Genomic DNA, 144,179 nt, shown 5'->3' on the forward strand with positions numbered 1-144,179 from the left:
GGTGGGTGTGCTGGTAACTGGGGATGCTGAGAAGGTGGAGATACTGAATGTCTTCTTTGCTTCAGTCTTCACTTCAGAGACCCCTTGGGACTCCTGGACTCCGGAAGAAAGAGAGAGAGTTTGGGAAATGAAGAGCTTCCCTCTGGTCGAGGTGGGGGTGGTCCAAGAGCGTCTCAAAGGGATCAATGCACATAAATCCATGGGCCCTGATGACATGCATCCAAGTGTGCTGAAGTGGTGTATTTATGGGTTCAAAGACACACAGGAGGTGATATTCTAAAACACAAAATCAGTTTGAAATTGAAATGTATGAAAAAAGCCCCGAAGGCTAAACCTCCAGCTGGCACTCCAGGGGCAGAGGTCTCTGTGTGTACGACTCCCCCGGAACGTCACTGCTGCGTACTCCGGGCTGCTTTGAGTTCTTCGTTATTTGTACAACATCTTCCAATGTTTGCCAAAATTGCTAAATTTCAGGGTTGTGACACTGACTTTTGGAACAAGCCCATGTCTGTTTTGCAGTGAGGTTTTTAGAGCAGAGCCTCAGAAACTTTGCAAGGAGGAACTCATGGTCCTACTGCCACTGTCATCAGCTTTGAGTGTTGTTACAGAACGACCTCCAAAGAGCCCTAATTCAGCAAGGTTGCTCTCTCCAAATAAAACCCAAAAATGAGAGAAATGGTAAACAAATATGGCTTTCAACTTCCTGCTCTTTTCACAAAGCACACAGTTCAAGAACACTGCCATTGGTAGAGTCTGGACATCTGTTACTGCGTGCATGAGACGGCTGCTGGATTGGGCGATGCCCCTACTTGTTTCTATTCAGAGACCTAAATCCATGTGTCTGTATCAAACTGTGAGCTGGTAAGATCAATTTTATTGAGTTCTTTCACATAAATCTTTGACAATAGAACCAAACTCAGCATTGGAAACCATTTTAAAATAGCAAACAGCAAGAGAGCACATTCTCATCTTGAAAGTAGAATTATTTTGAGGTTAAATGCTTGTGACATTTAGATATAGTAGCAGGTAAGGCTTTAACTGGGATTATCTTGGTGAGAGTATCAAAACTCTTTGGAAGAGCATCATTTGCATAATTTTCTTTCCCAGAAAACTCTTTTTCTAGGGAGTTACATCTATGGCCCAGCAGGAAATGGGATCATTGGTTGACTCAAGCCTGTAATCCTTCTTGTATTGCCTGAAACAAAATCAAAACAAGAAAAACGTGTGATAAAAGCATCAAAGCAGGCCCAGGAGTGGCCTTACGTTTGGCACCAGGAGTTGGAAGGACTGAGCCCGGGCAGTGCTCGAGGCAGCAGTGATGGGGATGGACACACAGGTGATGGGGACACACTGGGACAGTGAGCAGAAGCTGCGTGCTCACGGCCTTCCTGCCACAACACAAACACTGACAGCAGCTGAAGTGCAACATTTGTTTCTCATGGTAACTCCAACAGAGGCAAACCCCTCCCTTATGCATGCAAATGAGGCAGCAGAACCTTAATTTATTTGATATTTTTATCCAAACCATAGAGCCATGGTGTGATGTACACACACACACACACACACACACACACACACACACCCACACACACACCCCCCTTACAAAACAGGAGCCTTGAGCCCTGCATCCTCACTTGACAAGAACAAATTCAGCCTTTCAGGGAAAAAATCAAGCACAAGTTCCTATTATTCACTACAAAGAGGCACGTTCTTACAGACTCCTTTAGTGTAATTTCTTCTGACATCTGGCATTAGCTGATAAATACCTCTCAAAGTACATACATCACACCCCCTTCTGCCACACGTCTTACCTGGTGGCTTTGTGGTCAGATCCAGACACATGCAGAAGTCTTTCGTTGGCTCTCTGATTGATGCTGGAATTATTCTCAAACTGTGCTTTTGAATAAAATTGACCTAAACAACAGACCCACAAATTACTCAACATTACAAACCATCTCTGAGCTCGCTGTTTCTTTAACCCAAGCAGCAGCTCTAATACCAGGAAAGCAGCCTCAGAAAGCAGACAGACAGAGTTCAGTTTTTGAAATTACTTCAATTTTAGTCCCATCAAGATCTTTGGAGTTGAGAACTCCAGGACTGGCTGCCCTTCATTCTGTAACCCTGACTGTTTACAAAGTTACCTCCATTATTTAGAGTCCATTATTTAACACTGAATGAATTTGCTGAAAATTCCCATTGTCCCATGGCACTGTTGAGGTTAAGGCCAACTGGTATTTCAGTTTTATTTTAATTCTTTCTAAACTTAAATAATATACCCTAAATAGGCTATTTTAGGGTTGTGCTGCTGCTGAGTGGAAGAGCATTATGCCACATTTCCAGGAGAAGGTCTGCTTTCTTTGCAGGACTGGACTGCTGTGCAGTGAAAGGGGCTGTTGGGTGGCTGGAAATGGTAAATTAGCAGTAAAGTTTCTCCAGAACCCCCTGAAGCACAGCACTGCTGCCTTGCCTGCCCACTGCTTCTCACGAAAGCTTGGCAGGGCCAGTGGAAATAAAACCTGAGTGAGTAGTTAGGATGTGGCTGAACCCTGCCCCCTCCCCATATTCTCATACGTACCCAGAACTCCACTGACGTGGTCAGAAAAATGGTTGGTGTTCAAGAAGTACAGCCCAAGGAAATAGTCTGGAACCTTCACCAAGGAAACCTTCACCGTGACTGTATCGGACACCGAGACGGTGACACCCCTTCCCTTTTCAACAGAGACTCTCAGCCTAGGAAGTAAATGATGATGTTATTTCCAAGAAGAATATGAAGACAGAATTAGTATTTAACTAGCTAGCAATTAATTAATGAAAGGGTTTAACTTTTGCCTTTTATGTCCTTGCAATTCCATTTTTCATGATCTGTTGGTGGTTATTTTTAAGGTAGAAAATATTACACAGCCCCTCTGCTACACAACAGAGCTCTCCTGCATGCAAATACCCCAGCAGAAAAGAAAGGTTTGCTGATGGAAACACCTTATTGTCTATAGTGACAAGAAATGATTGGGAAAAAAACAACTGTTCAACATTGTAATGAGCAAAAAAGGGAGATAAGAAAATAATTCAGTCTGTTTTATGAAGGAAACCGATACTTTTTTCTGGGATACCTCACGAGTTTTTGTTAGTCCCTGCCTTTCTTCCAACCCATGGAGTTTCCTGTGGCCCCTGGACTGGGCCAGCAGAAGACAAACACCCACTGTCACCTCGCTCCCTTGCAGACCAGGTCAGACACAGTTGCACCCATGTGTGAGCCGGTGTGCAAAGCACTGCGGCGGCAGGGGCTCGGGGGCTGGTTTGAAGCAGGAGGATCATTCCCTGGGGCAGATGATAAATTATAGAGGGGCATAAATCCAGCATGGTCTCAGCTCCATTAGGATTACAGGCTTAACTGAAATCAGCTGCTTTAGAACTGCTGTCACTGTGCAGGGCTGTGTCCTGGTTTCGGCCGGGATAGAGTTAATTTTCTGTCTAGCAGCCGGTGTGATGCTGTGTTTGGGGTTGGGATGGGAGCAGTGCTGGTAACACCCTGACAGTTTAGTTGTTGCCAAGTAGGCAAGGACTTTTCAGTTGTTCATATTTCTCTGCTGATGAGAAGGCAGGAGAGGGGGAGCAGGGAGCAGGGCACAGACAGAGGAAGATGTGACACAGCCAGGACCAGTAACCCAAACCAGCCAAAGATCCCTACCAATGATATCATGCTGAGCATTAAGGGGGACTGGTGGGGGGGGAGCACACAGCTCCAGGATGCAGTTTTTTGGGGACAGTCCAGCTTCAGAACGACTCTGAGCTGTACGGCCTGAGTTGTGCAGTTTGATGAGACACTGCACTGTGTATTTTGCTATAAAGTCCTATTATTGTTATTCCTCTCTCTCTGCTGTCCCAGTAAACTGTCCTTACCCCAACCCATGAGGTTTGCCTTTGGTTTTTCTTTTCCCCTCTCCCTCTTCCCCCTGCTCCAGCGAGAGCGGCTGCGTGGTGCTCAGCTCCCAGCCAGGGGCAAAGCCAGGCCAGGCTGCCTGTCATGGAGAGCATGCTGCGTGTCCTCTGCCCCAGACCAGCATCAGAGCCAGTCTGAGGGTTATTCTGGCACTGCAAATAAAGCTGGTGGAGCCAGCTACATTTGGCTTTCCCGTGGTAATGAGGCACCCTGCTCTACTTAGCCTGACAAATCAAGTCCCCATTTAAAGTATTCTTCCTCCAACAGCTGGTGTCTAGTTACAGGCAGCTATTCAAACACTTTATGCCTTCCCATAAGGAACAGTCAGATGCAAGTTCTTGCTAAAACTTCAGCCTGTGCAGAGCCAACTGGTGTCTAAGTGGGACAGTAAATGTCAAAGCCATCACTTCGTAGTACTGGCTGTGTGGCTAGTGAGCACAAAGTGCCCGGTTGGAGCAGGCACGCTGGTGGCACAGGGGTTGACATGCACTGCAATGGGTTCTTTTCTGTGGGACATAGATGTTCTGCCTCTGATGCTGAAGCAGAAAGGCAGGCTGGTGGCCCAGCTGCTGTGATTCTCTTACACAGGCACGGAGAATGAAAACAAAACACCTTGTTTCCTCCCCACATGGTAAGGTACCCTGCTTCTGCTCACACAGAGTTACTCCTTCGGTGGCAGTTACTTCAAGCAGAAGCAGAGACCTGGGTGACAGATCAGACTCACGTTTACAAGTTTGGGACAGGACAGGGTGGTGTTTCTTACCCCTGGACTGTGGAGGTGGCCGACTCCATCCATGGCAAGCGAGTGCTCTGGTTGTTGTGGCTTAGGACAATCTCAGCCGTGGAGACGTGAATTCGCGCCGGGGGGTTCACATAGGTCATTTCAAACCACACAAAGCGGTTGGTCCTGCCCCCGAGCTTCCCTGTCACAGTGAGCCCTTGGACAACATTGACACAGACTTGTCACATGGCAGTGCCTTTGAGGGCTGAGCAATCTCAGTACAACTGCTCCAGCCTTGCTGCTGAAACAATTTAAAGGTCTCAAATCTAGCTTCAGGAGGCACAGCACCCCTGGATTTCAGATCCATGTGCCCCCAAGGCTGCAGTGGGGTCACCAGAGTCTCCTTACCCCCCATGATGCCACCTCTTCTCACAGAGGTGCTCCATGATCAAAGCAGCTGACAAATGGTTCCTGGGGCCACGGCTCCTCTGGGTCCAGGCCCACGGAGAACCTGCAGCATGCTAAGAGCGTACATCCCTGTTAGCATGTGGGGACCATGGGGTTTAGGGTCTTTGCATCCTCAGAAGCCCTCAGGGGCTGGGTGGGGGAAAAGCCTCAAGGTTGGAGGCAGGAGGAGGAAGCAGCAGCCCCCCCACAACCTGACCTATAAGAAGTGCCCTCAGCCGTTGCACAGAGGGAGGTAATTTTGTCTAATAGGGAGGAAAAATTAACCACAGCCTCTCAGGTCACCACAAGGCAGCAGGTATCTCATGGGCCTGCGCAAAAGGGGGTTATTCCCAAACACTCCAACTGCTCCTGTAGCCCCAGGTGACTCTCCTTGGCATCAGGGGTAACCTGGCTCACTCACCTTGCTCCAGATCTGACAGCAGGTGGACAGAGGGCTGTGCGTTGCCATTGATATTCAAGCAGATGATTTCATTATGTTGGGGTAATTCCAAGAGAAGCTGTGGATACTCGTTGGCTGCAAAGCCAGGAGAGCAACGTTAGAATGCAAAGAAAAAACAACTAGCATGCGCCCTAAGTACAATTAATTCATACCTAAAGTATTAATTATAGCTCTTCTAGATTAGAATGATTAAAATCAACTCGGTAATAATTACTGAAACGTGCACCCAGACACAGCATCTTGATACAATTGAAGGCAACGTGGTTTTAAATTTGGAGTCTTCTAAGGACAAGTCCTTAAAAAGCCATCGTACCACTTCTCTGTTGGGGGTTATATCCTCGTGCCAGAGAGGCTTTCTCATGGGATACAGGGATATGTTTCACTTATATGTGGAAAGAACCAGCCAAGGTTGGCAAGGAGAGGTGAAGAAGGGTTTCCTTAGGGTGACTGATGCAGTTGGAACAAACATTATTGTCTGAAACCCTGAGCATTGCAGCTACAGCAATTATTAAATGGGACTAGTATAATACTTACCAAGAGGTTGTACTCTCACTTCCTCTCTTAGCCTAGCACCTGAAATAATTCAAATGAAGTGTTTAAGGAAACATTTCTCTGGCAGTTGGCTGATCCCTGGGAAGCTTGCTGGGGCAGGAGCCTTTCAGCCAAGCGCTTCGCTGACTCCTGCTAGGGGTTTGCTCCAGCAAGATGTGCCAGTGGGGAACGAAGCACAGGGCTCAGTGTCTGTAACTCTTCAGATCAGCCGTGCCACACTCAGCCTGCGCTGCAGGAGGGCTTCCAGCTGCACTTTTGGTGGCTGCCACGCAGCGCCAAGCCCAGCAGCCCTCCCCCCCCCCCCCCCCCCCAACCCTGCTCGCTCGCGGCTCAATAACTACCTACTGACAGCTTCTTGTTGCTGCCGGGCTGGGACTCAGCGTGCCATCGACCTGAAATAAAAGGTTTTCCCAGGATTGTGTTGGTTTGAGGGCTCCTGCCTTGCATCTTCCTCCCCAGCCTTTCCAAATGGGGAATCCCTCCCGCTTGCTGACTGCTGACTTCATGTACTGCCACCACTGCATGTGTGGAGATCCTTCTCTGCCCTGTGGGAGCTCCTTGGGATGCCTCTGCAGAGAGACTTCCTCCTAGGAGGACAGGCATCGTCAGCATGCCTGTGCCCCACACAGGCTTCCCACAGCAAGCCCCAGGACTGTTTCTTTCTTTACACCCAATTCCCTCAGCTGGCTACTACAGGCTTTCCCAGAACCTTCACATTTATTTTCAGGGGGTATTTCTGAAAAGAGACCAAGATTATATTCAAAAGTTTATACTTCATTATAAAATATCTGCAGTCTGAGATAGAGGTAATAAAACCTGAATTGTATATGGAGCAGGCATCCACAATCAAAAGGTTGTTATTAAAGTCACATGGCTACAACCCTACTCATGAAGGGAACGTTCAGAAATTATTCTGAATAAAAAAAAGGAGAGGCACTTACTAGCAAGTGATCCACTCCTCAGTCTATAAGCACCTGGAGAAAGAAAAGAGGATATCTGTTTTATATACTGCATGGGAGCATTTCTAACATCACATCTGAAACTCTCCAGCTGCAGCTGTCTTCCTTGCCTGACACAACCTGTCTGTGGGGGTGAAGTCCAGAGAACATGAGCACCAAACCCTGGGAAGTATGTCCAGCCAAAGAATGGACGTGGTCAACAACCACCAAGAGCTTTGTGAGGAAGGGATTTGTCAAATGAGGTTTTACTCTCTGCTAGATGTCTGGGGCCTCCCCTGCCTTGTGCTTGGGGACAGAGGGGGGGATGGTGCCGTGGGTGCAGTGGAGCTGGGTGTCCCCAGCGTGAGGGCAGGAGCTGCTGGTGCAATGGCAAGACCAACCGAAGTGTAGGGCAAATCCCCTGGGTTCCAGTAGCCAGCATACTGCCTGCCCCTTCTCCTCCCCAGCTGCTCCAGCTGGGCTGGTCCATCACGATGGAGAACAATGGTGCTCAGTGATGCTCTGGAGGGCACCAACCCCAAATCCACCGGGGACATCCCTGTGCCCTTGACCAGCCATGTCTGCCCAACCATCACAGGGCAGGCAGGGCTTGGCACCAAACTCTGCTGAAGCTGCCTTTGGCTGCAAATGAGATGAGCTGTGCTGAGCCCTCTGTGCCCCCCAAGCAGGGCAGGATGGTGGAGCTTTGGGTCAGGGAGATTTCTGCTATTGAAGTCTCCAGTGAAGCTTGAATCAGGAAACCTTCAGAGAACAGGGCAGTGCTGGAACTCCCTCAATACATTGCTGCAGAAGAACTAGAGCAAAACCAGGGCACTGCTACCATAGCTGAGATGATCAGATTAATAATGCTGAAAGTTTAAAATTAGTATTCAAGCAGATCTATTATTTCCAGAAAGAGAGGAATAAGTACCTAAATCATCCTCAGAAGTCACTCCAAAATATCTTTCAGTTAATAATTTGGCAGGTACTTTGCATGTGGTGGGATGAAGCAGAAAACATCATTAGCACCATTCACTTCAACGACTTTTCCTCATGAGTGAAGACAATTTTGGCCTTCAAGACTTTCTGAATGGAGGATTTTCTCCATGTTAGCCACTCAAACCCCTCGCAGACCTTGGCAATCATTGCTTACATGTTGCTCCACCTATGTTCCCAAATCTCAGATATTTCCCTCTATAGGACAACCACAAGCTCTTTATTTTTTCTTTATCCCATTAGAAATTATTATAGAAATACACATCTGGACAAGAAGAAAACATTTACCTCCTCCTACTGGATACATTCTTAGCTTCTCATTATCTAACACAAAGAAGAAGGACAGGTTAGTGTCACACTGTCATCACCCATGACTTTACCCATGTGCAAACCAGATAAATGGGACAAATGGGTGCTGGCCTCCAGGTGATGAGCTTTATCCTGTTAAAGGATAGGTAGACAGAGCATGTGCAAGAAGACTCCCAGTGATGATGTACTTTACTCCCCTACATTAATGTTCCCAATTTAATGCTATAGAGAGAAGTGTGGAATCTGGGGATCTGACTGATGTTTATCAATATCTGAAGGATGGGATGGAGGGGGAATGGGCAGCCCCTTTTCAGTGTCTGTGGGGACAGAACAAGGGCCAATGGCTGCAAGTTGGAGCATAGGAAGTTCCACAGCAACATGGGGAAGAACTTTTCCCCAGTGAGGGTGAGGGAGCCCTGGGACAGGCTGCCCAGGGGGTGTGGAGTCTCCATCTCTGGAGAGATTCCAGCCCCGTCTGGACGCCGCCCTGTGCAATATGAGCTGGGGAGCTGCTTTGGCAGGGGGTTGGACCCCATGGGCTCTCCAGGTCCCTTCCAAACCCTACAGCTCTGTGAATCCCTGTGCAGGAGCGATAAGTTGCAATTGTTAAATTGCTTCTAATTACCATGTAAACAAATTCTTCTCCATTTGAATAGCAGTGCCCATTGCACCACTTCACCTTTGAAAACAATCCTGCCTGATTTCCTTTGGAAGGAAGCTCATCCTTGAACTCCTGCCTGCAGTGCGGTGTGTTACCACCTTACCTTACTATAGAACCCACATATACTGGAGGGCTACACCAAGTTATCATTAACAGCAGCACATTTCAGGGGGGATCTTCAATGCCCCTTTTACCAGCTTCGGTAGGTTTGTTGGCCAGCTCTGCCTGCTGCTGGCCGGCGGGTTTGGTGACCACCATGGAAGTGAGGGGTGTGACGAAGCTGAACCGCAGAGACAGGTCTAAGGCTTGGGCTTCCAGGCTTCTCTGGTCCTCTTCTTGTGCTGAAACACTAAAGTCTCAGTTAATGATGAGGAAATAAGGCACAGAGACCACGAGCAAGCAGGCTTCAGATTGTTCCTCATACTGGCTATGTCTTAACAGGTTTATATTTTTTTTCTTGCTGAGGGGTGAGTAGTTTTACTGGGAGAAGCTTCATTATTATTTGCAGCACTGGAGCCTATGTATGGTTCAAATGCATAAAAATAATAGACACATCATCTAGGAAATGTGTTATGGACATACTGTTCCCTTTACTAGCTTTTGCCATTCACTTACCTACAGACTGTATTTCTAGATGTGTAACAACAGTTAATTAAAATGTATTTAAATCAATTTCATAGTCATGGCATGAAGAATATACCATATTTTCATATATATATGTACATATATACACACACATTTAATGACACAGTACTATCATATACTGAAAGGCACCTCATGTTCCTCACAGAGTAAAACAGTATTTTTCCAGTATGTTTTTAATATGCTCCAGTATATTATGTTTTTTAATACTCCATGAAGAATCTCTCTGTTTCTCTGTGGTTTTGCGAATGAGGAACTTGTGTTTTAAGAAGTTAGAAACGTGTAATGCAAAACATTAAAGTAGCTTACGCTCTTTCCAGCAGCTGCTGAATGGTTAAGTAAGCCCACAGTCTCTCCATGAAATTTCCAAAGATGTAACTTTGATTTTGAAACACCAGCTCCTTCTCTTTGACATTTGCTTCTTCTTTAAGGGTCAGGTTACTAGCACGCTGAAGTGAGAGACAACTGATCATCAGAATAACAGGCTTCTTTTATAGTCACACTATTAAGAGCATGTTTCAGTACCAAAGTGCCTTTTTGTGCTTCAATTTTTGTCCTTTCCCATTGGAAGATGCAATTCCAAACTACCAAAGCAAGTATCTATTTTGGATTTGGATTTCTGGACTTGAAACAAAGTGGAAAAAAGGGGGTAATGAAATCATTGTTTCATCATTTTTTGAGATATTTCAGATTTCCTTTTTCATTCTAAAAATACAAACCAGTTTCCTAAAAATGCTTGGAAGACCAAAATATGACAGTTTTGAAAGGATTAAAGCTGCTGTTTCTTTATTTGTGGACCTACTCCAAGGTTTTTCTTTTGTAGCAAATTCAGGAGAGGAAAATTCTCAAATGGGAAAAGAGATAAATGCCCAGATGTAGAAAATGCATCTTGCACACAAAAGGCTTCTTGAAGTCTCTGATTGCAATGTAAAAGGCAGGAAGGGGATGTATTTTTCACAGTAGAAAACTAAACACTTACTGACTGAGCTTTAATTTCTACTGGGAAGACATCAAGCTCGTTGCTGAGTTTTCCAGATACGATAATTTCAGATCCTTCAAAAAACAGCTTGAAATTGTTCTTGGTTAATCCCTCAACGACATTTTCTGGATACTGCATTTCAATTCTCATTAATATTGGAGTAGCCACCTCTTGATAAAAGCCCTAAAGAGAAGCAGAGAGAGAGCCTGCACAAATGACTTCAATATGATGTGAAGCAATATGTTGAATGTCTAATCACTTAAAAAAAGGGAAATAAAGCTTTTTTTCTTCAGCAGTGTAAAAAATTATACTAAAAGTTCCTTCCCAGGGTTCACCAGACCTCCTCCAGCCAGGCTGCCCATGCCAGATAATCAATTTCCCAATGTGACTCGTTTACCCAAGCAGCATCCCCATCCTCACCATCCCACCGATGGGGGTGTTTTGCCTTCTCAGAATCACAGAATCACCAGGTTGGAACAGACTTTTAAGATCATCAAGTCCAACCATTCCCATCCTAAGCTAAACCATGTCCCTGAGCACCTCATCTACCCTTTTTAAACACACCCAGGGAAGGTGACTCAGACCCTCCCTGGGCAGCCTGTTCCAGGCACCAACAACTCTTTCAGGGAAGAACTTTTCCCTCCCATCTGCTCTGACCCTGCCCTGGGGCAGCTTGAGCCCATTCCCCCTTGTCCCATCTCCTGTCCCCTGCCTGAAGAGACCATCGCCCACCTCTCTGCACCCTCCTGGCAGGGCAGTGATGAGGTGGGGAGAAGGTCTCCCCTCAGCCTCCTCTTCTCCAGGCTGAACACCCCCAGCTCCCTCATCTGCTCCTCAGAGGATTTGCCCTCCAGCCCCTTCCCCAGCCTGGTTGCTCTTCTCTGGACTCGCTCCAGGACCTCAACGTCCTTCTTATGGTGAGGAGCCCAGAACTAGACCCAGCACTCGAGGTGCAGCCTCACCATTGCCCAGTACAGGGCACTCCTTTTCAGATCTGTCTTTTTAAACTCAACTAGCCCTGAGGATTAAAGTTCTCTGTCTGAACTGGGGCTGGCATTAAACAAATCCAGTCTCTGCACAGCATCAAAACAGGTAGAAGTTGCTTCCCAAAACCAAGAATGTCCCAAAAGTCAGAACTCTCCAGATGGGCAGGAAAGACCCAGGCTGGTGGTACTGCTGAGCCAGTTTGCCTGTATGTGCCTCAGACTGCTCACTGGGAAGCCGTAACAAACAGCTTCCACTGGTGCTACAACAATCGTTTTGAAATCTGGCCCAAGAACTGAAGTTTTTCCATTGCCTCTCATGGACAATTTGTCTTTCTGCAGAGGTTACAGAAATGTGTGATTCCAGGTTTGTCCAAATGCAGCCAATTTGAGGGGAACTTCAACTTTGAGCCATGATTAGGGTACAGCCCCTCAGACACTCCAAAAATTGCCTTCCTCCCTCCCCAGCATTATCTGATAAATGCAAACCCAACTCTTCATCTCAGAAAGGTTGTGACATTTCAGCTAAGACTAGACATAAACTGCAGCTGATAGATAGATTTTCTGGGGCCTTCCTTAGTCCTGACCTGGAGCTGCAAGGCTGCATCAGCATTTTCATATATACGTCGTGCTATTCCCCCATTGTTTAGGGCCATTTTCTCCAGGAACTTATAACTGACATCAAACCCGAAGCCAAGGCAGAAAAGAGCATATTTGCCATTGACAGCTTTCTGAATGTTTTCTTGAATTACTTCCACATTATTCTCACCTGTAATCGAAACAAAAACATACCCTGGTTTGTTTGTTTTTCTTAAAGTACAAAAGGACAGCAGCAGGTTTCATGGAAAATTCTGTGTGAAGCATTTTAAAAATAATTCAAAGGAAAACACTAAAAATACCTGGGACTGAATTCTAACTGAGTGGCAGGTAGAAGCACCACTCTGCTTATGGAGTGTCAGAACCTGGTTCTCCCCACTAATGACTTTCACTAGCTTCTACTCGTGTCATCATGGCTAATTGCAAAAGATTTTACAAGATTATGGGGGCCAGAAGAGGTTTTCTGGACAGAAAGGACAGAGCTACAAGCTAGCAGTGCTAGGGATGGAAACACTTGCTCAAGGTTGGGAAGAGAAGTACCACTAACAACCACGTATGTGAATTCAAAGAATGGATTGGTTAACAGTGTAATTCAAACAAGCTGCAAGTTATCTCAGCTCCTGCAGAAAAGATTTTCACACCTTCATCCTATTCCCTTTGAAGATCTGCTGATGACTTGCTATGGAGAGGTTCTCTAGGGGCATTTCCAGGCAGGAACTGGCATTACGTGTAGCAGCATCATGGGAGCAGCTCCAGTCTTTGCCTTTCAGCCTGCTTTAGCAGGCAGTGTACAAATAATGTATGTATTTGCCTGGTGCTACCTGCCCCCTGCCTCCCTGGGCCTGGTTTCCAGCCAGCAGATGCACAATGTGCTCAAGGGTATTTGAGACTCACCATGGCTGGGCTGAGTGGGCAGGACGGGAGCTGAACTTTATTAATTAACCCCAGCCCTGAAGCAGCATGGCTGGCATGATCTGGATGGCCAGGAGGCTGACCTTACTAGAGGGTGCACATCTGAAATAATGCTGCTGGCCTCAGAGAGATGCTGGTGCCACACAGAACTTAGATGATAAACTCCTGTTTGGAACCAGAGATGTTTGTGCCACTGCATCTGGTGTTACTGCTCATCTGAACCCATATTTCTGTCTCAACTCTCTGGTTTGGGAAATCACAGCTGATCACTAGTTAAGAGCTTGACATGGAAAAGAATGCAAAACAAGAGGCTCCTTGGAAACATCTCAAGTTTGGGGCAAGGAGGGTGAAGAAATCCAGTCGCTCTCAAACAGGACTGTGCAGGAAATATAGAAAATACCCGTGCTCCAGCTCTAAGTATTTTACTTTCACATTTCAGCTGTGCCTGGATTATGTCCAGCAAATCCCTTGAGTTTATAAACAGAGAAGCCAGTGATACTTAGCAAAGCAGTTCCTAGCTAAAGGACGTGCAGTCATAGGCAGGCAGGCTCTGCCACGGCTTCTCATGGCCCTTGCCAAAACAGTCTCAGCATCGACCTCTCTCCGCCGCGGCGCTGGACCCAGCAATACCTCACTCTGCTTATACCAAAGCTCTTCTGAAACACAGACTATGTCTATCAACATCTGGGGTGTACCTGTCAAAGGTAAAAATAATGAAGGACCACTGAGGCTCCTCTATTTACTCACCAGACGTGGGCTGCCCGTCCGTCAGCAAAATAATCATGGAGACGCTCCGTTCTGGCAGCCCCTCAGCTTCATCCAGCACGCTCACAGCAGTGAGCAGGGCACGGTTGATGTCTGTGCCTGTAAGGAGAGAGCAGGCATCGCTCACCTAAAAAGGATAATCATCTGAAGAAGTCAGGGTGCTTCATCTGCAGAGGCACTGCAGAGATGTAGGGACGTAATCCTTCGGAGAGATGAGGATTTAAGGGCTTAGCCTACTGGGCTTTATTACCATGTGTTATACTGCAAGGGCAGCGCTGGAGTGTTCTTTTGGAAGCATTTTCCACACATGTCATGGGAAACACAAACATGTCTAAAGCCATTAACAACGGTTTAAATAAACACACTGTCATCCCTTAACCTACAGTTAGAGAAATACCTCCCAGCCTTATTTGAGAAGCCAAAGGAAAGAGCTGGGCACAGATGGGTTTTATTGGTGTTAAATAAAGCCTTGGGTAAGAAAAAACGTTAGTATTAACAGCATAATGTTAATGGGTGTTACAGGCTTTTGGACATGATTAAAGCTAAAATAATACAGTGTGCTGAGCAATGCAGTGGAAATGCTTCATGCCTATTTTGACTGGTTTGTTTCTGTAGCCTGGAGTATACACAGGAGCATAACTTTGGATGCATTTTATTTTACAAGGGGACCCTTGACATTTAGAAAAAAAAAGAGAGAGAGAGAGAGAAAATCAGCAAATTGCTGTCAAATGTTGTGTGAATTACCTTCTATCTTAAATAAAAAGAAGAAAGTACTACCAGGAAATCTTCCAACCACCTCTGTTAGAAAAACCTGAAACACAACTTTGTGACTTCGACAGGTGATAGGTGTGACGTAACTGACTATATATCCGTATCATAATGTAGTTGCCAATCCTCCCACTCCGATAACCAGCCTTTCGATGCCCCCATCATCTATACTTGTTAAGAACTGAATGTTTTGTGAGCACTGATTTTGGCAAGAGTACAGGACTAACAAAACCAGTGATTTTCTTTTTCCCCTGAGCAGTGTGTTACATCAGTGCATGTTTGTGGTTACAAGCATCTCACTTGTGCCTTTTACCTCCGCTGGCCAAAAGAGTTTGCACAAACCCTGCAGCACTCGCCACGTTCTCTGGGGTCGCTTGCAGCAAAGAGCTCCTCCACGTTGCCACTTTGCTGTTGAAGGTGATAAAGCTGAAATGATCTTCGGGTCGGAGGTCTCGCAAAACCTTCAACAGGGCATCCCTGGTCTGCTCAAAGGAGAAAACAATTGTGCTGAGTATTTCTGCTCCTCTGCCAGAATCACCATCACCGTGTGCCAAGCAGGTATCCCTACAGCACTGCTCAGGGTGCAGCCCTGTCGGGGAAGGCAGCAGGCCTGCCAGCGGCCTGGCTCTCCTCACCAAAGACACAGGCCCTGACAATACCCTTGTGTTCCTGTGAGGCAGGAAAGTTCCTCATGCTGAGAGGATTTTGATAATCACCTTCTCAAAACACAGCGGCCTTGATGACAGGGGTACAGACTGCCCTACACCAAGGAGGAGTTATGGGAAGGTATTTGGGAGTAACGGAACATGTTAAGAACCAGCCAGAATAGATGGGCGAAACAGCCAGTGTGCGGATGCCTTTAGACATCACAGGTAAAGTAACGATGTTTGGCTGTAAGAGATGCTCATCAGAACCCGTTACAATCACTAACCAATCAGTGGGGTGTAAACAGTGTATAAGCAATTAGCAGTTTCTCAGCTTGCCACGTCTGCAGTAACAAATGTCTCTAATCTGTGTGATTTCACCCAAGAAATGGCTTCACCTAAAATTCCTATTGAATTGCGTGTTGCCCATCGCTGATCTCCACACAGCCTGATGTCCTCGTTAAGTCCTAGTGGTATTTTTCAGGTTGGGGCCATCAGAAATGGCCGATTCGCTTATCTTACAGACCTGTGAGGGCTGTCACAGCCATGGCCACTTGCTGCCAAAGCCACGGGCACACAGTCATTAACGAAATCAAACGAGACAAGTTACTTCATTACAGAAAAAAATAGAAGCAAAATATTCTACAAAGACACAGACAGCAAAAATGTTCAATGCCTTCATGTTTGATAGCTGTCAGGATAGCTGTATCCCAAAAATGTTGCTCTTCCATAGCTTAAATCCACACATATGTACTGCCAAGCATTTCCCCAAGTCTGGAAAGAGTGCTGCCAACAAAACAGCCTGTGTTTTGGGAGCGAATGTCAGTGACTTCCCTGGCAGACTGGGGTGGTGTTGTGTGTGCCTGACGCAGGCAGGGGTCAGTGCTTTGGGGTAAATTACCTGCTCGATTTTCCTGCCTGCCATGGAGCCGCTTCGATCGATAACGAAGATGACGTTTTTGGGAAACGCCGGCATTTCACGGGGTGCAAAGTAATGCACAAAGTACCCGTTGACAATCTGAAAACACAGGACGTGGAACCACCTGTAAAGCTACTTCTAAATAAATAAATACCATGTCTCAACACAGTGGCATGGGAAGAGGGGAGGGTGCATGCTCAGCATTCTGCTCTTCTAGATAAGCACAAATCAAAGCACTATTAAAATGCATTTCCTAGCTGGAAGTGAGACTATCTGTAGAGAGCAAGTTACAAAAGAACAGTGCATCTACACACATGTATGTATTTATATGTATTTTAAAATACTTTAAAATAAATACATAAATAATGCACTTCAGTGCCATATGGATGGTATATCTGTCTTATCACTGTATATTACCTGCTTATTATTGCCTACAAACACATTTCTGCTCATTACCTGTGACTACTGTCTTTTAGCACACCTATGGAGCCTTCATTAGTGAAATGAGATCGAAAATAACATACTTTATTCTCTAGAATAAGCATAGGTCCATAAATACTTGTAACTTCCTGCTCTCTTTAGTCATGTCTCAGTTGTCACAAAACATAAACCCCCCAAGCAGTCATTCCAATAGTTATATAAATCATGTTCCTCCCAACTTCATTTACAAGAAGCCACAAATACACCTTAGACCAGCCAAAATAATAATAAAAAGATTATAAAGCGGTGATACAGATTTGCTATTGAAACAAAACTGGAAAGATTGGTTGTTTTCCATGAATGATCCACGCTTGCAACGTGTCTGGTGTCTCTGGGGATCTACCGAGCATTGCCACCAGTTCCTGTGGCCTTGGACTGATGGAAATAGCTTTCCCCGTCACTCTTGGTGTTTCAAAGGGAATGCCACTGTTTTGCCAGTTGCATGTCACATTCACACGTGCCTGTGCTCTAAAAGCATTTTTATTTCTATTTTTTTTTTACCTGTATGTCCCCTGCAGTGGCCTCTCTCTTAACGTCGTAGCGCACCACAAAATCCCCATTGAGGAGGGTTTCATCAAGTTCAGGATTTACCTTCTGTTGATCTATGGTCGGCTTAAATGAAATATGAGCCTGCCAAGCGATCAGAAGCAAAGATTTAAAGCCACATAATGTAGAGCTGCCACCGGCAGTAACATCTGGCAGCTGCTGCTTTACCTTGGTTTCGTTCTGCACTTTGGTGAGCGCCTCAGTTAACTCGTTTGTCATGAAGGTGCTGTCTGTCTCCAAGAAGCGTATGCCCTGGGGCTCAAAGATGTGCACATCAATCTGAGCACGGAGAAGAAGCCAGTGTCAGTGTCTGGAGGAAACGCAGCCGTGCCCGGAGCTCGCGGTGGGGCAGCTCACCTGGAAGTGTTTCACAAGCTGCTTTGGTTGCACCTTGATCAGGAGCTCCAATTTGCCCAACTGACGCTTCAGCAGCTCCTCATACCTTAGCTCAAAAGTGACTTTGCTGGCAGCTGCAATGTTGATGGAGACGTGAAACTGCTCCAGCTTTCTGCCTGTGCTCCTTGGAGAGGGGAGAACAGAGATTTACCTCCTGTGGGGAAGGTCTGTGTGCAGTGGCCAAAGTTGTGCTGAACAGCAGCCAAGGAGCCACATGGAATAAATAATAAACAGACAGTGGTAGTAAATCTTAGTAAAGAGAAGATTGTTTGAACATGGTGGGGAACATTCTATTTCACATGCATGCCACGGGTGCTGTGCATGCGGGCTGAGAATCGGAGCAGGACCCTTGGCATGCTTCAGGCTGGGATCAAGCAGAGCAAGGACCAAATAGACAGGAAGCACAGATTAAACACAGCCTGGTGCCACGGTCCTGTGGGCCTGCAGGAAAGCAGATCCAATGACTGAGCGTCATCACAGCCTGGCACGGAGCTCCCCCACACCAGCAAGTCCCACACAACACTGAACAGTGCTACCTCCCACTGAAACCCACTGCAGGACCAGATAGAAGTCATGCATATATGTGAACACACACCCCCCCTGTCCCTCTCATCAGAACCCAAGGCTGCTTTCCACATTTATCCCCACTGAGAGGGGGCTGGCCCTGGGGTTTAACCCAGCCCAGCCAAGAGAGGAGCAGAGGAAAAGTGTTGGAGCAGCTTTACTCAGGGTGATAACCTACTTGATGAGGCCGGCGCTCTGCCCGTGTGAGACAGCAGTGTCATACTCCTTCTGAGCTGCAGCTTTCTCCTTTATTATTCCTGGGTATACTTTACCATCGATGGACCTGTTTGATTCCCATAGAAACTAATTAGTTTGTGGAAAGTGTTTTGGAGAGAGACAAGGGGAACACAGCACTTGTAGCCCTTGGGGCATGACGAGGGGACGCTGTTTGCCTCCCACATCCCTCCCCATCCAGGAGGATGCCAGGACCCAGCACACCACACAGCCCTCCTCCCTGTGGGGTCTCAGTGAGGCTGGGCCTGGAGAAAGACCACCAGTTTGCCCCCCATCCTATGCAGCAGGCAGCCTTGCCCTGGCCACCTTCTTTCTCTTTGGCTGCGTACTACTTTGCTTCACGGAGCATTTTGCACAGGACCCTCCTTGTGCTTTCTGCTCAGCACCCCCTGAGAAGAAAGATGAACTGGCCCCAGAGCTGCCTCCTTCACACCACAGGTAAGGGCTGGTCCTACATGGAGAAGTTGGTGATGAAGGCGGTCTTTGGTAGCTCCACTTCAAAGGTGGCCTCTCTGGACTCATTGGCTCGGTTGACAACTTTGCTGGTGATGACGGTGTGAGCGAATCGGGACGTGACCTTGCAGTCCACGTGGAGGCTGTAGATTTCAATAGCATGCTGGGGGAAAAAAAAAATCAACAGGCTGAAGAAGAAACACTCAGTTGCTAGTTCTCAGCAGTCCTAATGTCACCGAAAGAATCTGGTGAAGGAACGGACTGTTAGAAGGTCCATCTGGGCCTGGGGAGGTGGCCTGCCTGCTCCTTCACACCTCTGCAGCTGTGACCACAGCCCCACCAAAACCCACAGCTACATCTGGGTGCTGGCCTTTCCCAGAAGGTTTCTGCTGAGCTTTTTTTCTGTGGTCTTCACTCCTTGTGGGACTCTGAGGCAGCTGCTGTGTCACCCCAGCACACCACCTGAGGTTAACCTCAGAACAAACAGGTGCCTCTAAGCACTCAACCCCTGGCAAGAGGTTTAGCTTTTCCCATGACTATTTGTTCTCTCAGCTGTTGATTTTTCTGCCTGTTTTTCAGCTCGGTGTCTTGTGTCACACACGATGTTCAGCAGGTTGGGCCCCCAGCCCCTTGCTGGTTGCACAAGCAGTGATGCCCTTTGAGCACTTCTTGTGTTTTCCCTGGTCTGGTGCTTTGAGGGGTCCCAGCACTTGAGGGAGGAGGGCACCATCCCAGAGCTGCCCAGAAACACCCCCGGGGTAGCTGGACTGGAGAATCTGCCTCTGCAAACCCCCTCCCTTGGTGTATGGGATATCTGCTTTAAAGGCTTTACCTGCATTTCAGCAGCTGCCTAATAAGGGTTGATCTGGACACAAGCAGCCTACACATTAGTCCTACAGCTTATTAGAATTAAAAAAGATCACCATACATCTATTTTTACTTTTCCAGCCTCATTTTTCTTTTGAATGTCTAATGGATCTTTAGTTATTCTGATTATTCAGCTCCCGTACTTTGCTCACCAGTTAAGAGCATCCTCTGGCCTTATCTTAGTCAGGGCACTGGCTGAAATTCAGAATTTTAATCCCATTAAACCTGGCTGTTTGATACAAAGCTACAACCAGGGCTTTGTGCTGGAGCATCAGTGTGAGGTGTTGCAGCCAACACAGTGTAACACGTGGCTGTTCCTTCTCTCATTGTGCATTGCCAGAGTGTGCTCCAGCTCCTGATGCCTAGTGGCAACCCTGGACAATGGGATAAAACCTCTAAACATTAATTGAGAGAAAGATTTCCTGACCCTGGCAGTCTTGGTGCCTCTCCCTGCCCATACCTCCCTGCTGCTCTCCCTGCTCAGGCTGGGATCTTCCCTCCTCCCAAAGGCTTTCCTTTTTACCTCTTCCCAAATGGTTTCTTGGTATCCCTGAGCACCTCTGTCCCATCCACCACCCTGCCACGCTCAAACCTGCCTGCAGCACATTCAGAGGGGAGGTTTTGCCATGACCAAGCAGCCCCAAGCCATGGCTTATTGGGGCAGCACAGGCATGTGGTGCCCATTGCTGCCCATGGAGCATTCTTCTGGTGCAGGAGGAGCTTGACCTGTGCAATGCCAACCCTGTGCCAAATCCCCCCTGCTGCTGAAGGGCTGCGGTGGGGACGGATGGGGACCTGCATCTCCTGCCCTTGCCCAGCCCTGGCAGCATTTTAGGCTGTGAGCAGCACAAATGAGTGTGCAGCAGGGTGCAGCACAGCGAGGGGCATTGTTGTACATATAGTTCAGGGAACAGAAAAGGACCAGCCCCAAGCATGTACCCCAGAGCAGTGCACCACGGGCCCATACACCATGCCCACAGCTTCTGGCAGAGCCCTCGGCCACCCCTGAGGCAGCCCCAGGACCCAGCCCTGCCTCCCAGAAACCCACCTACATTTCAGTACATTTCACATCTTTCTGAACAGGTTTGATGGCAATAACCTTCCAACACGAGGCTTTCTCCATCTCTCTAATACTGACATTTTACAAACAAGACTTGTTGCAGGCACCCTGATGACACAAAACACAGTTGTCTCCCCCAGGTGGTACAAATAACCATCTATTCCCCTCTTTTCTGTTCCATATGAATTATCAAACACCTGTCAGAAACCTCCTGGCACTGCAAAGGTCCTTGTTTGGTCCTGCTGTAACGGCCAAGATCCAAACCTCATGTGGTGGCCGAAGGTGACCCACTGATCCCTCACATTTGATGTTTTACATCTCTAGGGAACAGTGCAGTCACATCTTTACACATGTTCTGCCACATTTATACCTTAACAGCCCAACCAACCAACCAAAAGGGCCTAAAATGACCCAGACCTTGGAAATCACGGCATAACACACCTGAGGCTCCGCATGCAGTGGGTACCGGAGGAGGTGCTGTGATACCACCAGATGACCAAATGAGTAAACAAGTCATTAAAAAAAATAGAGCAAATAATAAATACCTTTTGAGCAACAGTTTCTGCTAATATTACAAGTGAGGAGAAGACCACCAAGGCGAGAAATGTTCTCTCCTCCATTTTGGAAAGACCAGATTTTCGAATGAAAACTGGGTTTGTCTTAATCAGTTAATGAGTAACTCATGTGTGGGGATATTATGTAGACTTTGAAGAGACCCAGAAACTTAGTATTTACACATTAAACATAGATAAAACTCAGTTAAAGTTTATTTTTCCAACAGATTTTTTGAATTGAAATTAAGTTAAGAAATTATTAGGTTTTCTTTTTAAGCTTAGCTCTTGTTGCATTTTTGGGTGCCTGAATCTCTACCATATCCAGCAGTAATAACTTGCAAGGGCACATCCTTACTGTTATTGCAGGCACTTCAAGGATTTGGAGATTGCAGACACATGCAATATCCACGTGAGCTATTATGGATGGTGACTACTTCAAAGCTGGTGCCTCCCTGCCCAAGTAGCCCACAAGAGGTGTGGCGTGGGGCTCTTTAAATGTCCCTTCTTGCTTCCTCTGACACACCACAACCCCGTTTTGCCAAACAACAAAGTCAGTTGTGGCTTGTCCTTAGCTAAACCACAAACCCAAAGTACTCAGACCTTGCCAGGAGCCCCCAGGGACAGAGTCCAGGCACTGATGTATGCAGATGTAACTGCACGAGGACGACACAATCCCCCGCCCCAACCCCACAACCCAGCACAACAACAGCTGTGCACGGGAGCACATCTGGCCTCATCCAGCGCTGTCACCAGGGTGATGCAGCCAGCCAGGGACTCTATAAAGCTGCCAGCCACCCAAGTGCTCAGCGGGGCTGTTTGCACCCAGGGTTAGCACCAGCAGAGCTCTGAGCCTGACGGTACCTGGGAACTGAGCACGGAGACGCTTTCACTCCTCTTTTGTCATAAAAATGGACCTCATGTGAAGGTTTTGTTGGCCAGGCATTGGCCCTGGAAAGAAGAAATTCTCTTACAAGTCCAGCTTTATACACAAATGACGATGGCCAGTGCTACGTGAACATAACTCCTAAAACACACGCTTACTCACGGCTTTACGCAGCCTCCAGCACAACCATTCAGAAGAGATTTTTCCATCTAAGTACTTGTTAACTCCTGCTTCCTCAACAAAGCATGTTAAATGCCCTGTGGGCAAATAATTGGGGTTTGGGATCTGAAGTAAACAGACCTTGGGCAGGACCCACTGCAAAAGTTTGTCTTCTGAGCTCTACATCTGGAGAAATCAGGTGAGAAATGGGGATTGGGGAGCATCCCTGTCGTGAGCTGCTGCTGTGCAGCTTGTCTGGGCTGCTCCTCCTGTGGCTTCCTGCAAAGCTTTCCCAGGGTTTCATTTGTTCATTCATTCCCACTGCAAGAAAAGAAAATGTTTGTAATCTTGAAACCATCAAGAGAACAGGAAAAAAACCCACCATCTGGGGCTGCAGTTCAAAGGATCTCTTTGGCATGTGCAGCTGCTGTGTCAGCCCCCTGTGCCTATTTTTATGACTGTACATATGTTAATATGTATGTTAATGTGAAGCCTACCCACGTCTGTGAAGATGTGTGATGGAAAGACCCCCTCTCTTGCCAGCCCTGAGCAGGTGGAGGCTGATTCCTGCCCCCTCTGCTCTGATTTCCCTGCAGTGCCAGCTCCAGGGTAGCAGACTGCCCCTTTGCAACTGAACCCTCTGCCTCTCCGTGCAAACCCACTTTTGCATGTTGCTTTTTAACAGCATTCCCCACCTTCCCCTCCCCTTTATAACTCTGTGGTAGGTGATGCCACTAAGTTTGCTAAATTAATGCAAAGAACCTGTGGGAATACTCACAGCTCTCCTTCCTTTGCTGCTGTTTTGATGGACAGTGTCCAGGAGAACATGCTTCCAGGGGCCTGGAGTTTGCACGGAGACTCTAAGGCAGGGCTCAGGAATTTACTGCATCCACAGACATTTACAAGTTCACTGTGCAGGTTCCTGGCCAGGTTTGTGCTTTAAGCAGCTTCTTAAAACAATAAACACTGCTTCCAGGCAGATTGCTTATATTACTTGCAAACCTTGTAGCAGGACATATAAATATATATATTTTAAGAGAGAAAAGTTACAAATTCCATGCATTTGATCAACTCCTACAGCTCATGTAATGCTTTAATCCCTCAAAAGACGCAGGATTGTACCCTTAGTGGCCTAAGATCCCCAAGAGCCAAAGTCTGAGCTTTAATTAAGTGGATCTGTCATCAGTTTTTTAATACTGATGTGTGAAATCCCATGGATGGGAAATGGCTGCTTTAACCACACAGATTTAGGCTGTGCAGTTGACTCTGCCCCACTCCTGGGTGCATGGAGCAGGCCAGCACCCAGGGAAGCTGTGAAATCCCTTTGCAGCTTGGAAGATCAGCTCAGCCTCGTCCCCCCCGGACATGAGCACCCTGCCCTGTTCCTGTACAAACCACAACGAGAGTCATGCCTGACCATACCCCGTCCCCACCAATGCCCCATCCCTGCTGCTGCTGGGGCCCTGTCCTGCAGCACCCTGGAGCTTCTCATCTGAGGATCGAATGTGCTGTGAAATGACTGCAGATCACCTTGGAGGAAGCCTCTAAATCCACCATCTCCAACAGGAGATACTTTTGAGTGCAAAAGGACCTAAGACCTCAAAGCCTGGGGCTCTTCAGACACTGTCGTACAGATCGGGGCGGGGGAACCACACACGGAGTGGGGATGGGGATGGGGGGGGAAACACATTTTCCATGACTGAACTTGCTAGATTCACAGGAATGAAGAAAAACGTGGCAAAATTTCTCCAGGCAGCTTTGTGTTTGTTCTCCTCACCCACAGATGTCTCCTGCCCTGCATGGGCAGCAGTGACTTTTCCAGCACAGTCACGGGGCTGGGGCTGGGAAAGGATTCCCACAGCTCATACAGGAGGGCACAGACCCCACTGACACAAACGGGGAGCAACTTCATCCTAGGGATACACTTTTACTTCTCCAATGTGGATTTTCTTAGTTGAGGTCCATCTTAAAGGTGGTACTGAGCACTTACTGTCACACTGGGAAGCATCACACAGGGAATGATGAGGATAACCTGGAGATAAAGCCATCAGCAAAACCCCAGGTTTCTGGCAGACAACTTACCTTGCTTCCCTGTCACATCCGTGCCACAAGCCCACGGGACACAGAGGGTTCTGTGCTTTGCTCCATTGGCACCCACACACCTGAGACACAGCACCCTTCCCCTCCTGTGGCCCACCCTGCCAGAAATGTGCTTGTCACTCACTCGTGTCACCCAAAAGAGAGCAGTGATGTCACTTTGCCCCACATTCCCTCTCCACAATCTTTCTAATTTATAAGCCACCTCCTGCCAGTTTATCATGGACGAAGGAGGGTCTGTTGAACCTGAAGCAGGGGTGGCTGTTCCCAGGGTGCTTGGGTTTGCCACTGTGTTTTGTTTTATCTTTGAAGTGCTGCAAGGCAGTTTCTCAGAGGAAAAGGCCGTGCCGGGTTATTGTGAGGAGCTGGGGCCCTGCTGAGGCGCAGCAGCCAGGGGACTGAGCCAGCAACATCCTGGCTGCAAATGATAATCTTCAAAAGTAAAACATCAATAGGGCAGGCCAATGCACCAGTGATATAATTCATTTTCTAAGGAAACCCAAATGATTTGCTGTTGCCTTACACACAACAGCATCTCTGGGAGCGTCATGGGTGTCAGTGTGTTTTATCTGTCAGGGCTTTGGGACACAAAAGGCCAAGATGATATTCTTCACAGGTCACCGAGACCTTCGATACCACTTTTACCTCTTAACCAGGTCTAACCTGTGCAAAGCAAAAGTAAATCCTCAAATTCAAATGGCTCCTACCTTACCATGCCCAGAGGTGCTACCAGGGATTCAGGGCTGCGAGCAGGGCAGCAGCTGCCAGCAGAGCAGAGGGTCAGCCACAGCTGAGTGCAAAGATCCTGCTGGGAGGCAATACCCCCATTTACAGTGGTGGGGGAAAACAGATTTGTTGCTTAATGCATCAAATGAAGATGTAAACAGAGCTGCAAACAAAACCCCTTCTGCTGAGAGCAGGTTTGCTGTGGCCCAGAGATGCTCAGCTGTTCAGTTCTTCGGTCGGGGACATGGTGCCTGTGCTGTCACCCCGCTGTCACTGCATCCCACAGTGCCTCAAGGACCCAAGAAAAAAAGCTCTTGGGGAACGGGCAGAAAGTCTTCCCACAACACTGGACCTCCCTACAGAGCTGCTTGTGGGCAGAGCATGGCCCTGGTGCCCTGGGGGGCTTGTGGGAGGGTAGGGTGCCCACCCAGGGGGTCTTGCCAGGGCACAGCCACGGCCAGCACAGATTTGGGTGAGAGCTCCAGCTTGCTGTGATGCCCCTTCAACCAGCTCCTCCTCAGCTCTCTCTGGGCCAGGGCACACTAATGCTTCTTTGTAGTTGACAGCTAGATCATAGCTTGTAACGCCAACGTCTCCACAAAATTAATCAAAGTGTAAACCAAAATCAGTCACCACAGTGTGTCAAGCTGCATCCAACCACCTTTTTTTTATTAAACCATTATAGCAAACACCGACCCCCACATAGAAAGGAAGCACGTAATACAAATCAACACGGATGTTGCACCCTCTGACGTGAGCTTATTCCCCACCTAGTGACTTACAGGAGAAATTCGCTATTTAAGTCTACAGTGAGTAAGGGGCAGCAATCTGGGGAAAACATTACAACAGCCATCCAGGCGAGGTGCACCCAGCTCCACCGTCAGCCAAAGACGCTCTTGGCTGGCTGCTCTTTAGGTTTCTCAAAGACGGTTTCACCCCCTGTCCGATCCCGGCTGAATATGGAGGGTGCTGCAGAGCCCATTTGTTCTTGGAAAAGAAAAACAGGAGAGGTGATCAGTGAAGGAGCAGACTAAGCCCAGGGAGTAAAAGTAGCGCTGCTGAAATAGATATATAGGCATATTTGAGGAATATTTCACCTGTCCATCAACTTGCCAACCCTTAAAGCACAGCACTCCCATCCCAAGCTCAGGGCAGTTGCCAGCACATGTGGGTGGTCACCACCATCGTCTGGCCCCTAATCTGTGCAGACACTTCGGAAGCTGCTGTGGTTCAGGCTATCATGGTGAAACAGGGTTAAAAACGGAAAAGCAACACAAACCCAGAGCAGAGCTCAGTGCAAGCAGCCATGTTCCCCTCTCTCATGTTCTGCCCTTTATCCCCACTCCCTCCTCTTCCGTTTCATCTCAAACACATCAAACTCATCCACTTGATGAATCTGGGGCCAGAAATCTATGACCAAGCCTCTGATCTTCAACTTGGGCAGTTGTTGGCACTGACTGTGGGCTCAGGGCTCGGCTCAAACCCTGGCTCAGGAGGCAAGGTTGGGGCTCTCCCTTCTGCCTTGCCCAGGCAGGAACAGTGATCGCTCCAAGCTCAGCTCCGTTGGCACCTCCTGGTGCCATCGATGAGCAATGAAGTTGATGTTTTACTCTGGAAGTGTGCTTGCTTAATTGTTCCCATCAAGATGACTTACCACACTGCTTCATCACTTGGTAGGTTTTGGATTTAATCTCCTGGTTTTTGGAAAGGTTTCCTCTGGCTCCTTTGAGGTCTTCTTCCTTCACTGGAGGTCGCTTCTTTTTCACAGGAGCTGGCTAGGAAACAGGTATTGCTCACACACCAGCATCTCACGTTCTAAAGCACCAGCAACAGAGCTGCCCACACCCAAAGGCTACACCACCCAGAGCTGCTGATGCAACACTGCCCCTCTGCTTCTGACTCTGCTCTCAGCTACACCAGGCACAACCAGGATTTCACTGCCCTTCCCAAAATCTGTTGCCCGTTACTGTTCCAAAACGGGCTTTTGACCGTGCAGACTTGGAAATGGACAGTAGATGGCTTCATTTTTAAATTCTTTTAAATTTATTTTAAAATTTTCTCTGTCCAGAAGAAAATCAGAACATTGGTTCCTCTCAGCCTACCCCTACCTTTAAATCAGCACTCCTGTCTTAGACAGCCTCAGTCAGCAGCAGCCAGCACCATTAAACAACTAATTCCCTCTTCAGCTTATTATCTAAAGGACAGATTCCTGAGGTTCCACAGGGCATCCCCAGCCACGGGGCTCAGGAGATGCGATTAAAAAGAACCCAAGACCCCCCACACTCCAGCTTTAACACATTTGCACCCCAAAGCATCAGTGAGAAACTTCTCTGACTGTCCCTACATACGTAGGGCTTCTGATATTTGGGTTCTGGCAACACTGGATCCATTCCCACGTTTCTGGGCATCACCCATAAAGCTAAGATGGGTTGTGGGAACAAATTCCTCAAGGCCTGCGAGCGGCTGGAGCCGCGAGTCCCAGGAGCTCACAGACAGGGCCTGCGTGCCGGGCCTGGGCCGGGCCGTGCTGCCTGTACTGGGCCCTTCGGGGCGTTTCTTGCCAGCTGCCAATTCCTGAGAAGGCTCAGAATAGCTCACACTGGATCCCAGCAGCCTGTGCTGTGGGGAACAAAGTGTTCATGAGACCTCTGGGGAAAACACGCCTAGAGGGGTGGCAGCAAACCCTTCAAAACTTGCAATGGCTTTCAGCCAGTCAGCTGGTGCCCCAAATGTCTCCGCAGCCAGGGTCCCTTTCATCTGGCTGTAAGGAAAACTAGGACATGTTGGGAATGGTCCCACACAGCCCCGGCCTGGCCCGTGGGCAGCCAGTGCAGACCTGGGATGGCTCCAACAAAAGGAAACGCCCCTGGTTGTGTTACAAAACCCGCGAAGAAGGGCCTTCACCTGTCACTGGCAAGAGACAACAACTGCGAGGCTTCTTTTCATGGGGACAAGGGACTTCTTGGGGATGGGGTGAGGAAAAGAAGTACTTGAGGCGCACCAAGACACAGCCAGGCTGAGCAGAACCTTTGGATTTCACCCAGTCGTAATAAAACCCTCTTGTGCTTTGATTACAGGTGGGTTTGCCAGCAGGACAGCTGCTGTGGATTAGCTGCCCCTCAGCTAAAAGGCAGAAAAGCCACTCAGAAAGGTTATGCTGAGTCCCAGCAGCCAGCCCTGAACCCGCCAGCACCACCAGCTCCCAGTGCCACGGCCGCAGCGCCGCTAATTGCTCCCAAGGCAAGTGATTTGTGAGCAGGGTTTGGCAGGAGCTGTTCCCAGTGGGCAGAGCAGCACAGCCAGTGCTTCATCTCCTCCTGTCACAATGCAAAAAGCATTGGTTTACAAGACATCCGATGGTTTTTTTTAAGTCTCCTTTTTGGAGTAAAGAAAACAAGCTGAACAGAGTTACTCTACATGTAACTCACACTGGGAGAGCGCTGCCAGGCACACACAGCTTGTGTGGAGATCTTACATGAAACCTCAACATCTCAGAGCTCGTTTTAAGATCACTCTGAAGCACCCATTACTAGGGAGCGCAGCAAAGGCAAGCCATGAGTTACAAGACGAACGTAAGTTGTGTAACACAAAGTTTCAGTCTCAAGTCTCTCAAGTATTCTATCCAATTTTCAGTCATGCTCTTGTTTCTTGCACCTTAGCATGAGAAGCATTACACAGCAGCACACTTCACCCTTGGAAGGATGTACAGCCACGTCCTTTCAAACCAGCTGCAGCAGAAATCACCCCTGTGAAACGCCTCAAACCAGAGCAGTGGAAAGGGCTTCTCCCTTCCTACAGAAATCAAAGTATTTATAGTAAAACAGGACATTAAAAAACTAAATTAATTAGCCACGTAGAGGGCAGCTGCTTTCCTTGTTCATCAAACAACCCCTCCTAACAGCTTGTTCAAGTATATAAACAGCGTGTTTAAATACTTCAGCGTCATCAAACAAGTCACAGAGCAGAAAAGACGAATTCCCTGGTTAAAGAGAGTAACTCACTAATTAGCTCTTCCAAGCAAACCCATCTAAACCAGTACCACATTCGCTGGGCACCCTGCTCTAACGAGAGCCAGCCTCTTGCAGAGTTCCCCATACCTGTGACATAACTGTGGCGCTCGCTCGACAGTAAATCCCTCCCGAGGTGCTTTCCTGGCTTTGATTAAATCCAGCCCGGGAGCTCTGCGAACGCCTGTTTTGTTCCTCGACTTATATAGAGTATCTAACTGTGAAGTCACAAGCTGGGTCACTTTCCCAAAGCAGAGCCCCGGATGATTCAGGTTGGGAGAGGCTGTTGTTGTCAAAGGTTTATTCCTGGCGATGACTCGGGGTTGCAGTATTTGCTAAGGGACTGACGGGAGCAGACGGCTGTGGGAGGGGAGCGTGGGGAACCCCAATCCACTACAAAACCACTTCCCCAGGGGAGTCCACTGGGGCTCTGTTTATAATTTGGAAGGGCAAAACTTTGTTGCAGGCACAAAAAAAGGACTCTGAATCCTCTCCATGAGGAAATCATAATAATAAAACCAGGGTGCATGTGTTTCTTTCCCAGCACCACAGAACACGCCTTCTCCGGGATTACATAAACCCAACATCCCAAGCATGACTTCATGCCCTGAAGTGCTTTTGTGCAGGGCTCTTTATCAGCAGAGTACTTTGAGCACTTTGGAGAGTTAATGAAATAGGAGACAGCTTCCACCCTTACACACCACCGCAGAGCTCACTCTGATGCCAGCACTTACCCAACTGCGAGCACAACCACTTTCTCCTTACAGTGGTACTGGTAAGTTTAATCATTTCACCTGCCATGGGTACAGGAACAGCTTACTCAGACATGAATAAATTCAGCGCTCCCCCAGACATGCTGACAGTAGTAAACCCCTTTCTAGAACCTTTAATGCTTGGTCTGCAATTTTTTAATTAAATAGAAAAGAACCCCAATGAAACTCTAAGCATGAATTCTTTTACTGCCAGGGGAGTGCGTGGAAGGGGGGGATGTTGTCTTTCCCCTTTTATTTGTTTATTTTAAAAGATTATTTCTTCACATCTTAAAAAGAAAAATAAATTGGCTTCTGTGACTGCACTCAACACAGAGCACCAAGCCTCAGGCCAGGGACGTTCACACACAAAAGGCAGTGTCAGACCTCCAGACCAGACTCGATCCCGACTGGGAGACTCAGTTGGGAACTAACTCCCAGAGCTCTGGGTGCCCATTTTGCCTTTAGGCCAAACTCCTTCCAGGCCCAAGGTTTTGGGGTGGTGGAGAAGTGGTTTGGATGTGTCCTGGTTTCAGATGGTTTTTATGCTGTCATGGCAATTTGATTTATACTAAACAAACCCATTACACCAATAAAATTCACACCCCTTCACCTCATGTGCCACTCAGGGCAGGAGATGCTGTGCCTACAGCAGCAGGGAGTGTATCCTGAGGCTCCCAAGACATCCCCACAGCTTCGACAAGCCTGTTCTCTCATTACACATTTCCCAAACCAACGCTGAACAAGCATAACCATCTCTCTCCTCTCCCAGATCATGGGCAAGTTTTTCCTTACAAAAAAAGCAACCTAAATCTGCAGTTACTTACGTTTCAGAGTAGGAATCCTGTTCACCTGGCTGAGGTCCCGATATCTGTTAAATGGGGGACAAGTGATAGTGAAGCAAGACAGGCTCATTTATTTCACAGTGGCTGCTAAAAATGGAAGTTCCCCCTCTTTCATCTTCCACTGCAATGCAAAGGGCCAAAACTTTTGCTGGGAGATGGTTGCAGCTAAAACACGTCAATGACCATGGGGAATTTAGTGACTGTACACAGCTGTGGGCCCTGTGCTCTCCAGGAAACAAGCACCTTAGGGAGGATCTGACTTCTCCCTAGGAGCTGCTAACAGCCCTCGCTGGGCTGCCAGGCTTGGAGGTGATTCTTCAAGATTTCCCTTTGAGGATGCAGTGGGTATGGGGCTGCTTTGTGTGGCAGGTGGGAAGCAATGATGGGCAAACTTCATAGAAGAGTTACCCTGGTGGTAGCAGATGGACAGCAAGCAGGCCCAGCCCAGCAGAACACATCAAACTGCTCCCACCAGGACAGGAAGGGGTGACACTGACAGCAGTTCACTATCAGCAGGATTTCTGCTCTGCTCTGGCACAAAGGCAGCAACCTCTCCCTGTTTGCAGCCTGAAAAAAAATCAACCAAAAACCCAAAACAATTTAAAAAAACCTTAAAAAAAATCTCTATCACCTGCACATGGCCACATTACAGCTTCAGTCAGACAGTTCTTGTCCTACAGGGTCCTCCTCATTCCTCCAGCACTCTGGAAACCGGTGGTAGATACCCTGCTGTGCCTCCAGGGAATCTGGAGAACAGGACCACATCTTTCTGTCAAAGAGAACAGAAACACCCGTGCTGGGACACACGCAGATTGTTGGGATTAAGGGAAGTCCAAGCGCTGGCTGTGGACACATTGGTAGTGAAAGCAGTTGCTGTTCCCTGGAGCTTGAGAGGCAACACTGCAGTACCCAGGCAGCATGGAGGAGCTGTGTCTTTGTCATACCGAGGAGAATTGGCACCACTTCCCCCTTCCCCTTCTGCATGGTTTTGGGAAGTAGCAGAGATTCAAGGAAGCAAGGGAGGCCAGGTCATCTCCAGTACGTTGACCTCTGGAGACAAGGAACAGAGAGGCTACTCAGCCTTAGAATTGGGCATTCCCAACTGGCCCTTTGCTGTCCCCGAGGTATGACACGAGCTCCTGAGGCCCTGCACGAGCAAATCTCTCAACAGGGTCCTCAGAGCTCTCCCCTCAACTTGCACTTCTGCCTGCTGCACACAGATCAGGCGAGAACAGGAGAGAACACAGGGTTACAGGTTGGGGAATGAGGCACCACACTGGTGGTAAATTCAGAAATTTGTTCTTGTTGCCAACGACCACAAGGTCTGTCTTCACCTGAGATGCTGAAAAGCACACTGTGAGCACCAGTGGTGTGGGTGACAACATCCTATGGTCCAGGAGGCCTCAGGTAAATCTTCTGCAATCTCAGGAGCTGTCAGGTTGCACACAGGTGGTCTTACTTGGAAGATGATGATACAGCTGGCTGTTCTCCATGCAGGCACCCAGAGGGGAAAACCTCTCCGCAGAGAACACACACCAGAAGAGCTTGCAAAGATTCTCAAAGCCATAAACAAAACTTGCTCCTTAGGAAATGTGGTCCCTCAGCCCAAAACGGGCCTTGCTGTTCAGGTGAATGAATATACTGACACAGATGCAATGTATCAGACCGGAAGTTCCGTGGCACAACCTGCTTCCCACAACAGCACATTGTAACACTGAAATACACCTGCTTTTAAAGGGAACAAGTATAAATCACATGTACAAAGCTGTAGTAAGTCAAACTTTATTGTAAACCATTATACAATGTAATTACATCAGATACCCTTAAAAGATTAAGGTAACATCACCGGTAACAATATGGTCCAAACAGAGGGCAGCAGAATACAGCTGTTGGTGTTGCTCACATAGGCTACACTCTGAATTTACACACTAACAAACCCAGCACTCAGTCTGAGACGGATACCCACGCAAGACAACAACGCCTACAAAAGAGTCCTTTGACAGACACTGCAGTTTTACTTTGTAAAACCACAGGAGTCATTTGCAGTAACTGAACTGGAAACGTCACCTACACAAGTTTGCAGGCCTGTGCTGTCGGTCTGCTCTGACTGGATGTGCTGTGGCTGAATGTACTGACTCCCATTCCTGGCTTCCCCATGAAAAGCCCAGCACAGTCACAAACACGCGTTAGTGAAGCACAGTGGCAGAAGTCCCTTGCCATGCCTGGCTCCGGCCGGTGGGGGAGCCCAGCCCGGAGGGGGTCACTTTGCATTGCTCTCATTTGCAACTCAGTGTCTGAGTTTTCCCTGAAGAAAAGCTATAGTACATTTTAGTTAGCAACTTTTAACATACAGCATTTACCTACTTAAAGTAAGACAAGGGGACCTGAACATATTAAAGCCAGAACTTGAAAACCACATATTAGACACCACCAGTGTTTCAAATTTAAGATGTGTCACAGGTCAAACACTGGGAACAGTTAATACATTTAGGCTGACCATTTCTGGTAAATCCTATCTCCACCAATACTTCTGTGTCTCTCCCGTAAGTTATAGTTCCTCTCTCTTACTTTGGTGTACACCTTACAGCTTCTTTTCTTTAAGCTGGACCACATTTTTTAAGCACAGTCCAAACAGAACCTCTGCTGGGAGTTGTCCTGAAGTACTGGGCATCACTTCAGAGTGCCAGCCTGAGGACCATGCAAACGTCATCATGTCATAATGTTGTCACTGGATCAACTCTCTAAGGAAAAGATAGTTCAGACTGTACCTCCCACACATTCTGATGCACAGTAAGACATCGTGAAGCACTAGGCACATACTTCTTCCTCCTCCTCCTCGCACATGCAAGCTCCCAGGACAAGACCACTTGTCCTACTTGTACCTGCTGTAAGAATTCCAATTTCTATCTTACCAAGAGGAAAACTGACAATTTTGCATTCTCCACCCCTCACACACGATAGTAAAGAATGGCTAGGGAAAAAAAATAAAAGAGTTGTTTTTTTTTTTATTTGGCTAATGTTATGAATGAAAGTTTTATCTTAGTAGAGAAAGTCAGAGCTGGTTTTTTCCCTATGAAGATTCACTCCTCCTGTTACTACCGCGGTATTTAAAATACTTCTGTCTCTTTGGCTCATAGTGCTTTAATACATCATCTCGTGAGGCATATCAAAATCTCAAACCAAGTGACATTTAAGCACTTAAGACATGAAAATATTAGGCATTCATGTACCTTTTCTATAACTATCTTCAAGAAACTGCTCCATAGTGCTTTACACTGCTTCATACTTGGTCAGGAAGCTTGAGGTCTGGTCAAAACAAGTATTTTTACATGATTAAGGCCATCATTTTATACTGACACTACACAGACTAAACATGAGATCAGAAATAGAAATAACTTTGATAATTTAAGTAACTGGAGAAAAGGAGGAATAAGGAAGGTAAACCAAAAGCTGGTACAGTTCCATTTGTGCGCGCTGCTCAGTTCGCTCTGACAGCCGACGGGGACAGCAGTGGCTGTGCAGGGGCACAGGGCACGTGTCGAAGAGCTTTATTTCACTCTCTGAAACAGAATGAATCCTACACTACAAAAATAAATGCTGACATCTGCAGCAAAAGCCAGTCTGAGCTCCTAAATCCCTTTGGAAACCTTGGATTCCTTGAAGACCTGTGCTTGTGGAGACACCCACCTGCCCCGTGGTAAATACTCAAGAGAAGACGCAAGTCACACAATCAAATGAAAACAAACCCCAAAGCTAAACCAGAGGCAACAGTGATTAGGGACATCCTCCCCCCTCCCCCCACTTCAGAATAACTCAATTAAGCCTCCGTTGTCATTAGCTTCTAGATTTAGCCTAAAGGAAACACAGGCGCTTCAGCTTATTGCCGGTATTACGTTATCAGTGCACAGTAGCAAAGGTCAGTGGCTCAACTACACTCGCAGGCGGCAGGTTTGGTAAGATACCCCTTGGGGGCGGCGGGACGCGCCGAGGGGCCCCTCAAGACTGGGCACACTGTGTCTGCCTCAGCAGCCACACCACGCCACGCCGGGACAGCGACTGCAAGGACGGGAGCACACAGTTGGGTGTTCACTAAGGCCCGGTTAAGCGGTGTGACTAATAAATCACATTAAGACCTAGTAAATCTATAAAAAATGTAAAAAATCTTAAAAAGTTTTGAGCAGTTTTCTGATGAAACTGTTTGGTTTAAGGCTTGGAACATTTCTGACGTCCAGATCCCACAACAGATTTGCAGTTAAGGTCTGTTGTCACCTCTCTGACAAATCACCTTGTCCCACACAAGGTTTAACTCACCAAGGAAAGCTGTCAAACAATCCTTTACAAAACAAGCAAAGCAAAATGATGTAATGGAAAACAAAACCCCAAAATTGAGAAAAATATGCAAAGCAAAAGGATGTCTAGGTTTCAGCTCAGCACATGTTGTCAATTATCAGAAGACAGACACTGAAAGATCACAAAGATTCTATAGTAACAACAGTATTATACCTCTCAGGTTCTGGTTTTAGCTACTAAAAGATAATTAGACTTTGTGGAAATTAAACAGGAGAAATACTATCTTTTTAAACCCCCATTAAATAGAAGATTGCTTCTCCAACGAAAACCAAGGGACAATACTGCAATACTGCAGCACAAATGCTTCAATCAGACCATGGCCCTGCACTGCAGCCCTGCGCCAGGAGAACGTGTAAGAACATTCTATGTCCTTTGGGTCATTTGAGAGGTACACACAAGAGACTTGCAGAAACAGAAATAATTAAGAGTCATCCATAGGTACTCACTTCACAAAGAATGGGTCACAACAGGTTTCTGTTAAACACTAAAGTGCACGTTTGTCAAATATGCAAACACCACCTCCTAATAGAAAAGGTATTTTCAAATTATGTGGTCAAAAGCACACTTCAGATTGCATGTTTAGTGATACTAGGTGACTTCAGCAGAGACAGAGAGTTTTTCCCTTTGTGATCCCTTTGCGATCCCTTTGCCTTAAACCAGGACACAACACTAAGTAAGATTTTCACTACAAATCTTTTGACCTGTTCTGCACGAAGAGGGAACTGCAGCCTTTTTCTCTGACAAAGAGAATCTTTAAATACAACTGTATGAAAATATAACTTAAATATAAAATAGTCAAATAGATTTGAGGAGACTTGGGAAAAAAAAAAAATCTTTGTTCCACCTCTTAGTTCCATAGGTACCTGGTAGCAAGTAAACATCTGTACTTAAAAAAATAACGTTAAGTTACAGCTTGTAACCATAAACTATTCTGCTCTAGGAATTATGCTGCAAAAGCCAGTTTTAGTAATAAAACACACTCCTTTAACCTAGTTGATTCCCATGCTTGTTTGAGAACATCTTAAACTGCACCATCAGTAGCCATAAGCTCCTGCATCTGTTCTCTGTGATCTTCCCGGACGCACCAGGCTGAAGCCCGCCGGCGGCCGGTCCTTGCCCTTGCCCTTGCCGAGGCTGCTGGGTGCTCTCTCACCATGGAAAGACATTCTTGCATAATTGGTCAGTGTGTCTGTAGTGCAACTGAACTGGGAGTCTCCCAACTGCCCGCCTTGCGTTGGTAGACCCTGCTTGTAAGTCAGTTGGTATGGAAAGGGAGATGCAATTGCAACATTAACACCCACTGACTGAAGTTCTTGTCCTGGAACCTGCAGATACACAGGCTGGGGAGGTGTCATACGGGCAGACCGAAACGATGCTTCTTCTTCTTAAGGGGCTTCAAGCTGGTCAGTCTGCGCAGGTCCTCTTCAGCCTCTGACTCCTCCATTTCATCATCAGCTGAAATGAGGATCTGGAAACAAATCACAGCTTCTGAGTAACACAGATCAAAGCCATGCTCTTTCTTCAATTTACTTCTTCTGCTTTGCAAGCATTAAAAAAGAAATAAAGTACTTTATTATTCGCTCAAGAAAGGGCTCTCAGAGCACAACTTGGATTTACTGCCAGTACACCATCATACATCCTATCTGGAATCTCCAGAAGATTTGGAAGAGGGATGTAGTGGAGTATTAATCTCCACTACAATCACTGACTCTAAAAGGCAAAAAAGCAATTCCAGCCCCTCCAGACTGGTGGGGTGGCTGGCTCTTAAGGCTGGAGAGAACACAGAAGCTCTCCATCCAGATTAGTAATATGACACCAGTTTATTACAGAAAACCCTACATAAATTGTACTGTCTATCAGGTAGAAAAGTTAGGTTAACCAACTACAGCTAAACAAACTCACCTTCAAAGACAACACCCATCCTTCCACTCAGCTGAAAACTGCCCATTTAATACAATTGAGAGGAAAATTATGCTACACAGCAAGAGCTTCTCCACAACCAGGCCTGTTGCTTCCACTGGCTTTCTCTAGCTTTAAGCTATAAATTTCTCTCTGAATTAACATCACCTGTAAGTTTAGGATTCCCGTGGGTTTTTTCAGAAGTGTTTCTAATACCTGTGATATTTAAATATCTCATGTCTTCCTGCCCATCTGGAAGGAAATTAGCTACCACGAGTGGTGCAATGATGTTATTTTTCTGATCAGGTCTGCTAGGAACACTACCTTAGAGGTACAGGCAAAGAAAATCAAAACTAAGTTGATAAAGTTACAGGGAAACCAGCACCATGAGGGATGAACTGGATGATACTTCATTAATTGTAGTAATTAATTCTACATACTTCTGACTCTGACTCTTCGTGTGACGCTGCTCTCCTGTATCGGACTTTACTCCCATTTCTTGAATCCTGTCCTGCTTCTTTTTCTTCAAGTTTAGCTTTTGTCTTCCCTTTCTTCATAAGGAAATTGTCTACTACCCAGAACATTAGTGCCTGTTGAAGAGAAGGGGAAGTGACAGTTCAGTTTTCCTCAGAGTAGCTTACGTTCGTTTGGCTAACTGGGTAAAATCTTGTGCAGGCAGGCAGTCACCTGGCTTACTGCCCATGGAGGGGAGGCTCTGGAGCACAGCTTCCTTTGTATTAAGGGAAGGAAATAAGAGACACTATTCAGGGTGATCGTATATTAATTCTTGACATAGAAACACTAATTGTTTAAGTAGACATCTTAGTGGAACAGATTTTTTTGGCTCTCAAAGGATGAAATTCATGCTTGACAAATTAACAACAGAAAAAAAAATTTAAAAAAATCACTGCCAGTTAGTAAATACAAGGACACCCACAATCTCTGGCTGCAGTCCCCACATCCCAGGCTGCAGTCCCCACATCCCAGGCTGTGGGAAGAATATACTTTGGGAAGGCTGATTGCACACTTGCCCTTTTCCCCTGCTCCACAAAAAGCCAGTTGCTCTTAGCTATGGTCAGACAGAGGATACTTCACAGTACAGCTATCCTTGGACCAACTGTTTCCTAAAGCAAATTTCATTGTAATTTTATAATCTCCATCTCTGTATTTCTGTATTACATTCCATCTACTGAAGTCATCGTGTCAAAGGGGTCTGTGAGGCACTTCTGCACCTCTCTGGAGCCTGGTTACTTAGCTTGACATGGCTTCTGGCTTTGCAAAATCCACATATCCAGACATTTCATCCTTTCTTTAACACCCTTCTTCTTTAGAAATTGAACTTAAGCAGAGAGGCACACTGTGCTTTGAGCACCAGCATTAATTAACACGTGGCACAAAGATATCCAAGTAACCATTTCACAGCAGCGTGCGGGTTGTACTAACGTTGACAAAGAAGGGTACGATCAGCATGACGATCGCCAGCTCCAGCTGGGGGTTCTCTATGGGATTCAATAAAGCTACCTGTGAAAAGAAAAGGAAGAAGTTCATGCACCCAGAACTGCATTACTAACTGCAACTGTTCGTGTACTAGTGAATGCTACAGAAATAATTCATATGAACCAAAAAAGGACAGCTCTGTAGGAAAGGAAAGTACTTAGGACAGCTTATAAATTACTGGAGATGAGTGGTGCTGGCAAGAAACTTATTAAGTCTGTTTACAGAAGTCTGAAGAGCTCTGTTAGAATCATCTTGAAAATTTTAAAGCTGCTTGCTCCCAGGAACAGCTTAAAGTTCCATCTTTAGAAGTCTGAACAGAGCAGAGGTTTACAAAACACACAGTAAGGAGAAGACGGTTCCCAAAGTAGCCCAGTGTGTACAATAGTGACTGATTTTAATGGGCTGTAACACCACGCACCATCACTTTGATTACTGCATTGACCAGATTCTGTTAAAATAAATATTTATCCAGTCTTTGGCAATGACTTCACTGATCCATTGCAAATCTCTGAATTCTACAGTGTAGATCTGTCCACAAGGTCAAGCAAAGAAAGTTCCTTAAGCACTGCAAGCAGCAATACAAACCAGCTTACCTAGGGTTAAGGAGTTAAGAAGAGCACTCTGACAAGGAGATACAATTTTTTTTCCATATTGCACTATATAAAAAACCCCCCTCCACGTTATTCCTGGCAGCAGATGCCAGAAAGCCTAATTAGCAGTACCCTAATCAAAGCAAAAGAACACATCACTACTGGAGAGTTAAATGGCACGTAGGCAGTTAGGATGCTGGAGTCAAAGCAATGAACACTATCAGGAATCTGTGGCTCTACAGCTTCCACATGGAATTCTTTTGTTGGCAGGATGCTGTTTAAATACAAACCTCTTTCCACTGAGGTATAAGGAGGACTATAATGATGATGGTTTTCTCAAATGTCATAATCATGATGTAGAGTGCACACTGGCCCACCCAAGCACTGCACTGCAGTGGGTCTCCTGCAAGAAAGAAGAAAGGTTTGATATAAGCATCAAGTTGATTTTGCTGCACAGTAAACATCTTAGAGAAATGGCACTGGAGGAGGCAAGGCAGGCACAGCCTTTCAAAGGGTCTTCCCCCAGTGCACTAGTGCTGCTCTTTGCCCTCCCTCAGCATCACCCCAACTTTCAGAAACTATCTGTTCAAAACTGAAGACAGCAGGACTCAATCTGAGTCAGCAGCACCTGCTGACTGTTGCACACAGTCTGATGAAAGCAGCACAGGGACAGTTACCCCACATTCATTCTCAAATTATTATTTTTGACCCCTTATCATAAAGTATTGAGTTTAAGGAAAATGTAGCTAGGGAAAAACATACTTCCCTTCAGTCTAAGCAGAAATGTGATGATCTCTGCCATTCTCCCCAAACATACTGTTCCTGTGTAGGAAGTTTTTATGTGACTAACCAACCACAAGTGAAGTAACAGGAGCAAAACCTGCTGTGAACAACTTACACTGAACAAAAAAAACAACATCATATTTTAGTCTCAGGCTGAAAGGGTTTCAAATTCTGTTGCACCCCGTTGTGGCAGAGTGAAAACCAGAGTGCATTAAGTTATCTGCCAGGGCAGAACCAAGACCTGCCCTGGGGGGTGGTGAAGGGGTGGTGTTGGCTCTTTAACCTTCACAACAGCCTCTGCAGCATCTTCTGAGGCACCTTAGAACTTTCAGCCTGGGGATGAACAGTGGGTGTGGAAATTCAGATGCCTTTATGTCTTTGTAATGCGTAAGGGATAGTTGCTCCTTCCTTTTCTGGAGCATTTCTGAAAGGCTTTCAGAATTAATACTTGGTGGTAGTTTGAAGAGAAACATAAATCAGACTGCAGACCAAAATAAAACTTCCTAAACAAGTTTTACAGTAAGACCTAAGAATCAGCACTCATTAGTCCATGAGGAAAATGGTTAAAATGCTCAAGTTTTACAGTTACACACACTGCAGTTTATGGTTTCTGGCGTTACAGAAAGTTGGAACATTTGAAAGGGGAAACATCAGAAATTCAAAGTTGAGCAACCATAATTCTTATGAAGATACAAGGCCAGAATTAGATTTGAAATTTAAACTCTGGCAATTGATTTCTATACTCCACATTTTACTGGCATTCCCTAGTTTTCATTAGTAACTGTCAAATAGAAAAAAAAATTAAAATCTAGCTGTAGCTATAGACTTTCCACTGCAGCTCTGCCAGTTTATTCTAGCTCTTTTCTAATCTGTATTTAATTCCTAAAAGCAAAGACAGCTATAGCAATTTTATGTCTATTCCAACTCATGAGATTTTGTATGTCCAGAGATGGTGAAACCCCTCAATGAAGACCAAGGAGTGCTATCAGTGATGAACATTTTGGTCGGTGCTATTGTGGGGAGGGGGCACTGGGTTTGTGGGAGGTTTTAGGGTTTTCTTTGATAAATGACAGAAGTTACAAGTTGTGTATATTCAATTTTATTTGAGGATTTTTTTGTGTGCCCAGGGAGAACAGGGACGCTGTCTATTTTATCAAGTCTTTTGACAGTGTCTCAATAGCATCCCTGCAGAAAAGTTAGAGATACAGACTACATGTGTGGATGGACAGTTCTGACAGAAAACCAAACCACTCTCATTGTGAAAGCTTTTAAATAGGCTGTTCAAAGGGCTTCTTAAATCTCAAGCCACAGGCAAATTAAAAAGTGGACCACACCCTGAAAAAAACACTTTAGCTTTGAAGTAACCCCACTGTGAGCAAGAGGTTGGATTATATGGCCTCTGGAGACACCTTCCAAAACACATTTTTCCAATGGTTTTCTGAACTATGTAACTCCAGGGGAAAAGTAGACATTAATACTGTCACCACAGCCAGGAGGTGTCCCCAAGAGTATTTGGGACATCTGTCCATTCAAAGGTGCAGTGCACAGACTCAAATGAGAACTTCAGTTACCTACAGTAACAAGCAAAGAGAGGACAGCCTGATGTAGGTGCCAATAGAGCTCATTGTCACCAAGAGGGATTTAGTCACCTGTTTTACTTGCAGCAGCTAAAGTAGCCTAAGACCAGAAGGGAAGGAGAATGCAGGGAACATTCTCTTCAGTACAGATCATGGCTGCTTTTCTCCTCCTTACATTTTCAGATATACTAACTGATTCTGCACTTCCATTAAAATCCAGCTGCTGAGGTAATGAATCTGAAAATACAAAACTGGAAATAGGAAGACAAATCTAATAAACTTAAAAACACTGATATAAAAAAGCCCTTGAGGGAGCTCAGGCTACTTTGTTAGTAAATCAGCATGCAGTGCTGTTCTGCTGTAGAAACAGCAACCATTTATGAATGCTGATATTCTGGTATCCATTCTTTCCTTGAGGCATTTGTGCTTAAAAACTATCCTCCATATAAAGAAGAGGCTTTTAAAACCAGCAGGACATGGCTATTTTTGTGACAGCTTCAAGTAATGAATCACCGGGGATCAAGTAATAGAGCTAAGAAGGGAAATGAGCTCACAGTGAGAATTAACTTGAGACAAATGATTATTTAGGCTCTAGACACACAAACAACATCACTCAATCACAAGAAGACATTTCTTTTTTTGGGCAGGGGCCTCTTGTTTGTTATTCCACAATTGCAAGCAAACTGAAATCACAGCAGCCTCCAAGCTGAGGACTTTACTACATCAGATAAAATGCCACCAGTCTCTGCTACCTGTCAAGGAGCAGACACCTGCTAAACATCCCTATTTACCTTCAAAATATTAAGTCTAAACACACCTGCCATCCCACAGGACTGCATTTTTATCCCCTACTTAACTTATTTGGAAGAATCTTATGAAAAATGACATGAGTTTTCCCGGGGCCAAAGTGAAAAGCTTTAAATAAAAAGCTGCTCTGAGGGTTTTCATTTCAGACACCTCAGTGGCTCTCCTCAGGAGAGGGCAGCGAGCATTCCAATGCTACTGGCTCTTTATAGATGTATTTCTTACAAAGGGTCTAACTGTACTTACAGCCACTACTAACAACTTTCCATAGTTCTCTTCATGCCAGGAGCCTCTCCCATATAATTAATGCAAACTCAGATTTACAGTATGCTTTGCAATATGCATATATAGTCCTTATGATACCTTGATTAAATAAACAACTCACTGAGATCAGGACATTAATGAAGACACAGGTTTAAGGTAGTCACTGCTAAAATAATCTGATACTGGAAAGAGGAATTATGAAGTTTCACACATTGCTTACACACAGAGAGAAGTACTTGTCAGACAATTTTGGGCATTTCAGACATCCTAACTCAGAAATGGCAATAATGGATCAGCCCCAGCCCACTTCTGCAGCAGAACAACTTCTTTTAAAAGCGTAGCTACTGCAGTCACACATGCCTCATAACCACCTACAATAAAAATACATTCAGACTGAGATGAATTTCAGGGGAGTGAACATACTCCCCACATCTTCCCATCCACACAGACCGCTTATTGCTACAAGGATGTTGAAGTGGGAGAGGAGAACAAATTACATGAGAAAAAACCAGCCCAGTCAGAAAGAAATAAAGTCTAGTATTTGACATGATTACAAGCACCTACCTGTAAGAGATACACCAGAGTTTTTTTGCTCTGAGTGCAAAGCCAATTTTCCATGAGCTGAAAGCTGTTCAAACATCTCTGAACGGCTTCAAGCCAAACCAACAATCAGAAAAAGGGACTTTGGGCAATAGGTCTCAAAGCTCAGTCAGAAGGGATAGCTTGGCAATGTCTCAGCTCTTTCCCTTGCCTTTTTCCTTCCTTGGGCATTGGTGCTTACCTAATCCCTTAGAGACCCAAGCCTGGGGTCTGATCTGGAGGAACTATTTACTTTTCCACATACAGTGAATTTTCTGATGGTTTAGCTCTCTAGATCAGGTCCCTGAAGAGTCAGATGTGCACCAGTCCAAGGAAAAGAGTGGAAATACTGGACCGTGGCACATGGGAAAAAAGCAGATAAACAGTGCTGCGGCAGTGTTGATTTCAACAGCTTAAATGGTCACAAACTGTACCCCAGGAGACACACACTGGGTCTGTGTAAAACTGACAAAAAGTGCGCTCCTGGGACAGGCAGTTATTGCTCCTGAGATAGAGGCTTGTCATCATTTCCATTTTAATCCTCTGACATTAAATCAGATACCATTAATTTATCTGATTTAACTGTAAACTTCCCAAGCTTTTCAAAGAATCCCAGGGGTTGGAAGGGACCTGGAGAGCCCATGGGGTCCAACCCCCTGGCCAAAGCAGCTCCCCAGCTCATATTGCACAGGGCGGCGTCCAGACAGGGCTGGAATCTCTCCAGAGATGGAGACTCCACAATCCCCTCAGCAGCCAAAAAGTATTTTAAAGTATTTCAACTTGGCAAAGCCCTTATTCATTTATTTAATCTTAATTTTGTCAGAAGCTTAGGGTCATGAACACAAAGAAACCTACAGAACCACAAAAACCTACCAATGGTAATTTTGCAACTGCTATGAAAGCTTTCACTTTCCCAGGCAATTATTCTTTTAACTTTCTTTTCCCCCCAAACCACAGGGTGAAACACCACAGCTCTCTTATAAGGCACCTTCTCCCCTCTATTGTTATCTCAAGGAGCTTCAAATGTAATTTTTAGCATGTATACAGAGCTTCCAACCCCAACCAGAGACTAAACAATCTGAAAGCAACAGGTGGAACAGAATTAGATGCTGAGGCTGATCTGCAGATCCACAGGTCCTGCAGCTGAGCAGAGCGCTGTGGCTGATGCCAGGGAAGAGCAACCCCGTCACTTCACGCACAAGTGATCTCACATGTTTATCCCTGACCCTGTTAGGAAAGACGTGTGCATTTTTCATCAGTGATACAAGCCCCGTGGGCAGGACTTTGAGTGATCATTACTTGAGGACAAGCACAGGCTATCTTGCCATTCTCTGCACCGAAGGCATGTGGTTGTTTATTTCAGAGAGCACTGGCAGATCTCTTAGCCAGCATCTTCCCACAACGGCATGTGGTTCAGGGAAAGCTTTAATAGGAAATGACCTTCCAGCTATCATTTATTTAAAAGTGTTTCAGAGTAAATGTATCCTGCTGTTGTTTTCTCCATGAGATCAGCCAATACTGTGATTTGTTCAATCACTCCTAAAATGTGAAAATTCAAGCAGTTGTTCCAAACTCACTAAATGCTCAGAGACTCGTTATGCCTTCTAACACAGAAGGTGCATGCCAAGATACAGAACTCTGAAGAACCCTTGTCACGAGTGAAATACTAAAGTGACCCCTGTAACCACTGTATAACTATTTTGAGATGAGCCATTAGCTGAAATATTCTGAGATTCTATCCTGAAAATAATTTCAGTGCAAGAAGAGAAACATTTACCATATTCACCAAAGCGAAGGGAGTCCCACTGCTGCCATTCCACAATGCTGCTGACTGCACGTATACCAGCATAGATTAACAGCATTCCTAGAGTGGCATCTAACAAGAAGTTGATAAGGTACCTGAAAGGAAAAAGGTAAAAGAAAACAAGGAGCAAGGGTCTGTGTTCTACAAGTTCTAGGTATTTTAACACCATGATTGACAAAAGAGCTGCATATATGTTGGAAAGCCAGAAAATTGAGCATAATCATTTACCCATTTCTGTAATTACACAGTGAGCCCAAAGTGTAAATGGTTTTATAAAAGTCACAATGTTTTTTTTCTGTCCTTAAAGTTAAGCTCCAACTTCTATTTTCCTTAACTCTAGTGTGTGCCTATTCTATACTCCAACACTCATTTTACTCCTTCAAAACAAAACCAGATTTCCTTTTTATCATCACTTGGTTCATTTTGCACTGAAAGCTGGTATAAGACCAAAGGAATACAGGAGTAAAAGAAGAAATTGTCTTAAAAAATGCCTCAAGGAATACGAAGGTAAAATACCCAACCCAAAGCACTTTCATTCCAAGGGGGAAAGACATCTCAGCTAGACAGTTTTTCTTGCTCAAGGGATGCCCCCCTCCTACCCTCCACAAGGAGCCATGAGCAGTGGAACACCATGCCCAGACTGTACAGTCACTAACTGGGCCAAATTTCCTCTTAGGAAAAAAACCCCTCCCAACAACAACCAACAAACATCTGCTTTCTTGCACCTCAGTTCTTGTCCAATAAGCATTTGAAATAATCAGGAACCAAGGCACCCCACAATGGACACACCACTGCTGCACTACTACTTTTATTGCATCAAGAAGCGCTGGGGTCTGCCAGCTCTGGAGACAAATCCAGGCAAACAAAACGGGATCAGGAATTGGAAAGCAGAGCCAGAATACAACCATTCCAAACAGTATGGGAGGAGCTGTTCTGACCCTCAAAATCCCATTCAAGAGCAGCCCAAAGCCAAATGATGCAGGTGTGCCTTGCCTCAGCCTAGCCTTACCCATAAGCTTTCTAAACCAAAGGTATTTTCTAACAGTTATGTGCCAGGTCAGAGTTTCAATGAACTTCACTGCAGAGGCACCGGCCCATCCGGGCTTAGTGCTCGCAGAGGGATGGAGCGCACACGACTCGCCTGCGTGCCACAAGGGGCTGCTCTAAGCCTGCAGCAGGCGGGCAGCCACCCGCAGCAGGCAGAAGGGACGTGCCAGCACCTATTTCACATCAAATTAAGGCTCCCAGCGCAGGCCACACGCGCTGGATGTTGCCAAGCACACCAGGCTGGCTGCGTGCAGGCAGCGGGCGTTCACTCACATGTAACACTGCTCAACCCAAGCTGCTGCCACTCCAGGATAAAGCACTTGGCTGCCAGTTCAGCCAGCAGCATGAAGTCCCCACACAGCCCTGTGGCCGGCCCAGCACCCTGAGCTACTGAAAAGCACCATTTGCTTTTTCTCTTCAAAATTCTTCAACCAACATCCCATCTGTCAGGGGGGTTTAGCAGCTGTTTGATCAGCTCTTATATGATCCCACACCTACTCTCACAAAGGGCAGCTTCCCACTGTGGTTCTTTAACAAGTTTTGCTGTTTTCTCAAATGACTTGTGTGAGTTTTGTGCTGAAAGAAACCCACAAGCTACAGAACAGGAAAGAGCAGAGAACCAGCCACGGCAGAATTTGCTGGGCAGAATCATTATTAAAGTCAGAGACAGAAACACAGCTTTTATGCACAAACTGACCCACTTGTACACTCAAGATCTGTTTTTCCCAAGAAAGGAGAATCCTAGAATCCTAGAATCACAGGGGTTGGAAGGGACCTGGAGAGCTCATGGGGTCCAACCCCCTGCCAGAGCAGCTCCCCAGCTCATATTGCACAGGGCGGTGTCCAGACGGGGCTGGAATCTCTCCAGAGATGGAGACTCCACACCCCCTGGGCAGCCTGTCCCAGGGCTCCCTCACCCTCACTGGGGAAAAGTTCTTCCCCATGTTGCTGTGGAACTTCTTCTGCTCCAACTTGCAGCCATTGCCCCTTGTCCTGTCCCCACAGACACTGAAAAGGGGCTGCCCATTCCCCCTGCATCCCACACTTCAGATATTGATAAACATTCATAAGGTCCCCCCTTAGTCTTCTTCTCTCCAGGCTGAACAGCCCCAGCTCACTCAGCCTTTCCTCACAGGGGAGATGCTCCAGGCCCACCTTTATTTTGAAAGCTCAGTACACAGCACAAAGTTATTTTTAGCTATAAAATACTGTAATAAAGTGCTTCAGCATTAAGCAATGACCATTTTGGACATGTTTTGGCTCACTTACTTCAATACATCCATCTATACAAATGGAATGTAGGCAATTTGCACCTGTCAGTTTTTAAATCTATCAGGAAATTCTTAAATCAGTAAGCAAGGAAAATCCTACAGCACTGCCTGGTATTACTGAAACCAGTGTAATAACAACTTTAACTTTACAGCCAGTGTGTTAGAAGCAATGCATTTTCCCTACCAAACCACTCTGAGGTGGGAAGAGAAAAGCAGCAGTTCAGTGCACATTTACAGTGTGCAGGAACACAAGAGAAGCCGAGGAGGGAGGGAAATAAAACAGGCTTGTGAAGCAACAAGCCTAGTCCTTGAGCTGTGTAGCTCCTTTGTTTACCAAAGGACAACAGTGAGCAGATGCCACGGATGGAACTGGATTGGTTTTAAAGGGCAAATTACTAGGCTTTTAAAGGTAATTTAAATTAAAATTCCTTCTATTGCCAGGAATTTGTAAGCTTCTTTGAGCATGAGCCCTATCAAGAACAAACCAAAACAATTACCATTTGCTTCAGGAGCTCCTGTAAAGAGCCTGACAGGCTCTTAGTCATAAAATCTTCAGGTTTAATACACTACAGCGAAATGCTTATCTGCTTAGTCACACTGCTCCAAGCGTGATGCTGCAACATTAATTCTTGGGCTGACTGCCTGGGCACTGAGTGAGATTTCATGCTTTTAACTAAATGAAAACAGGACTTCAGTGCTTAACGTGGGCTTTAGAAGAAAATACAAGCCTGGCTAGTTTTTGCTAAATAGCCCTGAAAGCAACCTGACTTTATATGACAGCCTCACTGCAGCCAGCAGTGCAGTCAGAGGTCAGTGACTGTAACTTTATAGCCACTTCCTTTGGTCCCTAGCACCTCCTTCAGTAAACAGCCTCGTATTACAACCTGCACCCTAGGTCCTCACTCATCACCCAGAGGGAGAAGTAGGAAAAGTTTATCCTCAATCCAAACCAGCTACGCACAGCCCAGAAAAAGCTCTCCCAGCTCCTACAAGCCATTAATTAAAGAGCAGAACTTTGATCCTTGATTAATTAAGCAGAGTTTTTGAAAGTGACTGCTTTTTGCCAAGAAAAGGCTTCTCAGCTCAGTTTTGCAGTATTAGTATTGTGCACGTACACCAAACTCTACTGAGAACTTCCATAAAGATCAATTATTCTGAAATGGAACACTCACAGTGAACAAGGGTCTTCTTCTGTAAGGTCTGATAAATAGACATTTGCAAAGTGGATGAACAACATCCCTATGGCTTGCTTGGAAGTATCTAAAAACCTGTATAGAGTGAAAACAGTTTTTAAGACACATAAACAACACAGCCAGACATTGAAAATTTATTTTCATTAAGATTCCATCTCAGTTATTCATTTTTTCTTCAAATATAACAGCAGAGTGATAAAGTGTTGTGGTATTTAGCTCATTTTACAGCATTCCATTTTCAGTTCCACCTCTTTTTTCTTTAACATTGCTAATAAACCAAGTGATGTGAAGTTGAAACCTTACCACTGTAAATTTAAAGTCTCGGGATTTCCTCTTGGTATCACTTGCATTATCCAAGAGCTAATCCTCACTAAAGCTAGCTAAGTCTTTAATAACCTCCTGTAAACAACGAGTATCCAGCCTTGCTAGTATTTTACTCCTTTGATATTTATGCATTTTTAACAAGTTTATGGCAGATATAAAAATAAAATCCTTATCATGTGCCTGTTGGTGAACAATTTAATAGCTGGCTAATGAGTGAGTCCCTTACCTACAGTATTTTGCTAGAAAGCCAAAACATTTTTCACCTGAAAGCACGAAGTGGTCTCACTGAAGAGCACTCTGCAGAAGAATTACAATCTTGAAAGCATTATGTCTGAAGCCCACTTTGGTACAGCTCTTTCCATTCTTTTAGCATCCTTTGCACAAAGCCAAAGCTTCCAGTGTATGTTTTATTAAATGTTAAATATAGGAAGCAGGTCAAAACTACTCTGTAGGCAAGTGTATTCTTTATACAGAACAACACCCATTTGGCCTGTCATTCCCATGTCTGAAAAGATCCAAACACCATTGCTGATCCCGAACCCAATTTACCCCGGAATTCACCTCCCCTCCCTGACAACCTGGCCCAAAACTTCTTCCCTGTGGATTCCCTGCATTCTGGATTCACAGACCTAGTACAGGTTATGCTGTACAATCCAACAACTTAAAGAAGTAATAAAAGCAGAATAAAAATACACTTTGCATTCTTTTATGGCTTACATATTCATATCTTTTCCTACACTGTTTTTTATCTTGTACACAGTAGGATAGCTACAGAACACAATTTTCTTTAAGCCCAGCTGAGAGCTTCTTCTAAGCTTAGGTGCATTTGTAGATGTTCAGATGCACCTTGGGGCAACTGTTCAGTTTCCACCTTCAGGAAGAAGCACAGTTTGAAGCTTTACATCTAAGCACACATCTCTGTGGATTCCTGGAAGCAGCCAGTAAGAAGCAGCTAGCAGGGAAAGGCTCAGAAGAAAACTTTCCACTGAACTCATACGCTTTGTGAACTTTTTTCACTCCTCACTGTCAATCATCAATCTCTTGTCATCACTTTTCTTTTTTTCAACCACCATATGCAAACAATGGTTGACTTTTATTTCTAAAACACACAAGAAACAAAAAGTATTGAGAATAAAGCATGCAGAAACATACCATATCCTCCAGGGACGCCTTTCGTGCTTTGGTTCTCTGAAGCGTTTTACTGCAAAGAGAAGAAAAAAACAAACAAAAATTGAAGATAATCAGCAACACCCAAAGCAACAACAATCCAGAGAAGAGAAAGCAAATAAATATTGCAGAAGTGTTTCACTTTAAAAATGTATCCTTAAGAGATTGATAAAGAAATTGGCTCCCTTCTGTCACCTTCAAGTCCTACAGGTTTGGTGTCTGACTGCTAACACACCTCATGTGAAAAAGGCACCTGTTCCTGGCCACTGTGTCAGCAGCTTAGCTTTTATGACTGCCCAGCCAGAACATTTAATTTCCTATAGAAAAGCAGGTATTAGAAAAAGCCATTTCTTTTGCTCATTGGAGACCAGAAGTCAAATTGGAAAGTATTCTGGCAATACAGGAAATCTGTAATATCAGAAATAAGTGGAGTGAATTACTAACAGGACAAATATATTATCTGACAAAGTCTATTTATTTTGTGGATGGCAAATAAGACACCTCTGGGCAAAGTGAATTGTAAAAGGAAAGCAGGACAGATTTTTTTAAAATCAGATAATCCCTTCACAAAAAAGGTTGATACTTGTTAATATATTGCAAACTTAAAAGAAAAAAAATCAGTATTAAAATTCACACCAACTATACAAAGGCAAAAGAACAGATAAATTTGACTCTTCCAATCTGTATGGGGCTTGTAATACAAATTGTTTGGGTATCTGATTGAAAGCTCCTCTGCACCCCCACAAAGGAGGGGGGCCAAGCCAACCCCTGCCTGGCTACCCCCAGGCACATCCCAGGAGCCTCCAGCCCATCTCAGGTCCATCCCCACAAGTGCAGAGGAGCAGAGGCCGTAAGGCAGATGGGGGAACAGGACACAAGTAACAGACTGAGAGGAAGGGACAGCTCCCTGAAGAGCCTCATTCCCCCCACCCTGGGGAGTCAGTGCCAGAGCACCTGGGGGAATGCGGTAGGGGGCAGGTACGGGATGCAGGGCAAGAGTGTTCTGGCATCTTGCAAGACTTCCTATGGATTATTTAGGGCAGGGACCAAAGGCAGGGAGAGGAAAGACTCATGGAGGAACACATGTGGGGAAACAGAGGGGCAAAGGGAAAGAAGCAGTTGCTTGTACATAAACAGCGGCTGGTCTGTACACTTGCACTGTCTGACATGCACTTGTCCTACCTTCCAAGGCAATTCCACCTCTAACTCTTCCTGGGCAAGTAAAACCCTTTTCCCTTCCAGGAACACATGCTGGGCCCTGCCCAGGGTCAGGCCCAGGGCAGGGAGCCACAGCAGCCTGGCCTCTGCCAGGCCTGGTGTAATGCCCTGGCATGGGTTTCTGTTCTGACAGCTGCAGCCAGACCAAAGGGAACAAGGAAATGGAAAACCTTTCCACAGAGGATGGGTGGTACATGTGGGTTTGACTTCCTCCTCCTCCTGTCCAAGGTGCACTGTCACTCACCAGTTCCCCCAACTTAAGCCTTAAAAAATAATTATTTAGGTACTTATTTCAGAAATTGTCTCTTTACATCAACAGGTGTTTTAACCTGCTTCTCCAGGTATCAGCGATGCAGTTTCACACAGGATGCTGTACAGAAGTAATGCTTCCCTAGTTTACAAGCCTTTAAAACAGATTTTTGTTCATGAACCAGTAACAACCTTTTCACATGCTAAGGGAATTTTCTCCAAAGCCAACCATCCTCATACAACAGGGCATTAACATAATTACCCAAATGCCTTAACATAGATAGATAGACAGATAGATAGATATTTAAAGGGGGAGGGGGAGCATTTCCAGGGAGCACCAAGCTGACAGCTTGCCATTTTTCTGTCTGTCCTGGTATTGCTTCTGGCAGCTGAGAAAGAACCCGTGCTTCACTCCCATATAAGACGACCATTAGAAATGAAAAAGGAACAGGAAGTGACAGTACATTTACACCAAAGATACAGGTGTAGGAACAACACTTGCCAGCAGTTTTCTCTGTGAACGGCATGCCATAAACATATTTCTGTTAAAAAACAACTTAGCAGGGTGCAGCTCTTCTAACTGGCTTGCTGGTTATGACAGGTCACTCTATGCATTTTTGCAGAACAGGAAGCTACAAAACATCCCAAAGTGAATAGGAAAAACAGAAGTTTCAACTTGACTGGGGTGGGTTTGTGCAAGATGCTTTTCTGCAGAGCAAAGCAAAATTAAACAAGTAAGATTTACATACTTTGGGGGTGGTGGTGGGGTGGGATTCCAAGCTTAGGCTCCTGACTGTTATTACTATTGAAGAAGTTGTACGAATCGGTGCATTCATTTCTCTCTGAAGTATTCACAAAATATCATTTTGCAAGAGGATATTCAAATTCAATTCAACTAACACCATTTCAAATTTTATCCAAGCAGAGAAAGTCTTCAGAATGTCTGTGTTTCTCCAGCCAATTCTGGTAACTTCTCACTTGAGTTAACATTAAGCAGGAGCTGACTTTGAAAGCCTCCACAGATGCCTTTCAGGAATGTACTGATTGGCTGATCACATCACAAACTTTCAAGCCCCAAATGAGATGAGACAATCTTTAAATGCTTTAAGAGTATGGCTGTGTCCCTTTACACCTGAAAGCCCAGCAGATCCACGTGAGACAGGGTTATTTTCCTAGGCTGGTTTCTTGAGGCTCTGTGTACATCAGGTATTTCTGACAGACATCAGTATCACCAGGTATTCTCCTACACACCTCCAACGCAGGCAAGTTACACTTCCTACGCAGCACAACATGCAGTCACATCAGAGTGGTTCAAGCCAAGAGCAATTTCACTTCTCCCTCCTCAAGGGGATGCTCTGTGTGGCTGTTCACAACTGGGGAAAGGGGTGAGAAATCTGAGTAAGAAAAGCATCACTGGAGAGCTCAGGGTGTGCAGCGTGTTTGCTCTTCCATTAATATTGCCATCAAAAGGCAGCACACATTTTCAAATAAAGATTCTGTAAATTTTTTAAGCATCTATGGAGTTGAAAGAGTTGCTTTCCCCTCCCCACCTGCCCTGCTGCAAAGCGTGCTGCAGCTGTGGGTGCTCCCAGCCCTGCTCCCAGCCCGGGCAGCTCGCTCTGCCTCCGTTAACTCCAGACGCGCGGGTGCCTGTGTCGGCTGACAGATGGATCCCAATCTGCCAGCTTCTCCCTGTGAGGAGGTGGTACCGCTCCATATGCTTCAATTCAGAGGCTTATACTTGCACTAGCAAGAATTCACCATATTTAATATTAATTAACTAATAATGTTCAGAATTTCATGCTGAATTACAAATGAAGAGAGAAGTGCTACTTGTTTATACACTCGATGCCAGAATTTTTCAGGAAAGGAAATAAAAGCCCTTCTGCCAACAAGCGTGTGAGCTGCCAGATGGACAGATGAGAGATGAGCATACAAGGCAGAGTAGTGGTGATGCAAAACTCAACTTCATTAAATTGCCTTCCTGTTTCATTGAAATTCTAGGAATAATTAAATCCTGTGGAAGGGTTTCTGACAGTTACCTTAACACAGGAATTTTGCCATCGGTATTCCAAGTAAACTGAAGACTCACAGGGAAGAATAAACACCATATAGAAGAACAGAGACAAGAAATGAAGTAAGACCCCTCTAAACTGTCAACATGAAAAGCATTGCTGGAACTGGTACTTGGAAGCCTTTCCTTCTCTCCCTCTTCCACCTCCTTAAAAATTCCCATGGGAAGTATGCTGCTGATGTGAAGTAACTTCAGGAGGGGTTCCAGGGCTCCAAGTAGCCAGATGACTGCTCCTGTAGCAGCACAAATCTGGCCCAACTCAAACACCTAAAATATTTTTAGGTGCCACAAATTGCTGCGTTTTTTAGCACATTCAGCCAGTAAGAATCTGGTCCTGTTAAAGATCCAAGAAGATTTCTCTAGCTCGTTAATTTGATGTTAAAAAAAAAAAAACCCCAAACACCCCTCTGTCCAAAACCCCCCTACACACAACAGAAATGAGCTAGTGAATACTCCAATGTTTGATGCCTTCTGCAGCTGTACAGTTACTACAGGAGCGCTGCTCTTATGAGGAGAAAACGGGGAATTTCACCTCTATTTCCGGTGCTTCTCAAAACTTTTTCAAAAAAAAGTCAAAGACAGAATGTTTTGTTTCACAAACCTCCCACATATTCCTGTCATCAGACCTCAGCACAGCGACAGCCCAACAGAGGAAACCCCAAAGGAGGAGAGGGTAGTGAGGCGAAGATGGCAGCCGCACGTCACACACGCAAACCTGCTCAGGCACACGGGGCGCTGCCAGTGAGGACAGGCTCTGACCCATCTTGCACAGGCAGCCAGCACCAGAAAAAAGCCACCAGCTGCAGCCAGGGAACTTGCACAACTTGAGAGCATTTAATCTCTGCAACAAGTTGCCCAGAGCGGGTGCAGTTGCAAGGACCTTGAAGATTCACCTGGATGATGCCCTGAGCAAAGGGACACTGGCTGGTCCCGCTCTGAGCAGTAGCTGGGAGCAGGTGACAGCTGGGGTCCTTTCCAACAAAAACTGCTAAGTGAGAAAATGATCCTTCTGTGATAGGAGGCTTATAAGCTCCAAGACTTGAGCCAGTTATCACAGGACCAAAGTATATCCAACTAAAAACCATACACTCACATGTATATGTATGTATGTATGAGAAGAATATGAATGAGCCCTGGGACAGGCTGCCCAGGGGGTGTGGAGTCTCCATCTCTGGAGAGATTCCAGCCCCGTCTGGACGCCGCCCTGTGCAATATGAGCTGGGGAGCTGCTTTGGCAGGGGGTTGGACCCCATGAGCTCAAGGTCCCTTCCAACCCCTACAATTCTGTGATTCTCTGACTGCGGTGAGTAAGCAATCTGCTGTGGGTGGAGCTTGCAAACAGTGTGTATCATGAGCACGTTGAATCTCCTGCAGCTGGTTGGCTTTGCTGGGCCTCCTGAATAATATGCTGCAACCAGACAGCTCCTCCAGCATCACCTCCACAGCGTGAGGCTGCTCTGATTTGAAAGGTTATGCTGATACCAATTCACATAATTTTCCACATTGGAGACAAACAGGAAGTTTCCAGCAGGACGTTGTTTTACCAGCTACCTGTGGAGTAGCAGCTGAAGAGTGGAGCCATTCCCATGCAAACTCGGCATCAGACGCAGAATTCCACATGGCTGCTCTCAGACATTAGTTATCATGCACACCATGCCCCAGCAGAACCTGCCCCACAAAGGTGACCCCACCATTTCTAACCCTGTAAAAATGTTGCAAAACCAACTATACATGCAGGATTTTAAAATTCTACTGAGGAAGACTGTCAAAAATGTTCTGCTTGTGAGGATCAATGCTTCTCCCACAACAGTGGGAAACAACATCTGTTATGAACATGCAGGCTAATAACTCCCCAAAATAGGCACCACCATGAAATGCCAACTGCTGGGGAATCTCACTTTACCTGCCATCACCTGCCTTTCCCACTAAGCAAAGCTTTTAAGAGGTTTGCCTTGTGGGCTCACTTCACCTCCCCCGTTATTTTCTTGGTAGCAGCAAAAGAGGGAGTAAGAAATTACAGATTTCCCCCACCCCACCCCCCCCCAATATTTTTTCCTTCTTAAATAGCTTTGCAAGAAACATGCCTAATGAGAATGGGCTAAACTGGTGCCTTACAAAAAGGTATACAAGTGTAAAGCCTCCTATCACTCAATTGCCAGGAGCTTTTCTGCTACTTACAAGCTCAGCATCTCCCCACAGAGGTAGTTTTAAAAAACCCCAAAAAGCAACCTAAACCGCCCCCCCCCCCAAAACCAGAAGCACAGTGAGACACATGTTCATTTTAAGACAGGCAAGAAATGTAATTGCAAAAAAAAAGACCAAAAGAACCAGTGTTTTGGGGCTTGCTCTCATTTCACCAAAAAGAAACAAAAGAAAAAAGTATGTTCTTGGTAACCTTCTTTTTCCCCTACTGTAATTCTTCTTCCTCCTCCTATGTCCTGTTAACTACAACTGAGATGCTCATACAGGACACCCCAAAACCCTGCTGCTTATTTCTCCATATAAGAACCTCACTATTCCTCATTCTATTTTTCCTTAATGACCTAGACTTGTCAGCACTTCCAGACACAAACTGTACTACAGCAGAACAGATACTGGACTAGAGCAAGTGATATCCAGCTACATCCAGCGATACAGCTGTCTTGAAGAAAGATGACAGGACCCCATCCACAGCTTCTTCATGATGAAAACAGTTATTGAACAATGCCTTCAGAGGAAAATTTTGTTCTAGCCCATGTTAAGGACTGATGTACTGCAAGAAGTGCATGAGCTTACTGATTTTTCTGCCTTGCAAAAAGGAGTTTTAAAACTTCTGTACTACAGAAAACAGCATTAGCCATGCAAGTACCAAACCTCCTAAATTCCCTTGTGTCCTTAGCCTCAATGGCTCTGCAGAAATACGTGTGTAATTAAGAACTTGTCCACTAACGATTGTGACCCAGAGAGAAACTTCACAGAAACACTGGATGCAATAAAGTTCAATGGCCCAGCTACTCCAGGACATTGTGAGACTAAGGATTCGGTACCTGACAGCCACCTGCTACCTCAAAAACTACAGATTTCATCACTTTTGTCCTTACAAAGATTTTGCAACAGCAATGGGAAATGCTGTCACCAAGCAGAGCTCTCATTGACAGTGCAGGGGAGGAGAAATCATTATCAGAATAAACCAAACCAAAACAAACCCACTGCTACTTAAGCTACGGAACAAAACAGACTGTGCTGCTTCCAAACACGCTCCCTGAGGTTGCTGAGCTTTTTATTCCTAAGATTTATATATTTTAAGCTCAACATCTTTTTCCCCAGATGCTTGGCTTGTGATGATCGGATGGGGCACACATGTATTACCTGCAGCACACAACTCCACCTAAGAGCACATCACTGAGGCTGACCTCACCCATCCTGGTGGCACATGGCAGTGTGGCTCTGACAGAAGCATTAACCTGCTGCCAGCAACGGGAACAGACTCACAGATTCGCAGGGCTTGGAAGGGACCTCTGGAGATCCTCTAGTCCAACCCCCTTGCTCGAGCAGGATTATGTATGTAGGTTTTGTCCCCATGCCTTAGTTCACAGGCATAAGGACAAAGTCAACAGTGAGGAGAAAAAAACCACAAGCAGCCACTCTGTGCCACCAGAGAAGGGAGTGAGAAAATGTGAGGAGCTGTGCAGGCACCAAGGCCAGGGAAGAAGGGGTGGGGGGGATGACAGAGGGATGAGGGAGGGAGGAAGCACTCCAGGTGCCAGAGAGATTCCCCTGCAGCCCATGGAGAAGACCACTGTAAAGCAGGTGTCCCTCTGCAACCCAAGGGTAATGATGGGGAGCAGAGACACAGTGCAGCAGGGGAAGGGGGTGAGGAATAGCCCCCCCCAGCTAAGAAGGAAAACAACTAGTGAGGAACTGACTAAAACCCCCAGTCCCTGCCCCACCACCTGCCACAATGAGGGAGAAGAAGGGACCAAAATCCTGACTAAAGTGCAGTCTGCTGAGAAGGGAGGGGTGGGGGAAGGTGCTTTAAGATCTGGTCACACTTCTCATCACCCGACTCTGGTGTCACTGGGGGTGCAGGGCAGTGTCATAAATCAGAGAGTTTCTTTCCTTTTTTCTGTATTGCCTCTGTTCTGCCTGTGACACTAATTGTGGAATGATCTCTCACTGTCCTTATCTTGACTCCTGAGCCTCTCAGATCTTTTCTCCCCTGGCAGCTGAAAAGGGGAGTGATAGAGTGGCTTCATGGTGCTCAGCTCCCAGCTGGGAGCAAAACCACAACAAAAGCTTACTCTTAAAATAGCTCAACTGCCTGGCTCAAGGAAGAAGTAGAAACCCATTCTCACTCCCACCTGCAAACCTATTTGCTACCTCCCCAGAGCGAGTGGCACTTTGGCAGGTGGAAGGTGCAGGTAATACGCACCTTGCGCTGCACACGCAGAAGTGGCTGTGCCAGCACTACAGCAACATGAACATACAGGGCTGCATGAAGCCACCAGGGAACTCCCAGGTCAACAGCACAAGCAGCACAGGAAATATTTATCCAAATATTAAAACTGTAAGAGAAGATTTGATCTTAGAGACAGCTGTCTGGTGTTTCTGCGTTTAGCATTTGTGGCACTGTTTGGTCAATGTGTATTCTGTCTAAGAGGACATAATAAATCACAGTTTCCCACTTTCAGAGAGAGAAGCACAGGCTACGGTTTCCTTAACAGGTATGAGATAGCTGAAGCAATGCAAATCTAAGCCTCCAGTACTAGAAGTGCCTGCAAGATTGGCTTTAGAACTTCAGTACACAAGAAGAAAAGGTATGCTGCCAGAGATACAGACAGCCCGCTTCTACCACGTGATGCATAAGGCTAGTGAGAGCTGAAAAATTCAGTCTGCTGCCTTTAAGTGGATTTTTTTTCCCCCCATTAAAAATAAGACCCTTTTGGGAAACATGAATTATTTAGTACAAACAGAGTCAATCCATACTAATGTGCAGTAAGCAGCAATTTATGATTCACAACACCATTTCACGTACAGCATTCATACGAGACCATTCAGTAATACATGAAGCTTTCCTAACGCTATTAGTATGACAACAGATATCAATGAACTTTAAGTCATTCAAGCTGGCTGTTTTAAATCAGCTCTTGGGACCTGACAGAATGGCCAACACACAGCTCCTAACTCACTCATCATTCATTACAATATCAAGCCAGTAACTGTAGGGGTTTCAAAAGCAGAAGCAAACCCAACATACAGGTTCAGCTACAGCCAAAAAGAACATAAAAGGAAACCTGTGTGTGCATTTGTAGAACATGATGAACACCAAAGAGACTGAATCAAGGAGGTCAAAGCAGATGTACACTCTATGTCCAGAGTCCATGTAAATTCTGATGAGCTCTCCTTACCAGATTCATTCTTCCTAGGCTGCTGAAACTATCGAAGCACTGAGCTGCAACAAGACATATTCACTTAACACCAACTGCTTTAAAAAGAGCACAAGACAGACAGTATGTGATAGTAGTTGTCTTTCCAGAGGTGTCCTGGTTCTGGCCAGGCCAGACTCAGCCTCCCCAGGCAGTCAGCACTGGTGAGCTGAGTTAGCCCAGGTGAGCCCAGCTAGCCTGGGCTGTTTCCACACCACCTGACATCACTGCCCCGTAAGAGGGACTGGTTGGGGAGGGGCATGCCTGGGTGCCCCTCATGTGCAGACCAAGATTTCAGGCATCAGAAGTTGGCATTCCCCTGTTCCAGAAAAAAAACCAATAAAAAGTGCGCCCCATAAGGCATCCTGTGGTTCTACCTGCACGACCATAGCAAAGAGATGAGGAGGTGAGAAGGGAAACCCACCTCAGCCCTCCAACAGAGGCTCCCTGGTTCCCATTCAGAAACTAATTCATCAACTGGTGAGTCAGGGAGTGATTTGTAGAACCCGCTCACCTCTTAACAGTCCAATCTGTCCAGTGAAGAGTCTAATGGAGAGTGGAGACTGACAGTGGATTATTGTGGCCTGAATGAAGACCACCTATGAGTGCTGCAGTGCCAGACCTGTTAGAACTCCAGTATGAACTGGAGTCAAAAGCAGCCAACTGCTACGGCACAATCAACATGGCAAATACTTTTTTTCTTGGTTCCTTTACCAGCAGAGTGTAGGCTACAGTTTGCTTTCATATGGAAGGGAATCCAGTACGCCTGGAATTGACTGCTCCAGGGGTGGAAACAGCCCCACCACCTGCCATGGACTGATCCAGTCTGCATTAGAACAGGGCGAAGCCCCAGAGCACCTACAGTACATTGATGACATCATTGTATGGGGCAACACAGCAAAAGGAGTTTTTCAGAAAGGAAAGAAAATAATCTAGATTCTGCTAAAGGCTGGTTTTGCCATCAAACAAAGTAAGGTTAAGGGACCTGCTCAAGAAATCCAGTTTTTAGGAATAAATTGATAGGATGGGCATTGTCAGATCCCCATGGAACTGTATCAATAAAATAGCAGTGATGTCTCCAGCAACCAACAAAAAGGACACACAGGCTTTCTTAGGCACTGTGGGTTTCTGGCGAATGTGTATCCTCAACTATAGTCTCACTGTCAGCCCTCTCTGCCACGTAACCTGGAAGAAGAATGATTTCCATCCAGTGGAGCCATGAGCAGTGACAAGCTTTTGAACAGATCAAACAGGAGACAGTCCACACAGTAGCCCTTGGGCCTGTCTGGACAGGGCCAGGTATAAAGAATGTGCTCTACACCACAGCTGGGGGGAATGGCCCTACCTGGAGTCTCTGGCAGAAAGCACCAGGGGAGACTCGAGGCTGACTGCTGGGGTTTGGAGTTGGGACTACAGAGGATCCGAGGCTCAGTACACTCCAACAGGACAGGAAATACTGGCAGCATATGAAGGGGTTCAAGCTGCTTCAGAAGTGATTGGAACTGAAGCCCAGCTCCTCCTGACACCCTGACTGCTGGTGCTGGGCTGGATGTTCGAAGGGAAGGCCCCTTCCATGCACCATGCCACCGACGCCACGTGGAGCAAGCGGGTTGCACCGATTACACAGCGGGCTCAAACAGGAAACCCCAACTCCCCAGGAGTCCTGGAAGTGATCACAGACTGGCCAGAAGGCAAACATTTTGGGGAATCACCACAGGAGGAGGTGATGTGTGCTGAAGAGGCCCTTCTGTATAGTGAACTGCCAGAAAATGAGAAGCAACATGCCCTGGTCACCGATGGGTCCTGTTGCACTGTTGGCAAACATCGGAGGTGGAAGGCTGCTGTATGGAGTCCCACATGAACACTTGGAGAAGCTGCCAAAGGCAAATCCAGCCAGTTTGCAGAGGTAAAAGCCATCCAGCTGGCTTTGAACATTGCCAAATGAGAAAAGTGGCCAAAATTGTACCTCTATACTGACTCAGGATGGTGGCCAATGCCCTGTGGGGGTGGTTGCAGCAATGGAAACAAAGCAACTGGCAGTGCAGAGGCAAATCCATCTTGGCTGCTGCACTGTGGCAAGACACCTCTGCCCAGTTAGAGAACCTAACTGTAGAAGTAGAGCATGTAGATGCCCACATACCCAAGAGTCAAGGCACTGAAGAACATCATATAACCTGCAGGTTGATCAGGCTGCTAAGATTGAAGTGGCTCAAGTACACTCCAGTTGGCAACGTAAGGGTGAATTATTTATAGCTCACTGGGCCCATGACACCTCAAGCCATCAAGGAAGAGAAGCCACATATAGATGTACATGTCATCAAGGGGTGGATTTGACCACAGACACTATTTCAGTTAGCCCAGGTGCCTCCAGAGCAGCCTGAGTGTAGCTGGGGTGGTGCTTGTGTAGTGCAGCACTCTGTAATTGTCAGGTTGGTAAGGTACTCTGTGTTATCACCAGGTGTGAGTGTCATTGGCTGTTATTGTTCTACTGTTTGTCTTTATCCCAGCCCAGGGAGGCTCTTTCTCCTTGGGGAGTGAGCGAGCAGCATGTGGTGCACAGCCACTGTTTGGGGCTAAACCACCACAACACGGTATCATGGAAGGAGAGTCAGCTGCCAATTCTGTAGACTTCTTTCATCTAATGTATCTAACAACTAGGTATTTACAGCATAAATTAGATTTCTGAAATCAAAGATGAAAACATGCAATAATTTCCACATGCACGGGCATTCTTCTGAAAGATAAAGTTTTGTACCTCAGCATCTATGTAAGTTGGATAAAAGCATCACAGCCCCAAAACCAGCACTAAAAACTGTGCTGTATGAAAGCTCAAGCTTTTAAGATCAGACGGAGGAGGGTAGTTTCCTTCTAAAGCTCCTTAAACTACTTCATCTTCCAGCATTACAATTACCTTGCAATGAAAGCCTTTAAACCTCATGCACATGATCTAAGGAATGATGCTAGTCACACCAGCAGCTTCAGAACAAGTAAGGTTTGCTGGGAGAAGTTACCTATCAGCTAGTATTTTCCAGCACAAGTAGGAAACTAAGAGCAGTTATTCTAAAGAGAAATTAAAATTTCAGAGTGTAGCATCTTCAAAAAGTTATTAGAGACAGAGGGAATATGTTGTTAGTTGTCAATAGTTGCTTGTAATTTTAAAGTAACTTTTTGTTCCATGGTAAAAAAAAAAATCTGTATTTCTGATAAACAGAAAAACAACTAGAATGGAACAACAAAAAGCAAGCAAGGGTTGTTTCTGTGAGTAGTCATTCCAGGTGCCAGGCTAGCCTGTCAAAAATTGGTAAGATCTACCCTACAGAACAATATTAGGTCAAGTTTTAAGCATTCAAACCCATTTCTTAAGTTTTACCAGTTACAAACTAATGCCAGTCCTATAAAACTTACTGCTAAATTTGGAAAGCCTAACAATTCAGGATCTCCTCCCTCTAGTTCAGCTTTCACCAACAATTTCTAGATAATTCTATCTGTTTACTTCTTTAGACAGTGCCAGTAGAGCAGAGCAATGGACTGACCTCTAAACCAGAAGTATACCAATAAACTTCTCATCACAAACGTCTGTGCCCCAAGCACCCTGCAGCTTGGAGGCCAGCTGCTTCCCAAGCCCTCCTGAGCTCTGCTGAATGCCTAGGGACCAGATAAAACAAGGAACCACAGGACTGTGTTCCTCTTAGGTCAGGTGAGTGCAACACATGTTCACTGCTACAAGAGGAGGAGCAGCTGGTCTTGGAACCTGGGGCAGCCAAAAACATGACAGAAGTTAAAACCACCAAAGTATTCACATTACAGAAGTGTGTGATTATTAAAAACCCAGCTACCTCTAGAAAAAACATCATCATGAACAACAGGAAAACAGGTTCAGTACCTTCCTAGAGTAGGAAAGGGATGACCCTTTCCTACTCTAGCTCAGCATTCCTGTAACCAGCTTGCATCTGGAACCACAGACATAAGCTATGAGGAATTTGAACTATGAATCCATTTTAGCAGGTTTTCATTCTGAACATACGTATGTTGTCACATGTAATGAATGTGGGATAATTGCTGGAGATGACTTGCAAATGTATGTTCACATTTTAAAGAAAGGTTCAGCATTCAAGAAACATTCCAGGGTGATGAGCAGCTGATGCACTAAGCATCTTCGTCACCGTAAGTTCCTAAACATCCTTCTTTGCAGTAAATTACAAGACAATTTTGAAGGTTGGTAATGTCAGGAGAGCTTGATGTTCTAACCCTGAGATAGCTGCATGGAGGCTTGAGTGGAGTGGAGACACCGCGGGCAGGCTTGGTGATAACATGGGGACTTGAAGGTTACATGGACCTGACAAGCTGCATATTTGCTACCCTGAGCCAACAACCTGTCATGTATTTGGCAAAATGCTGTTCTTTAGTAAACTTTGCCCATTGTAGCATCATTATAATGCAAAAGCACACCTCCATCCTGAAAGCCACCTGCCTCCAAGGTGTGACCACCCACCACTGAGCCTGTGCTCTGAACTCTGTTAGCCTGTACCTTTAAACATGAGGCAAGAGAACTTTACACCAACAAATAACATAAAAGTAGCATATGGGGGAGAGGACCTTGAAGAAGATACCATCGCATAGGTGAGGATACCACTGCATACTATGCTGACATCTGGGAACAGTCACCAGGCTCTTCCCCCCAATCAGGATGCCTTTGGGTGAGGTTCCAACACTTGGTAATGCCATGTGGTTCCCTGTGAAACTATAAATCTCTATAGAGTTGCTGTATATCTTTTAACGTGTTAGTAGTTAAGACCCTTGGTACTTACAAGTGCTTTGCAGACAGTGAATTTATCACCAGCAATCTAAAGAATCTGCTTGCCTGTTGCTTCAATAAATGAGGCTGTCACTAACCTAGCTGAGATAGTCTCAATGAACAGGACCGAGTGCTTAAGCCTGGCTGTGGCAGTTCAAGGAACACAACTGGGCTGGAGGTGTAGCTCATCATCTGTGCATCAACAACAGTGACAGGTCAGTGCTCAGAATGCCACCAGACTTAAAAGGATCAATTTGGCATAGCCACCCTTAATGCAACAACGTACGAGGCTAGGGCAACAGACACACATAAAACGTGTGATTTGGGGGCAGTGGCAGAAAAACAGGTCTGTAGTATCCTGAGCAACAGTGTGAACAGGTTTAATTATTCCTGATTAAGCCCTAAAACCTGGTCCCTACAGCACCCTACCTACAAAGCTCAGGCACTGGCTTAGATTCAGTCTGCCAGTGCAATGCAGTGTGCTAAGGTTCGTGGGAAATGCATTTTGCTGCGATCAAGAAATCTTAATGCAAAGCATTTCCCCCCCAGCAGCCACGGGAACGCACGACTTCCCATTTCACCGACAAAACCCACGCAGATAAGACCTTGTTAAACACCAGTTTAAGAACGCAAACTTCATTAACCATGAAATTAGTATCACTGCAGAAGGCAGAAAGCCACACTGTGGATTTGTATCAATCAGCCCCTTACAAATTTAATTATAAAACACTAGTCAAGAACACATTCGTTATGCAACTTACAGTTAAACAGCAGCTTAGTGAACAGTCCAGAAGTTAGTTCCAATTAGCTTCAGAGTTTCTGGATAATTCATCATTCTAACAGTTTCCAAATGTCAACATAACTTACCCCTTTTCCTAAACATTTCATAATGTGAATGACATGCGTAATTATACTTAGAACAATCTTATTATCTGGAGTACAATTATATCCAGCAATCAGCTGAGTAATAAGAAAATGTAATATGTTCTGAGCCAACAAGGCAAAGAAAGGATCAGACAACTGTTAAAGTGCAACTTACTCGCAGGTTACAGATTGTTTGTCTAAACTGATACTTTTTCTTTTGGTCTTACATTTTATTGGCACAGCATTTCAGAAGTGTCACTAACTGCAGCAACTCTAAAATGTTAATGACCTGACACCATCAAGACATTAAGACACCTAATGAAGTGCTACAACAATCTATGTCCAACAAAGAATCAGGTGACTTGCAAACAGTTTTAATTAAATAACCAAGAAGTGTAGTTTAAGCAGGACTAAACTTTATGAAAACATATTTCTCCTATGGTCAGGAAATACACAGATACTTAACTATGTAACAAAACAAGAAAAAAAAAAAATCAAGAAATTCTTTTGGAAATTCCAAAACGGCTTTTCCTGAATCCATTTCAGGTTGTTTCCTTCACACTTAAAGGATTGGCTGAGCCATTCCCAACACTATGATTACCTCCTTTTGTACAACATAAAGTTTGACAGTGAAATTTGTATTTTTCTACAGTTTCCAAGGGACAGAATTTATCCCAACTATGCATTTTATACACTAAAGCCTACCATGATATTAGCCTGGGAAAAGAAAGCAAAGCAATTTACTTAGCTGATTCACCCATGTGGCTGAGTTTTTGCACCTAGTACATCCTTCATTTCATCTCAAACATGGATAAGGATGTCACAGGGACACTGAAAGGCCTAATGATTTATTTAAAACAAACAAGAAGCAACTATGCAACACAGATGCAAGTGATACCTCACCACCTGGGAAGCCAACACATCCCTTGATCATTGTAAGGCATAATTTACTTGGCTGAGACCACGGTGACCTCAGAGGGCTTTTCCAAACCCTGCAGCCACTTAACCTACAGAATAATAGTGGGGTATACTAGAGGACAGCTGAGACACCGATTGCTACTAGTTACCATGGGTTGAGACCAAAGGAGCCTGGGGTTTAAACACCTTCCTGCTGCTGTCACCCCATCCTGCCTCATCCCCGGACTGCATCACCCCTTCTTGTCAGCCAGCCAGCCAAATCTGCAGACTAACTGCCTGGACAGACTGCTATTTACATGGACACAGGTCAACGAACTGACCCCAGTCCCACACCCTGGGGAGCTCGGGTAGCCAGAGGTGCTGCTGACCTAGGCCAGTGGAGCTCTCCAGGGTCCTCCCGGGCTCCCATGAAAACCACTGTCACACATTTTTTCCCCACCTCTTCCTTTTCCAAAGTTCACTCCCCCCCACCCAGCCTGTGAAGGCCGTACAGCAGCACCCTTTCCTCAGAGGGCTGCATCCCCAAGCACAGTCCTCACTGCCTAATGCTGGGTAATCCCTGAACACTTGCTGGGATGCAGCTCCCCAGTGTATCTGGCAACGCACCAGGAACTGGCAGCACTGGTGAAGAGTCCAGGAAAAAGAACAAAGGGCAAAATGTGGTCCCCTGCCTAAGGTCTGCACTGGGCATATGGTCCTTTGTGACTGGAAACCTCTCTGCACCAGGGAAGTTTTCCAAGGGGCAGCACAAGTAGGATTTCCCAAGGTGGCCCTCGGCCCCCACGTGAGCACATACTGCATCACCGTGAGCAAAGGCATACAAGGATGGGCTATCATCAAGTCAGGATGAGATCATTTTAAACAACACCTGGGTTAATAACACACCACCTTGTTAGCACACCGCTGCCCTACATCTTCAGAAGTCACCGTCTAGAACGCTGCTGTTACTGGCACTCAGCAGCCCCCGTTTCACTGCTGGCGCTGCAGGCTGTCAGAGCCAACTCCAGCCACACTCACATTTTTCAAATACTCTCAAGCAGAAACAACTGAAAACCATATGCTTGGGTCTTTTTTGTATTTAGTAATTTTCTTTAAGCTGATTTTTGTTTTTTTCTTTAAGGTCACTGGAATGACTTAATTCCTTCTCAAGGCCCTGCTCCCTAGAACATTCTCTCCTATAATAATGCTACCTTACCTCCACAAAAATTGGAAGTCATTCCTCTGAAATGCGTATTTTCCCTGGACCATTTTGAATTCCACTAAACTACCTACTAAAACAGCTTGCTCCATGAAGAAGCATTCGCTTTCCTTGCATGGCTTATCAGGTGGGTAAACCCTGCTGTAAGGTGCACTGTGACCTTAAGCATGTTGTTTTTAAGGTTCTTCCTTTAGGGCACTGTGAGCAACAAAAAGACCTTAAAAATATATAACAGCTTTTCAAGGAATTGGTTCATCTTTTTTTCCAGCTGCTCCTCAGTGGCAAACCCACCTACTCCCTCATTCACCAAACTATTACCCAATTATTTCACTTCTGTTAGAAGAGCAGCTTTTACCCTTCTTAGTGTGACTGTCCAAACCCAGACTGCAATAAAGCCGTTAAAAATGTAACAGACCCATACCCTTTGGTCTCCTTTACAGCATCTTTACATTTTCCTTAGGGATGGACACAAACCTGTTACCTGCAGAGGACCAAACGACTCTTGTATTTCAATAATTCATCAATAAAACTCCTATCTAATTTCCCAGCCATTCTTAAGTGTGCCAAAACAAACACAGCCACCCTGGTAAGGTATCGACCTTCTGACAAACAAGGTTAGTCAAGAAACTACATATTCAAGATGAATTACTTGAAACAGTTTGTGTCAGACAGGGTAAAGGGATGGGCAGTGGGTCTGGCTTTCTGCCAGCTTGGCTAATACAAATTTACAGCTGCACCCACATCGCACACATGTGGGAAGGCTGTGCTGACACCATTCTAACCATTTGTTACCCAAAAAACCCAACCAGAAACTGCTCAGGGTTACTGCCAAAACACATCCTGGGATACAAAAACATTTAAAACCAGCTTTGGGGCATCAGTAATAAAAACTGTAACTATTGTACCAAAAAACCCACCCCACCTAAGAAGCAAAAACTTCATTTCAAGTCAAGATCCCCATGCAACGAAATACAGGCAGTAGAATGGGAAACTTGGAAAAAACTATTATTTTTGGCTTACTGACCTGAAGCATAAACACACATCTCTTCCATTGAGGGAAACCCTTCTTCCTCTTATGAAGTGGTTTGGCTTACAGAAAACTAGGGAGGAAAATACTTAGGCATGAGGGACAAGAGCAAAATTAAGCAACTGAGTTCAAAAAAGCAGGCTCACAGACCTGAGAGCTAGCAGCCAGGATCCAGAAGTGCTGCCAGGTTCCCAAAAAGAGGTTTTTTAACCAGTCGCTTCCCTTCGCCAAGCCCTTGGAACCTCTGGCTAGGAGAGAAGCTGCCTCACCCAACCTGAGCAGGGCTCGGGGTGCACCGGAGCATTGGTAGCACCTGGGCGAAACATGTCTTTAGCTTCACAGCAGAGGACTGAACTCTGAGCAGCAAAGATTAACTCACAGTCACTAAAGACAACACATTGAGGGGGGGGGGCTCCAGTAGAATTCGGCATGCTCACTGATTCAGCCATCAGAGAAGGCCCCTCGCTTACGTGGCGAGGAGCAGGGGGGTAAGATGTGAAATCAGAGTGGTTAAATAGTGGATTTGGGAGGCTTTAAGCAACTTGTAGCAATAAAAAACAAACTACTGCTCTTTGGTTAAGGGCTTAGGAAGGCTCCCATATTAAGTCAGGATAGACAGTAACCAGCCAAAGCATGTCCTAAAAGAAAAAAATATTAGTGGGGTATAACTGGCTGCTTGTTTGCATCTGAAAGTAACAGAAGCCACTAATAAATAAATAAAAGCCTACTGTGAGGTGAGAGAGAAGGTTACACTGTTCTTCATTCCCTGTCTGCCAGAAGAGGGAGGCAAGAGCTACAAAAAAAAGAGGCAACATCAGATTTCATTTCAAATGATCATTTCATCAGCTCAAAGTGAGAAATTCTCTGCTCCTGTCACTTCTTGTTTGTGTCAGTTCAGGAGTGAGGGCACGCACAGGGTAGACTGATAGCACGATTGGGGTAAAAACCTTTCCTTCGAGTACAGAAGATTGTTGCAACAACACGTCTCCCTCTGTCAGAGTATCACACACCTCTTCAACAAATTAAAAACCTGACAACCTCATTTTAGCCCTTAAAATATGAAATGAAACTGATGTCACTGCCAGGTCAGTTCACAGCAATTGAATAAGCACATGCCTGCAAAAGTGGGGGTAAACTGAAATGTCAGATCTTAAACCATTTTGCTTTAGCCCTTCAGTCATGTGTAGATGCAAATCTACCAACAAGGCACAGAGAAGGTCCTTTTCCTCTACAGCTACTTACTATGATCAGAAAAAAATATATTAAAAAATACTCTTTGTTCCAGTGCCCACAAGCATGGTGAGATTTATCAAGGGAAGGGCAAGTCTGGGTCAGCCTTTGATTTAGCCACTTAGCAAAATTCTTACTTGTTACATGTCAAATCAAGTCTTTTTCAAAAAAAAAAAAAACAAAAACCCAGCCTCTGTGCATGAAGAGCAACTGCACCACGTATCTGTGCTGCCATTACTTTCATTTCTTTTCCCATAGAGGGTACAGGGGGTTCTGCACCATTAATCGCAACCAAAGTCTTACAGTGCCCCCTTCCAGGGCTCCCTTTCAAACAAAGGCAACTAACTGGTCCATACAAATTAAATTTAATCAGCAGCCTGTCATGTGTCTTCAGTTCCCTGGCTCTGCACAGAGCAAAGCTGGAGAAGCGACACAGGCACAGAGGATTAATGCTGTTCAAAGGGTCCTGCCTCTGCCCCGACGGTGGTGCTGCTTCCCACAGCTGCCTTATTTCCCTATTATACCCATAACCAGAGGACCACAGCAAGGAAATCCTCCAGCTACAAAGCAACCACATCTCCCTGGTTGTTTTTCTAGCTGTAGGGGTCCTGTGATCCAGCTCCAGAAGTCGGGTCATCCCTTCTGCCACAGCAGCTTGGGGACAGGAGCCAACCGTATCAGTGCTGGGGTGACTGCTGAGAAGAGGTAATGCTCCCCCCCCCCAGATTCTCAGCCAGTAGCTCCCACTTCTCTGTTACCTCACATCTGTCACCGGGGTCACAAAATGTCCTATTGTTGGGATAAAGGTTTGGGAGCAACAGTTTTGCATGTGCCATGTAAAGGACAGAACCAGAACTGCCAGGACAGAGCCAGCCCTCCGGCATAGCACAGCACCTCACTGGCAGACACCTGCTCTTTCCCCAGCACCACCAGACCTCCTCCTGCCAGGGAAGAGGCCCAACAGAAAGCATGAGAGAATGTGGATGTCAGACTGGAGCAAACAGACTTGTAACCTGCTTTTAAAGGTAAGCATGGCAAGCTGTGAGGGTTTTTTCCCCTCTAATTTCCATCTGAGAACAGGTTCCTTTCCTCACCACCAGGACAGGCTACCTTCCCTCCACTCCCTTCTTACACTTTGCTGCAAATCTTCTAGCAGTTCATGGATTAAAAATATCTAAGCAAAGTTAGGAAGTGCAGCTAACAATCAGGCTCTCATTTTCCCAGTCCATACTTTCTCTATTCAATTTTCCTTGTCTTTGCTGACTATTCTGGTGTTACTGAGAAACACACAAAATGCTATTTCCAGAAAAAAGGTATTTCCTGACAAGCAACATTTGTAGCTCTTCACCTTGTGATGCACAGTCTGTGAGAGTTATCTGTCTGTATCTCCTAGCTCTGAAAACAACACGCACACATCATCTTCTTGAAGAGAGGTACTTTTGTTTGGAAACTGCTAGAGCTCCTAATTACACGGATGCTCCGACCGACCAGACGTTTCCCCAGTGAGTACCGCTGTCACGCAGCAACGTGACGATGACTAGGACACATGACGAGGACACACAGGGTTTTTCTAAAAGCAACACAATTGCTACCTGTGACTGAACACTACAGTATGTAAACACAGCGTGTTAGCAGGCTTCTGACTTAACCACAGGAGTATGATGTCAGCACGAACAGTTATCAGCTCAAGTCCAAGGTAAACAGGAACTTCAGTCTCTATTTCAGCCAAACTACAATACTTGGAGCTGATATTCCCTCCTTCCTGCCGTGACTTCACGGTCAGCAGGTAACGACACATCCGAGAGGACAGTTAACTACAGTATGGGACAGAGAGAAAGACCTGCCCACACGGCCCCGCGTTGCTGTCACCCCCGGTGCAGGCAGGGCGGGGGTCACTGCACCCCCCAGCCCTTCCTGCCGCTGCACCAGGCTCCAGCGAGCGGCCTAACACGCCCCCGCTCACCAGCCGGGCTGCTGTGCCGGGCCACGCCAGCTCCAGGCCGGCCCCGAGGCAGCGCGGGGTTACCCGAGCGGTCACTGGCCGCCACGACAAAGCGCACTCGCGGCAAGACCCAGGCAGCCCGGCCCTGGGGCACGGTGTGAGGCGCGGGCGGCTCCGCCGCACCGTGCCGGCCGCGTCCGGAGCGAATTACAGCGGCGCGGACGCGAGCGCTGCGAGGGGAAGCTTCGGGGATGCGTGAGCCCGGAGCAGCCTCTCGGGAACGGGCAGCCGACCCCAACCCCCGCAGCCCTCAGGCAGCACGGCTGGTGCCGACACCCACCGTAGCCCCGCGGGGAGCAGCGGAGGGGCCGCCCCGGGCCGCCTCACCTCCCGGCGCCGCTCCAGCTCACCCGGCGCCGCCGCAGACCCGGCTCCCCCGAGGCCGTCGCGGCCGGCCGGCAGCCCGGGACAGCGCGGCGCTCCTCCGCCCGAGGTCGCGGCGCCGTTCGCCGAGCCCGACCCCCGCGGGAGGAAAGGACCCACTCGTCGCGGCTCGCCTCCGCCCGTTTCGCCGCCCGGCATCGGCGGGGCCCGGAGGCCGCGGCCCGCCCCTGCCGCCACTCACGCATGAGGGTGCTGAAGGCCACGACGCCCAGGAGCCCCTGCAGGAAGATGCCGAAGCTGTCCATGAGGGCCCCGTTCTCGCAGCCGCGGTCTCCCGGCCCCGCCGCTCCCTCGCCCGGCCGCGGGGAGCTCTCGGTGAGCCCGAAGCTGCCATTGGGCGGCGGCGGCGCCCCCATGGCGAGGCGATGCCCGGCCGGCTCCCGGCTCCCGCCTCAGAGGCGCATGGCGGCAGCGACGACGGCGACGTCGCGCCCGGCGGCCGAGGCCGCGCCCCCCGCCCCGCTTCCTGCGCCGAGCCGCCCGCCCCGCCACGTCACCGGCTGCGCCGCTCTCACATTGGCCGGCTCCGCCCCCGTGCTGCCGGGTCCGCCTGCCCCGGGACAGCGGCAGCGCGCCCGGGGGGTGTGTCCGTCCGTCCGTCCGTCAGTCAGCGGGCCTCGGCCGGCAGCGTCAGTCTGTCCGCCTGTCCGTGCGTCCACATATCTGTCTGTCCGTCCATCCGTCAGTCCGTCTGCCGCGGCCGGGAGCGTCTGCCTGTCCGTCCATCTGTCTATGCGGCTCCCCCCAGCCCAGCGCAGTGCCCAGAGTGGATACGCGGGGCGGGCGGTGCCACCGAGGCGGGCTCCTTCCCTGGGAGAGGGAGCTCTCAGCACCCGCCTCACGCGCCCTGGTGCGCCCGGTGCCGCCGGGCCCCGCACGCAGCGCTGGCCCCGCAGCCCGTCCAGCCCAGCGGCCGCAGTTGGGGCCCAGGGCGCGGTGGGCACGGCGCCATCAGGACAAGTAACGCCCATCGTTCGGCAGGGACAAGGCGGCTCTTGAAGGGCTGCTGCGGGCACAACGGGGGAGCAGCGAGGCAGCGCTTCCCTTCGGAGAGCGTTCCTGTGGCGGCGGGAAGCCGGCCGGGCCTGTCCCGCTCCGTCCCACCCGTGGCTCGGGCCGTGGCTCCGTCCTGTTGCCGTGCGGCTCCTTCTCACAACGCTACCCGAATGCCTTTCGTTAAAGTCCCGGCTAAATACGAATTCACTTTTAAGTGCGACCCAGAGAGCAGAACCCGTTTCAGCAGAGCACATGAGCAATGCCTGTTCAAACAATGACAGCTGCATCCATCCGACAAGCCCAGCCCCGCTCCTGTCCCCCTCCCTGGCAGGCGCTGCCCAGCAGTACTGAGGGGAGGCTGCAGTCATCCCTCTGGCGTGTAGGCTGTGCCACAGACTGAAATTTGCAGCTGGAAAAACACATGCTCTTGACTCTTTGGCAGAGCACAGGGCCCCGTCCAGCGCTCTGTGGTGCTGGGCGGCATGAAAAGCACGAGTTGAGGAATGCAAATAGAGTTATCAGAGAGGGCAAGGACCAGCAGAGGTTGCTTCTCTCCCCCTTGCAGGCCGGGGCCACAGCCATCAAGCACTGCACCTTGAGCACAGGCCTGACCTATTCACTTGTGGCCCAGGCACAGTTTTTAAGTGTTTGTGGTTGCTGCTGAACATGAGCCGTTCCACACACACACCCTGACCTGGATGCTAAAACTGGCTAAAGATTTACCTAATGCTTTTTATGCACAAAAAGTGTTTCAGACAGGAATCCAGGAACATACCTTGAAGGTATGAGGTACATGAGGTATTATTCCTCATGTTACCCTATAGTACATACTGTGAAACAGATCACTTCCCAAAAAACACCTTTTCAGGATTTTCAGCCCCTCTGACTCCTACCAGCCCTTCTTAAACCTGCAGCTGATGACAAGACACCGTACATGCTGGTCAGGCCTCCAGATTTCTCTCAAGTAGGCTGTGCTCTGCAAAGGGAAGAGATTTACCCTAAATCCTACACCTTTATAGATGTGTAAAGACAGCACTAAGCAAAGCGGTTCCATTCCACTCCTGTGCATTTTCTGCATTCAGTGTAAAATGAGCACAAGCCAATCCTGAAGCACAGGCAGGAAAACAGTGCCAAAGAGCACTAGTACACTCTGGTGGAACACCAAGTAAGGGAACAAGAACTTTGCGAGACCAACCTGTTTCCTAAACACACTGTGGACTTTCATGTTATTCAGAGAAAGCAATGCCAGTTCTCGTTGAAATTTCTGACTTGACAGAGCAACATAAACCTTTCCAAAACCATCCAGAAGGAGCAGCAGCAGCTGCAAAGTTTGCTTCTGATTGTACCAAGCAGCTCCTTATGTTCAAAGGAAGCACTAACAGAAAATCCTCCCAATTCATTGGATCTGTCTTCAGCATCCTGTGAAACGCAAACTCTGGTACCTCTGAAGCCAGCTCATCAAGAAAGATGTAGAACTGTTGGAGAGGGTTCAGAGGAAGCCAAACAGATGCTCAGAGGGCTGGAGCAGCTCCCCTATGAAGAGAGGCTGAGGGAGCTGGGCTGGTTCAGCCTGGAGAAGAGAAGGCTGTAGGGGGACCTCATTGCAGCCTTCCAGTCCCTGAAGGGAGCAGAGGAACAGGAGGGGAATCAGCTTGTTCAAAGGGTAGAGAATGGCAGGACAAGGGGGATGGAGTGAAGCTGAAGGAGGGAAGGGTAAGATGAGATATTAGGGGGAAGCTCCTTACAGAGTGGTGAGGTGCTGGAACAGGCTGCCCAGAGAGGGGTGGGTGCCCCATCCCTGGGGGTGTTCAAGGCCAGGTTGGATGGGGCCCTGGGCAACCTTGTGTAGCTCCAGGCCTGGAGGTTGGTCTCCCTGCCTGTGGTAGGGGGGTTGGAGCTTTGTGATCCTTGGGGTCCCTTCCAACCCAGACCATTCCATGATTCTGTGATTCCATACAGCCCCATCCAAAGTCTGTGCCAGTGGTATTTCCATGCTCTGCAATACTCATGCAATAATGGAACATGCTGGACAGTGTTTCCACACTCTGCTGCAAGCTGGAAAATTGCTCATGATAAGCAGCTCGTGATTATACATCATTAACACCAAAGCCCCCAGGTAACAGTTTAAGTATCTTTTTTTAATTTTCTTACAACCACTTAAAACTGTCATATACCACAAAGTTATGTACACTATTTACAGACAAAACAAGCAAAATATCCATCCAAAATATTTTTTAAAAAATCCTCTGATTAAATTGTTACACCTGCTCAAACAATGGTGGGACTTAATAGGCATATTTTCTTGTGCATGTTTCTCTTCCATGTAGTACTTCAGTCTCACTGCATATATATATATATATTTAAAAGTTAAAGAAAGATAAAACAACAAGCAGAAGGGACACAACACAATATGCATTTAAATCTTTGTTTAAGAACAAGCAGCTAATTAAAAAAGGCAAAATACAGGAAAAGTGCATCAGTTCTGATGAGTTAGTATAAGAGAGAGGCCCACAGGTGGAGAGAGGTACCCTTTAGGGCAGAGTCTCCTAAGAAGACCTCTGATTGTCTACAAAGATTATTTAAAATTTATTTTAAAAACAAATTGGAAAAATAAAAATGAAAGAGGAGAGGAGAAACGTGACACCTCCAGGACTTTTCTTCCACGAGGTTTCTTGGAAACTGGTGCTCAACAACTTCCACAGTGGGCAAGAATTCATCTGTGCCTGGACTTTGTTGTTTGATCACACATCTTGAGTGAGCCGTCCCCGTGTCTCAAGCAGAAGAAGGGCTGTTCCTCTTGAAGTGTGCAAGGCAAGAAGACTCCACAGCCTCCGTGCCTGTGGCTGTGCTAAGTCAGACTGACCTACCGCTCGCTTCCATGGCTTAAAGCTGAGCCAAACACTGCTGGCTTTGCACCTACCAGAGTAACTCTGTCACCTCATCAAGGAGTCCATCTGTATGTCTGGTGCATTTTAGAGTAACAGATGCTAGGTGAGGAAGCTAGAAATGACCACGGAGCCAAAGTAAAGTGTCACTAACCTTAACTCATTTTTTGCTATATTTCATACAGATTTTTTCTTCTTTTTTTTTTTTAGAAAAACACATAGAAACAAACAATAAAAAGAGGCTTGTTGTATCTGGTGTTCCCAAGTCCCATTCTGATCCTTCACCCAAAAGGCTGCCTTTGAAAACAAGGCTACATGTGTGGCTGGGGAAGGCTGGCAGTGCTCTGAAATGTGGGTTCAGCACACAATCCCTTCAAAATGGAGCCTTCAGCCGACACTCAAAGTCCCCAAACAGAGCCTACAGCTTTGTGCTTAGTTACTTTTGGGTAATTTGAGCTCACCGTAGGCAGTAACCAGTCTGCCACCACATGCCAGGACTGGTTTAAGGACTAGCTTTGTATAGAATCATTGTATTTTTGGCTTTCTGGTAAGGCTACTTTGTCTAGTAACTTCTCCTCTAACAACAGATTTGGTCCAAAGGTATATCCAGTTTCCAATTCAAACTTAGACTTTTGAATCCTATTCCATTACATTCAAATAATCTTGCAAGCCATTTTGCCTTCTGCTAACCACGTACCGAGTCTTTTATACTTCATACAGAAGAATGGAGTGCTCAGCCCAATCAACTGTAAATATACTCATAGTTCTGTGGACCTAGCAGCTAAATACTCCTTCCCTCCTTTAAAGCATCATTGGAATAAAAAATAAAAAATAGCAAACCCTAAAACAACAACAAAATACTGCTGAAAGTCATATGGAGAGAAAGTAATCTTAACAATCGCTCTGGCACTCTGTATGTACTGTTTCCAGTAAGCCCAGGAGAGACTGTGACCACTCCTGGAGTTTACACACCAACGGAACTGCCTTCGATTTCCTTCTTTAAAGAGAAAGGTTCAGAAATGTTTAGCATTAGAAAAATGTCATCTTCATTCACTGAGATCAGTGGTCTACCTCTCCTCTCCTGGGAGGATTACTTCCAGTTTAGAATGGGCTGCAAGCAGCTCGTGCTTTGGTGGACAAGTCGACTGCACTAACCTTCCATGACATTTCTGGAAAGTCAAGTACTTCTCTGTTAGGGCCTCCTTGTGCTGGTGCTGAAAGCACACTACAGGGACTCACCAAAATCTGCTCAACACCACTGAGCTCAGCGCAGTGCAAGTGCCAGGCGGAGGCACCGCCGGGCTTCTGAGGCTGTGGTGTGCGACGCCAGGACGGGGCAGCGCACGTGGAAATGAGACAGCAAGAACACAGACCCTCCATGGGTCAGCCAGGGGAAAGAAATCTCCTTTTACTGTCCAAGCAGGCAGCACACAAGGCCCAGTGCAGGGCTTTCTTGGACTGAAGACATCTGCAGGACACCACTTCCTTCCTCCTGGACTCCAGCTTTGTCGTGTATCTCACGGTGAATGGATGTGGTAGAGGACAGCACAAACCCCTGAAGCCTGAATTATGGCAGTCCCAGAAACTCTTGCTGCTGGGACATCGGGCTCACCCAAAGCCAAAATTCAGCCATCAGCTACTCAAAAATCCAGTTTTGAAGAATCAGAGCAACTAAAGCAGCACGTGAGCTGATTTCAAGTCATACTGTAACAGGATGAACAAACATAAGTGCAGTTGTGTCATCTGCCACACATCGAGAAAGAAGAACTTGAAACAGAGTCAAGTAGAAACACAATCCATCAAGATAAAGCCCCAATTATCCCTTTTAAATCCAGCAATAAAACAGAGTGCATTTTTTCCAGGAAACAGAGTGTACAGTACCCGTGTGCAGCATAAAAACATTTCACAAATAATGAAAACATCCCTTTTGAAAATCTCAACAAAAATAGATCCCATTGGGACCAGACTGTCAGTGCCTCCCAAAACAAGGCAGAAAAATCCAGCCTATAAAGCATGCCAAAGGTGACCAGTAAGCATCCCACTAACTTCTGAAACTGCTGACTGCTTTATTTACTGAAAAAAGGAAGTATGACATTTGTATTTAAAACCCCAGCTGCCACATAAACAGGTTCACTAAATTACCCTTAAAGTCCCATTCTCTCCTGACAACTACTTAAAAAAGACATCCATCTGTCTTTGGGGAAAGGTGGAAGCAACATCTCTTGGCTGTGCAGGTCAATCCTGCTGGGCATCAGTGCAGTAGGGTTCTGGAAACCCTGAGGAATGGCAGGTACGATTCAAAAGCACCATCTTTCAGCTTGTAAGTTCTCTGATGGTCAAATTTCTCAAGACAAGACACTGATGGCAAAGCAGCAATGTTTCTTTCAAATTTTTTTCTTCCAGGCCTAATGGCTTGTCACTGAGTTTGTCCTGAGGGAACGGAGCACAGGCAGATGACCCATGCACAACACCAAGAGCCAAATTATCCATTTTTTGGCCATGCATCTGAGGTGAAGAAGAAGAGGTGCTTTTGTTTCAATTTAATTATGTTTTCAGACTATGCTTGCAGCTTGGGAGAAAAAAATCTGTCCTAGTGATACACTGCATTCCCTCCCTCAAGAATACTAGGCTAGGAAACTGCCTGACATTTACACTATGATTCCAGAATGGAGAAAAAACAATTTGCTTTTAGCACTTGTGAAGGCAGTTACTCTAAGGGGCAAAAGAAAAAACCCAACCCCAGTTATTTAACTTTGCCTACCCTCTAGTCCTACACCTGTGAGGCAAATTCAGACCCAGATGGTGCAAACTCGGCTCTCAGGTCATAGATGACCTCCTCACTGAATCCCACAGCTCCCAGCATCAGAGTAACTGACCACACTGGGTAAGAGATGCCTGAATCAGCCACGTGGCCAGAGGAATCAGTGCTGATCAGAACCTCCCACGTGCATCTTTCCTAAACTTGTTCCTGCAGTGAGCACCTTCCTATCTCCAGTGTGTTAGTATGTCAGGGGCTGTTTGCAAGCAAGTATTTGAATAGGAGATGCAAGGACCAGGGCTGGGCACACTGAATCTCTGCCTATGCTCCTGCATGTGCTGGGAGAATGTGTGCAGTGGATGGATGCAAACCTCTGAAACCTAGTGCTTAGCTGAGACAGATCTTCACCCTGATGCAAGTTTCCCACATCTTTAATGGAAAGTAAGGTAAGCCCTGTGTCTTAAAGTATAAAGCACAGGTCTGCAGCAAGTGGCTGACTGGATGTTATTACCCTAGAAAATTAAAATCAGCACTTCATCCTGCTGTGGGTGCACTCACAGAACTGATGTGCCTCTGGCCCTTTCCTCTTCTCTAAGAAAAGCACACAAACCCCATCCCAACACCCCACATTTTCATCAGGTGTGATCCTGAGCAGCTGTATAGAGTTAAAGATACAAAGTCATGCTCCTAAGCTAGTTTCCAGTGTGCAGACACTGGCAGAGCTAAGTTGCAGTCCTCTATTGATTGCAGTTTTCTTAGTGTATCATCTAAAAAATGTTCAGGTAGCAAAGCAAAAGTGGGCTGACAGGCTCTGTGTACACGGCCCAATTGTCTGTGGTAAGAAAAAGGAAGGAACTTCACAGAATTTATAAAAAAAAAATAATTATCTGACAACCAAAATATAGTCAATGCAGAGGCACTTTCTCTTTCCTTTTTTTTCCCTACAGCCTGTCTGTAAGAGAAGTGCAAAATAATTAAGTTTTCTGATGCTGGGGAAAAAGGAAACATCCAGGTGAAGCCTCCACAGGTTCCAGCTGAGGCTCTGGAACAGAAGCTCTGGATGCCAATACTGGTCTGGGCTTCTGACCTGCCTACAGAGGAGAGGCTGCTGTGCAACTACAGATGATTTTATCCAGAAGTAGTAGTTCCCTCCCTTTTCACTTCTTCTGTTCAGGCTACAGAGGTAGTAAAACCAAATGAAACCCCCAACAGCAGTGAAACAAAACCCCCAAACCAAACAAACAAAAACCCCAAAGGAACCACACTCTTGCTATACTGTACATTCAGAACCCTGTGGCCACATGGTTGTCCTAACAATGAACAAATTCATTAAAAAGCTCAGGATTAACACACGAATGTGCAAAGAGCACATTCCAAAGCCAGTGCTGTGGGTAAAGCAAGTGTTTGTCCACAGGGAGGGAAGGGGATTTGGGGACCATCAGGAACACAGAAAGGTCATTTCTGGCAGCCTACATGCGAACGTAAACAGGATCCGTTTATCCTTTTAAAGTTCTGTGCCAACAGAACTATTGAAATGTCACCTCCCACCAGAGGAGCCTTTTCTTTCATCATTAAAAAAGACATTAAAAAAAGGGAACCATAGAGCAAGAGACTATTGTGTTCCCGAGCTGGCAGCTGGTGGAGTAGCCCCTGTGTTTGCATTGGCATTTTGCTCCAGATGTTGTCTTCCTTTTGTCAATGTGAAGAACTGAGGCTGACAGATGCTTTTAGGTCACCAGGGCTTCAGTTTAACTTCATTTGGCTTTCCTTGCTAGATAGAAAGGAGCATGTTTTTTTCTAGTTGTGCTTCAAAGGTCCACTTCAACTTGGCTGCTCCTCAGTTAGCAAACTGCTGGTAGAAGGCCAGTTTGACCCTCTCAATATGATGGCAAAGTTTAATAGCTGGCCCAAGCTTCAAGTCCATACACTCCTGAACAGTGGGCAGGGTCAGCAGCAGCAGTGCCTGGCCATCAATTTCCTGTCAGGAAAGAAAAACTCCACAGTGACTTTGCACGTTGATTTTCCCTGCTCCTTCACCTTTGACCTGCTGCAATTTCACATTCATGACCATTTATGAATCAGATGTTTCTTTCATGCTACTCCAGGCAGCTTGAAAATCTCTCCCTCACAACAAATTAACTCCTATATTAAAATGTCAGCTCAAATTCACTAAGGGGACAGAATCTCATGAGATGCAATTTTAACAACAGCACCATCAACCTAACAAGAAACCAAGGAAATTTCATGCCTAAAGTCATTTTACCCAATCTCTACATCTTTCCATAGAGGCAGAGGTTCTACAACTGGAAGTATCTTCTGGAACATCTACTGCAAACCATACTCCTCGTTAGCTCCAGCACTCCAGTTTTGATATAGGTTTTTTTTTTTTGAGTGGCAAATTTTAACCAAGGTGCAAATACAACATTAACTTGACTTGTGTTCACACTCGAAACACAGCAGCGTTTGCTTGTGGTCCGGCTGTACCACACTGTGATGCCTGTAGTTTGTCTGCAGAATTCAAAATCACAGAATCACAGAAAAGACCTTTAAGATCACGAAGTCCAACCATTCCCACCCTAAGCTAAACCAGATCCCTGAGCACCTCATCTGCCTTTTTTTCAAACATACCCAGGGATGGTGACTCAGCCCCGCTGGGCAGCCTGTGCCACAGCCACACAACTCTGACAGGGAAGAGCTTTTCCCTCACATCAGCTCTGACCCTGCCCTGGCACAGCTTGAGCCCATTGCCCCTTGTCCCATCTCCTGTCCCCTGGCTGAAGAGACCATCGCCCACCTCTCTGCAGCCTCCTGTCAGGGCAGTGGAGGTGGGGAGAGGGTCTCCCCTCAGCCTCCTCTTCTCCAGGCTGAACACCCCCAGCTCCCTCAGCTGCTCCTCAGCTGATTTGCCCTCCAGCCCCTTCCCCAGCCTGGTTGCCCTTCTCTGGACTCGCTCCAGGACCACAATGTCCTTCTTATGGTGAGGGGCCCAGAACTGGACCCAGCACTCGAGGTGCAGCCTCACCGGTGCCCAGTACAGGGGCACAATCACCTCCCCAGACCTACTGGCCACACTATTTCTGACACAAGCCAGGATGCCATTGGCCTTCCTGGCTGCCATGGCATACTGCTGGCTCATATTCAGACTGCAGTCACCCAACACCCCCAGGTCCTTCTCTGCCTGACAGCTTCCCTGCCAGTCTCCCCCAGCCTGTAGCGCTGCTCAGGGTTGTTACGTCAAGTATTTATCCATTTTTAAGGTCAGTGCAAGCAGTAAGACTCTATCTCTGAAAACACAGGCTCCTGCCTTGGTGTGCTTGGCTGTAGGCATTCTCTGTAGCTCTGGGATTCAGATTGCCCAGAGAACAAATGGCCTCTGAAACCTGAGTCATTCCCTTAGCCCTTGTCTCCCAGGCTACAGAAGGTTGCATGTGTGTTTATTTCCTCAAAACCCCAATATAAAGGTTAATGTAGCTTCTTTCTGTAATCTGTTGGAGGGTGAGGAACAGAGAGACAAAGCCAACATTTGAACAGCCAGAAAGCAATACCTGATCAAGGAAAATTCTAGCCAGTGGTGCACAGTCAGTGGATTTGAGGAATCGTACGACATCAGCCACGGTCCACTCCAGAGGGTTACTGTCCAAGTGCAGCTTTTCAGCAACTTCCACTTTTATGTCCTACACAAGCCACCCAGCACAAGAAAAATTCCCAAAAATATTACACACACATATACAATGGACCAAACCCTCCCCTCTGCTCTCCCACCCTGAAACCTTCAGCTGCCAAATAAAACTTTAATGAGAACTCAACCTGCAGGGGTTTCTTGGTTAGCAGAGAAGTGCAGGAGAGCACTGTGCTGAGGGTGGTGGCTCTCACATCATTAGAGCTGGTATGCAGGGATCTAAACCCAGGATTTGGTGGGTACCACATCACTGCTCTGACTGACTAAGAGGAGTGCTAACAGCTGGGAAACAGAAAACTGTCTGCTTTCTTTCTACAGCTTTCTGTTTAGTCTTCATCACAGTCCTGTAATACAACTGTAATAAAGACTTTTAATTATTCCATCTTCACAATGGCCTTTCTGGGGTAACAGCATTTTATGAGAACACATGTATAACAGGTAATACTCCCAAGATGTTGGTGCTTGCCCAACAGCAAGCAAGATAGAACAGGAATCTAGGTTTGAAGTTACCTTTGGTGAAGGAGGTTTATTTTCATCATCAGAAAAGGAAAAGGTCCTGAGTTTCCTCTTCCGTTTGTCTCGGTCCTGAGCCAGGGAATGAGACAGTTCACTCTGTGTAGGAGAGGACGACAGTGATTTCTTCTCTGATACCTCTGACTCCTCAAGCAATTCATCTTGGTGCTCTGAGGTACTATCCTCAGTTAGAGATTCCTCATCTACCTCATCCTGGTCATCCTCCTCTTCTGCCCCACTGCCCTGAATAGGGGGTTGGGAATGGGAGTGAAAAAAGATGATAAAAAATGGGAAGTTTAGAACAAAACCAGTAATTGACATTGATTTGTCAGCTGTAACCTGAGGTTACAAGGAACTAACAGCCTGTGTTTTCAAATGCAGCTGGTCGAAGAGCACAGACGATGTCTGTGCAAGCTGCTGGCTGGCTCATACCTGGGGAGATCCAGCTGGGGTGTTATCCACTGAAGCAGAAGAACGTTTTTTCTTATGAACAAAGAAGTGTTTTCGTCTCTTCCGCCTTTTATTTGGTTTCTTCATGGCTCCTTCCAGGTTACTGTGCCCCCCCGGGGGCCGGCCGATCCGCTTGTTCCTCCGCTTCCCGTAATAGTGTGCTACAGGACAGGCAGAGGAGCACCGAGTTGAAACACACCTTCAGCCTCACTAGTCATTATGTTTGTCCATCATCAGGACTGTAAAATCACTAGAAGGACATGTCCCAGCTCTGCAAAACTTCAAAGTTAGCATATGTCTGTATTTTCCTCTTTCATTTAGTTTAAAGGAGAGTCACTGATTGATTTTATCTGCCTCTGTCTCGGAGATGCCCCAAATTATCAGGTTTTTACACAAAAATCATCAGCTACAGACTTGGTCCAATCCAATTTAATGGAGGTTTTTGTGATGTAATTTTTAAACATGGCCCCAGTGTACTGTTTGCTCTCAGAATGTCAAATGGTTAAGGTTAGCTCAAAAAACCCCTAAAAAGCTAAAAACCCTGTAAGCTAAGGAAAGAGTCTGAAGTTGTTCTGTTCCACAACAAAATGGCAAAAGCAATTAAAAGGCCTCTTAAATGCTAGTATTACAGTCAGTTCACAACAAGGAGTTAACCTACAGTACTATGACTTCATAGAGTTTTTGTTATTCTTGCCTACACACTGGCACACGGCTGTTCTGGAGGCCTGTGCACGCAGTGCCTGAGCTGCTCCTTGCGTAAGCAAAGCAATGTACTCTGGATTCCTTCTGGAGAAGAAACCCAAAATATAGCCCCCCATACCCCACCTTGGTTGGAGATCAGCTGCCTACTCACTGTATTTAGTCTTTGTCAGGACAGAGCAGTTCTCTGAACACTTATCCAGCACCATCTGAGGGCCGAAGAGGTTTGGGCAACACTCCAGCTTGATGCATGTTTTTCTACAGAACTCTGCCACCCGATCTGCCGTCCTCACAACTTCCACAGTTGCACGGTAGCTCTTCCCTTTGTACCTAACATTGAACACGTGGTTATAATTCAGGAATCCTCTAATCACCGGGATAAAAGTACTTCACTGAGAGGCGTATGAGAACCCTGCGTGGAGATCAAACTCGGGGGAACCTGCACAGTGAGGAACCTGATGGACCGACCAGCCCAGGAAACAGGCAGCTGAGTCTCTAATCCTCAGGCAAGGGAAAAGGCTGCACCAGGAGATGCCTGCAGTACCCAACACAGAGACACTGCCCTGCCCACAACTATAAAACACCAGCTGAGAGGACTATCCCAGAGTTCAGAAGTTCTGTTTTCTTTGTCCCAGATGGTTTGTGCTTTCTTTGTTATTATGGGACTGCAGAAGTGCCCACTGTGATGTGGACAGCTGGTCCTTAAAACCAAGATGGAGAGCACTGCTTCAGCTACTGAAGGGAACAGCAGACAGCTTCTAGCGAGCTCTCCATGCAGGCACTAGGGCAAACAAACGAACTGCTGTCACAATTCCAGTCAGCTTTTGTCTAACTACTGGACAGTTTGTCAAGGCAGTCCCTCACCATGCCTCCACATACTGCTCCTGTTTGGTTTAAATTAAGAAAACACTTCTTTTTTCTTCATCAGCTTTGCTGTGACACTGACTGAGCTGCACTGTGAAATATCTGCCCAAGTCATTCATCATTTCTGCTTTGTTCTCCCAGCGCAGCTAATAGCACATGCTGGCATCTGTTAGAGACATCTCAGGGCTGCAAGTAACTAGTTAATGCATTGAAAAAAGAGATAGATCATATACCATAGCCCAGATATCACTACTGTGGCAAAAGAAAGCACATGGCAACTTCAGCAAAACCAAGTTTTTCCTCTGCATCTTCTATTTACATTAACCCTGCATATGATTTCCCTGCCCCTGCATCCAGAGCAGTCCTTCAGTACATAGAAAAGTGTCTTTTTACACACAAAACTCACCCAGCAAAGAATTACCCACATGTTCACACCTATGTAGGAATGTGTTCTATGGCACATCAGGAAAACCTAATCTCTAATAACCTGATTACAAGATCATCACTATAAAGGAACACCTGGATTTATCCAATATATACAAATATGATCACTGCTTTTTTTTTCCTAGCCACAAAACAATCTTGCTAAGAAGCCCCACCCCAAAATCTCAGCTGGAGGACTAGGGAGTGCTTTAGGGTAGGCTGCAGTGGGAAGGTTCCAGGCTGGCCCATTTCGGAGCTCTGCTTTACCCAGACTTCAGAGGAATCTGCTTCCACTGAGAATTGCCAAGCAGTTCTGAGAAGCTTCCTACATGGTAGGTTCTTCTGCTCTCAAATACTGACAACTGTCTTTGGGTGAATTAAAGCACCCTAAGCCTCACCTGCAGGACTGCCAGTGGGCGTGCTGTGTTGTGCTAGGACCACAACACTTCTGTCACCACTAGCTGCTCACAAGCCAGTAGCAGAGCACACCTGGCATACTGAGAGGCATTAAAACCAGATGCACTTCACCAGACACTCATTAAAGCGTGATCTGCCAGCATCTTGGTGTGCTACAAGCAATTTTTCCTCCTCTGAAAAGTGCAAAGTTAAAGCACTGATGGCAGAGAACATTGCTATTGGCATCAACCACGTGGGGGAACAGGACAAGGATTTACTTGGCTTTCAGGGTCTCCCCGTGCCCGTGCCACGCAGCCTCTTCATCCAACTGCAGCTCTCGGAGGACACGGCTGGGTTTGTACGCTGCGTTGATCAGTAAAGTGAGAACCTACAGGGAGGGAGGGAAGAGGAGAAAATACATTTCAGTTATTTATACAATAGATCTGTTTTAAAGTGCCAGAACAGAATAGGAAATTACTTCTATTCATCCAAATTATCTAGCATCAAAGCACTCATTCACAGCCAGATTACAGATGCCTCCTGATCCTGCCAACACGAACACTGAGAGCAGTCCACACTTCAGGCCTTGCCAAACCTTCCCAATTTGCCAGCAGAGTCACGAGTGCATCTAGCAATTTCCAAGTCATTGCCCTTGAATTACACATCACTAAATTAAACCCTGGGGCTGAATACTACAAAACTTGCATAATACTGCGTAAAGCTGAGCGATTATCCCAGAGATTGGCTGACAGGTGAAGATGTGCCAAAAAAATGCTGCAGGATTTTGCTGCCCGCCGACCCACTGCCTGCTGCAAAATCACACTGCAGAACCTTATGCTCCCTCTGTTTTGCTTTCAGGAGCCATGATACTATGATAAAATGAGAACTTCTTGGGTGCTGCAGAGTAACTCAAAGTTGTGAGTAGCCTGAGGCTAGTGGGGGATAGTACAAAGTGTGTGTTCAAGTTGTGTTTTTCCTTTTCATATGTGCTTATTCAGAATCATTCCCAAACTGGGGGCATCAGATCTTCACAGAATCACAGAATCCCAGAATCAGAGGGGTTGGAAGGGACCTGGAGAGCCCATGGGGTCCAACTCCCTGCCAAAGCAGCTCCCCAGCTCATATTGCACAGGGCGGCGTCCAGACAGGGCTGGAATATCTCCAGAGATGGAGACTCCACACCCCCTGGGCAGCCTGTCCCAGGGCTCCCTCACCTTTTCCCCTCACTGGGGGAAAGTTCTTCCCCATGTTGCTGTGGAACTTCCTATGCTCCAACTTGCAGCCATTGCCCCTTGTATAAACTTGCAGCTTCAGCGCTACCAAGGTCTTTATTTCAAAAGAAGAGCAGTGAATACAACACAAGTACCAAGCTCACTCCAGGATTCTTGCTCTTTTGGGGTGCTTACATCAGAGTACTGAAACACCTGCAGAAAGGATGGGGTACTTTTCTGTAGGCAAAAATGGAATTTTGTCAATAATCCGCTTGCCTCTTGTCCATGGGACTCTTGTTTTACAGCAGGTGTTTCCTAAGGCCTCTCCCAGTTATGATACTTGGTGGGGAAGGTACAAACTGCAGAGATGTTGAACCAATTTCTGGTTTTAAAGTGATCATTTCACAAGAGCTCAAGTGTGCACATATAAAGACTTGGAAGACTTTCAGCCTCTCAGGTCAGATAATAACTACCTTTTCAGAGATTCGGGAAAAATAGTTATTTCATTACAGTATTTGGATATTTGTTGTGAAACACCTTCTGGAGGAGAGGCTCTTTGGCCTCTTAAACAGCCTCTTCCTCCCTCTTCTCCTCCCTCAGTTACATTAGGAAGCAAAAGCACAATTTCATCTGAACTTTGCAAAACACATACAACTTATAAACCACAGTGAATTGTCTTAATTTTCCAATTACCAAAACCAGTTTGTAATTTCTTCTAAGAAAATCTGGATTTCCTCATTTCTAATCTCACCTGTGCAAACTGTAAAGGAATTTTGGGATTATCTGAAGCTAATTCTGTTAATTAAAATTAAAGCAGTTATTACAGCTAAAAAAAAGATTATGACTCCTTTGGTAATTACAGGTTACTCTGTTTTAACCTAAAATTAAGTTCAGCAGTAGAAGGCTGACTAACCCAGAGGAGAGGCTTATACTCATAAAACAGCCCCTGATTTATACTCGATTTTACACAAGAAAACCTCTTTACTAATCATCAGGTTGAAGTTATTAATTACCCATCTAGAATTAGAGACACACTCTGGAGTTTACGATACCCTGCTGCGTGCAGGCCCGCTACGCACAGCCCTCTCACCTCTTTCAGAACAAGAACACAGTTCCCAGGTCCCACAGACTGAGGAAGCTCTGCAATCCTGCCTTTGTTAAGGTAAGGCCCTGAGAAGCACCGGTGGTTGAAGTAGATCTTTGGGCAGCAGTACTTTCCATTAATTACCACTGAGAAATGAGAAAGCAAAGGTTTAAATCATGTGCTCCAACCTCCCCAGCAAAGCATGGCAACATGGAATATTTTGTCTGTTGTAAAGAAGGGAGAAAGTCTGGAAAGACACAAATTTGGGGTAGTTTCAGTGTCAGGTGTGCAATGAGAGCACTAGTTACTCAATGTTGCCAAAATACTACTCATACTTCATACATGTGCTTGTGAATTGTCAAACTACAGGAGTTGAAGTTAGTCATTTACCAGAAAAGCTGGTCTGGTGCATTAGGGTATTAGAGCAAACAGAACAGACAAGAAGAGGACAATCCTAAATTTTGGTAGCAGAAGCAATTCTGGACAAATTTTCCAGTCAAGTAATTATCTCTATTATTCTCTATTTACTATTCTCTATTTACCCTAAACTGCAATACCACCTTGCTTTGTGTTTTTAGGTTCTTTTCCCTCAAGCAGCAATGTCCAGAAACTGATGAAGTGACATCAAATTTTCTAAACCTATTATATGGTTGAATGCCACTCAAAATTAAAGTTATGTATGATATGTGTTGCAAGGTACTTATGTATAACTATAAATTTGGTTTATACTACCATTGTTCAGAGTTTTTCTTGACTGAGCAGCACTATCATGTAAAAAAAAATCTTAAATTCAGTAGTTGATAAATGGCAGATAAATAAATGAAGTCAAATTGACATTAGGTCTCTATTAAAAAAACATTAAAATGCTAAGCAGGCACGAATCATTTCTATAAAGCCTGCACTTGGTGCAGCTTCAGATGTGCATTTCACTGCACAGAAACCAGCCGAAGAGGCATTTTGTTGCCAAACAGACAGATCTGTATGACTGTTTCACCACCAGATGTACTTATTCATCACATTCATTCTTGCAACAGTTCAGCAAATTATTAGATTTCACCATCTGGCACACAAAGCAGTTTACTGTCTGAATTGCTTTTGTTTATCATGATTGCAAAGTTATCATAAAAACAGACAAACCTGCTTCCCAAAGCTCGACTCAACAACTCAGGAGCACAGATGCAGCGTGTCTGTTATGCTTCTCCCAACATTATTAAGCACAACAGGTGACAATAAAATCATCTGCCTAGATGACAGCACTCATTGGGCTCTGCATACCCTCTGCCTGGGGGAAAATGTTCCAGGGTAAAAATCTCATTTCCAGGTTTAATTTATGGGTCAATTTCAGGACACAAATACTGCATGGTTTTGTTTGTTCCACTATTTTTTGAAGTTCAGCAAATCATCAAGGGATGAAAAATCTTCAAACTCTTTCCTCCTCTCCCCTCTCCTAGCAGAAGGGTACTGAGCAGCTGAACAGTCAGAGGACTTGGCCAGCCTGCCCTTCCTGATCAGTACCTGAGTCAGATGAGTTCAGTTCCTGGTTCTTTAGTCCATCATGAACTGTCCTTGAAGACAGAATTCTGCAATGAAAAGAAGGAGGTTGGGAAAAGGGACAGCTGGTAAGGGCAGTCCTCAGTTACTAAAAGACTATAAAATTTGATTTGGAAAGGACTACTGCACTGCTACAGCTAGTAGCACTCCTTCCTTGCTTGCAGGCTCTATACTGTACATAAACATGCTGCACAAAGCTACTGACAAGAGTTTACATCTTCCCCTTCGTTTCACATATCACAGCACAAGGCTGTGTACAGCCTTACCTTATGCTTTCTGAAAAAGATGGATTTTAAACCAAAATGACTAGAATCCCAACTACAAACCATGGAAGAAGAGTCTGCTCAGTATTTTAGGAGCAATGAAAACATTGGCAGGACTACTGACGGATCTGGTGTTTGTAAAGCTGAGTGAGTCAATAAACCAGCTGTCAGGCAGGCTACAGAGCACTGTGAGCAGGCTCAGGTGAAGGAGCTTCATGTGCATGACACAGAGACTACAGGCAACTTGCAGGTATCAGCAGAACTCTCCTCCTTGGTTTGCATGGGCCACATTTCATGTGGGAAGGAACAATTAGAAGTTCATCCTCGAAATGACAGCATGCTCACTCAAGCCAGATTTTCTGACCAGCTCTACAAAACTGCAGTGATATATTAGGGCAGCCACATTTTCTACATGTGTTTACACTACAGACTCTGTATTATTTGAGAAGGAAATACAATCAAAGGGAATCTAGTAATTTTCCCTATTAATTACCATTAAAAAAAGGCTCAAGCACAAACTTACACAGTCTTAAGATCAGGCTATTTTTTTTTGATGCACACTCCAATACCTACAGACAGTGCAGTCTTTCAGAAGTGAAAGATCAACAGTTTCAACCCCAGAACTTCAATAACTTGACCTACTCAATAATTCAGCTGAGTGGCACTGGCATTATTAAAAACCAAATTCCATACTACAGCAGTGCAAGAGATCTTTTTCAACATCAACAGGAACTACCAGCATCAAGATAAAGAGTGTGGAATCTCTCAGCCCTCAGTAAGGCACTTCTGTAAAGCTAAATCTCCCCTACGACAACCTGATTTATCTGTTAGGAAAAGGAAAAAAAAAACAAGCCAAACCCCAACAGAAAAATAAAAGCAAAAACCCTGCTACTTACTGTTTCTCTGGTTGAACCACTGCAATTTTTTTCTGCCTGTTTACTGAAAGGAAGAAATAGAAAATATAAACAGCAAGTACAGGAGACAAACAAATGAAACTGCTAGTCCAATATATACACTAGACTCATTTCTTCTAAGTTATCTGCCAGAAAGAATCTATGTTCAGAGTCACCACAGCATCAGATAGCCGACCCATCTGCCCTAGAGACATGCTGGCCAGTGAAATCTGAAGCCACCCAAAAGGTTTACTCTGGCTTTCAGTAAAAACCTCATTAAATCAGGCATGTACCTCCAGTATTCTGTGAAATCTCACTTCTTGTGCATCTTTGATTGCACCACAGCTGCTAAACCACCCATAACACCAACCAAAAATGAATGATATGCTTTCTTTTTCAGCAAAGGTGCTAAAAACTAACCCAAGTTTAGGTTCATAGGCCTAACACCACTTTACTGGTGCAGGGAACTTTAACACCATTTAACGTTGAAGTGAAACAAAGCTAGTTAAAAACAAATGTGCTTTAAGCCAATTCCTAAGGAGGAAAACTCTGTTGCAACTAAGAAAGTCCAACTAGGTGATGGGTCCACGTGCTAATTCTGGCTTTCACAATCAGGTAATGATATTAAACAAGGTAATGCAGCGTGTGCCTTGTCAGCAAATTTTCCCAACAAACTTCTGGATTATTCTTTTTAAAAGCATCTTTTTTCTAATTAGGTTTCCCCCAACTTCCTCCTCTGTGGCTGGCAGTCCAGATGTGTCTCAGATTAGCTTCTCCTGCTTTGACTTGTAGTATGTGACAGTTGATGCCAATCTTAGTGTCTTACTTAAGAGACATTCAGGAAGTTTTTCAGTTTCTCAAACTCCCATTAAGCTTTAATAAACAGAGCTCACAAAGCAGTTGAGAGAAGATGCTATTTTATGCTAATTACAAGTGCAGTAAAAAAGGCAGTAATAGTGTAGTAAAAAAAGGTAGAATTTCCTTTTTCCTCTCCCATTTAGAAAGCTAGTCCCCTTTATTTCAACTCCAGAATGTGTACACAACTCAACCCCACTTTGCTATGCCAATTCATTTTACCTGCCCAAGTGCAAGTGTGAAATGAGTATCAGGGTCAGACACATGGCAAGACCAGCTCAGACAAAAATATACCCAAAGCACGGGCATGTGTGCACACACAGAGAGATGATTTCTTTATTGTGACTAATGGATTGTTCCCAGGCACTTGTACAATGTGCAAGGGTCTCAGCCAACACTGCCGGCTTTGAAGCTGTTGTGTGGCTTCCAACTGGACATAACAGCCAGAGGAACAGTTGCACAAGGCATGGATTCTCTGCCCATCATGTTTCCAAATTCAGTGATGCCTGTGATAACTCTGCAGCAGCCTGCTCCTGAATGTCTTGCCATCTCTACCACCCCAGCTAATCACTGCAAGAAGAAACAGAAGCGGTACCAATTGCTTTGCGAGGAGGCCGGAGCTGATATCCATTCGTTTCACACCAACCCACTGGAAATATATTCATTGATTCCACACTCACTATGCAGTCAGGGACGGGCTTCTTGGAGCCTGTTCAGTTTAGAGAAGCAAAAATTGAAACAACTGATAAAAAGCCTCATTTGGTTAATGCTTGCTATACGTTTGCCAGTGAAGCTGCTTTTACTTCTGGTTTATCTGGAACACAGTATCAATTGTATATTCATCCTCTTTTATTGACCAGATTCTTTCCTGACCTCATCTGCTTCCTCCTAAAGGACAGAGATGGGAATTAGCCACTCACAGAGATGCTCAGTGCACAGTAAGTGCATGCCAATGTACTTCCAATCAAGAAATGTGATTATAACAGAGAACGGCTGATACAGGACATCATCTTCTTAATGAAGAAGCTCTCTCAAAGTTTTCTTCCTGGATCTGGTCAAAGCTGGCTCAGAATGCAAGCAACTCCTCACCAGGCCCTTGCTTTCCCAAAGACACTGATCAGCACTTTACACAGTGCACAAGCCTACCGCTGGCACACCACAGCGCACCAACGTCCCTTCTGTGGGGCTTAAGGAGGCCCTGCCACCCAAGGCTAAAGCAAACAGAATACAAAGAGGGGTTTGCTGTGTTTCCACTAAGAAAATGATAATTTGCTCCCCACATCCAGCAGGCAGTGAGCTTGCTCCAGATACTCCTCAGCTTTGATGGTGGTACTACAGAAGAATCAATGCACTTGCTGTTCTCCCATGTCAGGCTTACCCTCCAGCTGAAGCCAGAGGTAGGAATCTTTCAACTTGGTAACTGTGGCAATGCAAACTTCTTCAGGATCAACTGGGTTCACAGCCTCAAGTTTCATATTCTCTTTAAATCCATGGTCAGAAGTTAACTAGGAAAAACACAGAAGACTTCATCAAAATGCCATCTGTATATCCAGTCTATGATACAAACAGCCACGGACAGGAGCAACACGTGAACACTGAGGCTTCTGAGCAATGCAGAAAGATAGTCATGCAGACAGAGAAAATTTCAGATAATTAGTGCACTGAATACAAGCAGGATATATTATGAACTACAAAGAATTTCAGTTAAAAAAGGCTGTATAAACAGACCTAGAAATGATGATGTTTGTACTCAAGAATGCTGAGTCTCCACAAAAGGACTGAGTTCATTCTCGGCAACCAGGAATTCTCTGCTTGCTGTCTAAGTACTGACAAATAGTCTCACCAGTCTATGCCACTATGTTATCTTGGAAATCCGTTTTACATATGCAAATAACCTTCCTGCCTCATCCAAGTGAGTTCTGGCAGACAGCAAAGGAATTTTACATTTCCTGATAAGTAGGATTTCATTTTATTCATCAATTTAGTCCCTGCTTATAAAAAAAAAAACCCCAAACCTAAGAATGGGTATTTCTCCAGTTCTGGAACACCTGAATTAAAGACAAAAAGGAACAGCCAGACAGAAGACTCTTTCCCCCAGAGCTACTCTTCAACATAATTAGAGGATCAATATATTAGAAATTCTGGAACTAGCCTGCAGTGATCAACTCTTCTCAGGAAATGGGTAATAAATTCAATGATCTGTTCTAAGGTGCCCAGGACAGAACAAGGGCAGCAGGAATTCACAGTCAGCAACAAAAAACGGGAATTACTCATTTTAATTTCTTCCCCTAAGCACTGCAGTAGCCTGTGTATTGTAAATGGAATTGGAAGGCAGGTGTTAATAGCACCCTTTTCTGCTTGACAAGGTATTCTGCTTTGGGACACAGCAATACAGTCACCAAACCAACAAAAGCCTGAAATCTCCCAAGTACTTCAGGCAGTGACTAATGTAAAATGACCGTTTGGTACTCATTTAAGAGGACTCGATATTGATTAATGTAATGGAATGAATTAAGCTGAAATAAAGGAAGGTTGAAAGAGTACACTAAGGAAACCAAAACAAGGTCTATTAAAAAGCCCCGTTTCCACAATTACAGGAGTGCCAAGGATTGATATGGTTTTATGACTCTTCTTACACATCTCCATTTTACAAATGCTCATTTCTTTCCGATCTCCTTTATCACAGCTGAAGCATTTGGTCCCCCACTTCCTTATCCAGGAAGCTGCCATGCACCTATTACTGCTCACATACATTTCCACTTTCTTAGCTCTTCCATTTCCTCAGTGGTCACTGGTACTTTAAGTAGGAAACATGCAAAAGCTTCTCCTTGGAATCAAGAGCTTCGATCGTGTAACAGAGAGATTATCCTGCAAGAGACCCTTACCAAGGGGAAGCAGCTCTGGGGAGCTGCCTCAGCACCACACTGTTTGAGGTAGTCTGCCCAGTCAAAGTCCTGCCCAGGATAGCCTAGGTGAAGAAAAAGCAAAAGGGTTGGTTTAACAGCATGAGAACATAACAAGTCATTCGAAGCTGAAGCACTGGGTCACTCAAGTTTGCCACTGAGCTGCCTGAGGTCAGCCCATAGCATGGTGCTCACACGCCTGACACACTGCAGAGGGGCTTGTGGGCACCTTGATTCCCATTTTTGACTTGAGATGGCATCAAACTGCAAGGGATTTCACAGAGAGCAGCCTGAAGCATGAATCAAGTACATCTGCTAAGCACACAAAGGGAGCAATCAAAACAATGGGAAGCATTTGCAGCCTTTTCCCAGGGCATGGGTGCAATTCTGGCAGGATTCCCATGAGATTACTTCACAAGAGTCATGGCAGCTCTGAAACTTTTAAAATTTTTAATTAGTTTTTTTTTTAAACAGAGCATGCAGAATTTGCCCAATACCAACATATTACTGTCCCAAACAAATGTTAACCACCAAGTCACTGCAGAAGGCAGTCAGTTGCTCCAAGAGACTCGCTGAGTTTGCCAACAGCTGTAAATCTGCGTATGTGTTTGAAGGGAGAGTCTTAACATGGAATCCATTGGGAGACAGAAAGGAAAAGACAAATTAAGTTCTACTTAGAGGAAACATTGCTTCCCTGTGACCTAATAAAAAGCAAGTAACTGAAAGGAACTGGGTGCCTAAGTGAGCTACTGTAAAAGTTCAAGTCTGGCAGCATATTAGCAAGGACATGACTGCAGCAGTTACCCCAACAGTACCTTGGAAGTACTCCCCTACAAGGGACACCTGTGACAAGGGTTTAAGAAACTAAACAAAATTTCAAAACAATTAAAGAATACAGTATTAGCATGATGATCTAAAAAATGTTCAACTACCCCTCAGAGAGGGCCTGACCACAGAAGGATCTATTTATTTTTCTCTGTTTTAACAGTGCCAGTTGGACTCTGCCCACAATTTCCAGGTGAGAAGCTTAAAATCTTTGTCAGCTCCAGTCACATGCCTAGAAAGTGAGGTTTCAACTTTCACATGTAAAATTCTAGGTAACACTGGGTCAAGTAAAGCCAAGACAAGTAACAAGAGGCAAACATCCTATGCTCTCTGCTCCTCACACGTCACAAAACAGTCTGAATTCTGGGGTTGTGAATAGGAGTCCCTGGCTTTACAATACCACTGACATTTCCATTTTGAGAAACCACATGAATATTTCAGTAGCTAAGGATCATTCCCCAATTCCCTTATGTCCCGAAGCAATGTTCCAGCAATCTGCTATCTTGCCTGAGAGGTCCTCTGAAAAAAAATACTTCATTAGCTTCTAACTGATAAGATATTCTAAAAATATTATAAGACATTGGATAACAATGTTCCATTTTGACCAGAAGTGAAAATCCAATGACATAGAGTACAGACTTCTGCTATCATGTTAATTAACGCTGCAATCAGCATTGCCTTCAGCTCCGGCACACACACGCCATTCGACCCAGTGCTCAGACTCCGTGCACAACCAGCATCCCCAGCCACTGGCATCTTCTCCATTTTACTAACTCAAAGCTCCTGTTCCTCACAATTTGATCTTTCTTGTTCCCTGCTTGTGCTACTACACGTATTTCTTCTGTCAAAGTGTTGTCCTAAACGGAGAGCTCTGGGCATTGGCACTCTGCTTCCTTCCAGGAGGAGAGAGCATGACAAGCCTGCACAGACATACCTGGTGGGGGGCTGAGGTTCAAGCCGTTCTTCAGACTCCACTGCACGGGGAAAATACCAGCACTGTTGACATGACAAACGTAAGACTGGCTGGTTGTACGCTCTGGCCTCAAGTCATCAATTTCTATCATGAAATATTTCTCATTGTACACCTGTAGTTAGCCAAAAGAGAACCGTGTGGTCTTTTAAGTAGCAGATTCTGATCTACTGCTCCCTCTCCCCCGTTTTGATAACTTCATTAACCAGCAATGCTACAGGATGGAAACCCTTTACATTGAAGTGTGATGGTAATTAAAAAAAAAAGCCTACAAGAAACCCAACCAAACTTTGGGACTCATAAACCAGCAGCATCCTGTGCAATACCTGGAAACTTAATGAGAGTAAATAATACTAAAAGGCAATGTACAAGCACTTAAAAACTAAGGTGATCAAGTTCTATATGACATTTTCTTATGAAGAAAAGCAAAGAAATTAGAGTTTGAAGCCCTATCACCATTCTATAGTAACAAAACTGCTTATTTCAACAAGGCTGAACTATATCCCAGGATGGACCTTCGCAAGTGAAACCACTGTGCTCCTGAATTAACTAGCAGCAGGACAAGAAACAAATCACAAACTTGCCTGGAACTGGTCACACCTTTTTAGTAATAAATAACCATCTTATTTGAAGAAACTACGTTAGGAGTTCAAAAGAGAGATCACCAAAACATCCCAGTTTTACGTTGCAGAACAACATTTTGCTTTACTGCATCAAAGTAGGTCTCTAGAACCTTCCCCCTGTTTTATACTAAAACAGGAAGGGAGAAGTTGCTCAAAACCTGATTGTTCTGGGTAGTTTTCATTTCAACTTCTAGATCCATGTATGGACCCTTGTCTGAAAACCAGTAATGGCATTAACTTTCGATAAAAGAAACCCCCCAAATCTACCTTCATGTGGATACTGAGGGATTACATCTTATTTTAAAAACTGGGTTTGACTATTTCATCCATTTGACCTTTTGAGCTTGTATCTTTATGGAACTTTTCTCTACTTCCAAATCCATTGTCTTCACCACCAAAAGGTTGCTTTTTTTCCTGGCAAATTGTCCCCCTAAGGGGACATACACAATACTTAATGTGAAAACTTTTAAGCTAATCAAACAATGAGAATTTTCTGAACGTTTAGGAAGAAAAGTAGCAACTGAAGAACCCTGGTACCTTGAGAACTGTAGCAGGAGAGATTACAAAAGGAGCCATTGGGTCCACAGCCTCTAACTTCATGCCTTCAGAGAACGAATGCACTCCAATCACAGGTTTATCCTGAAATACAAAGTGTCAAGAGTGGTTACCTCCATCAAAAAGACATACCTTATGTAACTTGACTGAAGAGGATTAATTAGTTGGTTCTAATAAACAAACATGTTGGAGTGCCAGCAACTTCTCTATAATGAAGAGAAAGCCCCAGCTATGCCGTCTGAGACTGACAGTTTTCTATGTGTTCTAGGGAATTGAGTCCCAAAGATTTCCTCTGCTGATACTCTCCACACAGAAAGAAGACTTCACAATACAGGGTGGTCTGGTATGTCAAGAGGAATTTTTTCCCCTGCCTAACCTCTGGTGCTCATCGTGAGCTAATCTAAAAGAAAACTATAAAAGTCTCCATTGTCAGCCTAACAAAACCCTGCAAAGCAGGGCTCCTGCTCCAGAAGGATGTATATCCCACTCTGTATATGACCTAATACATCCAAGAGCAACAGCATCTCAGTTCCGTTCTGCTTAGAGATCCCAATGAAGCTGAGAAAAATGAACTAAGAACCTGAAGGACTAAATTTAGATTCCTACATCTCAAAACACGTGAAAACGTTTCATTTTAAAAATAAATAAATGAATGTATATTTAAACTCAGACTCATTTGCTACCACTCAGGATATAACAGGACACCTTATCTAGCATGTGTGACTGTCAGGTTACAGGTTAGGGGTATTACATGGAAAGATTTCCAATGCACTTGCACAGGTAAGACACTGTAGTAACCCTGCAGTCCTCTAGAATGACAATAATCATAGAATCATGGAATGGTCTGGGTTGGAAGGGACCCCAAGGATCACAGAGCTCCAACCCCCTGCCACAGGCAGGGACACCAACCTCCAGGCCTGGAGCTACACAAGGTTGCCCAGGGGCCCATCCAATCCGGCCCTGAAAACCCCCAGAGATGGGACACCCACCCCCTCTCTGGGCAGCCTGTTCCAGCCCCTCACCACTCTCTCTGCAAAGAACTTCCCCCTAAAATCTAATTTAAACCTTCCTTCCTTTAGCTTTAATCCATCCCCCTTGTCCTGCCATTCTCTACCCTTTTAACAAGCTGATTCCCCTCCTGTTCCTCTGCTCCCTTCAGGGACTGGAAGGCTGCAATGAGGTCCCCCCACAGCCTTCTCTTCTCCAGGCTGAACCAGCCCAGCTCCCTCAGCCTCTCTCCGTAGGGGAGCTGCTCCAGCCCTCTGATCATCTCTGTGGCTCCTCTGACCCCTCTCCACCAGTCCCACATCTTTCTTGTTTTGGAGCCCCAGACCCAAGGTCAGCTGGTGAACAACCAGAGGTGCCATTTTAAAGGATCAGAACCAGGGATTTTTCCCAGTAGTATAGCTAATGGCTCATGTACTTGTGACATCTAACTTAACAAAATTGTATCATAGATGTTTTAATAAAGGAAAAAAATGGGCAAAACAAAACAGCCTCAGAAGTTTCAGTAACAATGCCTGGGTTCTCTGAATCATTTCTTAGGAAATTTTCATTACATCATCCACAGCATTGAACTACATATTGTCTCTTCACCTTAAAAAGATCTGTAGGAACTGATGACTCCTCTTCCTCCTCTTTCACTTTCTTCAGGATCTCCTGCCACTCTGCTTCACTCTTCAAGGACCTAATGGCTTGAGTGAAAAGAAAGGCAAACAGTGAATACATTCATCTTCCTTCTTTTTCATGGGATGATTTGTGGTCCTCTAAGTGCAAAATTCACATCTGTGCAAACACCTTCCTGCTTTCTTAGACACCTGGATGTGCTACAGACAGGGACTGAAATCAGGCACCAGTATCACCCATATGCTTCCCAGTCTAGTTTTTCTCAGGTAAATGGAGGTCACATCAACTCCAAGGAAAACTTCTGGAAAATCATATGATGAAAAAATAAATCCTAGTAGCTGGGTAACACTAGTCTGTTCTATGCTTAAGGAAGAAGAAAACTCAATTCTGTCCCAGTTGCATAAATTACTCTTTTAGCATCTGTAATTGCAAACCACACATCCCTCTGATAGAAGAGGCACTACTTGTACCAGTGCCATCCCACATAAAGGATCCCTGAAGTCTAAGCCTGTGAGTGTATCAAAGGCTCTTATGTAGACATGAAAAGGGAACAAGCCCAGTGGCTAACTAACATTTTTTAAAAGACATTATTCACTTAAATAGTGCTAGGGAATCTACCCATCTAGTTCCTGTCAGCAATTTGCAATCTCCAGGTTCACAAGCCTGATTTCAGCAGAGCCTGTGCAAGCACCAGCAAAGGCAGCATGCTTAGTTGGTTCAACGAAAACTGTTGCTTCCTCAGCATGATTCTTCTTGCCATAAGGAAAAAACTTGAAAAAATAAAATGAAATAAAGCAAACCCAACTGCTCAAAACAACCTGAACTTCCCCAACCTCTAGCACAGAGCATGCCAGAACCTGCCTTGGCAGAAGAGCTTAAGGGTAAACACTCAGTATTTTCCAGTTTTATGCCAAGGTTTCCCCTCCTCAGGAAAGGAGGAGAAACTTCTTTCACACCTGACCCTGACATGCACCTGCCAGGACAACACAGTAATCTGTCCCAGCTTCTGCCTCTGCTTCCATGCACTCGTTCCCTGGGCTGAGTTCATTTTCATACCCACATAACACCTCTTTAGACGTGGAGTCTAAACTGCAAAAGCTCCTGCTGAGCAGCAGTTCACAAGAGATGACTTTCCACCTGCCCTGGATACAAACCTGCCAGAAAGCAGCATGAAAGCAACCCCTTCCCAGTGCAACCCCTTTCTCAGTTCCACCCCTCCCACAAACAGGTGGAACTTTTTAACAGCCAAAACCATTTGCCAACTTTTGAACGAGTGAGTGAAAAGGCTTGTAGGACTATTTACTGGTGTTTTCACTTCCATTTCATTAGGCAGACTATTTGTCAGATCACATACTGACCATATACACCCAGAAGGCAGATTCAGAGCACCAAAGCAGCAGTAGTATTCTCTAGCCTCTGATCAGCATATCATGTTTCAAAGTTCCTACCTGAAGGTGGCTGCAGGCTATATCCATGTTGAGCTGCCCACCCCACTTGGTGAAGGAAAGGGTCCAAGTAGAATATCCACTGGTCAAACTGGTCAGACTCCCCCAGCCCTTCGTATCGCAGTTTAAGTCTCCCACCAACGTTTTCCACCACGGTGACTATCCAGGCTTCCAGGGAATCCCGGGTGTTCTGGAGTTCCAGTCGGGAGCCTGGTGCAATGAGATCCAATGGATTTTTCCCTCTGTGAAGCTACAAAAAGAACTTGTCCTGTTTAACAGACCAAAATGAATACCATGCTTCCAGTTCTTCACACGCATTCTTTTTGCATAAATGAAGTCTGAGTACAGAAGTGAAGAAATACAGGTCTCTTACTAACAGGGGAAAACAGAAAGGACACAGTTTAGTGATGCTTGTGTCAGACCTCTTGCACCGATTGTGGACAGTCACATGCTTCACTTCAGTTCTCATCATTGTCAAAAGCATTATCACTTACATATTCAAGGTTTGAAGAGAGTATGAATAATCTCTTTCTAAAACTGAGTCATCTTGCATACAAAGATGACTAGACAGAAAAGACACAAAGTTCCAAATGTTACTTTTAAAAATGTCATTGACATCTTTACAAACAAAATATGTTCTGCATTTTACAATCAGACACTAATACGAGCAGCAAATCCTTTTTCAAATGCAGAGGAGGGGATTAAAAAAAACCTAGCAAAGATGCATCATTTAAGTGAACCAATAACCTTCCTATCAGTGAAAAAAAAAGTACTGAAAGGAATTAACTGAAAAGGGGGATGGCATGAGAGTTATATAAACAGAGGATTATTTCCTTAGACTATAGAGAGGAGGAGCAGAACAGGAGGACAACTGAAACGTGAGGGAATTGAAAATGGTCTTTCTTTTGATGATTAATGAACAGCCCAAACCTGCAGTGTCAGATACATTTCAAGACATCACTATCAAAATTCAATCCTTTAAACAGGACACACTAGAGAGTGGAACTCTAAGATCAGCAGCACACTGCAACACTCCCTAAACTTAAAAAAGGAATTGAACTGACAAAGGGGAAAGCCACAACAAAAGCCAAGAGGTGGGGTGCTGGGGCACTCACCCCCTCCAGCAGGTTGGCTGGGGCACTGCATGCTCCTCTCAGCGCCCGCTGAAGGAACTCCTCCTGGTCTGGGATCTTGTCCTTGATACCTGAGTGAAAAGTGAAGACAACAGACTGTGATTCTTCCTGCCTGTCAAAGATTATTCTGATGACAACACCACATTACCACACTCTCACACTGCCTAATTCACAAGCATCTGCCACGCACTCAGCAGTAACACCTGAAAGAAGAACCAAACCAACAAAATTCTTCAAAAGGAATTGCAGTAGAATTTGGTGGTTGAAGATTACGATAGCCACAGGCCTCTGTAAAAATAAATCCAATCCTGAAATTAAACTAACTCCTCTCTGGTGAAAGAAAAACCTGACACTGTAAGTGGCAGGATTTCTGAGAACCATGGCAGGCAGCCTCACCCTGTCATCACCACAACACACCGCCTGCGTATCACAGCAATGGTGACAGCTACCCAGCACACTTACAAAAGACAAAAAGCATACTTCTGTAGGTACTCCCCACTTCTGCATATGAAGTCAATACCTTCAGGCACTTTGAGAATCATCTTGTTCTGCTTGCACCAGCCGATGGGGTGTAAATCAGCTGTCATGATGTCACACCAGAAGTCAGCCTTGCGGTCTTCCCCATAACCATCGTAGCGCAACAGGAGCAACTGCCCACAGGTAGTAATGATGGTGGCGACCCAGTAGGTGTTTTGGTCAGACTTGACAGCAACTTCTAGTTTCATACCAGGGGCAAAACCATTCTGCAAACTTGTATCCACCTGAAGAGGAAGAAGATCATCACATTTGAGCACCTCCCGGAAGCTCCACGGAACAACCGGGAGAACCATTTAGACGTGTTCATTAGCAAAGATCCTCAAGCCAAATGCCATCGGGACTCTTCAGAGAAACAGCTTCAGCACATTACATCACTCAAACTGGGATATACACAGAATTGTCCCTAATGAAGTCTCCTTTGCATTTCAGAGGACCTTTTCAGCTGTGAATCAATACGCCTTGCAATTCATCTTCCTGCCCTGGGCCCGCTGCAGAAACACTTTCCAACTTGCAGCTGGGCTCTCAAGCTAGGTACAACTAAAGGTTTCAGCAACAGCACTCGGACGTCTTGTGTCAAACTATGTCTTTCTACCTCTTTGGACAAAGAGCCTGTTGAAAGTACATACACACATTTAGGTAACAATGTCTGTATGTACTTTCAACACTTGTCTCTTTCGCCATGCTCATTTAAAAAGGCACAAATTGCAGAGTAAGGAATTTGAATGTCTCTATCCTTGGACTGATTCTGTACAAGGCATTGTTCCACAAATGGCACAAAGCATGAACATCAGGGGTTCTTCCTCCAACTTGGGCTCTGACAACAACAATCAGGCAGCACGGTGTGTGCTCTGTGTCGCGTGCAGGCGAGGCCTCTGCCTGCACAGTACCCAGAAACTGAAGTGGGAACATGAAAAAGAGAAAGCAAAATAGTAATTTACTTGTGTCCCTAACTTTTCCTAACTCAAACCATCCTGAAAGTGCAGAAGGACCCTGTACTGCTCTCACTGCAGCGTGTTCCTGAGCTACAGTTAATTCCATGGCCTCAGACATAATTAAAAAATCTGACACATGGATCCCCTGTTCTCACAGCTGAATGTAACTGGTGTTTTTCTTTTTAAGTGGTCCCAAGTTCCATTTCCTCTTTGAATCAACTGTAAGACGGGCTTTCAGTATGATGCAGATGCAGTAGATGTTTTCTGGGTTATTTATTACCAGCTCGGCGCTGACGGTTCAGTAACTGCCATAGCTATTATAGTCTCATCAGCCAGCACACACTGGTTTGCTAAAAATAAAACCAAGAGAACCACCCCAGAAAGAAAAGCATCTGCCTCTGTTAACCCTTCACATGCTTTCAGGTAACAGCCTTACTGAGAGAAGCCCCTCCTTTGAGCCAAGGTGAGCAGGACCTGCCGGCGCCGGGTCGTCACCTCTGCAAACAGACACTTGTCTTGCTGAGGTGATACAGCTCAGACACAGCTGATAGAGATACAGCTCCAGGCTTCGCAGGGTGACTCCCGAGAAGAGCCGTGCAGCTCCCCACACGCACGGGGCAGCGGCCCAGCCTTCGCGGGCGGTGCGTGTGCAGCTCCCGCCGCACGCAGCAGCGCCCGGGAAGGCAGCGCCCTCTGCTGGCAGCCGGGCAGCCCGACAGCGCGGGAAGGGACCCCCGTACGGCTGCTGATGTGAAGTAACCTCAGGCTGGGTTCCAGAGCTCCAAGGAGCCGGACGACTGCTCCTGCAGCAGCACAAAACTGGCCCGGCTCAAACACCCAGAACATTTCTCGGTACCCGTATTGCCGCGTTTCTCAGGCACACGTTCCGGCAGCTTCACCCGAAGAATCGGCCTGGGTCTGTTAAAGAGCCAGGAAGATTTCTCTACCTGATTCATCTGGCATTAACACACCCTCCTGGCCTAACCCAAAAAAAAGTAAAATAAGCTAACAAATAGTCTAAAGTTTGATGTCCTCTGCAGATGTACTACAGCATCACAGAATCCCAGCATCTCCTGGGTGGGAAGGGACCCATAAGGAACATGGAGTCCCACTCCTGGCTCCACACAGGCCCAGCCAGTCAGAGCTGGCACTGAGTCCATCATCCAGATGCTTCTTGCCCTCAGCCCAGCTTGGAGCTGTGACCCCTTCCCTGGGGAGCCTGTGCCAGCGCCTGACCCCCCTCTCAGTACAGAATCGGACACCCAGCCTAAACCTTCCCTGGCCCAGCTTCACGCTGTTCCCTCGGGTTCTGTCCCTGGTCCCCAAAGAGAGGAGAGAGATCGGTGCTGCTCCTTCGCTCCCCTCATCAGGAAGCCACAGAGCCCATGAGGTCTCCCCTCAGCCTCCTCTTCTCCAGGCTGGACAAACCCAGGGACTTCAGCCTCTCCTCCTAAGACTTCCCCCTCCAGATCCTTCCCCACCCTCATTCTCCTCCTCTGGACACCCTCCGATTGTTTTGTGTCCCTCTTGTCCTGTGGTGCCCAAAACTGCCCCCAGTGCTCAAGGGGAGGCTGCACCAGTGCAGAGCAAAGAGGGACAATCTCTAGCCTGGATGGGCTGGCCATGCCACGCTTGATGCACCTCAGGATACGGTTGGCCCTCCTGGCTGCCTGGACACTGCTGGCTCATGGGTAACCTGCTATTGACCAAGACCCCCAAATCCCTCTTCAGTCTGCCTCGGAGAGGATTTTGTTTGGAGCAGTGGGCCAGAGAGTAGCAGCTTCTTACTGCACACAGCACAGGTGGCGATGGCCAGGTACAGTTTGGGACAGCACTGCTTCAGCCCCTGGCCCCTCTTTCCCACTGAGTGTTATTCCCCCACTTTGTGCCAAGCCACAGGTCAGAGCTGGGGACCCAATCCAGCTCAGGAGGGTCAGGATAAAGAACAGAAAAAGGAGGGTTTAGAGCATACAGGAGCACACTGCAAACACACATGTTCAGATGATGCTGAACGCTTACTTTTAATACATGTTGACATAGATCTATCAGTTGCAGAAAGGAATTAGTAAGAGCATTCAACAATTCCAGAGGAAGTGTATTTTGATTTAGAGGGGATGACAACATCCAGTGCAACTCTACGTCTCTTGTAAGCTCTTTTTCCTGCTAGATTGTAGACAAAACAGTTACTTTGATGTCAAGGCTGTTTAAATTTTTAAACACAAACAAATTAAACATTAGAGCATGTTTAGTTTGTGGAAGTAGCTTACATTTTCCAATGCATCTTGCTCATAGCAAGAGCACAACTTTCAGAATTAATATAAGCACAGAAATAAAAAAAAAGTCCCCTCTCCCATCAGCAAGTCTAGGTCTTTGCTATGATTATATTTTCTTCACCTGATCACATGCTCTCCTACGCCATGGGCTAGGTATTTCTCACCCACCACTCATAATGGGAGGCTGGTCAGAGCCTCAGAACTCCAGTATTAGAAAAGAACCAAACAAAACCCTTCAGCTTCCATTTAAAATTTGTTTATTTCAATTTGTTTATGTATTTATACATGCCCATTTGCTCTTGTGCCAATACTTTTCTTCAGCTCAGTTTTTTATACTGTTTTTTTGAGAATACTAAAGTACTCTCTTAGCTCTGCTGACACTTGGTTATAATATCTGACATTCTTCAAGTCAAGCAAGTAGCACCACAGATTCCAACAACCAGTCGCTAGCGTAGAGACATTGCTGCCTGAATGCTCTCACCTGGCATGTCCCAGAATCACACCAGTGGGTTTTTAGGGCTTCATCACATAGACAGGCTGGCACTATTCATAGATTCATAGAATGGCATGGGTTGGAAGGGACCCCAAGGATCACAGAGCTCCAACCCCCCTGCCACAGGCAGGGACACCAACCTCCAGGCCTGGAGCTACACAAGGTTGCCCAGGGCCCCATCCAACCTGGCCCTGAACACCTCCAGGGATGGGGCACCCTGTTCCAGCCCCTCACCACCTTCTGTAAAAAGCTTCCCCCTAATACCTAATTTAAACCTTCCCTCCTTTAGCTTTAATCCATCCCCCTTGTCCTGCCATTCTTTTAACAAGCTGATTCCCCTATCCACTGAGACGCACTGAGGCTCTCCTCCTCTACCTGTTCCAGCCCCCTGCCTGAGTTCGTGCTTTACACATACAGGGAATAATATAAGCACAAAGGTGTGTTACATTGTTTTAAACCTAACAGTGTTTTTACAGACCATGGCCACAACAGCCAGACCTGTCTGACACAGCTGAGCTGGCCCAGAGTGGCATGCAGGGGTAACAAAGTCATTCAAAGTGAGTCTCTTGAGGATTAACAAAATACAAGCTGCAGCATCAAATCAGTGCCCACCACTGTAAAGCTGTTATAATCAGTTTGTGTGAGGCCCAAGCTGTGCCAGCAAGCTGCTTTAGCTGAGATCAGGGAAGGCAAGCCACACTAGGGGAGCAGACAGGCTGATATTCCACTACTGCAGAATGCTGCTGCTCCGATTCTGTGCGGTTGCCCCAGCGTGGGCTCAATGGGTACCACCACTGCTGGTAACCTGGCTCTGGCTGGAGCCTGACTACACCAAGGGAAACAAAGCAAGCACAGGCCTCTCTCCTGCAGAAGCATACCTGAATGTTTATTTTGAACAAAAAGAATAGGTTTTACACCTGACTGTGTGGAAGAGCCTCTGTGAAGCGCACATTTAATGGACATCTTTACTACTAACACAGCTGCCACATTTTAATAGATTCTTTAATGTTTTGCACTTCTAGAGGTTACCTTTGGGCTCAAAATGCTTTGTGATCCTCCATGAACAGCCCTCAGCTTGTTTTCCTGCTGATTTCAGCCTCCTGTATTGAACGTACCAATACTGGACTTGGAAGCCTGAGCACCAGAGTGGTTTCCAAGCAATGTGCCTCACCAAGTTGCTGTCCTCACTGCTATGGTAAGGACCCACAGCCAGTCTCTGAAAGACTGTCAAACAGTAACTCAAATAGAGCTGGGTAAGGATAGAGGCTGTCAGCCTGGAAGGTGGTTCAATTGCTGGAAGAGATCCAAGTGGTTTGGAAACCAGCTCTACACAGCTCTCCTTCACTGATGACCCCCTAGAAGAAGGCAGATCTCCCCCAGTGGGACAGTTCACTCCAGGATTTTACCAACAAACATTTGATTAGAGATATCAAGGGCAAAGACAAGGGCTTATCAAGGCTTCATCCTATCCATTAAGCCTGTGCTCAACAATTATCCTAATCAGTTTCCTAACTACTACAGTCAAGTATTTGGCAGAGCTATTATTTCCTCCTCAGCCTCCCTGAGAGCAACCATTAAAACCTTCTTTGAGAGCACATTTGAATTCTGCTGTTCAATAACTACACCAGTAACTTTCTAAAGCTAGCTCCTCCATAGCAGCTATCCAGCAGCAATCATCAAAAGAGAAAGAGACCAGTCAGTTTGGGTTTTATGAGAAAAAACAAGCTTATCTTCTGGTGCAGAAAAGACTAGAAGCCCCTTAAATTTCAGCATGTAGGGATGATATTGTCCTGTGCTTCATACAGAGAGAAAGCCAAGAAACAATAAAGAAAGTTGAAATTCCTCATTTCTCATTGCTCTAAGAATCATGATTCTTGTTAGTCTTCCAGATTTGAGAGCATTTCTTTCAAAGAACACCCAAACATTCAGTGTATCAACAAATCAATGTGAAGGATAAGTAAATGCCCACTCCCTTACTCACGTGTTTAAAAGATCCGTGGGGGGCTGCAGTTGCTCCTGTGTCTTCTAGATATTCATCCCAATTGAATTCCATTTCTTCCACACTGGAACCAGCATCTGGAAGAGAAGCCAAACACCTTCTAGTTAGCAACCTGTTGGTTTTGGGGTACTAAGAACTACAGCAGAACCCACTTCACTTCCAAATGAATGACTACACCGGTGCACAATGAACTTCAGCTATACACTATTTAACTTTTCTCTGTATGCAAAGGGCACTTCAAGCTGGATTTGGTCTGAAAAATAGTGAGATCCTGAGCATTTCGTTTAAACACAACTTGTTTAGAAGGCAGAAGAGTTCTGTATTTGTATAAAAAAAAATACAAGAGACTCAAAACTCTGAGCACCCAGGATCATAAGTGTACTAAATTAAAAACCAGCAAGGAAACAGCAATACCAACAGAACAGGTTTGAAAATAAAGACTAAAAATAATTGTGAAATATGAGTCCCCTCTAAATTTGATGGTATTTATTTAGATGTTACAAAACACCAAAAGCACAGAGCAGGAGGTTTCAGGGTAGTTCTAAGGCAAACAGCCCAAGACACAATTGAAATCAAGAGCACTCAAATGAGTCACTTAAAAACCCAAACCAGCTCCTAAGTTGTAGCAGCTTCTTCAGACAAAGAAAAACTCATTTCTGGATGCATTTAAAACAAAAACATGCTAAAACCACTCAAGCCACAGTTAAAAACTCACTCAGGGTGTTGAAGCCATGGGTCATAGTGAGCCAACCACACTATCTATTTAATTTTCTGTTCTTACTGTCAAGCCTGATCCCCAGACCCAGGCTCCCTTTCCTTTCATGGCTCGCTTCCCTGTTTCCCCCTATTCCCACGTTCTCCAACGTGTACCCAGCTCTGCTGAAAAGGCACCACAGCCAACATGGGGTGGATTTCAGGTCCCCTATTTTGCTAAGCATGCAGCCCCATTGTATTTTTGACACGGTGCTATTGGACAGACAGCTGTACCTGATGATCTTAATGGTCTTTCCCAACTTTAAAGAGTGTGACTCCATGATTTTTCCTGGAGGCCCAGCCTGGGATGACCAGGGGGATCCCACCTCACATAAGCAGCACTTTTAACTTCAGCACACAAACTACAGGTTCAGGTGCTAACGGGATAGCAGTGGTAGGACACAGAAGTAAAGCTTTTGGACTGGTTCTACCATCTGTAGCAGAGCCAGCAGTGGCTCTTGCAGCTGGCAAGGGTGATGGGATCCTGGGCTCCATCAGCAGAGGGGTGGCAGCAGGGACAGGGAAGGGATTGTCCCTCTCTGCTCTGCCCTCCTGAGGCCCCAGCTGGAGTCCTGTGTCCAGAGCTGGGGCCCCAGGACAAGAAAGATGTGGGACTGGTGGAGAGGGGTCAGAGGAGCCACGGAGATGATCAGAGGGCTGAAGCAGCTCCCCTACGAAGAGAGGCTGAGGGAGCTGGGCTGGTTCAGCCTGGAGAAGAGAAGGCTGTGGGGGGACCTCATTGCAGCCTGCCAGTCCCTGAAGGGAGCAGAGGAACAGGAGGGGAATCAGCTTGTTAAAAGGGTAGAGAAGGGCAGGACAAGGGGGATGGATTAAAGCTAAAGGAGGGAAGGTTTAAATTAGATTTTAGGGGGAAGTTCTTTCCAGAGAGAGTGGTGAGGGGCTGGAACAGGCTGCCCAGAGAGGGGTGGGTGCCCCTGGGCAACCTTGTGTAGCTCCAGGCCTGGAGGTTGGTGGCCCTGCCTGTGGCAGAGGGTTGGAGTTCTGTGATCCTTGGGGTCCCTTCCAACCCAGACCAGTCTGGGATTCTATGAATGAACACAGAGATTTTAATCTCTCAGTACCAGGGAAACCTGATCTTTGTTGTATTTGAAAACAGAAATCTCAGTGTATCACAAGCAAGGAAGGAGCTCAGCAAAGGTTACAGGACACCACCGTTTCCTACACACCCAGCCTTTCTTACCCCAGGTGGTAACTATTCTTTCAGGGAGTAGTAGCCTGAGTAGGAAACCTTAGATGTCCAAGAACAAAATACTATTACATGACCTTATCAGATCCCAACATGCTGACAACCTGCTAAGTGCACTTCCCAGCAGCTCCTACACCTCTGAGAGACACAGACAAATATTTGCCCAGAAGTCTGAGCTACTTTAAATCCTTTAAAAAACCTACAAGTCCAGAATGTCAAGTAGGTTCATTTTGTCTTCAAACTGAGAGTTAAGCTCATCTTCGACTTTCCACTGTAGTTCTAGGAGTTACCATTTTCTCAACCTGAGAATGTATCAGCCTCAAACCTCCATCAGCTCTTGTCTGTCACTGACAGTGTCTGTTTTAAAGGCCACTTTTACCTCTCCCAAACCCAATTTCATTTTGCTATTTTTAAACAAGCACAGATAGTTATACTGGCCTTTCATGTGCCTCAGAACTTCAGAAATTCAGACCCTGACTATCACCTTAACTCTTAGGGAATATTTTTTAACTTACTGAAGAAATAACATGGAGAAGACCCAATTTTTTTAAACAAAGTTACTTCTGAAGGAGTAAAGAGCTTGAGCAGCAGTCTGCAGCTCTGTTCACCAGTGAGGGTGGAGCTGATCAAAGCTCTGTCTGCAAGTCATTTGAAGAAAAATATAATTTACTTGCAAAATGTTGTTAAAACCCAAGGGGGTGTGGAGTGTCCATCTCTGGAGAGATTCCAGCCCTGTCTGGACACCACCCTGTGCAATATGAGCTGGGGAGCTGCTTTGGCAGGGGGTTGGACCCGATGGGCTCTCCAGGTCCCTTCCAACCCCCGTGATTCTGGGATTTCTTAACTCATTAAAAGAGCATGTTGCTATAACTATAAAAATATTTTAATTTCACAGCCACAGAACCAAAGTGGGAAGAAATATCAGCTCAAACCCAACATCTGCAGTCAGTTAAAACCAAGAGCCAGCTCGGTCTGACTCTCCTCGTGCCCAGTGAAAGCCGGCTCACCCTTTCCTACCGCGAAGCACTCGGCTGCTCAACAGCAGCTGCAGCAACCCGGCTCTGTATGCAAACAGCACTGCCCACGATGTCTAACCCCTTCCTGCTTGATGAGAATCATAAAGAAACGTGACCACTCTCTGCTTTTTAACAAGCCTGAAAGCCAAGGAGCTCAAGCTGGGAATACAAGCAGACCTTGAGGCTTTCCAGCCCTGCCGCTCCAGCACCAAGTCTTCAGTAAGGTGTTACCATCAGATAACTGTCTGAGGGGCAGTTAAGCTCCTTAAATGAGGCACAGGTCACTTAACACACTGAAAAGGTCAATTAGTAACTTATGTTGCCACTTAATTGCTACAAGAAGCTCCTGAGAAAGTGGTTTTGCACACTGACCCAATCACACTTTGCCTCCAACTACAGTAAAAACCAGCTCCCAGCTGGATCCATCACCACAGGTCCTTTGTCCCACCACCAATCCATGGTCTCCATAGCCCCTGTGTTCTCCCATCCCAAAGAGCAGTTTCCTTCCAGGTCTGGCTGTGGGAAGAAGGGCTCAGCCTGCTCTGTCCTATACAGTGCCCAAACCTCACCCCAGGTGGGCACAGCACGCCCACCAGCTCTCTTGCAACTCATGAAATTAAAATAAAAAAAACCCAAAATTAAAAATTCACAAATGTATCCAATAACACTCACTGCAAATTCAATACTCTCCCTGCTTTATTTCACGGAGTTTTACTGAGAGGGAATTTATTTTTTAAACATATAAACAAAAGCACCCAGAACTTGTGTTGTTCGGTTCATATATGAGTTCAACCCAGCTTGTGTTCACACTTGACTAAGGTTTTGCAATTAAATGAGAATAGATTATTAGTCTGCACTTAAACCCCTGAGCTCAGTTCAGGTGCTCTCCTTCCTGCCAGAGGCTGACATCACTAAGGGCCATATTCTAAGCCTGGATCTGGGGCCCCAATACAAGAAAGATGTGGGACTGTTGGAGAGGGGTCAGAGGAGCCACGGAGATGCTCAGAGGGCTGGAGCAGCTCCCCTACGAAGAGAGGCTGAGGGAGCTGGGCTGGTTCAGCCTGGAGAAGAGAAGGCTGTGGGGGGACCTCATTGCAGCCTTCCAGTCCCTGAAGGGAGCAGAGAAACAGGAGAGGAATCAGCTTGTTAAAAGGGTAGAGAATGGCAGGACAAAGGGGATGGTGTGAAGCTAAAGGAAGGAAGGTTAAAATTAGATTTTAGAGGGAAGTTCTTTCCAGAGAGAGTGGTGAGGGGCTGGAACAGGCTGCCCAGAGAAATAGTGGATGCCCCATCTCTGGGGGTGTTCAAGGCCAGGTTGGGGTCCCTTCCAACCCAGACCATTCTATGATCCTATGCTCTAACAAATCTATCTGCTGCTTCTCACGCACAGCCCTGCCACAGGTTATTCACTGCAGCACTCACCCAATCCACATGCAACGTGACAAGCTCATTGAATAAAGCTCCAAGTAAAAATGCTGTATGAGGTTTCATAGTGAGAGCAGTAAATTTGGTTTTTAATCGTGTCCTGCAGTAGGGAGACATAAACCATGAAAAAAATCTCAGAAATCAAGCATTTATGTTTTGCTGTTTGAAGGCAGAGCACTCCAGTAGCAAAGGACCATCTCTCTGGCAAGACTGCACTAGCTGGAAATCGTTTGAGACACAGAATCCAAAGGATTTCCCAGTTTTATTGGCAGGAAAGCTGCAGCAGAGCATGCCTTGTTCAAACAAGCCTTTGACCAAGACCCTACTGCACAGCGCAGTCCTGGTGGGTGAGCAGATCCCAGGATACACAGAGGACCAGTTTAAGGAAACATCCTGAGGGACCATTCATCTGTATGAAACATCCTGAGCAGTCTAAGCTCAAACTATTGAATAAAACCTCAGGTATTTACACCAGATATCTTCACCTCTGCTAGAAAACGTGCATGATTCATTAATCTAATGCTGCATGGGTGTATGTGTATGTATGTTCTCTCTCTCTCTCCCCACACATCCTTACTTGCTACAAGTCCTAAATGAATTCACCTTTCTACTCCACAGAGACCTGTTTTTCTGCACTGGACAAGGCATCTGAGCCACACGTTGGTGCAGCAGCAGAGCACAACCTTGGCTAAGGTGGGAGAGAAGCCTGATGCCATTCTCACCTCCGTGACCTCACCACTTTTTGCCAGTAAAGCTTTCAAAACCAAGCTAATATTTTCTCAAGTAAAATGTAGAAGTTCTGTGGAGAATGCTTATCCACTCTGGAGGTGAGAAAACTGCCTGTACGAATATTAGAGGTTTCCTAGGTAGGTACATTGCTTCCTATTTATCACTGTTTCTGCTGGAGTTACTGTGACCACTAACTCTTCCTTTCTGAATCCTATCAGGAATTATGTCCTGTTGCTCTCCAATACATATGGGATGAAAAAGCACACCAAACTGTGCCATTTGGACACAAGAAGGTTATGAAATATTAAGGACATTAGCCCTTAAAAATACCTGCACCAGACAGTTTTGATCTTTGGATTCGAGTGAAATTCTCACTGCAAATAATTTTCATGCATCTTTAATGTGATTTAGTTGAAGACTGTCATACTGGACATTTAAGTACATCACATTCAAGTCTGCAAGACCTTCAATTAAGGCTAACCTAAAGGTTTCTCACCCTGAAATTTAGATATATTTCAATCTGATTTTAACAACAGTTAATCTTTTCCATCTATACCAGCTGCAAGGCCATGAATAAATAAAGGCAGGTTGGAGTTTCAGCAGCTGAGAAGACTGTGACAAGAATGAAAGTTTTCTTTTCCCCTTGTTGTGCAGGAGAGCATCCCAACCAACAACCTCAATCACTGCCTGCATTCTTGGAGGCAGAGAGCCAGCATGTAAAAACCAAAAAGACAGAGGAATACCCAAAACCTATTAAAAAACATAAAGTGGAAAAAATGACACCAAAGAATACGAAGGGAATGTTCTGGTAGTGGTTGGGACCGGTTTGATTCAAAGCACTTCAGGAAACTGCATCAGAGGGTGCAATAAAAACCAGTGTGCTTCTGCCTAATGCAGTGGCATTTGCTGGAAACAACCTTCCAACTCCATCAGTAAAGCTCCCTCCAGTTATTACTTGCTTTTCACAGCCACCTGCACTCAAACAATGCACAAAAATGATGCTTGGGAAAATAGCTGTTGAGAAATTTAAAGCCAGTATCAAACCCTTCCCAGCTATTCTGAAAGAGGACTGTGTGACCCCTGGTAGTTTTTGAGGAAGATGGAATAATGTCAATAAAGTTTTTGGTACAGGGGGATGTGCTACCAGCCCGTGAACACCCCATCACTGTCCATGTATACATCTCCTCACTGCTCTGCTAAGCTGCTCAAAGCCTTTTCTCTTTCTTACACTACATGACAGAAGTTAGCAGTTTCCACTAACAAAGGAAATAGTATTTGCATGTGCCTGGTGACATTGTGCATACTTGTGCATGCAGCTTTTTCTTGTTTATTTGAGGATATAATGTTGACAACAACTTGACTGATTTGCTATAATTAATAATCAAACAGCATATTTCAGCATCATAAAACAGACTATAGCATTCTGCTAAAATCACTGTAGATTAAAATCATGTTTAAGGCTTCTTCAATAACACCAAGAGCAAACCGACTTCCACAAAACAAAGACACAAAATCTACCAATAGTGAAATGTCCTATGAGGAGAGCTGGTTGTGGATAAGTACCAAAGGAAAGTAATGCTCAGATAAAAATCCTAATCCAGCCATTTACAATAGTAACTACAAATGAAAATTTACTTTATATTAGCTGTACAAACACTGTAGATAGGGATTTCTTCAAGGAAAAGGAAGAAACCACGGCAGGCAAGGCAGGAAAACAGATGGTCCCTACCCTGTAAGGGTATACAGTCCCAGAACTGTTTCAGAACGCTGCTGGTATCCTCAGTCATCCCAGACTGACACTCTTCCCAGCCCGGTGCTTCAAGATGAACCCAAACCCGAGCTAATTTATCATAATACACCACTCTGCAGCAGATTAGGAGTTGACATCCCCAGCCTACAGAAGCAGGCACACCAAGGCACATCAGCAAAACAGGACAGAATACAATGGCAGCAAACAACTTCTCTGACTTTTTAAACCAGCAGCACAACCTTGTTAAAATACTAAGAACAAGGTGAGCACAAGGACAGAACAAGAGAACACAAACCACTTTGACAGACAAACACCTTAAAACAGGACTGTTAAAGCCACTGAGTTTTTCATCAGCCCATCTCATAGCGGTACCATGAAGAGGAAATACACAGCTGCTTAAAATCACAGTGATGAAGGTGTGTCAGATTTTGTTCTCCTTTAAACCAGTGACACACCCCTGTTTGGAAATAAAGCCGTAACAAGCCCTGCAGCCAGAATCTATCCCACAGCCACTGACATCTGAGTTTCTCCCTGTGTGCAGTGCACAGCACCAGACACGTGCGCTATCGAACACTCGCTGTGCTCACCTCGGTCCCATCTCACTTCCCCAGGTTTCTGAGAATCCCTTAGCCAGGGAGCTCAGCCAGACTATTACCTGCATCATACTGTTCTCCATTCATCTCCACAGCAGCCCAGCAGTTACTTTGAGCAGGCAGAAGCAGGGGAATCTGAGGCTGTCACGGTTTGGTGGTCATGAGTTGCCTTCAGCCTTCGATTCTACTGGCAGCCAGGATATTCAGGAACAGATCCTGAAAAAAAACTGTAAGGAACAACTGGTAAGAAAATCTTTATTGGATTTTAACTACTTTAAAAACATTACTCTAGCAATAACCCAAAAATCTTAAAGTAAACAAGGCCATCTCACTGTGCTTATGTATATTTAGCTATTCCACACCCCTCATCTGCACACCAAAACTTACCCATAATTCAGGCAATTATAAAGTTGACTTTCAGTATCTCTTCAGCCCTCTGCCAAATCCACCCCTCTCAAAACCTCCTTGAACCCTTCACAAGGCAGAGGACTAACCAAGTCATGGATTAGGAACAAGGCAAAACAAAAATCCAGCTCTGTTGTCACCTGGACCAACAAAATTGTCTAAAATCAAGAAAGCCAAACTGATACCAGCAAAGAGTGAACACAGTAAGGCTTAACAAAACACTGGCTCAGGCCTTCAGACAATTTGCAGGTCTGGTCTTGAATGGCTTAAGACAAGGTTAAATACATATATATGCTCCAAACTTACTATATTCTTAACAGTTCAACCAAGGAGACATCACTTCATCACTTTAACAGGGCTTGAAGACACCAGGGAAACTGCTCTGCTCACTCACTATCAAAATGTTGCCTCTTATGTAAGTGGAAAAAATAATTAATACTCTGTATTCCAAAATACAATCAAGATACTTGCTTTAACTGCATTTAAAAATATGTCACCAGTCTTAAAATTGTCTTTGTTTTTTATGGCACTTCCTTTTACTGTATATTAGCTGGTAAAACATATTTTAGGATATTCCATCCAGGTACAGTCACCTGTCATTCTGTATACTGAGACGTTTGTATGGACTTCATCCATGCCAAGGGTTCTTCAAGGAGCTGCAGCTGTGTGACAGCAGAGGGCTGCTCCTGACTGCATTACACTAAAATTACCAACTTGTGGTGTGAGAGAAAACGAGCAAGTGACAGAAATCCAGCCTACCTCTAACACACAGTCCTTCCATCACCAAATTTCTTAAGCATCACCTTCATCGGCAAGGGGGCCAGCCCCTCTCTAATCTCCTCATACTCATCCCTGCCAACACAGGCCCAAAATGTTTTGCTGACAGCACTACCAGGAAATTTTGCAGTCTGTTTTGACAAGCCCATCCTACAAAGTGTAGAAATGTACTTGGTTGAATGGTTTAATGTCTTATTCTGTTACCCCAAAGCAGAAGCTACTGCCCTGCAGAACATCTGAGAATGGCACGTGTACAGAAGAACCCCCTGAAACTCTCTCCTTTTCACACACAGCATTTTGCCATTATGCAGGCTGAATGTGTTCCTGCCTCCATGTCTATCAGTGGAAAAGAATCCTTTTTTTTTTAACCTACCAGCTTACAGAAACATCCACCAACAGTGCTCAGCAGCAGGGGAAATCCTCAACTACAATCAAAAATACTGCCAACTTTTAAAATTTATCGTTACACACGAGAATGAACAGTTTTAAGAGTAGCAAGAGGTATCATTAAGAGCTCCTACTGAATGGTAGCTTAATGCCACAAAAATCTACTGTGTAGATGATGTTAACATGGTTTTATTCATATTAGCTTCAGGAATGCACCTGAAGGAAACTCACGCCTCCAACTTGTGCTGTACTGCTGGTAACCCCCTCCTCTCCAGCTCGGGAAGTCTGTGCTCAGCATGTACCTGCACTGTCACAAGTAACTCCCAAATCAGCTCTGTCTCTACAAGAAAGCTGCTGAGAGATTAAGCACAGGTACAAATCTCCATCAGCCTCCACTGGATCCTTCCAAGCTTTCCAGACAAAGCAGTGCCAGGTTAGCAAACCCAACTGCCCGTTCCTAGTCCACTCTTTCCGAGTGCCTTCCTCCCACAGACAGACTGACAGTCTAAGCTTCTGCTTGTTCTAACCCTTATGAAGTAATTCTGGAAGCTGATGTCACTGGCAACCTGCACCACGCTTGGCACACAGTGAAGCCCTAACCAACAAAGTAGTTTTTAATCATTAATTAAAATATTTCTTGGTAATGGCCTATTGTAAGTCCATAAGCTGTCACGCTGCTAAGCCAAAACAAAGGCTGCGCTGTGGAAAACACAGAGAGAAGCATGTAGTCCAGTCAGTTTGGGAATATGCCACTGCTTCCTAATAGCCAGCCCTGGCAAAGCACCCACAGAATATCACTGCAATTAAGGCATTTTTAGTTTATGCTATCCGACTCTCCATTAACTTCCATAGCTAAACCAGGTGATGTAAATCTAACTTAATCTTTCTTTGCAACATGGAAAAATTAAAGACATTCCCCTCCATCGCTCCCCCCAAAAAAACCCCCACCCCCTAAAACCTCACACCAAAGAAGCTGCTTATTTAAAGGTGCCAAACACTGGCAGCTCCTGCTGAAGTTGATTGATATTCTGTCCAAGTCAAGTTGGGTAGTCATTCAAGACTTCACAAGCAGCTCTGGTGTTTTATGTACACAAAATTGAGAGTACTTGTAATTAATGCCTGCCATGGCTTACAGCCTGGCACCCCAAAGATTATCTCTGGATAAATCTCGAGGGGAGGGGAGCACAAGTGCTGCTGGAACAGAACTGATTTGGAAATACTTTGGGCCCTTCAGTCACACTTCTGCATTTCAAATCTCCTTTCAGCACATGAAATATTCAAATGTTAGCAACTGGAGGCAGCATTAAAAACAGTTACAGTTCATTAAAGCCAGATGGCTCACTTGAATATGAAAAGAAATCAAACATAAAGTTGGATGTTGAATTAAAGTAAATCAGATGGTGTCTGAGCCTTAATACTATTTTAGAAGAAATAGAGGCACATGAACGTGAGGCACGGGGGATGTGAGACACCCCTGCAGACTGGGGGAGAAGCTATGAAAGGATCAGGTTTCAGCAAATTCCTTCATGCCAAAGCATCCCACAAAATCTACTTCAAACCCCTGTGTAGAGAGCTTCACACTGCACAGGTAGGAGCAGACCTGTTGCAGAGGTCTGTCCAAGCTGGCACCTGAAACCTCCAGCTCTGGCACTCAATGATTGCACTAACACCAATGAGGACAGCTAAAGATCCTTCTCGTTATCCTTGGACCATGTCCTGGAGGGGAAGGAAGGTGAGGGGGTGAATGGGAGGAGTGGTGACACAGAAGGCTGCTCTGCCCTGCCTGTAGAAGACCTGGACAGGCTGGAGCCTTGGGTAGAGAGGAACCAAATGAAACCCAACAAGGGTCCTGCACCTGGGGGAATAACCCCAGACACCAGGACAGGTTAGAGGAGGCCTGCTGCACAGTGGAGAAGGACCTGGGAGTGCTGGCAGGCCTGGATGGTCGCCTGAGGTCCCTCCCAACACCTACCTTGTGGGATTCTGTTCCTATACCCATTCACACATAGACCTGGGCTTCTGCATTAAAAGGAAATACTAATTACACACTAATTACTCCCTATTATGAGGGGAGATGGCCCATGTACTTAATCTAAAGACTTAAAAATCCTTAATTGTAGGCCTCACAGCAAAGGCACCAGCAGTGCCCTGTTCAGCACACCCTCTAACAAGCTCCGTGTTGCAGTGGGGATTCTTGTTGGCATTTCAGGAAAAAAAAATTAAAAATCAGGACAAAAGCATCCTTCTACTGCAAACTTTTGTCTGAAAAGCATTCAGGAAGAACAATGTGATGTACAAAACAGGCACAGGCAAGCACCCAGCAGCAGTCGCCCTTCCCCTGTGCACAGGGAACAAGCAGTCGCTCCTGGGCTTCCTCAGACACTTCACCTCAGCGATACTCACCTTTCAGTGACACTTCCAAGTCACCTTACTAACACACAACCTTGTTATAACAGGTCTTCTGTAGCCAAGATCCAGAAGTCTTACAACACAAGTGGCTGGAATGAGAGATTTTTCCTTTACAGGGTGCAGACTGCACCAACACTACACATCAGTGGGCCTGATCCTGCTGCTTCGATGGTGGCCACAGCTCTGAAAAGCTGGGGGGGCACAGGCTTTCTTAGGCCTTATTCCTGACTGCCACTTGCAACTGCAGTTACAACCTGCAGCCAGCCCCAGACACTCACCTCCCCTTTGCTTTTATTATTACTGCAGAATAAAGCAATTTCCAAAGCCTGCAAAAAACAATTTCAAGCTGTTTCTTAACTTTTCCCCTAATCTAATACCACTACAGTTAATCACAAATAAAATTATCAGCTGCCCTTTCTCCTACCAGATGAGACAGTGGCTCCAGGGAAGAAGGGGAACATGTTCCCATCAAGATATGTGTGGGGCTGAGCGATGCAGGCCACACACCTTATCAGCATATAAGCACATCTAAGCTAGCCAAGCCATGGGATCCTTTACCCTAGGAGATAAGGCAGGCAGAGAACATCAGGCCTTTGGAAAATGTATTTGCACCCTCCCCAAGGACAAAGATATGCCACCCAGCTGAGTCAGTGCCAGCCTAGCTGAGAGAGAAGTCAAAAAATGTGTTCTAAATTCCACTATCATGTATTTAAAAAAAAAAAAATCTATAGCACAACCCAAACCCAAGATAACAAACTATTCAGCTGGGAGCCAGCCTTATTTCAGGTCCACCTACAATGTGTAGAACTTCGTAACTCATAAACACTTGAACATGAAATCCACTACAGGCATGGTGCTGAGCTCCCTATCACGGGAGTTTGGAGCTCTGTTACTTAGAATTTTCAGTACAAAGAAAGTAATTTCTCAATCAGAAGCAAAATCAGCAGCACTGGAGAAAATTAACTTTCAAGCTGCTCAGTGCAGGTTTCACAGATTCCTTTTAGAAAAGTGCTTTAAGTACAGAATCACCTAAAGCCCCCATGTTAGGGTCTGTTCCTTAAAACAGCCTTATCCTTTTGGGGGGAGAAATGTCAGAGACTCTGGCTAGACGCTGCTGCCAACTCAGTGGAAGGACACAGCTGATTACCTGCCATAGCAAATCAGCAACCATCTCCATCAGGGCGCAACGGCAGGATTTGCCTCCTTTGAAAAAAATCTCACCCTTGAAATCAGGGCTGAGAGAGGCAAAAGCAAACAAATAGCCACAACAGTATTTTGTGTAAGAAATCTTCACTATCTGTGATGATGAGGAAGTGTTTAGAGCAAGTGCCTGCACGATCACCTCTGCTACGCCTGGGTAAGAAGCTCACCAGAACCCCACAGAGCCCCATAGCCACAGGAGCGTGCAAGCTGCTGATGCCAAGGTTTTACTTGCTCTCCACTCCCCTGCTCAGGGATTTTTTAACCCCATTCCCACCTGCCAGGCAGGCACAAAACCAGCCTCCTTCTAACCTGCTGCAAGGAATGCAGTTCATGTTTTGGGATTCAACAACCACAACATTCCTCCTCAGAGCACCCAGTAACTGTGCTTCTGTACCCAGCCCACCAGAAGGACAGGACGCAGATGTCAGTGTATTCATGCTATTTTCTTGGGAAGTATTATACATCCTTGCATCCCCCTTGCATCACCCTCCTGCCACTCTCCCTGCAGGAACCCTTGGCAGAGGTCCTACTTCTCCAAGAATGGTTCTTCAGAATCCTTACTTCATGTTGGCCTTTTACAGCCAAGATAGGGTTTAAGAACTTTCTTGTAAGTATTCTCTTATTTGTAAGTCTTCTCTTCTTGTAAGTCTTCTCTTATCTAGTCACTAAGGGTTGGAAGCCTGGGTAACACTGAGATTAACTTTCAGTTGTATAAACAAAGTACAAGCTTACGCTTTCTGGTATCTGACCCTCCACAAACAAAAGACAAATTTCTGCTGGAATTCTAATTTTTCAAGCCATTTTAATTGCTGTTCTCTGATGAGCAAAATATCGATCTCAGTGGCTGCTGCAAGAACGAATACTACCAGCCACAGAGCCCTCAGCTTAGCAGTCTTAGTGCACTGCACTCTCAATTTCTCCAAGGCAGCCCCACAAGACCCAGAAAGCAGACAACAGAAAGGCAAAATAAAGCTTGATGCTTCAATAACAAACTAATAAAAATACAACCAGTGTCATTAAAGTCACAGCTGCCAAAGGAATTACCCCATCCAGGATGGAGAACAGAAACCTTTGGCTGACTTATGAACAGCTCTTTAAAGCATAAATTTTACACCCACGTATGAGCAGTGGGTCTAGGAACAGTTTATTTGCTTGCTTCTGTAAGGACTTACCAGAGACAAAGAGATCATTGACTCACCCTTCATCCTAAGTATGACAGCCAATATTTTCTTTAGGCCACCTTGACAGCATATTGGGAGCTCCAAAACAAAAGCAAACCCTTCCTATATTACTCTTACATACAAAATATAAATGATGGGGGCAGCTATGTTTCCACCACATTTTTACAGCTGACTGACTGACCAAATCTAGCCCAAGTTCACCACCTCCCACTATCACCCATCTTACCCATCTCTTACAGTCAAATCACACGGTTTTGTTCTTTAGGAAGAGGCCACAGGTTGTCCAGTGCTGGTGCCCAACTCTTTTTCAGCAGCTCTGGCTTACATGCTTAGCAAATTAGCAGTTATGTTCTACCCAACAACCAATTATCCTTCATGAGAAATTGGTATTTCAGCAAAAGCCATCAAAATTTATAAACTTTCATCCCCTCTAATCTCCCTCCACCACACGTCTACTCTTAACTTATTTGGGCTTTGTCCTTGCAAGGACAAAAACTGCATTCATCTTAACACTCCACTCATGCTCCTTGTGATAGAAGCTTTCCTGGAGACATGGCACAGGACTCCTGCAATCCCTTTCATCTTTTTGCCTGCCAAGAGCTTGCTTGAGTGTTCTTATCTCAACAGCTTCTCCATGGCCTCTGAGAACAAATCCACTGAATGTGAAGATTCTATACGTATACATATGCAAATAGAAATTACTATCACCTGGGTTAGATTAATTATTAAAGCTTACTATAGTCCTCTGTCACACCTGCACATAAGCCTCTGCTTACTGACTGCTACTCGTAACTTTTCTTAAGAGGAGAGGCTGAAGTCCCTGGGTTTGTTTAGCCTGGAGAAGAGGAGGCTGAGGGGAGACCTCATGTGGCTTCCTGATGAGAGGGGAGTGAAGGGACAGGCGCTTATCCCCTCTCTTTGGGGACCAGGGATAGAACCCGAGGGAATGGTGTGAAGCTGGGCCAGGGGAGGTTTAGGCTGGATGTTAGGAGGAGGTCCTGTACTGGGAGGGGGTCAGGCACTGGCACAGGCTCCCCAGGGCAGTGGTCACAGCACTGAGCTTGGCTGAGGTCAAGAAGTGTCTGGACAATGTCTTCAGTGCCATGCTCTCACTGGGTAGAGCCAGGAGTGGGACTCCATGATCCTTTTGGGTCCCTTTGCACCCAGGTGATGCTGGGATGCTATGAATCTATGATTCACCCTTCCACTGCCCCCGCTACCTCCTTTACATCTGTTTTTGTGGAAGAGAGTTCCAGGTTGTTCATCCTTCCCACTGCAACAGCAACACTTGACTCCTCAAGAGAACTGCACTGAAAGAACACACCTTATGTTCTTACATTTCCAGAGAAACCCTCAGAAAACATAACAAAGGCAAAGGATGTGCTGTGGAGATCCAGGATATAACCAGCAACAGCCACCCAGGCTTACAGAAGCTGTGCAGCTCTGGAGCACGCTCCACACCTTCCCCATGGAAGTTAACTACAGGACTGCAGGCACCTCTGCAGGGGACGTTAGCCAGCCTATACCACTGCAATAACAAACATGTTTGGGGTTCTTTTTAACTCCAATGGTTTATTTAAAAAAAATATAAATCCTGTTTACGACAGCTTCCCAGGGTTTGCCCACAAAGCAAGAACACTGACACTGCACCTGCAAACCCCAAGTTACTGACAGACTTCCCTCTCCTTGCTTCTTCGCACAGACACCCCAGGACTCAGACGGGTATCCACAGCATGCAGGCACAGCACAGCACCCCCGTGCACTCCCCATCCTGCTAGCAGAGCCCTCACTCTGCCTGCAGGAAGCAAACGGACCTGCAGCCCCTGGTCTGCAGCAGCCAGGGGTGCCTCACAGCCGGGCACAGGGGCCCTCGTCACTGCCCAGGCCACGGCCCATGAGGCACCGCCAGCCGAGGGCAGAGCCCCTCGCCTCAGGGTAAATACAGCAAGTCGGTGGCCTTATATGGAGGAATAAACAAAAAGCTCTAGCAGACTGAAAGGCTACAGCCTGGCAATCCTTTCTGCCTTGAAAATGTGGAAACATTGTCTGTGAATGCATGTGTTTATTAGTGTAAAGATATTTACCAGAGGGGAGCCTGTCACAAATGGGACCACTGCTCCTACCCTTAGTTCAACCTTCTCCTAGAGCCTCTTGTACAGCATGAAAACCCCAACAAACAATAAGCTATTAACACGATTCTGTTGATACCATGTGGCATTATCTTCTTTTGTTTAGGTTATGCCAATTTATGTCAGGGTTCCAATCCCAACCTCCTCTGCCTGAGGCCCAGCTGCTTTCACCCAGACACACCTGACTACACATTAACACACTTAAAACTGGTGTGAAGCCTGGTTAATCAGTGCTCAAACAGTTGGGTCAGCTCAACAGACTACCAGATCTGCCATTACAGCCCATGTTGCTGCCCCAGCTGGTACAGCAGTTTCCCTGAGACTACCAGATAGAACAAACTGCTCTGTGTTCACTGTTGACTTTTTATTATGCATCCTATCGCATGAATACAATTGCCTAAAGCTACAGAGTTGGATAAGAAGATGAAGGAAGAATGTGAAGTTCCTGCTGCTCCAAGTCCCAGAAAACAGTTGGGCAACTTCTTACCCTCTGTATAAAGGCAGGCAGCACGAGTGAGTAGATATTCTGCCAGTAATACGAGCAAGGGGAGATAAAATAGAGCCCTCAAATGGAAAGGAAATGACTCCCACCTCTATGTCTGAATCCCTAGAGTATTTAAATATTGAATCACACACAACATACTGATGTGACACAGATGACTGCCCAAGAGAAAGTGATACACTGGAGTTACACTGCCAGCAGAAACGTACCAGCCATCAGATTAAGGGACCCTTTAAACTTAGCTTGAGAAGCCTTTAAGCTGAGATACACACTGTATCCTGGTGTAAGCTTTTATAAGCAAAATGACTACACTTTGTGTCATGAGTCACCACCAGTCCTAGTTCTTCAGGCTTGAAATGAAAAGGCACAGAACTCAGACACTGTTCAAGGGACAACTCCAAGCCAATGCCAAGACCTGAGATCTGCAGTAGAAAGCCCTGGAGAGCAACCTGTGGAGAGCTACAGGGGGCAAAGCAGACTGTGTAAGTGTGTCAGCACTTAACAACTATAAACTCCAAAACTAAAAAACAACCCTAAAACCAAACCCAACAAAGAAAATCATGCCCTTTCCACAGTCTAAAGGAAGAGCATTTCCATTCCTAGGTGGCAGAAGACAAAGTACTGATGGCTGAATATAAAGATACCCAGCTATGCACTATGTGAGAAAAAGGTACTTTAAATGAAAACATACATTCACTGCACATATATTTTAGGAAATCAGCAAAGATTGAAAATTAATCTGAAAGTGCGTGCCTAAAACATGAAAATTCTGGAGAAGTTTGCAAAAATTCATCTGTTAGAACACCGGGTCTGGAAACTAATTCCAATGCATGAAGGATGTCAGTGCTGAAGATAAAGTATGAAGGTCACTGCAGTTTTAACGAAGTTACAATAAATAACTCTGTAACACTGCTGAGAGGCTCGATTTATTCCACCAAGTCCTCTTTGCCGACTCATGTTCCGTGCATACGTTATAGGAAAGTCTTTGAATAAAATCTGAGCAGAACACTCACTTGGCTTAGCACTCAAGTCATGTAGAGGGGAAAAACCCTCCACTATCTTCCAAATCCTTTTTTGAAATTGAACTCCTGTTCCAAAGAATCACCTAATGGATGTCACCACTGCAGGCAACACAATTATTAAAGAAGTGGAGGGAGAAGGAAGGTACTTTGCAAATATGACATCTGTAAAAGAAGTCAATCTTACAACGTACTCCTACTTGTTTCTTGTCTTTGTCATGTCATCAAAATAGCGCTGATGCAGGAAAAGGCAACACATTACACCCATCCTTCAGATCTCCTGAACCACAGGCTACACACACAAAGGGCAATTCCCCCACAAATGCCAACACAATGACAGGGCAACACATCAGCCAGGGAGGGCTCACACCACCTCCAGACAGTCCAGGGCCCTAGTAAAAGCCCAGTTTAACAGCCAAGGGCATTTACTCCCAAAGAAAACTGCACTCGACCAGTGCAGAAGTTGAAAGGTTAGGAGCTGAACCTATCGATGGGTGGCTAGTTGTCTAAGTCCCACTTTCCCAGAGCAAGCAGGAACTTCAACACGTCTCCAACTCAACCACCTTGGTATGCATCACTTGTGAAATTGTAGCCAATTTCATAGATTTGGGTTTAAAAACAGACCTGCTGGTCTAACTTCAGGTTCCTATTTTTAGAATACTGGCACTGCTATTAGGGGACAGCAAAGGCAGTGGGACCGCATTCATCCTGCTTACACACACACGGACAGGCTGTGAGCAGAGGCTCCATCTCTACTCCCCCCCCAGCCACTGCTACTCCTCCCGAGGGCCCAGCAAAGCACGTGCTGCCTCAGGTGTAGCCTCACTGATTTCGGGATGGTTCTGCACTAGGAGAAAGAGGATCAACGTCTCAAGATGGAGCAGGCCTTTTAACAGTAGAACAGAAAGCTATCATCTCCTCTGGCTAACAAGTTCACCACACAGAGAGCTCTCGGTACCTTGCACTAAGCCTGGGGCCAAGGAGCAGAGCAGAGACCCCCTTCCTTCCTCCTCAAAGCTCCTGCAACCTGTGACTGACCCGCTCTACTATCACTGCACAGAAACACCAGCAGCTCAGAAAACTAAGCAGCAGCAGGTTTCCCTTCATCCATAAGGTCATGTTTTCTTCCTGTTTCCCCTAGCACACCATCAATTAAAAGCATGTTACCTGTGTGCCATCCAAATGTCAGACCTTGAGAGGTCTAGAGTGATTTCCTACTCAGAGCCATTCCTGAATTTCAAAGCAAAACCATGACTGTGAATGGCTGTCTTAAAACAGGGCGGGGGGAAGCTAAAACCACAATTCTACCATGCATGGGAGCCAATGGGGAATGGATCTCAAAGGCTATGTCCCTTTGCTCAAGTCTTCAAATGCATATATATGAAGCTCTAATTCTCTTTGTATTAAATATATTCACTTTCTGTCTCAAGTATTTGAGTAAAAATTGACTAAAAATTCAGGTCAGAAATCCTGGATGAGGTAAAATTCAAGTTCCTACAATGCTTATGTAGGGATACTTTAACAAAAGGGTGTTGGGGTTTCCTATATCCTGACCTTCAACCAGCTGCTCAGAAAATCCCTTTGCAGTTTGAGTTTGGCAGATCCTTACTTCAACCCCCAACCTGTTTCACAGGACTCCTGTGAACAACCACAGCGCTGTCACCATGAGATGCATTCTAACCTGAGCTGCTTCCTATCTTCCAAAGATAGCGCTGCTGATGAAACCTGCAGAAGTAGAAAGTCTTGAGTATAATCACCTTGAACTAATCTAATCTCAGTTGCTTTAAAATTGATTCAACAAGATTCCTCAGCGTCGAGCTGGATCTATCACTCCCAGGAGAACAGATAAAACTGTGGACAAAGTGAGGTGATTTCCCTGGAGGTGCAGCACAACCGGGATCAGAAGCAGCTCAGCAGTCGGATGGGTGGCTGTATGAGCTGAGGAAGTGCTGTGTCTGGCAGATACTGCTGGGGCTTCAGATCACAGCAGCAACAGTAAGTGTATTTTCCCCACTGGTGACAACTAAGAGTTTACTGACACTGCTCAAATGCTAACAGCAAAGCCAGTGATACTGAACAACTAGACAGAAATATCTGAATTATTTAGTAGACAGTGCAGAAGCAAAAGCATGATCTGACCAAGAAACCAACAAGAAGGAGGAAGACCATGAATGTGATTAGTTTTCTGTTGGAGAAACAGCTGGCTGCAGGACTGAGACAGCAGCTGAGACAAAGGCCAGCATCACTCCTTTCTGAAAGCCAACCACTACGCTGACTGAGCTACAACATGGAACGACATTCAGAGACTCCTTGTGCTTTTGGACAGTCTTTCTAAAACACTACCAATAATATAAAAAAAGTACTCCATGGCTAGTATGGGGAATAGAAACATGTACATTTCAACCACTCCTTTTAATAATCCTCTAGAGAAAATCCTGACCAACTGATCATGGCTAATGTTTCTTCAAAGGGAACGTTTCTTCCTCATTTAGCTTACTCTGTCTCCTGCAAATGACATTTTATTTATAGCAGTGGTATTTGCTGTATAACTGATTGGGGAAGGCTGTAAATGAGCATCATTGCATATATATGGAAAACAATGATAAAGCAGTCATCAAAAAGCTACAGAAGATTTAAATATTCAAATAAGGCAATCTGCATAACCCCCCACCTGAATTTTAATTTTGCAGAACTTATTTCAAAGCTTTACGCTGTGTAGCATCTGTGTGAGCTACTTCTTTTCCACTGAGAAAAAGCATATCTTGCACTTTAAGAAATGTACACCAACTCCCAGAGTCATAAGAATTTGAATTCTTGGGAAGGCTGAGGAGGATGTGCCATAGGACACAGTTATTTTTTTCTAAGTGCTCAAGACAAGGCAAAGGTGAAGACACGGATGAGCATAGCAAGGTTATGATGGCAGTGAACTCCATCGAGGCTCCTCACCTGCCAAGCAAAGCAAGATCAACGCTTGCTGCTCTGTAAACTGCAAGCTGTCAGAATGGGGAGGGGAAGACATGAGTGCTGTGGAGGTGAGGGATGTCAGGGGTCACAGTGAACCAGCCTTTACACCTGAGCGAGGATTTCCCAAGGAGAAGGAGGACTGACTTGTGCGGAGTCCCGCAGAGAACAGGCTTGTACCAGGCAGGTCAGAAAGGTGCAGGCCCAAACAGGCAGGCTCAAGCCTGCCCACATGGCAGCTCTGGACCTGGAGTACTAAATTTGAAAAACTCAGGCATCACTTTAGCTCGAAAAATGAGTGTTTCCACAGCCTTGCAGAGCTGCACAGTGCTAAGGCCTGGACATACACTGCACTTCAAGGACAACAGGTAAGGGAGGTCAGGAGTGTTGCTTGTTCAAACCTTACTCTGAAATCTTAAGCAAGGGAGATTCTGAGCATCCATCTTTCCAGACAATGAGATTTCTGAAGTGATCATTTAGCAGTACTAGCTACTTTTTCATCATTTGTGATTGGGAAGATTGACTGTTGCACTGTTTCATCTGTAGTTTTGCTTGGATTTAGAAGAAAAATATTCCTCAGACAAAAATCACTTTTAGCATCACCCAATTCTCTGCTCACAGAAGCATTTTATCATCTATATTTAAAGAAGTCTCATGCCTGAAAAGCTTGAATTTTCCAAGAAAAGTCTTGAGAAGGAAAGGGTGTTAAGTTCTTTCCCATGGGATATAAAAAACTGGCGAGAGGGGAAGGCAGAGAAGGGAAAGGGAGGTCAGGAAAAGCAATCACTGCAACATCATCCTAAGGATCAGGGAAACAAATGGTGAGAGAAAGAATAAGCACCTAGAAAATATTCAGTTGCTTCAAAAACAAAACTTTCACTTATAAACATTAACTAGTTGGTCCAGAGATTTCCATGAAGGCGATGGAGACCAAACAAATCAAATACTTAAGCAAATGACTTGGTAATTTCCACCACTGACCTACCACACACTGTTGTGGCAAATACCTTTCACAGTTAAAATTCCCACTCCCTGGCACTTCAGGGTGAAAGTGAGCCCTTCCTAGGTCTAGACAATGTAGGGAAGGGAAAAATAAATAAACAAATCAATCAGCAAATAGAATCATTCAGGTTGCCTACGCAGGTCTCATTGTGTCAAACTCCACAAAACCAAAAAGCAACTCAAAACCCTGTCCCTTCCCCACACAACAGCCAACCCAGGTCCACATACTTAGTTTCTTTCAGGACTTCAAGCTTTTCTTTGCTTTAGCCAAAGAAATCCATCACACTGGATCTCTGTGATGTGAGAAAAGGTGCTGAGACCAACATACCAAAGGGCTTATTCATTTCCTGCATCTATGAACTCTACAGCATTCATTACTACAATAAGCACTGTCAATATTTCTCCCAAATTGTCAGCTTCCAATGACTTTTACTGGTTTATCTTTAACTTTCCATGTTCAGTCTTCGCTGCAAGGAACAAAACCCCACAGATGCTGCTATCAAGATTACTGCATTATTTAAGAAACAAGAGTTTAATTTTCATTGACATTAATTACAAGTTGGCTCATTAGTATGTCAGTTACTGTAATAAAATTCAGTTATTGAGAGGAAAAAATTCTATGGGCTGTTTCTGGCCCAAATGAGTTGTATGCACCGTGGCTTCATGCTGGCACTGGGTACCCTACAAGGCTGGGGATGCGCTTGATGTGATTTGTGCTTTCGGCTCTTGAGCAGCAGCGCTCAAAAAATGACAGCTTCTCAAGAGCAGAGAAGGGGGAAAGAACAGGAGTTGGTTTCTTAGACATCAAAATGAAGGAGAAAAGTGGAATAAATGTAAATTTTTCAGAGCTTTCCTTTCCTCCTAGACTTCCTCCTAAATAAAAACTATTTCCTCCTCAGTTTTAGATGAAGATGAAATGGAGGGTTTAGGTTTTTAGAGTGTGAAGTAAAAACGCAGAGGCATCTTCCTTCCAGTTCAAAATGCCCCAACACAAACAGGGAGACTCAAGTAATTGCTTTGCTCACCTTCATACAGGGATGCAGCAAAGAAACAGTGCACATAATGCTCACCCTGGGTCTGCACCATGAGTAATCTTCCACCTGCACCATGCCTTCACAAACAAGTGAACAACAATGAAGAAAGCAAAAATCAAAGCTGTAGCCGTTGATGTCCAAATAAGTTCTTGCCTCAACATGTGCTGCAAGAACCTTTGATGTTAGAGAAAAGGGAAGAAAAGGTCAGGCATTCCTTGAGAATCACAGCCTCTCAGGGCTCACCCTCAACATGGAACAAGGAAATGTATCTCAAAAAGATGTTTGCTTCCAGACCGTACCCCTTAACCTGTTTTTTAAAGACTTGTGAGCATTCTTTACAACTTGGCTAAGGTTCCATGCATAACTAAACCACAATAAGGCTGCACTGCTCCCCAAAAGGCAGCTCCCCACCCACTCATTCACCCCTACCCCACACTAAACTTTCCAGTGGAGCAAACTCACACAGCAAAACCAAGCAAGAGTCTGTGCTGAGGCTAAAATTCCCCCTATTTTAAGATTTATAAGAAATTACTACCCCCTCCATTTCCTCAGTCGGGTACAGCACTCAATTCCAGAAGCAAAGATGAATGAGAGTTCATACCTTCAGTTATTTATAAACCTGTTAGCGTCACATCATCCCAGCTGTGACACAATGTGCACTGACTCTGTGATCTGCCGGGGCAGCAACACCCAGCACAGCACTGCATGGCACAGTATGACGGAGCAAAGGCTCCATCCTCATGGAGTCATAAGAAATACTGAGCACAGACCAGAAACTATGGAGCTCATGACTAAACAAAAAAAGAAAAAAAGAAGTTATTTTTTCAATTACATGAACTCCCAAAACTCTTCAAGCAGAATTTCACTTGCAATGCCAGCACCTGCAGCAGCAGGGCACACAGCTCTGTGACCCTGGTTTTGCTGAGAAAGGACGTGCAGCAGAGGCTTAACCATAAGCTTGCCCTGCAGCCGAGCCCTACAGCAGGCTGGCAGTGCTGTGCAGCACCCACACTTCACCCATCTCCCCACGCACCACGGCAGGAGAAGCCACCGGCAGCCGGCACGCAGGCTGGCAGAGTGTGACTTCACCCATCCACGCCATCTGACGCACAAGCCACACAGTTGCTTGTAACGAGTTTCAAAGTGTGTCAGAGTAGCTCGAATCGCACTTCCAGGTTCACTGCACTTCCAGCAATAGCCCATTTCTTCAAGCACCGGTCCCAAGCGATGTCCCGGATGCCCTGAAACCTCTTTTCCCCCCCTCTGCCTGCCTGCTGGCAGTGGCCATGCTCTCCACTGGCCAGAGCATGTCCTGAGCAACTTCTCACTGCCACCTAGCAGCCTTCCTTTCCAGACAACGTATATACACCTGTATGTCACAGGCTGAAGAGAACACCAGCGATGTTACAGATGGCACTAGGAGATTTAACATAAATAATTAAAAAAACAACCACAAGGAAAGTCAGTCTTGTTAAATATTGATATTTGACAAGTTCTACCTACATATTCAATCATTGTGCACTCACATGGATGAATTTCAGCTGGTATAGACAAATTATACTTAAGTTGGCATAAGGATAAAATTCCAGTGTGCACTTACACTGTTACAAGACTTTGTGGAACTGAGAGTCATCCATTTACACAAGTCTCCTTAACACTAGTTCTGATGGGAGAACTGTTATGCCCAGATTATGTGAAATAAGCAGCACAGCCATGCCAGTGTTTCCATTTACTAGCCATGTCATCTTTATGCCATTTAACTTAAGTTTTAGCTAGGTTGTCTTGGATAAGTAAAAAATAAAGAAAACTTCTATTAATTAGGAAAAGATCCACTGGAAATACAAGTGTCAGTACAACAATAAATACAAACTGTTACGAGTTCTGTATAGATGGCTGTTACCTCTGCTTCCCCACTGGCAGCAGCACTGACAGGCTCCTGGAGGGGCTCTGTCTATCGGCATTCACTACTGCTTGATTAATTGCTCCTGCCCAGCTTCCTGTTCGTTCAGTGCTGAGCACAAGATGACCTTATCTGTGCTGGTATTTAACGTCTGGGCAGCTGTACTGAACAATCAGGCAGGTTCTATACAGCTGCACGAAGCACACTGCTTGCACATCACCACATGTCCCCTCGCCACATCACGACGTGAGAAGGAACCCCCTCTATTCCCTCCTCTGGCTGACCAGAAGAGGTAGGTTTCCTCAATGAAGCTACAGCAGTCATCTCCACGTGCGTCCTTTATCAATTAATGGGGCCAGGCATATGGTGTGCTTCACCGTTTTTGTTTGCCAAGAAAGTCGACAGGCAGACTAACAGTTAATAAAATAAGCATCTATTATTGCACTAACACTGAACTTGTATACTTTAGAGAAGACTGAAGCTATTTTACTCGACAGCAGCTGTGTTTACACTATAGCACAGTCTGGTACCTCCAAAACTCAAGTGAACTTATATCTGACAGTAACTATGCTAGTTCCAAGGGAAAAAAAAACCTGTTAAAAGGAGAAACAACTTCAGCTTCTTGTGTTAAATGAAAATCTTTACTTTGCTGCTTTTAAAGGTATCACAACTTCGTTTACCATGGACCAGGAATACAAACTGCAACAAAAATATATCGAAAACAGCTGTTTCATTCATACAGTAGCATCGTATGAAAATTCATCTGTGCTCACCAGATGAAACTTCTGTCTTCTCCCCCAGCAAGGTACACAAATACATTTTAATCAATATGAGAGCCAGTTTACAGCTAGACTGTGAGCTGCATCCATCAGTCATGCTCAGGAAGAGAGTTTTCTTCAGATGCAAAAAGAAAAAAGTCCACTGTCAAGGTAATTCAATGTTACTTTTAATTTGTTTAGGTTTGGTGGATATCTTCCTTCCTCCTCTTAGTACTCACTGAACAGAATGGGAAATAACACTGTATCTAGAACTATCACAAGCTTTGGCCACCTGTTCTGCACGATGCAGTCAGCTGGACCAGATCCTTGGAGCTGATTACTCAGAAAATGAACAATCTAATTGCTTTTACCTGAAAACCACTGTGTATGTTATGTTGAAGATGCCAGATCCATTCCAACAGGACCACCACAGCAATAACCCCCAACATGGGGCATGTCACCAGCCTTTATGTGTCATCTGGGAGCTGTCTGCTGTGGCAGATAAACCACAGCACTGGCATGGACACAGCAATCAGCGCCCTGAACTTCACTCATGGCTCAAGATAGTAGATAAAGTTGTGCTGTGGGTTTTACTTTGGATTTCTTCTAGGGCAGCCGCTCTTTTAATTGAGGCTTACCCCACTTGCTTCGGGTTTACTATGCACGATCTGTTTCGGTGGCAGCTGACGACTCCTCCTAGGCTTAGGGTAGCACAAGTAAAAGAGACCTGAAAGAACCGAGTTCAAAGGTCTCCCATTGCCCGGCGTATCGAGGCAGGCGGCTGCCTCTAGAGAGCAGCAAGACCTCGGCTCCCTGCTAGGTGCAGCCAGGCTCCAGAGACAGGAGTATGACAGTCCATCTTTCCTGCAGTGTGCTGCTTTCCTAGTACTACTCTCCTCCAAAAGAAAGGAGATGAAACTGCACTGGGTATCAGACAGTTTGTCTACTTTCTGGCTTCCCTCTTACCCAGGAGAAAAAATATAATACAAGAGAAACTGCTGCATCTAAATACAGAGAGGGGGATGCAATCCTCCCTCCTTAGTAGGGGAGAACACAGTGACAAAAACGAGGACATCTGGAATTTACCACTGTCTTTCTCCTCAGGCTGGCTGTTTGCAGTTAGTTCCACCACTTCCAGATACGCAGGGGAGGCTGATCAGAAAAGCCTTCCCAAAAGGCCACTGCCTTCCTGGGAGGCAGCTGGGGACTAACGGACATAGAGCCCAACGCTGCTTAGGACTTACAATCCAGAGCCACTCTGCAGTTGCCCAGCCTCCCTGCTCCAGGGTCACATTTGTTATTGTTACCACAATCACCAAGCAAACCAAGCAAGTAGTGGCAACACCATGAGCCCACCGATGCCCAAGCAGCACACGTACAGCCAGCTTTTCATTTAACCCACCCACAAGCCAGAGTGTGACAAGCAGTGAGGTGGTTACACCCAGCAACAACACAGAACTGCTCAGCAGACACAAAATCTTCTAATTCTTTTCATCCACATTATACAAGTGCAATGAGCTCTGGTGTTAGTTGCTACTGAGCACAGACAACTTAGATTACCTTTGCAGTAGTGCACAGTATTTGGCACGTTCTCAATCTCAGTAAACCACAGGTGCACAGGCTGACTGCCTCTGCTCTCCATACACTCCCTGACAATGCAACACCCTACATTCATTTTCTCATAGCTAGTGCATTGAGAGTTGGTTAAGACAGACAGATCACATCATAAAAATCTATGATCAGGAATTCCTAACTAGCTGAAAGGCACATAAATGACAGTGTCTTTTAGGAATATCCTCTTGATCTTAAGGAAGTGCCTACCAAACAAAAAACCCAACCCAATACTGTTTCAGTGGTTTTTAGTCATCACTATAGCACAGGGCATAGTAGTTTCCTGTCAAGAGACTGGGCAGAGGACACACAAGAACTGTTTCAATAATTTATAGCTGCACTGATCTTAAAGACAATAAATGCAATAATAGATAAATAAATAAAGTAGGAGTTAAATGCCACCCGGGCTTATTATATAACTAAATTAATCCATTATCAGTATCTAGAGAAAAGTATCTGAAGTATCTAAACAAAAACTACAGAAATCAATGCTCTTGGGGAGTTGTTAGGAGGAAATGAGAAACTGGGTTCACTCTTCAAAACCACTTCACCGTTTAGCAATATGGGATTCCAGGCTCACGCTCTGGGTCTTGTGTTTTAAACAGCAGAGCTCAAAATAACCTCCTTCTCTAACAGCATGTACTTTTTCTTCTCTGATGCACCAAGCTAAAGACTTAATATGGGAGTGTTGTCTGCAGACAGCAAAACAGCATCTGGCCGTCTCCTGAGCACCCCATGTGAAGTGGCTTTACACAGCGTACTGGCAAACTGCGAAGAAGTCCAATCATCTGGTGGCAGAGCTGGGTAGTGCCCCAGGTACAATCAGTCTTCACATCCACTTTCCACTTGCTAGAGACTCAGACTCTTATTTCAAATTGCTGAACAACTGTATCAGATGCCCCAAGAGAGGTGAGGTGCCTAACTGCTGGTTTGTATTGTACTTGTACTTCCTAACAGCCTGTGCCTTCTCACAGGGATGGAAATCCAGCTCAGGTGTGCAAGGTGGCACAGGACTTCTGTGGTGAAACCTGATGTGATGCTGCAATTTGCAGTACCAGCCTTCCATCAAAAAAGGGTTTTCTTCCAAAAAGGCAATAATAAGGGTAAATTTTGTTTAACAAGGAAACCTAGAAGAGATTAATTTTAAAAGCATCTCCATCTACTGTGCTGACTCCCATGACCAAAGCTAAGCCATACAGCTTATTTAATCAAAACTTGAGGAATTGCAGATCAAACAATCAAACCAATCAGATTTCAGTGCAGCTTAAAGCCTGGGGAACATGTCAGCACTTCTCAGGAAGCCAGCTACAGTCATTCACACCACACCTTCCTTAGCCAAAATCTGTACCAAATTTTTCTACGTGACCCCCAGGGAGCTCTTACTTCCAGCAAGAAGTTCTGACTGCCACCTGAGTTATTAAAATCTATTAAGTGACAAACCTTAAAATGTTCATTAATTTATTAAAACATATTTATCACAAGCTTTGCCTTACACATGAGATTAAATAAGATCTGCTATCTGGCTTTCCACCAGTTCAGTAAAATACAATGAAACTCCTCTCAGCTTTTCATATACACACAACAACAACTTCACAGAAATATATTATACAAATTTAGCAGGAGAATCAGACACCATCAGAAGAACTGGGAAGCTCATGGCTAGGGAAAAACTGTGATGGAGTAAAGGGAAGAGTGAAATTTTGCACAGTGTACAAGTTTCCACACACCAATAATCAGTCATGGTTAAGTGGCTGCAAAGACCGGCTGGCACGGTTCTGTTGAGAAAGCCAGGCGGCTCAAGGGATTTGCAAGACATTAAAGCTCACCTAGCAACTGGTCCACAGTTTGATCAGCACCGAGTAGCTTGCATGTACACTTAATGCAAGGTAAGAATACCCCTGCCACGATAGCTGAACTGCACTGCAAGCAAGGGTGAGCAGAGATAAGGTGTTAGAGGAAACCTGGTACTAAACGAGTTTTGATAGAGAATAATCTCTGCTTGTGAAGAAGCTCCAGGCTGCCTGCACGACACCAGCTCAAGCTGGAAGGTCAGAAGCCACATACAAGCCATATACAACAGCCCCATACGAAGCAAGGCAGTGACAGCAGCCCGCATGTGCTCCTTGCATTCTTCATATTGGCCAGAAACCAGGCCTAACTGGCAGGAATGAGAACTGGATAAGCTTCCTTTCTGCTTTAACTGCAAGAGGCAAGTACGTTTGCTGCCGCTGCAATACATCTAACAGCGACTGAGAAGCTGCAACAGCCAAAAGCAAGAATTCCTCTTCACCCTTTTCTGGGTTTGTCCTCAGAAGGTCTTCAAGCAACAAAGAGCTGGCAGGAAATGGCAATGGACCATTGCATTTTGTGCACTGTGCACACGCTAAACCAGGGCCTCTCCTTTACAGGCCATCTCACTTTGGCACGCTGCTCTTTCCCAGACACAAGGCTCCCCAGCGGAATGTGTGGAGCCACAGCCAGGGTCCTTCCAGGCACTGGTACCTCCAAAGCCCTCTGTATTCACTGTAATACTCTTCACCTTCTGCCCAAAAGCAGACCAACAGCATACCCGAGCAAGCATGAACTCTCTGGTTTTCCTCACATCACTGTAAAATTTTCAAGGGGTTCTTGTATGCAGGCAGATATGATCTTGTTTCTATTCTAACACAACAGTTCTATTTCAGTTTTAAACTCCTGATAGGCAACCCACAAAACCCCAGAAGGCACATCACACCTCTTTACCTATTGCAGCTCTGAACTAAAGCTACTTCAAACTTGGTGTTGGTTTCGCGACAGGACAAATGGTTTCAGCCTTTTTTTACTTAGATAAAGTCTACAAAGGCTTTGTCATTTTGCAGGGAGAGGGTGGGAAGCAGATAGAGAGGTAAACCAGCAAAGGCTTCTTTTTCCATTGCTAAATTTTATTGATCTAGCAGAATTATAGTCTCTATGTTGACAGGAAGACTTTCAGCCTAAGCTCAGTCTCCTTTTAAAATAAAAGTTACCAAATGCATAATGAAAAATTATCAGAGAATGTTATTTATGGCTGGAACTTTCTATAGAGAACTGTCAAAGCTATCTCGTTAGGCTTAAACCAATGTATAAAACTACATTACTCTGATAAAATCCAGTTAAGGAACAGCCATACATGAAGCCTGACTGACTGATGTGAGGGAGTAACAACACAGACAAGTTTACATAAAGCTCAAGTTAAAATAATTTGGCTAAGTATTACTGGTTTACAGCTGAGCAGTTATTTAAGGGAATGGGAAAACAAGTGAGAAGGATCAACTCTGCATTAGCATATCTGCAGTGGAATTAGGGCAACGGCTTTGTAGGCTTTGGGGTTTTTTTTGTTTTGTTGGTTTTGGCTTTTTTTAAGTTTTCCAAATCACAGGCCACCCTTCCTCAAGATTTTCAGGTGGATGAACTAAACCCAGGCTCCTTTTCCATCAAATGACTTCCACTTACTTCTCCAAAGCAAACCCCAGACAACAGAAAAAGATAAATACTGTGTATGCCTGGGGACCCTGCGTAACTTATACCAGTAGTGGGTAAAGTAACTCAGCCCATTGACAGAGAAGATGTGCTATGAACAAGCCATCTCAAACATACACCTCCAGCCTGCAAACACATACGTACAGGTCCCGTTACAGAACAGCTCCAAGGATTAAGAAAACAAACCAAAGCACCTGCTGAAAGCAGCGCTGGCAGGAGCCTATCCCCAGCGTGGCAGTGGCAGTAGTCATCAGGCATGTCTGACTGCCTTATGTTTTGTCCGTTCTGTAGGTGATTCTCTATAGAAAGTTCCAGCCATAAATAACACTTCTTCAGCACCTACAGCACAGGAGAGCCATTCAGCCATGTAATGTTTTGTATGAGGGAGCACTGGAAGCATCTAGAATACATCTGCACAATACCTAGAGTACTGCACAACATCCCAAGCTACTACCATGATCCACAAAGCTTATCAAAGTGTTCAGTATGAGACTTGCTGAAAACTCAGGGAAAGTTTGTTCTGCATTTGATTATAAGAAGTCTCTACCTTCCCCTTGCTGCCAGTATTCAAACTTTTCCATAAGACATTTCACGAACTACATGAAAGTCACTCTTAAACCTTCGAATGCCAAACACTCCCACTGCAGTTCCACCATTAATTCACTCCATCCCAAAAGGTGGTTTATAGAACCACAAAGAACTTCCCCTCACCCCCAGCTCCATTTCCCAGGAAACACCATCACACAATCAACAGCTTTCAAACCCATCACAGATGAAGTTCCTCAAAGGACTACAGTCCTTTTAAAGTCATTTAACAGCTACTATGGAAGTTCCAGTTTTGAAACTGGGAGATGCCAGGTTCGAGCAGAAGCCCAGGACTTCTCTGTTCAGTGCGAGCCATCAGGAAACATGTCTTCAGGGATGGATCCGAGTCACATACAAGGATTTCAATTAATGGAAAATAGTTTTAACACATTCAGGTTCCTCCACTTTTATTTCCTACCAGATCAGGGGAAAACAAGCACGCTCAGCTCTTGCAGAAACAGGATTTTCAGTGCCTTCCTTTCTGAAGGGATTGTGCTTTTTTTATAGATTCAAAATGCAAATGCAGCGGTCACAACCTGATTCCAGGAACCTGTTCATCTGAGCAGTGTGATTACACACTTGCTTTTTCCAGCTGAAAAGCACAGATGCTTTCAGTTTCTAATTGCGTACATTTTAATTATTAGTTTTATCAAAGGCACTAAACTGACAGCACAAGCTATTTTTACAAAAGCAGACAAACAAGGCATCAGTTATACCAGGCAAAAGATTAAACAAGGGAAGCAATGTTTTTTTGACTAATAAAACCCATTACAGAACTTGCATTACTTTACACTAAGTTCACTCACTATAAGCAGCAATTCTATAAACTTGTTCTCTGCTCAGAATACCACGTGCAGGACATGCACATCAACTACTACAAGAAACTGGCATTCTTTCTTTATGTTAACCTCAAAATACTTCCTTCACAGAGGAAGTTTTTGCACAAAATAACTCATGAAACAGCGGTACTAATATTTTATCAAGCTATCAGTCTAAAGTATTAAATAACCCAAACTTCACTTCAGAGTACTGAGAAAGGGACAGAGTTTTGAATGGTATTAAGCACATAAGAGAGGAGCATTCAAAAAAATTCTGAAACCTCTTGACTATGAAGTCCATGTTCATTCCTAATCTCTAAACTCATCCTCATTTTACTTTTGTCAGCTGCCTCCCACCTTTACTTCCCCACAGCTTATCCCTCTCCATCAAATCAGACATTGTGAAATAGAAACAGCTGCAGTTCCTGAAGGAATGAGCCCGGAAAGAGGGACAGCCCCTTAGAATCCCAGACTGGTCAGGGTTGGAAGGGACCCCAAGGATCACAGAGCTCCAACCCACCCTGCCACAGGCAGGGCCACCAACCTCCAGGCCTGGAGCTACACAAGGTTGCCCAGGGCCCCATCAACTTCAGTCCCTCACATACGTCTGTAGGTACTGATTCCTGACACAGAGCAGCTGCAAGCAGGTCAGCGAGCACACATACAACTTCACCCCACCTGACCAGGCTGTAATATTTTCATTGTGAAAGTCAGCCCTAACAACGACACACTCCCAGCTCCAGCCAGGCAATGCTTTGCTCTACTAGGAAGATCAGTGCTCTAACTCAAGTGCTGCCATCAGTGTAAGACCAAGCAGCTGATTAGCAGAGAAACAGTGATGTGGAGCAGATGTGTATTTACTACAACACAGCACTAGCATTTATCACAAAACTCTGAAGTGCCATTTCAAGTTTCCAGGTTAACATGGACCTCAGGCCATATATCCTATCCAAGGTTTTAGGCACCAACACAGAATGCTTTAATGGGAGCTGGACACCAAACTCTTTGAGAATCAGGGTCCACATCACTAAATCTTGGGCAGCGACTGCTGGTGTAGAGATAACAGGAGATAACCAGCTGTCCTTTGTGCTGCTTCTGGTTTCTCTTGCTGTCTGAAGCACTCGTCCTCTCTGGTAGGACAACTGCCATGAGTGTGAGAAAAAAAGCAGAAGCAGTACTTAATTTTCTGTCTGTGTGTCTGCCCCACTCCTCCCCCCCACCCCTTTTTTTTTAAAAGAAAGATTAGCAAGCTGTAAAGGAAAAACTCTCCACCGAGCTGCCTGTGAAGCACAACGTCTGCGTGGAATCACGCTGCCGTTACACCAACAGCCATCAGTCATCCTTCTCGCATCCTCTCAAAAAGTGTCTCCCCTAGGAACCTAAATCAATAATCTTAAGCACCACACAAAGCACACTGCTTTAAGTATAACATGAAAAAGCACTGTTCATGTTGGGTTTCGGATTATGTGTTTTAATTACACCCCTTCACCCTCCTTCTTGCTTTGTAATTGAATTTCCTTTTTTCTTTAGAAGGCTAACTTTATTCATAAGAGGCTGTGGATGGCAGAGTTCAACCCTTTCACTGCACAGTCCTGAGGTCTCCCACTGCCTTCCAAGATTTCGTTTGCATTTTGTTTTAAAAGGGCTCCTGTTCAGATTAGCAAATACGTTTTTAATGGAAATAAATGCATATCTAGAGGAGAGACATTATAATGATAACAAAACAAAAAAAAATTCCTTTTTGTATCTGAAGGGATCCCAGAAATATCCATGTCCCAAGCTCCATCACACGGCTTAGAAAATTTCTATTCATTCTAGTAGATGTTTACAGCACAGACAGTACACAAATAGCCTGCAATACAGTCTACTTGAAATTACAGTTTTGAGAACTGTAGCACGCTCTTTGTTCTACTTGGAAGATCTAACAAATCTCAGGAAGGCAAGCCGGCTTCAATCTACTGCTGTTGTACCACTGATACACTCTCCTGACTGTCTGATGACCTGACACTTAACTCCTCATATGTGAAAAGAAAATCCCTTTCCTGCTAACGTTCCTTACAGTGCAGAACTTGGCTGCTATTTCAGCTCCACTGCCAGCACATCTCTTAACATCATGCCCAAGCAGCAATAATAAGAGGCCAAAAGCACAGAAATACGGTCTCACCTTCCACACTGGTATCCTTAATACACTTTGGGTGCTAAAGCAGCACTCCAGCCTTTTCTGTGAAGTGCCTAAGCTTCAGAAAAGCCTGAGAAATCATTCTGGAGAAATAAGACTTTAAATGTGGCACTGTAAGTCTAGAAAACTGAGAAAAACATACACGGGACTGGCTATGAAGCTGGTGTAGCTCTTAGTGGATTGATTGATTCCGAGAGACTTCAGGTGCCAACATAAATATTCCTCAAAAGTCTCTGCACTTGATCTCAGAACATCTTCAACCAACCACGAGCTTCAAACCTTCTGATGGGGAGCTGACTACCTATTTTCACTGTGGCTTGTGGCTTGTTCCTGCGTTACCAGTGAAATGCTGTTTTAACTTGCTAAAGCTCCATTTGAGTCGCTCATACGACTCTAGCAGTCTTTGCACTCACAAACTGTGACAGCAAAACACATCTTTTCCCCCCATATCTTCTTCTCCTAAATAGAATTACAGTATTACAAGCTGTGTTAAATCATGGAACTCTGTCTCTCTCCAGGCAGTGCCACAAAAACATGGCCTTGTCTTTTGTTATTGCTCATTAGCTGGTACGCTCCTTCCCATTCCTCCCTGAAAAAAAGTACTGAAAGCTTAAAGGAAAAAAAAAAGAGAAAAAAAAATTTAAAAGACAACAGCTTTCAACAATACAAATTGCAAATCACAAGAACATTAACAGGCCTAAAGGCCTAAGAACAGTGACAGCACAGGGTTTCAGTGAAGAGCTCACACGAAGCAATGATGTTCTTATTACCCCTGCATCAGGAATGGTAAAATTACATGAAAATCTGTTCTCATTTTAAGATTATTTTCGCACTTCTGTTCATACAGAGAGAAAAACAAGACTTGAGCCTAAGGGCTCAAAAGACAGAGAGCAACTGAAAAAGATTCCTCTATTTTTAGGAGCACAGTTTCAAAGCTTGATCCTGACAATACTAGAATATTTACACTGTCGTCAAAAGTATTTTCAAATCCAAACATATTTTTCTTTCCTTGTTTCTGCAGCTCTGCCTCCCAAAGTTCAGTGGGTGTTTTTTCAGGCAGCACTCATCTGGCCCGTTGTTAACACATAAATACAGAAGAGAGATAAGACTCTTCTATTCAAGTTCTGTTTCAAATTTGGAATCAGTGGTTCTGATCATTAAATCAGAATTTTAATTATACAGCAGGATGTAATAAAAACGGTGCCTTAGAAAAATGGAAGAATCAAAAGCTACCCTCACCCTGAAGTTCTTTTAGGAAGTCTCCTGGATTTTCTTCCCCCGTGTCAATATTCTGCATCTAACTGTAGGCCCATGGAAATTCTGAAGAGCTAAACCCACCAGAAATACCTGTACCTATTTTACTCATGTACTTACACTATGCGATTAAATTTTAAATATGCTCTTGATTAAATGGAAAACAAACCCATTTGCCAGGTTGTGTTTAAGAAACATTTCTGCTGACAGCCCAAGTCTGTTTTGATTTGGTCTGTAGAGCTATGGAGTCGCTACCAAAGCATTAAGTGGGAAGCAGGGAGCGGGATGCATATTAAACCCCCTCACACCTCGGTGCTGCCCTCAGCTGCAGCAGGAAATGGTGCAGACAGGTGCTGCCATGATCACTTCCAGGAGTACCAAGAGTGTGAGAAGAGGAATGGCAAGATCCCTGCACACAGCAAGCAGATGAAACAGGGAGAAGAACTGGCCTAGAGAAAAATACTCCCTTAAACCTTTCCAAAGCTGAGGTCAACACTTCTGCAGTATCTTAACTTTAATTCTTGTACGGCACTTTGCTACCCCTTATAGTGACAAAAAGAGTCTTCTAAACACCCAAGATTAAAAGCTTGTTCTCCTATACCAGGGCTGGGCACACCCAGAAGCAGCAAATGGCCACAAAATGGGACACAAAGCTGCTGAGGTACACAGAAACCAGGAATGGGATTTTTCAACAGGGCTGACAGAGAAACACCCATTAGAAGCAGAATGAAATCACCTCTCCGGCTTCTCGATTCAACAGTCTCCAAAATACTACTTTACAGAGAAGCAATTAATCTGGAATATAATTCTTGAATTGTGGTATGTGCCCACATACCTGGGATTAAATGCAAAATCCACCTCTCACAGGTGTGTGACACCGGGAACTCCACGGGCACCGCACAAGGAGACGGATCTCATCTCTCCTGCCTGGAGCAGGGGTGTTTGTTTTACCCTTTTCTGAACTGAACTAAGGCACCGCAGCATGCAGCCTTGGTGGTGCTGGTAGGGAAGCCTGCAATATGTATTTGCAACATCAGTGTTTTTAACATTTCACACCCTGGGAAATTCAGCATTGAAAATATCAGTGTTAAATTCACTACCACGTGCTGCACAACAGATCCAAAATTAGCTTCATTTAATAACTTCAAGAGGCAAGAGTTTTACTATGGATATGGCTACTTAGGGCTACGAAGATGATTAATGGCCTGGAGCATCTTCCCTGTGAGGAAAGGCTGAGTGAGCTGGGGCTGTTCAGCCTGGAGAGAAGAAGACTAAGGGGGGACCTTATGAATGTTTATCAATATCTGAAGGATGGGATGCAGGGGGAAATGGGCAGCTCCTTTTCAGTGTCTGTGGGGTCAGGACAAGGGGCAATGGCTGCAAGTTGGAGCATAGGAAGTTCCACAGCACCTTGGGGAAGAACTTTTCCCCAGTGAGGGTGAGGGAGCCCTGGGACAGGCTGCCCAGGGGGTGTGGAGTCTCCATCTCTGGAGAGATTCCAGCCCCGTCTGGACGCTGCCCTGTGCAATATGAGCTGGGGAGATGCTTTGGCAGGGGGTCGGACCCCATGGGCTCTCCAGGTCCCTTCCAACCCCTGGGATTCTATGACACAACCTGGGCATTAAGGCCAAAAATAAGTTAATGGTCACCTCAGGTGAGATGGTGGTCTAACCCAATAGCAGTATGTGAACAGTATCAGTGTTTCTGGTTTCCACATCCTCCACCATCACTCTTACAGGAATCATGTATTCTAATTGCTAAGAATTGCTAGTTTGAGTCTTCTGCACATAGAAATTTTCCAGCAGTAACATTGCCATAAGGGTACAATTTAGTTTTGTCCAAATTAATTCCTTCTCCTCTCCCCCTGAAAAGCACTTGCATGAATGTCCAAAGGCCC

The 144,179-nt window shown here is 45.4% G+C and overlaps 4 protein-coding genes across 4 annotated transcripts; all 4 read right to left on the reverse strand.

Annotated features, from left to right (window-relative positions):
- Positions 1–854: 854 nt before the first annotated feature.
- ITIH4 (inter-alpha-trypsin inhibitor heavy chain 4) lies at positions 855–21,450 on the reverse strand (the record flags this gene model as incomplete). Its single annotated transcript, XM_084269818.1, has 23 exons — positions 855–1,195; positions 1,812–1,914; positions 2,576–2,730; positions 4,701–4,875; positions 5,527–5,640; positions 6,100–6,138; positions 6,459–6,704; positions 7,059–7,091; positions 8,340–8,375; positions 9,216–9,370; positions 9,973–10,112; positions 10,643–10,825; positions 12,213–12,394; positions 13,882–14,026; positions 14,454–14,515; positions 14,981–15,149; positions 16,213–16,329; positions 17,212–17,340; positions 17,425–17,535; positions 17,614–17,776; positions 18,395–18,499; positions 18,906–19,066; positions 21,376–21,450. 23 exons carry the CDS (start codon positions 21,448–21,450, stop codon positions 1,120–1,122), a joined length of 2,874 nt encoding a protein of 957 aa, XP_084125944.1. The 3' UTR covers positions 855–1,119.
- A 4,447-nt stretch (positions 21,451–25,897) lies between these two features.
- On the reverse strand, positions 25,898–29,448 carry MUSTN1 (musculoskeletal, embryonic nuclear protein 1). The gene is made up of 3 exons (XM_084269766.1): positions 29,347–29,448; positions 26,904–27,024; positions 25,898–26,236 (listed from the first exon to the last, which is right to left on the reverse strand). The coding sequence occupies exons 1-3, from the start codon at positions 29,353–29,355 to the stop codon at positions 26,130–26,132; spliced, it is 237 nt and encodes a 78-aa protein (XP_084125892.1). The 5' UTR covers positions 29,356–29,448; the 3' UTR covers positions 25,898–26,129.
- Positions 29,449–36,428: 6,980 nt separating this feature from the next.
- On the reverse strand, positions 36,429–71,719 carry LOC311196241 (store-operated calcium entry regulator STIMATE-like; the record flags this gene model as incomplete). The annotated part of the gene is made up of 8 exons (XM_084269765.1): positions 36,429–36,668; positions 37,540–37,689; positions 38,543–38,616; positions 39,473–39,589; positions 44,971–45,092; positions 48,488–48,583; positions 49,985–50,033; positions 71,545–71,719. 8 exons carry the CDS (start codon positions 71,717–71,719, stop codon positions 36,552–36,554), a joined length of 900 nt encoding a protein of 299 aa, XP_084125891.1. The 3' UTR covers positions 36,429–36,551.
- An 8,120-nt stretch (positions 71,720–79,839) lies between these two features.
- On the reverse strand, positions 79,840–114,757 carry SFMBT1 (Scm like with four mbt domains 1; the record flags this gene model as incomplete). The annotated part of the gene is made up of 20 exons (XM_084269650.1): positions 79,840–79,980; positions 81,548–81,676; positions 82,192–82,437; positions 82,627–82,805; positions 83,498–83,673; positions 85,305–85,414; positions 87,328–87,467; positions 88,837–88,901; positions 90,032–90,074; positions 91,479–91,592; positions 92,262–92,388; positions 93,769–93,851; positions 95,546–95,696; positions 96,742–96,843; positions 98,356–98,453; positions 99,834–100,080; positions 100,946–101,034; positions 101,484–101,724; positions 107,180–107,274; positions 114,733–114,757. The coding sequence occupies 20 exons, from the start codon at positions 114,755–114,757 to the stop codon at positions 79,840–79,842; spliced, it is 2,601 nt and encodes an 866-aa protein (XP_084125776.1).
- Positions 114,758–144,179: the final 29,422 nt, after the last annotated feature.

Source organism: Gallinula chloropus (genome assembly GCF_964237585.1).
Source record: "Gallinula chloropus genome assembly, chromosome: 12".
NCBI classification, from domain to species: domain Eukaryota; kingdom Metazoa; phylum Chordata; class Aves; order Gruiformes; family Rallidae; genus Gallinula; species Gallinula chloropus.

Bases quoted from the DNA above. Each gene is read 5' to 3' on its own strand.
- MUSTN1 (XM_084269766.1), bottom strand. The intron at 26,237-26,903 runs GTAAGTCATCTT...TTCTTTTCCAAG, and splicing joins CCAAGTGATGAAGCAGTGTG to AACAAATGGGCTCTGCAGCA.